General features: G+C 46.1%; 1 protein-coding gene and 2 pseudogenes across 1 annotated transcript; 1 reads left to right on the top strand and 2 right to left on the bottom strand.

Annotated features, from left to right (window-relative positions):
* Positions 1–60,836: 60,836 nt before the first annotated feature.
* On the bottom strand, positions 60,837–61,442 carry LOC8035090 (annotated as a pseudogene).
* On the bottom strand, positions 60,837–119,820 carry LOC8040305 (ATP-dependent RNA helicase me31b). The gene is made up of 12 exons (XM_029974019.4): positions 119,680–119,820; positions 117,558–117,683; positions 112,409–112,481; positions 110,405–110,639; positions 107,348–107,491; positions 104,487–104,581; positions 103,707–103,829; positions 103,149–103,277; positions 102,540–102,720; positions 97,412–97,623; positions 93,616–93,716; positions 60,837–62,845 (listed from the first exon to the last, which is right to left on the bottom strand). Exons 2-11 carry the CDS (start codon positions 117,626–117,628, stop codon positions 93,648–93,650), a joined length of 1,332 nt encoding a protein of 443 aa, XP_029829879.1. The 5' UTR covers positions 117,629–117,683; positions 119,680–119,820; the 3' UTR covers positions 60,837–62,845; positions 93,616–93,647.
* LOC120849580 lies at positions 76,738–77,489 on the top strand (annotated as a pseudogene).
* Positions 119,821–130,763: the final 10,943 nt, after the last annotated feature.

Genomic DNA, 130,763 nt, shown 5'->3' with positions numbered 1-130,763 from the left:
TACGAGAACAGTTCCTTTTGATTGTATGGGGGAACTTGTACAAAGGCTTAACAAACCTTTAACTTGCACTTTATCTCATCATAGGAATAATGGTAACGTCAACATCAGGCAATTGATTTGTTTATGATCTTACTCCAAAATATGTTCATTAGATGGATCTGCTTATTTGTGAGTTTAAAGAAACTGTTCACCATGCTCCGATCCATGTCTGCAATCATCCAAGTGCTTTAGCGAATTTCTCGAGACATACAATTCAATGAATGTGTTTCAATTATTTAAACACAAAAGTGGGAAGTGCCCCAATAAAATAAGTCGCAGCCAGCGTGAGATTGCAACATGTGATGCTTAAAAAAGCCACAGAAATCCCCCGTGCGTCAGGATATCTGATGCTTAAGTGATGCGGAGGTTAGGGTCACGTCAGACAGGTGATCCCTACCTCTGCACATTCCAGAAGTCTCTTTTCCTCTGCAACGCTGTAATCCGTGGCCAAAGCGTTGGCAGTGGAAACATCGCTGTGGGTTGGGGACGTAGGGACGAATGTTGTAGCGCAGGTAGCCTGCTTTTACAGCTGCGGGGAGGGCATGTTTCTCGAACGTCAGGATGACGTGCTTCGATGGAATTTCTCGGTCGTCCTTTCAGAACATAATACGTTTCGCTGCAACAGTGCCGGCACCTTTAAGTCATTTAAGAAGCTCTTCACTTGTTTCCAGAAGGTCGTCCTCGGAAAGGACTCCATGGATAGCCTTGAGTCTCGACTCAACGATACCTTCACATTAACGATGGTTGTGAGCTTGAGTGATACTTCGGAGTTCTGTGTCCACATCAACGAGAAGGTCTACCAAGTGCAGTGATGTGCTAGATCAGTGGTTCTCAAATGGCGGTCCGCGAAGGCATTCCAATGGTCTACGAAGCCATGCCTCATCAGTCATCCCCGGCAATGAAAGTTGTCTTTTTCCAAGTTTTGGGTGAGTTATCTCGTGTGTATGTCAATCAGAGAAGTCTACTTCACACTAGCCCTTCGTTATATCCGTGTATTAAATCATTATCATAATTAACTTATACATTTTCTATCCCCTCATCCCCGAACGGAGTCCTCTATCATCTCCGCCGATTCGCAAAAGGTCCGCGAAACATCAATGGGTGAGAACCACAGTGTTATATGGTATTCATGCTTCTAAAAGATGCCAGCTGAACTTAGGAAGAAACACGGAGAGAAAAAAAGGAGGACAAACACACTTCTGGACTAGCAACCATTTAGTGAAGATCTCCACACCCATTAGTTTCATATCTCTGAACTAAAAGGTGTAGAGAAAGGAGATGTTTATCTTCAATAAATGGCTGCTAAGGCAGCAGTTATGATATGGTGGCTAGAAGGGGAGGTGACAGAATCGGCGAGCGAGAGCAGGAGCAGCCAGTCGCGATGCAGCAGTGGTGCTGGTGTCAACACCAAGAGGCGTCGTCCGCTGCAATTTGGGTGCTGTCTTGCTCTGCGAGTAAGTGTCGTGTGCAATATACACTCCTTAAAGGGATACTTCAACGAAATTTTAAATATTCCCGTCCTGTTCAAAAATAGGTTGAATATGATCCACAATATCCGTAAAAGACAATCGCACGTTTGTACTTTGAGCCTGGTGGCTGTATTTTTCGTTATAAACGGCCCACTCTGGCAAGCGCTCGGAGAAGGCCCAGCGGAAACCACGTGACATCCAACGCAATCGTGACATAGGTCATCTCGGGACGAGCAAAGCTATGGCGAGGCTGACGTCGAGAGGATGGCCTAGTCGTTTCAGCCACCGAAGCGGCTGCTTTTGTACGAATTTTGAGTGACGGGTTAATCTTCTATAATCCTGTAGGGGGACAATAGCGACTTCTGCGACACACAAAAGGCATTCTCGGGAAGAGGAGAGTTCCTCCTGCCCCTCTTCTCTCGTCGTGGCCGGAGGCGAGACAACCTCCGTCACTAGCTGTCAAGGTTCCTAGACGAGCATTACAAACAAGGCGTTAGCGACATCCATCAGGATCTCTTTGCTAATCGTTTAATTCGCTTTAAAATTTCTTTTCTAGACTTTTTTAACAAGATATTGGTATGTTCGATGTGATACTGCTCCTTTGAACACATATAGACCAAAAAATGAGCGCCGAAATTTCGTTGTAGTATCCCTTAAAGGGACCCTGCACTTTTTGACTACTTCCAAATTCGCACTGAACGTGCACTCTAAGAAAAAAGGTAGTCGTATCTGACTACCTTTGAGGTGGTAAAAAGTTGTCCCAAAATATAACGACCCCTAGAGTAAAAATGACGACCCTACAAGTAGTCAAAAAGCAGGTAGTCAAATTCGACTACCCCTAAAGCAACATGGCGGCCGGTTAGTGAGGCTCGAATTCCCCGGTAAAGCCTAGCAAGAGCACGGCTTTTCAGCCGAGTGAGGGAATAGAGCGCATGCGCCTATTCGATGTCTTCCAAGCGCCATCAGACACTCTAAACATCCGTCCCCAGACACTGGTACGGTACCTATACCCTGTAAAGCGCGATCCAAACCAACGCTTCTTTTTGCGCCTGTAGGTCGTGCGGCTGCGGATGTGACGCATTTCCTGGCGTTTTTGCTGTTTCCGGGCGCGCTTTCTGAGTCAGAACCGTGCGCTTTGGTTTGGACGGGCAAAACTTCGGGCGAGCGCGCACGCGCGCACGCAGGCACGAGCGCACAAGCAAAGTGCAACTGCGACAGACTGGCCGGCCAGACGGCGAGAGAAAGAGAGAGAGAGAGATCGCGTTGTCATATACATAGGTTGCACTGACGTCACGTCGCATATTTTTGGCCTCCATGTAAGAGGAGGAGAGGGAAGCTGCTTTTGTAAGAATTTTGAGTGACGGGCTAATCTTTTCTAATCTTCTGGGGGGAGAATAGCAACGACTGGGCAAATCCGGGCGGCACAAAAGGGGGCCCTGATAAGAGCGGAGCTTCTTCTCGCCCTCCTCTCTGGTGGTCATCGTAGCGCCTGTTGAATGACGTCACGTGCAAGCCATGTATTGGAAGAGAATAAAAGAGGGGGGGGGGGGAGGAGAGGGCAGCCAGACGGCGAGAAACGCGGAGCCGGAACTACTTGCCCTTCACCGATTGGCCGGGACACAGGAGCGCCCTACTACGTCACCGCGCGTTTTTGTGCGCGTTGAGAAAGAAGTTGAAATCGACCAACTTTTTTTATGCGCGCCCGGAAGGAGCGAAGAAGCGGCGCGACGTCACGAAAATACGTCACATCCGCAGCCGCACGACCTACAGGCGCAAAAAGAAGCGTTGGTTTGGATCGCGCTTAAGGCTGCGGTACCACGGCGGCCATCTTGAACAAAACATTAGTTGAACCACCAGGGCGGCGTTGGCTGTCCGTGTGAGCAAATGCTGCAAGACCTGGGCGCCAATTTCGAAACCCTTTTTCCCGTCGCTTGCGACCTTGAGTTTCCTTCTCCACTCTTACGCCCCTCCTCTCACGTGTTCACCCTCTGGCGCGTCGCGCCCACGTTCATTGTTGGGAGGACAATGTACCGGATAATCCCCAACTTGAGGCCCCCTGCCAAAATTGTCCGGCTGCCAAGTGATTTGAGCGAGATGGGGTTTTGAAGCGGTATGGAAAAGTGGGACCGTCAATTTTGAACTATGCTTTTTCGATACTGCATAAGTTTTGTACGGGGCTGGCCAAGGCAGGGGCGCGAGGACGTAACTGTATACAATGCTTGGGTTGCAGGAGCACTCGCGCGTAGAAATGGTAGGACGCGCTTTCTGAAATCACTCGCCTACATTCCGCAGCGTTGCAATCCTACGAGTAAAAAAGAGTACATCTTCGGACAGTGCGTGAGTTCATGAGCGTAACAGTATAGTACATCTGAGCGGGCCCTGGATGCCGGCCGTACGAAAGACACACCTCGCGCTTCCTGTCACCACTGCCTATGCTTGCACGCGCTGCCGATTGGCGGTCCTTTCTTTATTTTGTTTCGTCGCTCTTTTGAAAATACTGAAACTAATATTTTCTCAGACCCTGCTCATCGTACCTCTGCACTACAGTTGTGTAAACACATTGCGATGTAATTTGAGATATGGGACGGAGTGTCTACATTCTTATTTCGTGTGTAATGCCGGCATAATATTCCTTTGCTGCGAGAGGGTAAAAATAATGGTAGGGTCGGCAGCAAAAACTATTTCAATGACCGAATTAAGATCAAGCACCGGTAAGAACATAAAAAAGAAATCACATGGGGACGATAAAAAGATTGCTACAAGAGGATGGTGCGCGGGGCACAAACAATATTCGGAGTTGGGACCGGACATTTCATCGAACGCCGTTTCGTCGAACGCCGTTTCATCGAATGCCGTTTCATCGATCGCCGTTTCATCGAACACCGTCTCATCGAAGCCGTTTCATCGCACGCCGTTTTATCGAACGCCAGGGTGGCATTCCCGCTTCCAGAAGCTAGTCGGAGGTGCCCATCCCGGGTTCTGGAAGTTTTTGACTTCCGTCGCCGCAGAACATCATCTGACGGAAGACAAGCTGGAGGCGATGCTGAGTTCCCAAGAGCCTCCTCGCCAGGAGAAGGATCAAGAAATGAGAAGGTCCGCCTTTTTTATGAGAACCGACCGAGCATGGCTGAGGGGGACTTTTTGGGAGCAATTGCTCATCATTTAAAACGGTGAATGGCTGTCGCACGAACACATGAACCCCCGAAAGTTTTCAAATAAAATTTGAAGTGACGTACTTACTTTTTACTTCATTAAGTCTTAGAGTTAAAAAAAAAACAATGTTTCGTTGTAGTTTCATAAATAGCACCTCAGCTTTATCTACTGCAAGCTTCGGGCAGTAAACAAGTATCAATAGAAAGGCATGAGAGGCTAGGAGGCTCATATGGCTAAGGTTGTTGCGCCTGCGCAAAACCTAAGTCGCCTTCTGGCCTCCATGAGTTGGAGTGCGCTCTTACCGGGAGTGTGACTTTTTATTTATTTGTTACAATATACCCTCAAGGCCCATCGGGTAATACAGAGGGGGGAACAGAAAAGCACAATATGCAACACAAACATAAAAAAAATCGGTACAAACATCCTCATGGGTTTCTTGCATCAACATAAATTGTAACGGCTACAAGTTTGGACATTAAAAAACCTGACGGTGAAATGGGTGAATGACACGAAAATGCACTCGATCCGTGCGTAAAAGAGCGCCTTTCACACTTTTTGTATAAAATACATTCGATGAAACGGCCGTCAGCGATTCGATGGAACGGCGTTCGATGAAACGGTGTTCGACGAAACGGCGTTCGATGAAATGTCCGGGAACCATTCGGAGTGACGTTGAGGGAACGCGACAAGCCAGATCTTTCCTGATGGCAGCCGTAAAAGGAAGCGAGGTAAACGTTGATCTTGTGCCTCGTTTGATCGGCTTTGCACGGAAACTCGTCGACTACCGACTATCTTGTCAGTGGTGAACATAGTGAACATGAACTGGATGATTTTTTTTTGTTGTTTTTGTTTCTGTAGCTAAATGAGAGTATGGAAATATGAGACGTCCGCTGACGCTTGCGTCGGCTAAAGGAACCTCAACCGCCGATCGCGGCCGATGTCATGGGCGTATACAAATACATCAAGTCGTCTGGGCGGGAGCAGTTGAAGCGCCGCACTTTTTTGGCCGGTCAGTAGAGACTCTGACTCGAGGCTACTCTGTGCGGAGGGAGCCGCTACTGAGCGCGACCAATCGGAAACCAAGGATGGCTGAAATTTCCTAATTGCCATGAGATTTGCAAATTCGTTCTTCCCGTCGTAGTAAATTCGTCCGAATCGCTATTCGATTTACTAATCGATTATTTGGATGAAAAGATATATTTCAAGATTCGTACGTGCCCCACCAAATGGCAATAAAATTGGTATAGGATTTCAAACCTATATAGTGTCACCCTAATTTACAAACTTGTTTCACTTGAAATTTGAGTTCACGCGCAAGCGAGCTGGTAGAAGCCTATACTAAAAAGGCCAGAAACGGGAGAAAAAAAAAATAAATAAGAGCGGGATAAGCGCAACACAGTCTCAAATCACAGCTGGAAATGGTTACTTGGTAAGTGTAAATGTCCAGACATTGTATTAGTAAAATGTATATATATATATATATATATATAAAGTCAAAAATGCGTACTGTCGGAGTTACTAATTCGAAGTTTATTCCGACGTTTCGAGCGGGGACCGTTCTTCATTAGGTGATGAAGAGTGGTCCCCGCTCGAAACGTCGTAGTAAACTTCGAATTAGTAACTCCGACAGTACGCATTTTTGCCTTTGTATATATATATATATATATATAGAGAGAGAGAGAGAGAGAGATAGGTAGATAGATATTTTTCACTATTTGCTGACGGCCGAAACTAACTATGCAACACAATTTTCGCCAAAGGCTACCGTTATTTACAAAATATGACGAGCGTAGTTATTATATCTGCAATAATTTGATAGCAGAAACGTAATTCGATCAAGCTACTTGATGAGTTGGCGTTCAATGAAGCGGTGTTCAATGAAATGTCCACTATTCGATGAAACGCCCATCAATAAAACAGAGCTTCATCGGACGAAGATGCCTAGCTGTTGTGATCCGCAATATTTCGCGCAAAAAAGAAAGACAAAAGAATAAACAACAAGTAAAACCACAGAGCTGCCCCACCTCATATCACCCTGCAGTTGGAGCTCGACCGACACATTGCGCCGATCAAGCATCACCAACAGCTCAACACCTAAACGCCACGGCGTTCACTATTTTTGTTTGGGTGATTCCACCCACTAATATAACAACTCACACAATGCGCCGTGATAAAGTGCTTTTTGTCTTTGTGTATGTGTTTTCGTGACATCTAACCTCTGTTTGCGCTCTGACTAAGAATGAAACCATGTATACTAAAACATCGATACTGGTCTCTATTTTTAGCAACGCTCGCACACGTCTTGTCTTTGACGCAGTGGCATTCTCATCTCCCATACACGGACAAATGGACAAAATAGGTTGGTCGGCCTTCACTCATTAGCTGCGGAACGTTTTGACCGTGACGTATGTATCATTCAAAGAAGCACCGACAGGCGGGTGCCCCTTTGAAAACAAATCATGCTCGCGTAGAGATATTTAGCGGCTATAGAATAGTCCGTGGGTATTTATTTCTAGGCCAACTCGTCGGCGTCAGTCGGTACAGGCGCTGGAGGCGTGATGAAAATACTGGCAGATGACGGCTTGACGAGCCCCACACTCTCCCCTTATGGCAGATGGCAAATAAACCAACAACAATATTTGTTGACGGGCAATTGATTGAAGAGGCCAATTGGTAGTAGGATGACTGGACAAAGGGTAATTCATCAAAAATTCCAACTCGTTGACAAATGTCTGTGAGGCCATTCAGTTTCCATATTGCACTCATCTTCTGTGTTAGAACACATACACATGTTAGACATTTTAATATAAGCAAGTTTCGGGCACCGGATATTTTTGTGAAAAGCTGTTTCACCGAATTTCGCATCTCCCGGTTCGTCGAATTTTGATATGAAATCATAATATAATTATTATACTTGTCACTTCTTCAATTAGAAATGGTTAGAGATAATTGTAAAATAAAAGTAGGCTTTCGCAAAAATTATGTCGATTATAGGCTATGCCAACGTAGCCGAACAGTAAAAAAAAATGTTATGAGGGTGTTTTTGTTAGGGTTCAGGAAAGACAAAGGCGATTCTTCAAATGAGCACTGGTCAGACAGGCCGACTGGTAACATAATTAAAATAAAAGCACCGACTTCACAGAACAGGAAAAAACAATTTCATTAGACGTTTCGCCTCCCTTGCGGGAGGCATCTTCAGTAGTTACACATCAATGCCTGTGTAAGCTTCGTGGAGAGGGCCGCGTTTTTTGTTACACACGGATGTGTGTGTCCCTGCTAACAAACAACGATTCCAGGAGTTTTCGGGACCCCCATCTGTCCTCCCTCGCCAAGGTCGTCGCGGCCGGGAAGTCCAAATAATGCCCCATTGTCCACACATAGTGCGCCAGTTCAGACTTCAGTCGGGTCGCGTGGGATGCGCACGTGACGTCACGCTTGTGTTTACAAAGCAAATGCAAAGTTCAACCTCAAGTCAACGCTATTTATCAAGAATGTCCGTATAAGCTTCGTGGAGAGGGCCGCGGTTTTTCTTACACACGGATGTGTCTCTGAGAACAAACACGATTTTAGGAGATTTTCGGGACCCCCATCTTTGTCATAGGGTGACTCGTTTATCGGACTGTTCGTCGCAGCGAGAGTACAGAGAAGGATAATAATTCATACCCTATATCGTGCAGAAGAGAAGAATATAAAAAAAAAAAGGAAAACGAAGCGAAAATTTCGATTTCCCTTCTTGTGGACAGGGCATTGTAGGTGAACGTGGCTTCCTTGTTTGATTCGCCAAAGTAGGAACAAAGCGGCATTTTACGATCGAGCGAGCACCGTCGGAAACACCGCCCAAAATAATTTTATAGGGAGTTTCACGGCTTTCCACGGCGACATAAGCACGTGGATAGAAAAACAAATATTGACAACAATAAATGTCGAATATTTTTGGCACGCTCGCACCTGCTTTTTCTTCATAATTTGATGACTCATATGCTGATTTTGGTTGCGGAACCGTACTTCTGACCGGCAATTTTATTGCGTACGCGAAGCTTTTGCGTGCGATCCACTAAAGTTAATTATTTTGGGGTGTCCAAGTTGAAGCGGTGCGTGTTATTTTTCGATCTCTGTCCGAATGATACGAAGTTTCACGTTTTCACCCTGTGAGTGAAGTGAGTTGGTCAGTGCTAGCATCGAAGGCTAACTTCGAACTCTAATTTGGAAATAATGTCTCTGTTGCTGCATCGCGGACAAAGATATATATGCTCTTATCACTGTAGCAAAATAATGTGGCAAAATTTGTGCTCTTGTTATGATCGTGTACCATTGTAGTCGACGTCATCCCAACACGGCGTATCGTTTTTGTATTCTGTTCAGCCCTGCAAACCAGACTTAGGAAAAAAATGAAAGTTTGCACCTTGTTTGTTCAATTTTTTGTTATACTGCAGAAACACATTGCGCCCCGTGTTTTTGAAAGCACGGTAGACGGTGGTGACGGTGAGGTGACCGACCCCCATGTCCGCCGGCGTCTCGCTCGACCTCCTCGGAGGACAGGTCGTTTTTACTGGTGACTGGTGCATACGTGGAGCAACTCCGCGCGCATTGCGTTCTTCATCTCAGAGAACGCAATACATGACTCAGCTCTATCTCGTCGTCGCTCCAAAACTACAAGTGGAAATCGCAACTGTAGCCGGTGACAGGTCAAGAACGAAGTGGGAGCTCCTCCCACCCTGTTCCACTTCAGCGGAGCGAACGGGGGAGAGGAGGTCGCCCCCTCTCCGGCGTTCGCAAATGGCAAATTTTAGTTTATTAGGCCACTAACTGTCAATTTACGCTCGTTCTTTTACGTCCGCCGCAGCCGATAATGTTATCCCCGGGAATACCAATAGTATAATTTCTTTCAGCAAAAAAACAAAACAAAAACAACAACAAAAAAAAAACATAATACTAAAACGCCCGGTATATCACAGCTTTGACAACGCTTCACGTGTGTGAGGTTCAATGACCGACAGAGAACCACCGCTGGCCGTGCTCCCGAAGCGGGGAAGTGCAATTTACGGAGACCGATCATATTATCAGAAAGGTGCAGACTAGGGAGCCTTCATGTGCGCGAAGCGCACATGGAGGCACTCTAATGCAGACAATCCAGGAAAAATATTCTTGCAACTATGAAGTTCCAGTTGTACTTACACATGCATTATCGTCAAATTTGACGGAGTTCCTTCGAACACTAAAGAGTTGTCAAGAGTGAAGATTATAAAGGAGAATATCAGCAGGAATGTATTGTCTGTTTACTGAAAACAAAACCATCATCAGAAAAACGCATTTGGGCGGCCGGGGCGGCCAGAAGCACGGACTGCGCGCACCCAGCGTGGTAACCAGCGAATGAGAGGGCACTCCTAGCAATCTGTTTTCAGAGCCACAATATGCCGGCTGCCGGCCAAATGTCCACTTTAATTCTATTATGGCTTTCGAAACGTAAATACACGCTCGAGAATTTTCAACAATATCACGCGAGCGCCGACCGGCCTGTAGATCAGCGCATCGTCACGGCGCGAAGTAGCGATATCAATGACAGTACGCGCGTGCGCAGAAGAAACGCGCCGAAGTCGGCGTCGGCTGCTAAGCTGTTTCCCCAATCACGACCCACCCCTGGCGCGACGCCCACCGCTTGCTCCGCCCCATAAGCAGGGGACCTAGTAATCAAAGTGACACACACGGTACGCAAACACGAACAGCAGCCAGTAGGAAGGACACCGACACGAGCTTAGTCAGCGAACGAAAAGACAGACACAAACTTCACGCTAGGCAAACATAGCAGGGGTAGTTACAAGGATGAGAGGCGTGCGCAGACGGAGGTAAGCAGTGCACAATAAATACGCGAAAACTCGCAGCAACCGAAAAACCACGCAGCAAACACGTACGTGCACATGCACCAGAAGCACGTGCGTCACGCTGCATATCTACGCGGAACTGGCGATTCTGGCATTTCGGTAATTTGAAACTTCGATATCGATTGCGTGAACGATTTATTCAGCAAACTGAACCGGTGGAGCCTCGCATAAAAAAAAAATCGTTTAACAATATGAAAACGACTGAAATTCTTCCTAAAAGCTATATTAGCAGAAAGTACCGTGTTGTAAAGGACCTCACGAGTTTCGACCAAGTTTTCCAGCACGTTATTTTGCAAGAAACGGAAGAAGCCAAGTGTACAACCAGTTTCCGAAGCTGGCAACCACAGCTGGAATCAACGCCATCCTCGGCAGTTTCCTGAACCTCGCGTAGTCACATTTCAGCCACCGCCACACAGAGGGCGCAACCAGACATCCAATTTGTATTTTCTGTATGTTTTATGATTTTTTTAATAAATAGGCTCGATTAGTGACAATGTGGGCTAATAGTGAGGACCTAGGACAGTAAACTCTATTTTGTACTAAAAATATCTGCCTAAATGTCTGCCAAAAGGGGTCAAAATACTCGTTTTTTACTATCAACAAATACGTGATTTCACCTATATTCAAACTTTTTTTATGGAAAATTATAAGTGAAATTTAGAAAAAGGGCCTCGCTTTGCAAAGCAGAATATGTTTTTCTTTGCGGGCCTACAATTTTATTCATGTGTGCCAATCCCTAAGCGCTGTACCACTGTACTACCAAATGAAGTTTGCCAAAATTAACTGTTTTTGTCACTTTTCACGTGAGCATTCCGAAAAACGTTTAAGCCATTATACAATGAAATTTAGCGTAACTCTTTCGACCATAATTACAAACTGATGTAAAAAGTTTCAAATAAAATGACCAAGTAGGCGCCCAAAACTTCGCGACTGAAGTGCTTCCGCGAAGTCAATTTTTCTAAAGTAAATATCTGTCAAAATAAAATAAAAAAACGAAAAAAGGGCCTCCGTTGACAATGAACGCACTCTTCTTCTATAACATTCGAAAATTTGAAAGAAATTGCTCCAATAGTGCACCCTGTACCACTGTACTACGAAACCATGTTTTGCCGAAAAGGTCAATGTTCGCGGGTGCCCTCTGAATTAGCTTTTTGCACTAGGAAAACAAATCCTACATCAGATAAAAGATAATGTTGTACACTACAAGAAGATATAAAACACATAATGTTAGCAAGCTTGAACACGCCACGATCGCATTTCGAAAACGTGCGGAAAGCGTCATATGTCATGGCCGCCGTGGGACCGCAGCCGGAATCGCCGCGACTGCCTCCGACGGCATCTCGCCAGATTGGCGGTATTTTTACGCGAGGAATGGGCATGCTGACTTTATTGAACACAACGCATGCTTGTCGTATGCGGCTATGAATCGCTGAGCACCTTCGTCAACATTGACGAGGCGTTCAACTCGCACGAACCCTACCGCTATTTTTTTTTCCTCTATTCTTGTTTGGGCCTACCTCTACCGACGTGGTTATCCATTCGTGGGCACGTGTGCCTGCACTCCGCAGCTCTTCAAAGCAGAAGGAGCGTGTAGGTGGCTGGGTGGCACAATTGTTATGATTGTTATCGAACTGAGATGGAAGGCCAATGCACCGCAGGCCAGCCAGGCTAGCTGTTTTGGAAATCAATAGCTACAGGACTGCTCAACACTTGGCTTATTAAATTAAGCAGCAGTTGCGTCACCGAGGAAGTGCACTAATAATCGCTAGATGGCGCTAAAGAGAAAGAGTATTTAAATTATTTTTAATTAACGGGACAACTCACTGAAACTACTACTCATACACCAACATACACGCTACACAAGCACCAATCTTGCAAGGCACGAAACACTGTTACAGCCACATACATATCAACAGTACAACAAGGCACAAACAACTCTAACAGAACACCTCCGCGACTCTCTACTCTAACCACCCTACCGACCCGATTCGTATATATGCCCTACCATATTCTGACAAGGAGCAGGCAATTGAGTGCCCCTGTTTACTAGATGAATACAAAGAGTCTTTGCAAGTATTATTGGTATACAAGTGTTTTGCATATTTAAATTGGCCGGTGTCTAGTCTTCCAATTTCTAGCACCTTGAAGGGAAACATGATATGAAAGTAATCGGCTAAAGTAACACTACACCGCATGCTCCCGATCAGTTTCGGTTTCAGATTCACGCAGTTATAAGCTTACTCAAGCCATGTTGCCCGGTGCTCGTTCCGCGGGTGTAATAGCAGCAAAAGTTACAACAATATCTGCATTCCTAGTAAGTAATCGGCTAAAGTCAACATAATTCTTAGTCTTGTGTTGTTCACTTCGTTATTTTTTCCTTAAATTCAGTGCTTGACAATAGGTGGCTTAATTGTAGTGGGCATACGCCGGCCCCATGCTTTCCCGTGTTGGTCGAGTGACCGACGAGTCGATCTACTCTAAAAAAAACCTAAATTAAAAAAAGGTACTGCGGTACAATTATATATACACAGGCTGTCACAAAAAAAAAGTTTCCAGGTTGGTTTGTTTGTTTTTTACCGGAAAAATAAACTAGGTATCGCTGAACGTCCATTTCTTCCCAAAGATAGCGCTCAAGGTCACAACGAGATGCCAAAGTTTCAGCCCGATCCAATAGGTTATGAGTAATTTTCTGAAAATTTCAATGGGAAAATGGAGCCAATTTTTGCCAGTTTTCGGTTTCCGGCCCCCCCCCCCCCCCCCCCCCCCACTCCCCCCCATAGAGCCCCATGTATTCAAAAACTCCGTCGGACACCATTTTTCCATTGAACTTTGCTGAAAATCACCTATAACTTTTGAATAAGGTATCGGATCGGGCTGAAACTTTAACATCTGGTTGCGACCCCTAGCGCTACCTTTGGGCGGAGAAAGAGCGTTCGGCGACGCCTAGTTTATTTTGCGGTTAAAGAAACACAAACTTTTTTTTAGTGTGACACATTGTACATGTATGTATGTATATATATATATATATATATATATATATATATATATATATATATATATATATATATATCGGGTGTTCTTGCGAAGACTTTTAGAAATCCTAAAGATTAGGCCGTTTGAAAAAAAGAAAAGAAACTGTTTTCGGAAACAAACTACCAGCCACGGCGGACGTCAGGAATTGCCAAAAGCATACTCATTACCCAGCTAATTAATTAAAATTTGTTAATTAACTTTTTAATTAGTGAAAATAGACATGTGGTTCCAATTAGGAAGTTGCTGAGCGTTATCGAAAATCACTAAATCATTCATTTTCAGAAAGACTTTGAGCGCGTGAGGAGAGTAGTAGCGCACTAAAGTTACCACTCGTGGAGTGGTACAAGGCTTGGGCTAAATAAGAGGCGGGAAAATCGCGCGGGCACCTTACCGCAACCAGTAGCCTCGTACCTGCTCCACGAGTAATAAATTCAGTGCGCTACTACTCTTCTCACGCGCTCAAAGTCTTTCTGAAAATGACTGATTTAGTGGTTTTCGATAACGCGCAGCAACTTTCTAATTTGAACCATATGTCTATTTCCACCAATTAAAAAATAATTAACAAATCTTAATTAATTAGCTGGTTAATTAGTATGTTTTCGGCAATTCCTGACGTCCGCCATGGCTGGTAGTTTGCTCACCGAAGACGGTTTCTTTTTCTTTTTTTTAAACGCCCTAATTTTTAGGATTTTTGATCATCTTCGCAAAACCACCCGGTTTGTGTCGTTTTGGTCCTGGGCCAGGGACTTATTTAGGAAAGTTATTAAAGTCCAGGATAATTAGATTGTTAATTATTTTTGCGTAATCAACTTTTTTAATATTAGGGCATGGTTTCAATTAGAAAATTGCTCAACATCATCAAAAAATACTATATCAACAAATTGCATGACGGTAGAGGGCACGCGGAGCATTTTACGCCTTTCTAAAAGACCGCGAAAATTCGACGGGCTTTTAAGTTTCGGTTTGCTATTGGAGCGCATCTCGGCCCCGGCGGCACCGCGCCCCGTGGAGAGATAGCGACCCCAACCTCTGCTGCGTCGCGCGATGACAACGCAGCAGAGGTTGGTTGCACTATCTCTCCACAAAGCGTGGTGCCACCGGGGACGAGATGCGCTCTGATAGCAAACCGAAAACTTACAAACTCGTCGAATTTGTGCGTTTTTTTTTAGAAAGCCGTAAAATGCTTCGCGTGCCCTCTACCGTCATGCAATTTGTTGATTTATTGTTTTTGATGATGCTGAGCAATTTTCTATGCTCTATTTCACCTTGTGATGTACCGCAGGAAAAGCTACCAGCGCGAGGTCCTTGCTCTGGGGCACATCTCGGCGGCACAAGCTCTCGTGCATTAAGGGCAGCTGCCAATGCTATGAGCTCGCGCTTCTAGCCTTCGCTGCGGTACAACATAAGATGAAACGGAGTATAATTGAAACCATGCTGTTGAGGAAGACGAAGAGAAGAATGAAGAAGGCACGAGGGATTGAAGACTGATCGAGACTTTAGATAGAGGAAGATGAGGGTGTTGTTCTTTTTACTATTAAACCCAACGGTCGCATAGACCCTTTGCTCCTAAAGTACACCGTCCCACTGATAGGTCGTTAAGAATTCCACATGGTGCCGAAACCCGGCAGAGAACTTCAAGTCACCGTTTCGTGCTCAACAAGACGCTGCAAAGGCAAGTGAAACGAAAATCTTATTGCCAGCGGAGCCTTGATCACAAAGAGCCAAACGACGGAAGCATTACGACCGGGAGAAGTAACGCGAAGATAAACTCTTCGGCTCAGAGATCTACAAGGATGGAAACGGCATCAGCTGACCACTGACTTCACATATAGCCATGGATCGATTGAAAGCCAAGCGTTAAGCCCAACGACCCCAGAACACGCGGCTGATTAACGACGCCGACACGATCTTGAACGATCCACAGACAGACTTAGGCAGGCTCCACGCGGTCAAGGATCGGCTGACTGCCAGTAACATCAAGCTAGACTGCATCAACGAGGAGCTGGAGCCACCATTGCCAACGACGGATCTGGAAAATGAGTACGCTTCGGTAGCCGAATACCAAGACCACGCCATCAGGGTTCTCGTAGAGCTGCGACACAAGATCAAACACCTGGAGATCGCAAACGTAACCTTGTTCCTCCTACAACGGCCCCACTACAAGGCGCTTATGAAAGTATCGCCCCTGTGAGTGGTCCAAGATTTCCGAAAATGGACACAACCATTTTTAAAGCCGACATCAGCCCCTCGCACACTTTCTGGGAGCAATTTGATGGAACAATCAGCTCAAGTCGGGCATTGTCTACAACTGACAAGTTCCATTAGTTACAACGCTACTTCTCAGGCGATGCAGCATCGTCAGTCGCCGGGTTACCGACATCCGAGCGGTGCTACGCAGATGCTATTAAACTCCTGAAACAGCGCTTCGGAGATACAAAAAGAATAGAGCAGGAGCACCTATCAGCACTTCAAAACCTCCCTCAAATTCGATCTTTGGCTGACTCCCGAGGTTTTCGGAAGCTTTATGATTCAACGCAGCTGAACATACGTTGCCTCAACGAAATAAAACAGCGCAAACAAACACAAGGACAAGTAGAAGGAGGGACACAGACACAGCGCTGTGTCTGTGTCCCTCCTTCTACTTGTCCTTGTGTTTGTTTGCGCTGTTTTATTTCTATGTTTACAATGCATCACCGACTAGCCCACCTCCAAACATTACTGCAGTTGCCTCAACGCCCTAAATATACCAACTGCAAGTTTTGCGGCAATAGTCAGCGACATTCTGATAAAGGCAATGCCATATGACATCGTCGTGCAATATCATCGGCAAGTCAACTACAAGCTCTCAAACAACGCAGAATTCAAGCAGGGCGACGGTTCCGCATCAGAGAGATCTACTGCCGCTTCGACTCTGAATGAGATTCTCAGTTTTCTCCGCATTGGAGCAAAAAGCAGAGAGCGAAGCGGCCACCCCGCAGCTCAAGGCAAGGAGCAAACAGACGAAACAAAGGAGCAGTCCCAGCCGGCGGCATCAGCGCTCCATAGTTGGTCACCTTCAGCGCCAGGGGAATGCCTTCTTTGTCACTCGAAGAAGCACGAGACACAATTTTGCGATGCTCAGGAGACGCTATACAATAAAAAGGAGATGTTAGGAAGTGATGGAAGGTGCTTCCGGTGTACTACAAAAGGGCATCATGCTAGGGATTGCCGAAAAAGATTGATCTGCTCATCATGCGGTGGTCGACATGCCGTCACTATGTGTAACCCATCATACACACAAACGAAAGTAGGAGCAGTCGCTTGTCTGTCTTCGTCTAAGCCGTATGAAAAGAGAGATGACTCGTGCCAACGGACAATCTGAGATCGAGTCCACCTACAGACATTCAGAGCATGGGTCATCAACAAGGACACCAGCCGATATATAAGGGGAATTCTGTACGGAGGCAGTCAGCGATCATTTATTCAAGAACACTTTGCGCAGGGATTGAATGTCAAGATTCTGCGGAAGACGAAGCTTAAACTGAACACGTTTGGCGGCACTACCAGCAAGGAACTTAAACATAGCAATGTAGTGGAGGTCCGCGTCAAGAGTCAATTTGGCGATAGCGAGTGCTTAATCGAAGCGGTAACTATTCCGTTTATTTGCCAGAACATTGCAGCGCAAATTTCTAAGGACAGTTTTGTAGAGTTCTCACGCCTGCAAAATAAAAATCTAGCAGATGACACAGTGGTTCCACAAGTGCAAGTTACGCCTGGAATTAGCTTACTTATTGCATCCGACCAAGTTTGGGAAATCCTCACAGGAGAGGTCGAGAGATGTAAGGAAAGCGAGGGGCTGGTGGCAGTCAACACGAAAATAGGTTGGACGTTGCAGGGACCGTCTATACCGAAAGGAATCTTGACGTCTGCATCGACCTTGATGGTGTGTGTACTGAACACCCAAACTTTGACAGAGGATGAAATGACATCCCAATTACTAAAAGTCTCCTGGAAGCTGAATGTCATGGGAATTTCGGCTAAGGATGCTACGGACGACAATCTAAACCTCTGCGCATATTTCAAAGGAAACATAGTCAAAGATGGCCAACGGTACGAAGTAGCGTTGCCTCGGAAAGAGGATTGCACAGAGCCTTTGGAGAACCATGCAGACATAGCAGTCTCACGATGGCGTTCGCTTCTCAGACGACTTTCATCCAAAGAAGGTTTACTTCTTCTGTACGACACCACCATCCGTCAGTATATAAAGTTAGGTCATGCGGAAGTGGTGCCATCCGACTTAGAACGTGATAACAAGAAACGCATCTATTACATGCCATCTATCCATCTATTACATAGACACCGAGAAGTTGTCCCTGGGGAGTCTGCAACCACAAAGCTACGGGTAGTCTTCGACGCTTCATCACATGCAAAAGGATGCAAGTCTCTCAATGACTGCCTGGAAAAGGAACCGAACCTGAATCCACACATCCTCCAGATCCTTCTTCGGTTCAGATGGTATGCGATCGCCTTAACAGCTGATATTGAAAAGGTTTTCCTTCAGATAAAAATCAGTCAAAAAGTCCGTGATGCGGTCAGATTCCTGTGATTTGCAAATGAGCCTACCCGGTCATTGGATTTAGAAAGCTTACAGGAATGGCGAATGACCAGAGTCTCTTTCGGAGTATCCTCCAGCCCTTTTTTACTGTCTGGGACAATTCAACATCACCTAAAAAATGTGGCTACTGCAAAGAACATTGCTGAAAAGATGAGGAGCTCTTTTTATGTCGATGACATTTTGATGGGTGCCGACACGGTCGAAGAAGCGATTACGCTATACAAGACGTCTAACTCCATCGTGAATGATGCAAGCACGAACTTAAGAAAATGGGCCTCAAACGACAAGCACGTGCAGCGCATAATGAACGAAACGGAAGTAGATGCGGTACCGGCAAACAGGGACCTTAAGCTGTTCAGAGTCTCCAAGGTGCTGGGAATGTTTTGGGACAAGGACAGCGACAGTTTCAAGTTTTCAGTGGACCCTCTTACATCGTTCCTTCAGACAAAAGTGGACACCAAGCGTTCCATTCTGCAAGCTGCGTCAAGAATATTTGATCCCATGGGATTCATTGCCCCTTCCGCTATACGAGCTGAGCTCCTCTTCCAGAAACTATGGAAACTGGGAGTGAACTGGCATAAAAAACTACCTGAGGAACTATATGTCGAATGGTCCAACCTGGTGCAGACACATTCCTACAATCTACGCAGTACATATGCCAAGGCACGTTAAGGATCGACTAATGAAACCGTTTAAAGAAGTCCAGTTGCACATATTCGTGGACGCCAGCACGCAGGCATATGGAGCATGGGCCTATGTCAGAATCGAAGATAACAGCGGGCACGTTGGGACTACCTTAGTAACCGCAAAGTCAAAAGTGGCGCCTCTTAAGGTATTGTTTTTCCACGATTCGAGCTCATGGGAGCCGCAATTGGAACGAGGCTGCTGGAATACCTTGGTTGTACTACACAGAGGTTAAAGAAACATACACCACGTGGACTGACTCCACAGTTGTGCTAAGTTGAATAAGAGGTCCGGCGACCAGGTGGAAGCCATTTGTCAAACACCGCGTTCTAGAAATTCAAACTAAGAGCGTGCCAGAGAAATGGACACATTGCCTGGGAGAGACTAACCCAGCGGACCTACTGACAAGAGAAGAATCTCTATCGATTCTTCGCGATAGCTGTCTGTGGTGGGAAGTGCCAAAATGGCTCATTTCTGGAGCAGATGACTGGCCGGAAACCCCACATCAATTAGGAGAACTCAATGAGCTCTAAAGAAATGAGTTGAAACCGACCCAAGTGTACCTGCAAACAGAAGGTAAAGAAACGGCCGAACTTTTTGCTTTAAAGTACATCGGGTATCAGAAGGTACTTAGAATAACAGCCTGGGTGGTGAGGTTAGAGCGAAACAGCAGTTATAAATAAAATAGACAAGTCGGCCAATTGGAAGCCGTAGAATATGCTGCAGCAGAATGATACTGGATAAAGCAAGGGACAAGCCTCTTCAAGGGAGATTCAGTTGCTTTCTAGCAATCAGGACATTGAGCCGGCCTCTCCTCTTCCAGACCTGCACCCATTCCTGAACCACGATAATACACTGAAGGTAACAGGACGGCTGCAACAATTCCACGCCCCTTGCTCCGTGACACAGCCGATCATATTACCGAACAATCATCGTCTGACTGAGCTGATTATTACGAATGCTCATTATCAAGTCGGTTATGAAGGAGTATCTATCACCATGGCCACCCTCCGACAGCGATTTTGGATACCTCGAGCACGACTGGTAATTAAGAAGACTATCCAAAACTGTCTTCTATGTTCCAGGTTTCGCACGAAGCCTACACTTGTGCCGTTTGCTCCCCTTCCAGCGGAACGAGTGAATGTTACCAAGCCGTTTGAGAATTCAGGCATTGACTTCGCAGGACCTTTATATGTGAAGGAAGCGAGAGCAGGCACTAACAGCTCTAAGGCGTATATTGTCCTGTTAACGTGCGCGACAACAAGAGCTGTCCACCTGGAGCTCTCGAGTGACCTCTCCACGGAAGCGTTTCTTCTCGCATTTCGAAGGTTCACTTCCCGAAGAGGAATACCAAGTAAAATTTATTCTGACAATGCTACTTCCTTCAAGAGGGCGTCGGCTGACCTAAGGGTAATTTGGAATTCTCGCAGTTGTCCAAACTTATCGTCATACCTTTGTCTCCCGTGCGAAACGGCGCCGTATTGTTTGAAGACCTTTGGCTTCGCCGCATTTCCGTAGGAGCTAAGTCTTTTTCTTTCTTTACTTTTTCCTAAGGTAAGTTCGCTCTTTGCAAATTTTACCATAAAAAAATGAACCATCTGTGAGCAACGCTGCACAAAGTCGTAGCGCGATGGGTTAAGAAACCGAATTTTCCGGTTGATTGAAAGAGCCTGGCCACTCCTTGATACACCCAGTGTATATATATATTGTCAGGTTTCAACGTCTCTTAAACACTTGATCTAAGACACCCGTAAATCATGGCCGCTTAGTCCAACCGCCAGAACCAACAACTCCTCAAGCTACTACTTCTTTCTCCTCAGCTCGGCGAAAGTCGTTGAGTGTCGTCGGCCAAACCCATACCTTACAAAATGTATATATATAAACGTAGCGAAGGATGACTAAAAGTATATACGGAAGAAAACGCACTTGAGACGGTTGTTGGAGTTTTTAAAACATATTATTAGTAAAGTTGGTCGACGTTTCGGCCTGGCACAGAAGGTTGTATCAGGCCGAAACGTCGACCAACTTTACGAATATGTTTTAAAACTCCAACAACCGTCTCAAGTGCGTTTGCTTCCGTATATATATATATATATTTATATATATGGAAAGGAAAAAAACTTCGGCTACGCTAGTTAATACATATATGTATATAAACCAGCATGGCCGAAGTTCTTTTTTCTGTGTTGCATTTTGAGAAAATCCCTTATCTAAATAGTTTAACTCTTACAGCTTTCTGTTGACAACAAAAGGTTGGCACGTTCAAAGCATGGGGACACTTCATATAAACGGAGTATTAAGCTCAAAACAATAGGGCATTAAAACCAACACTATACTTTATATATATATATATATATATATATTCTTAAGAAGAGGAAGGAAACGAAGACGGGCAATCAGGCAGGAAAAAAGGAAGTGCCCAATCGCCGGATCCCTCAAGTTCGAAGCATCCACCTCATCCTTCTCCTACAACCCTCCTTAATCGTCTGTAAATAAAGCATCTTTCACCGTAACATTCTTTGGTGGAGGTGCGGATCGGCCCCGACCTGGACACACGAAGCAGACGTAACCAACCTCCCACCGACATGACTTCCAGTTCCGAAACACCACCCGAAGGCGCTCAAGCTCCGCCGCAGCCTTCACTGGTTATCGCCAAACCGCGAGATTCTGGCCTTTTCACCGGCACAGGAGACCAGGAGGTTGAAGACTGGATAGACCTCTATGAAAGAGTAAGTATCCAGAACCGCTGGGATGGCACTATCATGCTGGCGAATGTCATATTCTACTTGCGTGATACCGCCCGAACATGGTTTGAAACACATGAAGAGGAACTAACGTCGTGGGACCTCTGCAAAGCCAAGCTTCAGGACCTCTTCGGACGTCCAACCGGTCGCAAGCTCTCGGCCAAGCGAAAGCTGGCATCCAGAGTCCAAACATTGACCGAGTCATATGTGACCTACATCCAAGACTGTGCAGGAAAGCTAACCCCGAAATGCCAGAAATCGAACGGATGGAACACATCCTCAAAGGCATCGCAGATGATGCCTTCCAGCTACATGTCATTAAGGATTGCTCGACTGTCGACGACGTCCTGAAAGAGTGCCGCAGGTTCGAAGCTGCAAAGACTCGCAGGATAGCGCACAAATTCAACCGTTTGCCAAACACCCCGGCAACATCATCTTGTGAAGACTCTGATACTAACACAGAGCGCATCACGAAAATCGTCCGCCGAGAACTGGAGGCGATGATGCCCGCTGACGGTGTTTCCCCGTCTCCCCGCTCATCGACTAGCGAGTTATCCATTGCCGCCGTTAAAACTGTCGTTACGCAAGAAATGGAGAAGTTCGGCGGCTCGCCGCGTCCAAGTCTTCGACCATCATTTGGTCAACAGGCACAGACACCCCAATGCTGCGCCTGTGAATCTTCAACTGCGACGCCATCCTTCAGACCGTACCACCGACGTGATCCCGCCACGTGGAGGACCCCCGACAACCGACCCATTTGTTTTGCTTGCGGCATGGCTGGTCACGTCGCCCGCTACTGTCGAAATCGCTGGAACAACCGACAACCAAACAACCGGACGTTTCTACCCACCAATGACGGTCGTTATTACAATAGAAACTTCGCTTCACCCTCTGATGACTACCCAAGCGAAGATGCAACATTCTATCGCTCATCGCGGAACCCTCGCCCTCAGTCCCCGCGTCGCCGCCAATCATTGTCCCCACTCGTTCGCCGCCCCGTTTCGCCGTCCCATGATCTTCGACCCTCGGAAAACTGAACCATGCAGCTTCAGGAGGTGAGGCTGCATCACAGTTTATAGCCGCAAATCCTCTACAGAATATCGTCGCTACATCTCATAATCGACTCATGGTTCATATTGACGGTATTAGCGCATTAGCCATTGTCGACAGTGGAGCCGCGGTGTCCATAATGCGCGAAGACCTCCGACGACGCTTACGAAAAGTACTGACGCCACCTGACACGAAAACGCTCCGCGGTGCAGATGGCGGCATTATTTCACCTCATGGCATGTGCGGCGCTCGCATAATTGTTAACCACAAGACTACCTTCATCCTTTTTACAGTCCTTATAACCTGTCCCCTCGAGATCATCCTCGGCTGGGACTTTCTCTCCTCACATTCGGCCCTCATCGACTGTGCCAAAGGCGAGATTGAGCTCGATACCAGTGAGTCCTGCGACGTTTCTGACTCGGTTGTGTCCAGATTATGTTGTTTTGAGACATCACGCATTCCTCCCTTGTCTGCTGCCGCCATAAATGTCACAACGACCCACTCGATTCAAGACGGTGACTACATTATCACACCGAATATGAGCATCTTGCTTGAGAGGCAACTTGCATTACGACACTGCGTCGCAACTATCCAAAGTGTTGCCACAGATTTATGGGTAGTCAATATTGGTCAGAGTCATCAAATATTACCGAAAGGTATGACTATTGCGCGAAGTTTCCCTACAATCAATTGTGTCGTCGCAGCCATTTCCGAGGAACAATCAGAAAGCACCGTCGCAACGCAACTATCGAGCCCTGCCTTGGCCAGCATTAGAACCATGATTGATCCGACTTTGGACGAGGATAAGATCCATCAACTTCACGACCTACTTTCCAAGTACCACACCATCTTTGACTTTCCAAGTCGTCCTCTTGGCCAGACAAATGCAGTTACTCACCGAATCGACACCGGTACTGAACCTCCAATCCACCACCGTCCTTATTGAGTATCACCGAGCGAACGCCGCGCTATCCAACATGAAGTTAATAAGATGCTGTCACAAAACGTTGTCCAGTCCTCGTCAAGTCCTTGGTCCTCTCCTGTCGTCTTAGTAAAAAAGAAGGACGGATCATGGCGCTTCTGCGTCGATTACCGCAAATTAAACAAGATAACAAAAAAAGATGTGTACCCTCTGCCCCGTATCGACGATACTCTCGATTGCTTATATGGCGCTGAATATTTTTCCTGTATTGACCTACGCTCGGGGTATTTGCAGATTAGCGTCGACGAATCGGACCGCGAGAAAACTGCGTTCATCACACCTGATGGACTCTTCGAATTTAAGGTGATGCCCTTTGGCCTTTGCAATGCGCCAGCCACGTTCGAAAGAATGATGGATCGCCTCCTCAAAGGCCTAAAATGGGTAACCTGCTTATGCTACCTCGATGATGTAATCATTTTCTCTGACTCATTCTCCAAGCACCTCGAACGTGTGCAGCAAGTTCTTGAAGTTTTTCAACAATCTGGACTACAACTCAACTCATCAAAATGTCGGTTCGGAAGTCAGCAAATTAAAGTCCTGGGACATCTCGTCGACAAAAATGGTATCCTCCCAGACCCAGAAAAAATTCAGGCAGTCAAAGATTTTCCCAAACCTCAATCAACGAAAGACGTTAGGAGTTTTTTGGGGCTTTGCTCCTACTTTCGCCGCTTCATTCGAGACTTTGCACACATCGCGCTACCACTGTCCTCTCTCCTCAAGAAGAATCAACCTTTCGAAAGGCACCATCAACACCACTCGTCGTTCGGATATCTCAAGGCTGCTTTGACATCAACCCCCATTCTTGGACATTTCGACGACACGGCACCCACCGAAATTCGAGCCGATGCCAGTGGTCACGGCATCGGAGCTGTTCTTGCGCAACATCAACTTGGTACAGAACGAGTAATTGCCTACGCCAGCCGCCTCCTTTCGCCAGCTGAACGTAATTACACCATCTCTGAGAGGCAATGCTTGGCTGTGGTATGGTCAATTTGTAAATTTCGGCCATACCTCTTTGGGCGTCCCTTTCGTGTCATAACTGATCACCACGCGCTCTGCTGGCTGTCGTCCTTGAAAGATCCCATTGGCCGCCTCGGCCGCTGGTCGCTTCGACTTCAAGAATACGACTTTACCATCGTATACAAATCTGGAAAAATGCACCAAGATGCTGACTGTTTGTCCCGCTACCCAGTGAGTCCAGTCGATTCCTCAGATGACACTGAACTGCCTGTCCTTCCAATCTCAGACCTCCTCAACCTTGCCCAGGAACAACGCCGTGACCCAGCTCTTCGAGCTCACATTGAACATCTAACGTCAAACCTAAACCAGCCACCCTCAGGACTCTTTCGCATTCGAAACGACATCCTATACCGGCAAAATTTCAGACCAGATGGATTACCGTGGCTTGTAGTTGTTCCTATACACCTAAGGACAACTATTCTCAACGAACTACACGACGTCCCTTCATCAGGTCATCTTGGTCTGCTTCGCACCTACACAAAGGTTAAGGAACGTTTTTATTGGCCTGGCATGTATCAAACTGTTAAGAAATATGTCTCCTCATGCGACCCTTGTCAACGTCGAAAGAAACCGCATACTCGACCATCGGGACTCCTTCAACCACTGCACCCTCCGCTCAGCCCATTCCAGCGACTCGGAGTTGATTTCCTAGGACCATTTCCTTTGTCACGCACTGACAACCGCTGGATCGCAGTTGCAATAGACCACACCACTCGTTATGCGATCACCCGCGCCCTTCCAACCAGTACTGCTGTTGAACTAGCCAATTTCATCTTGGAGGACGTCATATTGAAGTACGGAGCTCCCCGAGAACTTCTCAGCGATCGTGGACGTTCTTTCCTCTCGCGCGTGGTCTCAGAAATCTTGCAATCCTGCTCCACGTACGCCACCAAGTCACCACCGTTTATCATCCACAAACAAATGGATTGACCGAGCGATTGAACAGGACATTATCCGACATGCTGTCTATGTACGTCTCGTCCGATCACAGCAATTGGGACGCCGCCTTACCCTATATCACTTTTGCATATAATTCTTCACGCCACGACACAACGGGTTTTACCCCATTTTATCTACTCTTTGGCCGTGAACCCCCCTTAATGATTGATTCTCTCCTTCCACTTCAACCAGACGCTTCGCTAACAGCATTCGCATCCGATACAGTAAGTCGAGTCGAAGACGCCCGCCCATTAGCTCGTCTACGCACACTCGATTCCCAAGAGCGCCAGTGCACTCGGTATGACAGTTCCCACCAGCATGTTAGTTTTTCTCCCGGAGATCTTGTCCTTCTTTGGACACCGCAGCGCCATGTCGGATTGGCCGACAAGCTACAACATCGTTACATTGGACCCTACCGGATCTGCCACAAATCTAGTGACGTCACCTATGTAATAGAACCCCTCCATCAACAAAACGACGGACGTTGCAAACAACGAGACACAGTGCACGTGCTCCGTCTAAAGCCATACATCGCACCGTCGGGCCAGTAGCTCAACGACGAGACGTCGTTTTCTTACCGAGGGGGGTAATCTTACGAAGTGGAAGGAAACGAAGACGGGCAATCAGGCAGGAAAAAAGGAAGAAGAGCCCGATCGCCGGATCCCTCAAGTTCGAAGCACCCACCTCATCCTTCTCCTACAACCCTCCTTAATCTTCTGTAAATAAAGCATCTTTCACCGTAACAATATATATATATATATATCAAGTGGCTATAATGGAGACAAAGTGTTCAGGTTGCAGTTGTTTGTGTTCTTTTATTTTCCAAACCTGATATGCTAGTTTATATTGAAAAACAATTTCCTTTCAAAATAATTAAAACTTTTAAAACAACCTTGCAGGTACTTTTGAAACATTGTGGAAATGGAAATCTGAAAAGGGAGTCCTTTTCCAGCACTGGACTATCAAGCATTAATCTTTATAGTAATGATACCTTCTGAAGCCAGAAACAACCTTGCAGCCTTCTTATGGGTACCTTTGAGTATGAAACAAACCAATAAATTTACATGAAAACATGGTAACATTTACCCAAAAAACAATCGTATGTATGTACTACAAACTTATACAAAAAACATGCAACACTGCAGTCATTTCACCCTTCTAAAAAAAATACCTGAAAATATGTATAACACAAGAATGGATATGATTCACACCAAGCAGGGGGCCACAATACCAAAGTTTCGACAATAAAAAAAAAAGTATGAGGAGGTACCCAAAAGTAACTGGAATTAATTTCGGGAGGTCGGGGCATTTGTAGTACCAGCATTCGCCTCTAGCAGCGCTAAGCAGCACCCCTTCCGAGTCAGTTTCCGACCGGCGTCATCTGCTAAGGATCTAGAGCACGTTAAGAATTTTTTCCCCGAGCACATCAAAATCATTCTTCGTTTTTTGCAATGTCTGACTTGAAGGACCTTCCACATTCACAAAACTATTTCCTTTCAAGACTTTTGATACGGGCGAAAAGAAAAAAAGTCACATGGGACGGGGTCCTGAAAATACTGGAGGTGGAAAAGCGTTGTCATGGCCATTTTTGGTCAAAAATTGTTGCATTGACAGGGCAGTGTGTGCTGGGGCATTATTGTGATGTAACTATAATTCCCCCCTTCCCTCACGTCGGGGCGTTTTTGTCTTACTGAGTATCGCAGGTGTCGCAAACTTCCCATGTAAAACACCTGATTAACAGTTCCACCAAGAGGAACAAACTCGGAGTGAACAATGCCCAAATTTCTCTGTTTTCATCATTTCAGGAGGTTGAGTGTCGCCGTGAACGAGATTGGTCATCGATCAATATTTCACCAGCCTTAAAGCGAGAAAGCCTTTCATACACTTCCGATTTCTTATTAACATCTTCTTTTCAAGCTCTCTGATGCATTACAGGAGTTTCCGGCGCAATCCTTTTAAAAAAAATAAAAATTCACTGCTTTATGCTGTTCCTTTATATCAGACATTGCAAAGAAAACAAAAAATAATTTTGAAGCGCTTGGAAAAAAAAATTATCGCAGACAACGCAAATCGGCAAACACTCGGAAGGGGTGCTGCTAAGCGCAGCTAGCTCCGGAAGCTGGTATTCCTACAAACAGCGCCCCCCCTTTTCGGAAATTCATTCCGGTTAGTTTTGCATCCACCCTCGTATGATTCGCTGCGTCAAAAGCTTTCGATATCTGCCTTGTTTAAAAAAGAAGGCTACCAGTCAATTAGACTTAATAGGCCTTATGTAAAATTCCTTCGTGATCTGACAGCACTGAGAGCGTCGCCATTTTAAGCGTGTTTCCTGCATTCCGACCACGGAACGTGTCTAGTTGTATTTTCAATGCCTTGTTTTGATAGGCAAAATGAGCACTTCTACTCATATCATTGGTGCTATGCGACTTCAATTACATTCAACTCCGCGTGTCTTTTAATTACGGCCCACATTAGAAGCGGAGCTCGCTGCCTTTTGAGGTGCATTGGGTACGTGTGCACGACTGGCGCTCCTTGTTGTCTCTCCAAACAAATCAGTAACTACACCACCTAGGTTGAAATATATTTCACGGGAAGTTCAGAGCTCAAACATTTTATTGATGCCACATAGATAAACATACAAAAAATCTTACGTATGAAGAGGTCACAACCGAATGGTTCGGCTCACACCTCGAAGGAAGTCGTCCATGGTTTTCGCACCCTGGCTGTACTGGCGTAGATTCTGCAGCTAAAAGTATGAAACTAATAATTATGTACGATATCTTTCAAGTGGGACGCTTATTAACATTTTTATATATGAGGACCCGGTCTGAAAAAGCACAGTAAACTACTTACCGTTCGAAATGGGCGACTGGAAGAAAGTGCGGCACTTTCACACGTCATTCGTTAACTGAAGCTGCATCATGCGGTCAATCGTGAATGCCTGTGTTGTCGCTTATCTCACCAACAAAATGAGAAAGCGCCTCGCCCCTCTCCCCTTTACCCCCTTTTTCTGTTATTGGACTTCAGAAGGTCCTAGTGCAACATTGGGCACGAGCTCCGTTCAGAGGCTTTTACAGGGGCGATATTTTTGTGAGACCATTTCTCCTATCTTGAAGTTTTGACCATTAGTTCCGGGATCATTTGTTCCAGGACCATTTGTTCCGTTTCCCGGGCAAAGTCGAACGGGGATGGCCGGACCCGGACGAGACTTTCCTCCTTTCGCCATGTTGATCGCGCTGCGCAAGCACGTGGTCACGCGGTCGCGAGTGGGTGAGCTCTTGCTGCTCACTGAGGGCTCTAGAGAGAGAACTTCAGAAAGTTCGAGCCACCAACTCCCAAATTATTTAAGCAAAACATTGAAATTGTTGCACAGCTCCTTTAATAGCCGAATTGGGCTACTTTGTCATGCATTTGGCCTCGAAATTTGGCGGTTGGCTATGTGGCCTATTTTAGGGCTACCGTATTTTCCGGGCTAAAAGTTGAAATTTCTGACTGTGCGGACTATCTACGCGCGCGGACTATGCAAGAATTATGTTTTTCAAGATCGTTTATTAAGACGAGGCCTGACGAATTTTGTGCACGAAAGTGTATGTTAATGATGATTTATGCACATTATAGGCTTTATTGTGATCTAAAAAGCCGACATTTGTAAAGGTGTGCCGTCTATGAGAAGATTTTCGTGTCGACTAAGCACCAGGTGCGGACTATGCACCGGGTGCGGACTATGCACCGGGTGCGGGCTATGCACCGGGTGCGGGCTATCTAAGCAAAATCTTTTATTTTTGACCCCAAATTTCCCCCTGCGGACTATACACCGGGTCCGGACTATTGTCCGGAAAATACGGTATTTCAAATCCTAACGCGATACTTTTTTTCTTGGTTTATAGTAGATGCACAAAAGACACTTAAACATGGACACAAAGCGACAGTCCAACCTTCCTGGATTCCCGCTTTCAGGGATCTGCTGCGTGAAGGTTCGTGGACGTATGCCAAAACCTATTAGCACAAGTGGGCTGCCTTGACCTAGATTCAGCTCCGAAAACATCGCTTGTTTTTTAATTGTGGCTTATTTTATGCTCCTAAGTTATTTCTGCTTCCTACTTTAATCTCTTATTTCCTCGAGTTTCCCACCATCCCCCTACAGGAAGCACCCCATCCGAGGAAAAATTATACTAAAGGCAAGACATCCTGTAGAATTTGATGTCGAGCGATAACGCGTGCTGTACCGGATACAACAAAAGAGGCTCTTCCGCGAAAGATGGAAGTTTCTGAAAGACAATGGGCCATAATAAAAGACAACAGATATAGGACAATGAATATTCCGAACAAGGCCAAGATCAATGCGCAGGAGCAGGCGTTTCTGTTGCTATTCGAGCTTGCCATCACGCTCCCGACACTGCGCATGTCCAATGCCGCCGTGGAGAAAGGATTCAGTCACATGTCCCTCACAGAGTGGCCTAAGAACATGTCACTTCCAACTCTTCAAAACGTCCTCTATGTAAAGTTTGCTTTTCTTGGGAAGAATGAGTGCTGTAAGGGGATCAATCCTACTGAAGAATTTTTTGTCCGCTTTAACACGGAAATCATGTATGAGGCGAGTAAGCCGGGCACGAGCGAGTGCTTCATAACTATGTGACTGTAAAAACGCGTGTGGAAAATTTTTGTATTTTTGTCTTTGAAATCAAACATTCAATATATTTCAAGATGTCGTAGACCTTGCAAGCTGTTCCTAAACTCTAGATATGCAGACGCAGCGCCTTCGAATTAAGCTCGCACATTCGAGCGCACAATTTTTGGGGGCTCTGCAGTATATGGCTACTTTTGGAGTACATAAATCTCTTGTATTTGGCTACTTTTTGGGCTACACCGTCTGGAATTTGGCGGTTTGAGCAAGAAACTACCAGCTGGCAACCCTGCTTGCCAGCCTATTACGCTTGATCGACGTCTGCAGTGAGACCAAGTGCCACGAAGCGCTTTGTGCGACCACCCTTCGGCCTAGTAAAATGAATACCTTGAGAAAGCTTTTGCACACTTTTGGAGTCTTGCGTTTAATGACTTCAGCCTTTTTTTTTTAGTAACACAGGGCAGTTGTTATTTTTTCACGTTTAGGAATGAAAGGAATGAAATGGTCAGCCATTCCAGGAGTGAGAAAGGGCCCACTGTTTTCATTCCGATGAGTTCAAAGGAATGAAATTGTTGGAAGCTCTAAATCCCCGGAATGGAATTATAATGAGGCTACCCATTCCGCAACACTGGAACAGAGCAATGCTTCCTCGACATGCGTTGTTCACCAAGAGTGTATTCTACTCGGAAGTCAGGGATCGTTCGGAGCCTGTGCTGTGAACACCTCTCAATTATGGAACTCTGGATACCACCTAGAGATTATGGCTAACCATAATCAATTTCACCTGTATCAGCTTCCTTTGAAGAGACCGCACGATTCAATATTTCAGAATATTTAAGGTGGTGACTATTTTGACGTCCACTGTCAGAATATTTCACAAATTATTTCGACGCCTGTGGCGCCACTTCGTTAAAACGTCAAAATAGTGACTTTATTATTTTGACGTCCGCCTTCAATGCAGCCGTCGCAGTGGTAGGGTGGAAGCCGTTTCGCAGTTTCGTTCCGTTTAGTTTCCGATTATGTTGTCGATATGTGTTGACGTTTTGACGAATTCATGCGTTGCGTGCCCAGCCTTGGGTAGTAACGCGTTACTCTAATTCTGTTACTTTTTGGTAACTTGTAACTGTAACGAGTTACTTTTTTAAAAACCTGTAACTGTAACGAGTTCCTTTTTTAAAAACTTGTAACTGTAGTTCTATTACTTTTTTTCTCGGGTAACAATAAAAGTAACGGCGTTACATTTTCCGTTACTTTCCAGTTTTTTATGAATAATATATCATTGAACGAGTACAATCTATCGCTATTCCTGGCACTTTCCAAATTGTCTGTTCTGACATTTCGAGTGTCAAGTCGGGCTTGCACAAACTTGTGAATACGTTCTTTCTCACGAGTCACGACCCGAATGTAGCCACATGTAGATATGATGAAAAAAAAATCTAGTTATCTAATCTTTACGCACGCGTTTGCACTTTGTGACTGAACACTTAAATCTTAGTATCTTGAAGCACTATCTATGTTGCGGTTCTTATTTTTCTTGCGCAAACGCTTTTATTCCGGTGAATCAAACGTGAAACAACAATACACACGGAGGGCACTGCGCATGTTTCGTATTTTGATTTGCGCCACTACTCCGGCGGGGTGTCAACAGTAGGCAAAATTTACTGCTGTTTGCGCGGGGTTTCCTCGTTGCTCTGGCTGCTCGGGGTCTGTTCAGCAAGGGCAGGGACCTGTTCGCTCTCAAACAAGGGGAAACTTTCAGATGTTAATGTTGAGAAGCAACGTCTGCTAAGTTACAGTATAAAGTAAAGAGCGTACTTTTTAATTTTATGCAATAAAACTTCGTGAAGGGCGTTTTCTAGTTTGTTTGTTTTTTCTAAATTTATCGTGTTATAGAAAAGTAACTTACTTTTTAAAAGTAACTAACTGTAACGAGTTACTCTTTTGTTGTGGTAACTGTAACGGTAACTTTGCTACTTTTTTTCTGAAAGTAACTGTAACTGTAACCAACTACTTCTGAAAAGTAACCTACCCAAGAATGTGCGTGCCAAAGAAGTTGCGGTCATAGTTGGCAGTGGAAATGCCCTGTTCATCGCGTGTGGCACTGGCTCGACAGTTGATCCCTTCGGGCTTGACATGCCCGGCAGCGAATTTCTGACCTCGCATGTTTTTTTGGCACGCGTCACCTAAAAAGGTTCTACAACAATGGCGAGCTGGATATCCGTCTTGCCTACACATAACAAACGTAGGTGTGTACACTACGTAACAACGAAAAATACGGCACGCTTTTTGTGCCTCTATTTTGTGCGAGCTCGCCTTCGTATGGTAGCAGTCTCGCTAGCTTTGCATCTGGCTCCCCATCTGTTTTTAAACAGGGTTTCGCGAGTTCGTTGTTTAGTTTAGATTTTCTGTTTTGTTCATATAGAATGAGCCGGCAAATTGGATTGACTACTAAGCAATAAGGATGTCAAATAAAAGGATGTGAGTTCCGCACACATTGCTTCCTTGCTGTTTCTTGACCGGTGAAAACAAACAAAGGTCCTGGCTCGGTTGTACGAGATACACACATTTTCCCATCACCTGCAAATTTTATGACACGGCATTCAGCTCCTTTGTGCATATAAAACACGAGATATGAATCATGAGAAGCAGCGATGCCGTATTTTTTTTTAATGTTAAGAACCGAGCAAACGTTACGTGCGGCCTGATAGATTATGTACTTTGAGAAGTTTTTTTGGCAATCCACATCACATAAAAGTTCATTAAAAAAAAAGCTGGGGCTTCAATATACGCTATGAAGGTGGTTGGTCAGCGAAACTGTGGTATCACCTGCAACGATTCCCTACTGCGCTATACGAAATGCCGCCGCCGGTCGCAGCACGCCGCCGCTGGTCGTATCGCCGTTTCTTTTCCCTTTGACGCTCCCAGTAGTCACGCTGCTCCTCGGGAGTCCTAACTTTGCGCGGCCTATTCATTCAATTTTGATTCATCGCGGTGCTGCAGCAACAATGGGGAATTGTAGTATGCCGTTTCCGCAGCCCGCAAAGCACCCGGATAGCGCTCCGTAATCCGCCACGAGACCTTGAAATATGCAGAGAAGGCTGGCGCGCGCATGCGCAGCTCCGGCGTTTTCTTCAGGGATACCATAGCGGAGTAGAAAAATGGTCTACTACAATACCCTAATGAAATCAGTTGCTATACTCCATTCAAGCTTACGTTTAAGCGTACCGGATGTTACGAGCCATCGAAGCCAATCGGAGGTCATATGAGTGTCACGTTACCTCAGAGAGGGGGCACAGCGACGTGCGGAAAGCGTATCACGGGCCACGTCCACAGAGCGGGATTGGCTAAGATTGCTCGTAGCATCCGCTGCATCCGGACGTAAGGCGGGTTCTTCTTTTATATATGAAAGGCTATTGACGCCCCTCCCCACGTCGCAAGGTGCCGTCGCCGCGGCAGCTTGGGCAACACTAACCTTCACCGGGAACATATGCGGTAATGGCTACGTGCTTCGCATTGTTTTCAGGAGCACCTTATCATTAATTTTATGGTTAGGAGGCTTGTTTTGTGCTTATTCTTTATTAAAAGGAATGTTGCGCTATATGTTGTATACATGGTGTTTGTACTTTTCGCTTCAATATTCTGAAGTCTTTTTTTTTTTTTTTTCGTGAGAACGCCGACACGAAAACACACGCGGGGAGAAGGAACGTGCTCCGCATTGCTCGCAGGCACCTTTATCATCCATTATGCGGTTGGCACTTCACACGAGGACTTTGAATGACGTCAACCCCTTTCGAAGCAGCTGCAAACCTAACTTTTACCGGAACACGTGGGAAGGTGTTCCTATTGTTCACACGCGCCTTATCCACCATCATGTGGTTTTGATGCTTGCTTTGTCGATGCTTGTTTCGTGGTTTTCTTTATTGAAACGGACACTGAGCTGTATGCTGTATGCCTGATTTCAAAGGAGATATGCTGTTTTGCCTTCAATTGTTCGCCGGGAGTTTTTTGCTTACAACGCCGACACGGTATACATCTTCGCTGTAAAAAAAGCAGCCGACTGCATGACATTTGTCTTCAGAAAATATGTGTCGAACCGCGACGCTGCCCGCACGTATTATGACTAGGGATGTCGCGAACCACCCAAGCTTCGATTTCGAATGGTTTTGATATTTTCGAAACGAACTGAGGTTCGATTTCGAGAGAATATCATATTTTCGACTGTACTCAAGTTCGAATTTGACAAGTTCGCAACTTTCGAGCACCGTAGAGTTTCGAAATAGAAAAGTTCGAAGCTTTCACGGTTTGGAAAAGTTCGGGTTCGAATAATTCGAATATTTTTTTTACCTGAGGTTCAAGAAGAACGAATATTTCGAACTTTCCTTACTTGAAATTTGAGATTCTAAAATTTTCCGAACATTCCGAACTTTAAATTTAAGGTTCTAAAAATTTTAATTTCCTGGGATCGGAAGTTCGATACACTCGAAGATTTTGAATTTCTTCGAGTTTGAAGTTTGAATAATCAAAGATTTCGAATTTCTTTGGATCTTATATTCGAACGTTTAGATTTTTTATAAACAAAAAGGTCGAAAAATTTGAAGATTTCGAATTTATATCTGGGTGATTTCAGATAAGATCGAACAAAAGGTGGCTGGTCGGCATTTTTAAATCAACTGACATTTTTATGTCATTGTCTAGTGTCTGGTATAAACGTATACAGACTTAGTTTTAACCAGAAAAAAAAGAATATTTGGGGGCAGGAAAAATTGTAAGGCATGAGAAGAGGTAGACAGTTGCGTTCACGCGCACTGATGGAGGAGGCACGTTTGAAAGTTAATACCTAAACCGATAAAATGAGGAGAATTCCAATTCTTTTTAGAAACAAACTATAGGTACAGCTTGCTTGTAATATATAGTAGTAATATTTATTTAAATTATATTTATTTTTCTAAAAATTGCCAGACACGCCTGCTCGAACGACAAATGGCAAAATTCGGAGGCCTGTATCTCATGAAATAATTTAATCACCATCATATACTTTCGAGATAATATTGTACTCATATATGGATATTATTTCAAAAATATATAACGTATGTGAGTGATATGGTAGTTGGGATATATTTATGCAAACATAGGGAAAGTCAATCAACAAAAAATTACGATGCGACTATAAAACACCCTCTTCGATTTTTTTTTTTTTTTAATTTGGGTACCCTGTCATACTTTATTTCGGCATTCATTTCTAATAAAAACATGTTGCATTATTTGATTGAGAAAGAAGATATAACTCCTTAAAGTATGGTCTTCAAAGCCTATACTTAGCTGTGCCCTATACCAGAAATGACTCTGACAGTGTGAGTTCCGGTTTCATGAAACGAACACACATCTTTTATATATTCCTAGTCAGATTAAGCCATTGATAATTATAACAATCGTCCACGCAGTAAAAATGGAGAGAAAGTACTCTGTACAAAGAGCTATCATATTACGAACTAGTAATCCAAGAAAAGATCCTGCAGCCATCGGCCTCTGGGAACTTTGTTTATTTTCCTACGACACTATATGCTCCTCTCTCTTCCCCTCTACCTCACCCTTCCTCTCTTATATATATCCCTGACTTATATCTAAAATGAAAGCATATTGAAGCATTCACTTTCCGCGTGATAGTGTTCTGTGGCTATCAACAATCATATCCTCGCGAAGATCACGATTATGGCGCGATAGTTGACGGAAGTAGCAGGCGGCACTCGTAGCTAGTTCTGGCAAAACGGCCGATGCAATCTTTTTCGCATTTCCCCCGCTCGCTGTTGAGGATGAGGGGGTTGGCTTCAACCAGCAAAATATGGCTGCCGATGCCTGTTCACTGAGCAGTCGTGCCTGTCGCCATCTTACTCGCTGGCTTCACGGGCGATATCAGGCACAAAGAGGTACACCGACAGACAGCCAAATATTGGAACCCCCAAATACTGGAACTCCGCCTAAATACAAAAGAGCGTAAACATTGTCGCCATGTCAACCCAGAAAAGGTTAACACGGCGACAGTGTTTACGTTCTAGGTAAGGAAAAACATGGCGTGTGGTATGAGTTGTATCCCTACACGAGGTGCAAGGTGAGCCTCGAGGACGTGTCTGCTGCCCTAGAGTAGTTCACAAAAGACAAGCTACAATGTTCGCGCCAAGGTCCCAACCAGAAGTACGTGATCTTTGTCATGCCTGACGGGGAGAAAACGCTCGTGCCAAAGCGCTTCCTGACACGCTCAATCCGAGAGGCCTTTTATGTATACAAAAACAAGCATCCTGATTCGGGCGTTTGGGCTAACCAAATTTTATTCCTTGCGCCCTAGATGGGTCAAATGTATTCCTCACCAGGAAGTAGGCGTTTGTGCGCGCTGCGCCAATTACATTTGTATTGCCGCTGTAGAGAACGTTACAGGCTCAACAGTCAACACTGGTGAAATGAGCTCAGCATCTCTGTGCGACCCACTAACAAGTTTGTGTCTTTAAGGAGACTGTGATCGCTGTCCCTAAAGGACTGTCTCTTACACTGGGGACTTCATGTCCCAGAGGATGAAGAGATTCTGCTTACAACATGAAAGTCGGGCGACCTTGTGAAAAAAAAAAAAAAAACATTGGATCCTGAGACTTTCCTAAAAGTCCTTCAAGTAATGGTTGAAAGTTGGGTATTTCACAACCGTATCCAACAAACGCAAGATAAAGCGATCTACGAAGAAAAACAGTATATGCAACGCGGGAGCATTGTCTTTCATTTTGACTTTGCTCAAAACTGGACCATCGAGCTTCCGACAAAGTTCAAGCATACCAATGGGGAAAAAAAAGTTACGATATTTACATGTGCAGTGACGACAGGAAAATTTACAAACAGCTTTGCTATCATCAGTGAGGACCTGTGTGATGACGCCCCTGAGACGTGTTTGGGTCTAGAAAAAGTTAGAGCGGGTTGAAGACAACGTTGCGGGATACTCGCATGTGTCGCACGTAAGTGACGGGGCCACCAGTTATTTTAAGAATAGCTACCAGCTTCACCAGTTTGCACAAAATCATTGCTCACAAACCCAGTGATTATTTTCTGCATCTGAACATGGGAAAATGCATGCGACGGAGTTAGCGTACTCGTGAAACACTATAGGCCACACTGAACAACCTGAGAGAACGTTCAATAAACGGAATTCAGAGGGTCAGGACAATGGTGAGCGTTATATCCAAGAAACTAGGTGCACCTTGGGTATCTCGATGAAAATGAAACTGCTGTTCGGTATCATCAAAAAAAAGAAGTGTGGCTGACGGTGCGCGTTTTTCCTGGCATTCGGTCTTGGCACGCTCGGCTGTGCAAGTAATCAACAGAAGGAACCTGTGACATAGGTGTAGCACGGACAGTGGGATCTGTTTAGAAGAAACTTAATTAAATAGGTATATCGAAGAAAGCCTTAGCGTGAAGTGCCGAATTCGATTCCCCAAAGACTCATGATTTTTTACCATATGAAAATCACGAAACGTTATCCTCACGCAGGATAAAATATCTCGGCTTGCCACGATACATTCGTACACCGAGAGTATCGAGGCTCACAGTCTGGCGTGGTGGCACCCCTCACGTGAAATGGTTGGACCCCGGAAATACATAGCTAACCTGAACAATTTTAGTATTCTATCTTTATTTTTGTTGTAGAAGTAAAGCTATTTCTTTTATTCTAATTGTAAAACTTACCGGAAAATAAAACTTCACACTGCATCATCGTTTCTCGAATCACTAGTCTCTAATATGATACCTCTTTGTACGCTGTATGTAAAATGTTGTATATAGTTTCTCCTCGCTTTTATTGTGTGACCGATTGCTCTTGCTGTCAGTGACCTCATCTGAATAAAAATATATTAAATGTGTTAAAATGTTTTTTTTTCTTATTCACAACGGAATTTATCGTTTCGTCCCCATGTTTGCCTAAATATATCCCAACTACCGTATCACTCAGATACCTCATATATAAAGGCAAACCCTTCACGCCAACTGGATGGTCATTTGAGGTTCCTGTAACCGCCCCCCTTCCCCCCCCCCCCCCTCCACCCAAGAAACCCCCGACGGTCGCTTCTTCACCCCTATCGAGCGGTAGCGCCCACAAGGACGCCCTTCCAAAAAGAAGACTTCCCCCCCCAGAAGTTCCTGCGATACGGTTCAGAGCCACGGAGCACCACACTCCCCAACCGATGGCACAGTCTTCGACCTCGACTGCAATGACTTCCCGGCGCTCGCTGACAGTACGACGCCAAGAGCCGTGGTCCCGACTCCTCAGGGCTCAAGACCCCCCACAACACAACGCTACAACCTTCGGAGAACCGTCCCGCAAACTCCTCACCCAAAAGAAGACTGACTTGTTCCCTGTGAGTCCAATTCCTTTCCAACAAACTATAGTACCACCCTCCTTAAAGTACGAAAATTAACTGACAAGCGAATTAGACATGAACTCCACAAATCAACTCTGCAAGTGTACCTGAACGCGGGGGTCCCCCCAAAGGGCATGTCGCTGTCTCTCCCTCCGGCTATCACAAACTTCGATCGATGCAACCGATCGGAATGGGATTCCGTCCTTTTAGAGGCGTCACTTAAACTGGTAAAAATCGCAATCAGTCATAGTGAAAAACAAGTAAAAAAATGTAACACCTCAATAACCACTATTATCCGATCGAACAACCAGCTTTCGATGCATGAAACAACCTCCTTCCACGAATTCGAAAGAAAGAAACGCCGCGAGCTTGAAACAATCAAGTCACGCAAACTCGATCGAGACTAAGTACCACACCCTATACAACCTACATCCGTACCAGGGATGGGCAAAATACATGCCAATATGTATCGAGATACAAATACAAAAAATACTTCATCCAAAGTGTATTTAATTAACAATCTAATTACATTTCCAAAAAAGCATTTAGGTACAAGATACAAATACAACCAAATATATCTGGTCTCCTCCAAATACTTTTCCAAATACCACCCTCAAAATTTGCGTCAGCGACTTCAAGGCACCTGCAACGGGTTTCTGGGTATCTCAATTTAATTTTGCATCGCACACTCGGGAGTTAGTGTGCGATGTTCTAGTAACGTAATAGAAATATAATCACAAAAAAAATGTAATCAGCTTGGACGTAATAGGTGAAAAAAGTGCAGAGCTTCAAGCAGCTTTTTTTGTCGATTACATTTCGGTATAGACCAACAAAGAACCGAGACGACCAAGACGCGCAGCACTAGCTTGAGAATTTTTTATTGTTGCAACTCACACCAGTTACGAAAATCTGGACGACCCGCGCATTTACAATGTTCCAGGCAAAAATATGGATGGAAATCGGGCTGGAAAGCATCACAAGTTGTCAGAGGCACTTATTTAGCCAGTCTGCCTGTGAACGTCGATTTCGTCACTATTCTTGCCTTGGACAAGCTAGCACAGTAATCACAAAGTCACTAAACGCTGGTGTTTGATTGAGAGACGCTGCATTCGGTGCACAACGTAGTTTCCTTCCTGCTCTTGACAGTGACAATACATTTGAGGGATTATTTTCGCCCACAAAATTGTATTTAATTATAATTGTTTTTAAAATAACTAAGTTTTAGTATTTAAATACACACGTCAAATACATTGCCCAATTTGTATTTAAATAGAAATGCAAAATACACAAAGTGTTTGAAATACTGCCCATCCCTGATCCGTACTAACCCAAAACGATGCAGGTATTCAGCCAAACACTAGAATTACAGACAGCATGCGCCGAGACGAAGATAACTCTTCAAATATTAACGAGGCGAGTGGTACATGCACTATCGTTAGTTTGTCTGGAATTACTCTATCAGCCGGTGAAAAAATAGTTATTTCTAAAGGACTAAACTTTTGCCCTGCCACATGTTACATTGATGAGTTCCAAGTTCTCCGAGACCTAGATAACTTTGCCAGAAATTTAAGGTTGCGGGAATACTTTGTAGATAAACCGTCCAACTTCAAAAACACACAGTCCCGTCCAACTAGCGATTGGACTCCAAAGACCCGTCACAACAACAGCCTCGACTTGTACACATCGGCTGTACAAAAGGATATCATGCGAGAATACCACAGGTACAAAGAGAGACGGGACAACCTAACTAAATCTGAGAGAACCTCTTTGAAATCACTAAGCACTAGAAAAGACATCACAATAAAGCCTGCAGACAAGGGAGGGGCGATTGTGATTCTCAGTACTGACGATTATGTTCTGGAAGGGTACCGCCAACTAAACGATCCAAAATTTTATGATCGTCTTCCAGGCGACCCCACAAAACGCCACACTCAGATCGTAACGTCAGAGCTCAAACAACTCGTACACAAAAGCAAGATAACCATTCATCAATATAGTATAATGAAGCCAAACCAACCATCCCCGGTCGCTTTTACATGCTTCCGAAAATTCACAAAAGTGGTAATCCAGGACGTCCAATGATATCCGGGATAGGAATATCCGGGGTCCGGAATATCCGGGATAGCTCAGATCACAGGCATTATAGGTCGTATTAAATAATACCTTCTTTCCACAAAAATTAAGTTACTCCTTTATAATTCGATCTTTTACTCTCATCTAAACTATCGTCAATTGGTATGGGGAACAACAACATTTTCAAACCTTCAACTTGTTCATATATTACACAAAAAAATGTCTTCGGCATATTTACAGTGAGCCTTATGGAGCGCCAAGTACTAACTTGTTATACCGCTCCCATGTGATTAGTGCATTCAACTTGTATAGCTATCGATTAAGTTTGAGGTATAAATTAGAAACACGAAACAATATTACTAACTTACGTGATCTGGCTCATCTTCAAATAAAGAATATAACTAGTTCCTCAACAAGACATGGAGAAAATTGGGTAGTGCATACACCTCGTTCGAACTATGGAAAAGATTGCCTAAGTTTCATACTGCCGTCTTTATTAAACAGATATCATCTTGTGCATTTTGATTTATTTACCTGTAAATACATTGAACTCCGTAGAATGCATAAAACCGAGAGAGTATGATATTGACAATTTTTTTTTATTTAAATGTGTGCACCCTAAACATTTATGGTCACAATGATTTTTTTTTTGTGAGTGTGTTGTTGCAATGTATTGTTAAAATTACTTTTCTTCCCGCCTTTTTTTTCTCTTCTGTGAATACTTCAGCACGATGCTGCTTAGCTGCCAATATTAAGGGTCTGTGGACTCGTCAAGCTGCAATGCTGTAGCTTTTTTCCACAGCTCCTTCATCTTGTTTGTACAAGGTGAAAAATAAACTGATTTGATTTGATTTGAACAATAACGGAACCTCTATCGGGCTATGGAACCTAACGGAACTTCTATCGGGCTAATTCGGCAGATACCTACAACTCTCGATTCGCATGTCAAGGACACGACCCATTTCTTCAGCGATATATTAAATTTACATATACCGAAAGAATGATATCTTGTAACCTTGGACGTGTGTTCATTGTACACGAACATTCCACACGACGACGGAATAGCTTCGTTAATAGATATGCACGAGTCCCAAAGAAAAGCAGAGAGCCCAGATGGTCACGTCATTGCGACCCTAACAAGGCTTGTTTCAGAACTAAATGTATCTGAATTTAATAATGAATATTTTAGACAGAATAGCGGTACCGCAATGGGCACCACGATGGCACCCAGTTATGCAAACATCTTTATGGGGAAGTTAGAGTCAAAAATTTTATGCGATTACCCATTAAAATTACTACCATACTAAAGATTCATAGATGTTATATTTTTATCTGTACACACAGCGAGGCGGACCTGCAAGACTGCATAGTTAATTACAACGCTGTCCACCCACACATCTGTTTCACTCATACTTACTCCCAAACCGACATTAACTTCTTAGACGTGACCCTTACAATAGAGGATGGGAAATTAACAAGAAAGCTTTATCGCAAGCCAACAGATCGGCAACATTACCTTCATTACAAGAGCGACCACCCACGTCACTGCAAGAACAACATACCCTATAGCCAGGCCCACCGTTTCAAACGCATCTGTTCAAACAAAAATGATTTTGACGCGAGCGCTCAAAATCTCAAGAATGTGTTGACACATCAAAAATATCCACCACGTGTAATTGATAATGCGATCCATAAAGCCAGAATGTTGAACCGCAGCGATCTCCTGGAGGACCGTCCCCGACAGAGCAACACACAACGCACAAATATGTGTCTCACCTATACACCAACTCATGTTTACAAACAAACCGGAGCGCCCCTAGCGGACGCCACCGGCGCCGCACATGCGCGATGGGGGTGTGGGCAAGAGGCTCGCCGTCGCCCAAACTTCTAATGAAATTGTTGTTTTTTTTCTGTTGTGTCAAGTCGGTGCTCTTATTTTAATCATAAACAAACCATTGAAATGCGATGTTGTCGGCGTCGGTGTGAGTCCCCCTGCCCTCTTTCACGTTCGAATGGTTGTTTCTACGTCTTCCTGGCGATGTCTGACTACTTGAGCGGCGTCAGCGAAATTACTTAGACTCATTACACCGCAAAACTTCGCGTGCATAATGTGACATGTGGCAATTCATTCCGCGTGGACGCCGCATTACGTACGCTAAAGCCTGATTCGCATGATGCGATTTCGCTCGCAATTTTCAGTCGCGACGCCGCTCGGGCTGCAAAAGCGTGAACCGTAGCTGAGATAGTCGACGTCGATACTAAAAATCGCAAGCAGAATCGGATCAACTGGATTAGGCATGACAAGTCGATGATGGTCACTGGTAACAATCATCAACGTCTCCTTGTATCTACTGTTTACATCAAGCCTGCTTACCAACCTTCAAACTTTAGTCTTTTGAGGTCTGCACTTCTTATCGCAAGTACCGGGCCAACATTTGGTCTACGGGCCGGCGTCGTAGAGAGCAGACGACAAGTAGAAACGTTTGAAAGAGCAGACGACAGTTCGAACGATCAGGCGGCCGTTTGAACGCAGACGCACAACCTGACGGTTTTCTGGCGTTCATGTTGGAACAAAACAAATAAATCTGATGACCCCAAGTATCCGTGAATTCAACCCAAAGTGCTTCCCGCCCAAGCAATCGTTGTCCGACGGCGTCTGCTTTTCCCTTTTCACGGCACATATCCACGTTCTCGGACGAACCGAGTACGTGAAAACTGACCTTCATACCTTTCTCGACTCTTTTGGAACGGCCCCAGTCGCGGCGTTTTGACGAGAAGGCAGGTTTTTGTCTGGTTCCTTTCAAAACAACGCAGGAATACACGTTTGGCACGGGGACTTCTGCCCAAAGCCCCAGACCGGAAGTGCGCCCGACGCGCCACCACCACGCCGTGACGTCACAGAGTTGAGTTCGTGTATAGCACTAACTAACCTAACGTAAATAGTATTTTAAGACGACACTGCAACATGCTGAAGCAAAGTGACCGCCTAAAACGCGCTTTTCCCTCCCCACCGGGGGTCATCTATACACCAACTCATGTTTGGATTAATGGATGGATGAACACGGCTGAGCCCTTCGGATCCGGCGGTAGCTTACGCCACCTAGCCATTTTGTTTTACATTTAAGCTTAGAATATTTAAATGTGAAATGTATATTCACTCCGCAGTGCGAAGAAAATGAGGCTATGAAACCCCCTTGCCATCAGTAAATAAGAAAATACCTAGTTTTCTCTCGATTTCTGCCACCATTCACTTAATCTTTGCTTGGTAATCTCTACAGTCTTGAAATCCACTCTCCCTTCGCTGTCTCTAAAACCCAATGACTTTATTAAATCTATGTTGTCTTCGGTAGGCATAGGGTGAAGCCCTTTACAGTAGAGTATCAAGTGCTCAGCGGTCTCGTCCTCCTCTCCACAAGCAGTGCACACTGTATACATTTCTTGGTACTTCACTCTGTATGTTCTAGTTCGCAGAACACCCGTCCTCGCCTCAAACAGCAATGAGCTCCCCCTAGAATTGTCATAACTGCTTTCTTTGGCAATAACTGTTTTGTTTAATCTACAGCTTTCCAGAGCCGCCTTTGTCTGCATTCACTCTAGTCACCGATCTCTTTCTGTGGCCTTAACTTTCTTCTTAACTGAGACTTGCTCTTCCGTATCTTCGCTATAGCCCAAAAACTTTCCTCTTAATTTCCTAGTGCGCTGTCTCCACTTTGTGTCTACACTCCTCATGTATAAATAGCTGAAAACCTTTCGTGCCCATTGCTCCCCATCCATTTGCCTCAACCTATCCTCAAATTATATCTTGCTCACCGCTTCCCTGCTCTCGAATGTCGCCCATCCCATTTCTCCTTGTACTCCCTGGTTTGGCGTTTTGCAATGTGCCCCCAAAGCCAGTCTACCTACTCCGCGCTGTTTTATTTCTAGTCTCGCATGCACTTCGGATTTCATGCATAGCAGTGCGTTTCCAAAAGTCAAGCCAGGCACCATGACCCCTTTCTAAATCTCACTCACCACCTCATACCTGTTGTAATTCCAAAGTGCTCTATTTTTCATTACAGCTGCATTTCTGGTGCTCTTACCTATTATATACTTTTCATGCTCTCCGAGATATTCTGCACCATCACATATCCATACTCCTAGATACTTGTATTTACTAGCTCTCTCAACTGTAATATTCTGTACCTTCAGCTTCTCAACTTCATCCTCGTTAAAAATCATGACTGCTGATTTTTCGCTACTGAATTCTAAACCTAATTCCTCTCCTTCCCTATCACAGATGCTCATTAATTCCTGCAACTCTGTCCTGTTGTTAGCCATTAGTACGATATCATCCGCATACATCAATCCCGGTAAGGATTGCTGAATTTTTTGGCCTAGCTTACTGTAAGAAAGGTTGAATCCAAGCCCACTCTTCTCTAGTCTATCCTCCAACCCTCTCAGATACAACATAAACAGCAAAGGCGATAACGGGCACCCCTGCCTCTTCTTATCTCTATTTTCCCTTTCGCCTTTCCTTCCCATGTTATAATCACCTTGTTATATTTGTAAATGTTCCTTAATAGTGCTGTTAGTCCTTCATCTAGGTTTAAGCTCCCCATTAGGTCCCACAGGTTCCTTTGGTTCACATTGTCATAGGCACCCTTGATATCCAGAAATGCCAGCCAGAGCTGTCTGTTTTCTTTTTGCGCTATTTTATACACTGTGTTAGAGAAAATAAATTGTCCTCCAACCTTCTTTGTTTCCGAAACCCGTTCTGTAACTCGCCCAGTATGCCCTCGCAATCTACCCATTCCTCCAGTCTGTTCTTTATAATCTGCATTACCAACCTGTAAATAACCGGGGTCACGGTTATGGGACGATAGTTCCTAATATCAGACTTATCTCTCTTTCCCTTATATATCATACTCATTCTACTAAGCCTCCATTCATCTGGAATATTTCCTTTTGTTATCATGGTACTCACTACCTCCCTTAGTTTTGCTTTAGATTTAGGAACCAAATTCTTCACCAGCTTGATAGGGATACCATCTGTGCCTGTCGACGTGCCACTAGGGACTCTTCGTTCCGCCTTTTCCCATTCTCTTTGTCCGAAATTCGCGATGTCACAAACTGGACTGCTACTTCCTTCGGTTCTCCTATCTTCCACATGTACCCGTTCCCGAAATTTCTCCTCCATCACTGCTCCTATATATTGTATCGCATCATCTCCCTCTAATTGATCTCCCTGATGCGAGAGTATGAACCTCTGTCTAGCTTGTGTCGTTTCACCGAGTGAGTTCAAGTGCTCCCAAAACTTCTTGGCAGCGTTTCTATCTTTCTTACTTACATTACTCATCCATTCCTCGCCCTTTCTCTGAATTTTCGCATTGATCCAACTGGATGCCTCTCGGCGACATGTTATAAAATTGTCCCATTTTCTTTTTACTTCCGTTTCGGACTCCCCACTACGCTTGGAATACCTGTGTTCTCTAGAGGCTTCCTGACGTTTTTGTATCGCTTGCTTCACTTCTTTGTCCCACCAGCTTTTTGGTCTATGTCCTTGCTTCCCCTTTCGTTTACTCTTAACTTTGTCTAGTTCTAGAGCAAAAAGCCTATTTAGGCTCTCATATGTCCAATCTGTATACCGTCGCCCTGAAACTGCTGCCTCTATTCTTTCAACAACTATTTACAACTCTTTGTCGCTGTAGAAAGTTTGCTTTGAATTATGTTGTCTAGTTTTGTTTACAAACAAACCGAAGCGCCCCTAGCAAACGCCACCGGCGCCGCGCATGCGCGGTGGACGGTGGGCAAGAAGCCCGCCGTCGCCCATATAAGCAAACCATTGCATTGCGTTGTTTTCGGCATCGTTGGGAGTCCCCGTGCTTTTTTTCGCGTTGGAATTGTTGATTTTACGTCCTCCTAACAATGTCCGACTACTTGAGCGGCTTCAGAAAAATTAACGAGGCAAACTTTGCGTGAATAATGTGACTTGCGGCGATTCATTTCCCCTGGACGCCGCAGAATGTGCGCTTTAGCCTGACTCCCACGATGAGATTCTGCTCGCAATTTTCAGTCGCGACGTCACTCGGGCTTCCAAAGCGTGGACCCTAGCTGAGATGGTGGACGTCGATACTGAAAATCGCAAGTAGAATCGGACATTACAAATCGGTGACGGCCACTGGTGATCAACATCTTGTATCTACTGTTTATACTTAGCCTATACTTACCCCAACCAACCTTCAAAAGTGTTTTGAGGCCTGCACTTAGTTCTTATCGCAATTACCGGGTCAACGTTTGGTTTACGGGCCGCTGTCGTTTGAACGCGCTGACGACAAAAAGCAGACAAGTTTGAAAAAGCAGACGACAGTTCGAACGCATGCGAAATGGAGTGCGGGCAAGAAGCACCGCGTCCCGCGTCCACAAACCATTGAAATGTCACGTTGTCGGCGTCCGTGTGAGTCTGCATACACTTTTTCGCGTTGGAATTGTCGATTCTACATCCTCATAGTAATGTCTTACCACTTAAATCGCCTGAGCGAAACTATCAAGGCTCGTTACACCGCTAAACTTTGCGTAAATAATTTGACGTGCGGCGATTCAGTCGCGTGAACGCCGCAGAATGGACGCCAAAACCACGATGAGAATCTTCTAGATATTTTCGGTCGCGACGTCGCTCGTAGTGCAAAAGTCTAGAAGGTAGCGGCGATGATCGACGTCGATACTGAAATTCGGAAGCGAAAACAGACCAAGCGTAACAAGTCGGTGATAGCCACTGGTACCAATGATCAACATCTTGTATGTACTGTTTACACCGAGCCTACTTAAGTCGTTTGAGGCCTGCAATTACTTCTTATTGCAAACGCCGGGTCAAAGTTTGGTCTACGGGCCGCTTTTGTTTGAGCGAGCAGACGACAAAAAGCAGACTAGTTCGAAAGAGCAGACGAAAGTTCGAACGATCAGGCGGCCATGTGAATTTGAAGACACACTGAACCCGCGGGTAATCTGGAAAACTTGGCGGTTTTCTCTCGTTCATGTTGGAAAAAAACAAATACATCTGGCGACCACAAAGTGTTGCCCACACAAGCAATCGTAGTTCGACAGCGTCTGGTTTACCCTTTTCACGGCGACTATCCACGCACTCGGACGAGCGGAGCCGGCAGAAACATATGAAAACTGATCTTCAAACCTTTCCAGACTCTCTTGGTACAGCCCCCGTCGCAGCATTTTGACGAGAACGCAGGTTTTTTGTCTGGTTTCTTCGAAAAGAACACAAGAATGCATGTCTCGAACGGCGACTTCTGCCCACCACCCCAGACCGGAAGTGCGTCCGACGCGCCACCGCCGCGGCGTGACGTACGAGAGTTGAGTTCGTGTATAGATGATAAGGCAACATTAGAGACACGCTAGTTAATTCTCGGTTAAACTCTACACCGCGACACAAAGAATGCAGGCCCTGTAATACACCGCAGTGTTTAATCTGCCTACAAATTCAACAAACAGACACTGCCAAAAGTACGCATTCGCAGTACTTCATGAAAATTAAAGGGGAACTGACATGCAACTCTTCAAACGTGGTGTACTTGCTAGAGTGTAGAGTATGCAAAATGCAGTACGTAGGACAGACCGAGACAGCGTTTAGACTACGCTTTAACAACCACAGATCTCACTCTGAAACTAATCCAGGCCTACGTCTTTCAAAACACCTCCGTCTCCCAGAGCATTCTTTCGATAAATCATCTGTGACATTACTGCAATCTGGATTTAGATCAAACCGGGAGCGCGAACAGCGAGAGTCAAATCTCACATACAAATTCAACACTATAGAAAAAGGAATAAATGAGAGTCCAGGAACACTTGCATCAATAAGCGCAATAACCTAGACTACCCTTTCATAGTGGTACTGTATTTTCGACTGGAATTGGACCACCGTGATTATTCTATTACGACTCCTATATTGTGGATGTTATATTCTATGGAACCGTGCTGTTCCCGTGCCTTTGTTTTACACGCGTGTTTCATGTCTCATTAACCACATCTCACAAACGTACCCTCTTCCCCCCTCCCCAACCACGTATCCTCTCCCTCCGTTATATATATATATATATATATATATATATATCAGGGTGTCGAACCGGAACCGAACCGAACCAAAAACCGGAACCGAACCGGTATTTTTCCGGAACTGAACCCGAACCCGAACCGTTATATTGTTATCGCGATGAACCCGAACCGGAACTGAACCGGAAAAAAATAACGGTTACCGGCTCATGTCAAAACGGTTCGGCCACGCGCTATTGGCAATGAATGTGCTATCAATGCCATTTGTTTTTTAAGTGCCGTCAACTGACACACACCTCGCTGACATATTTTTCTTCTCCACTCAGTCTTAGGATTATAAACGCTGCATCCATGAATCTTGACAAACGCTGCATCCATGAATCTTGACATAGGAACCAGTATTGCGCTGGTCGCGGCTTGCACGGAAAAAAGAGAATTAGAAGGCTGTGCAAAAAAAAAAAATCGCGTCACGGGATTTCATTTTTCTACAATCTCGTAAATCCTAAATGCTGCTGTGTGCTCATTTCATAACACGTTTCTAGAACGCGCGAGTTTTTGAAGCTTGCTTCCATGGGAATGAGAAAAGAAAATGCTGTGGAGTTTGATAATAATGCATCCGGTTTCGTATAGGCACTTAGAAGCTAACATATTTTTGAGACAGCGAACTCTTCTATTTTAATATTTATCCTATTACGGCCTTCTGACGTTGCGTTTGGTGAAGTGTTTTTCATATTCCGTATCTTGTTTAATGAAAATTTCTTTAAGGGTCTAATTTGAGTAACCGAAGGCTAGTTCAAATAGAGAAAGCTGTATTTTCTCCCCACTCTTCCTTCAATTGCTTACACGCCGAGGTGGCGGGATAGTTAGCGAGTTCTACTTGTAAGTGGGTTTGTAAGGAGGTCGCGGATTTTACAGCTACTGCGTCGGACCCAATTAGATGAAGTCCGAATGCGTAAACGTCGGTGAGGTAACCTTTGAGTGCACATAAAGAAACCATTCCTGGTAGAAATCCCTGAGCCTTACACTACTATGTATCCCGTTTCGTATGTGCTGATTTCAGATGTCTTATTTGTAATTTATTTTGATGTTGCAATTCGTCATTTATAATTTCCGAACCGGTTCGCGGATCGAATTAATCGAACCGGAAGTGAACCGGAACAAAATAAATTTACCCGAACCTGAACCGTAACCGAACCCGTATTTTTTTCGGTTCGACACACTGATATATATATATATATATATATATATATATATATATATATATATATATATATTTAGTTGGAAGACGGGGCAAACATGCTTTTGGTTTCCTTGACACGTGCGGCGCCCCAGGGGTGACCGTCGCGGGGATGCATTGGCTCGTTAGGGGCCATCAGCCAAGAAGACGTCGCCCGTTCACGGCCTATCGTAGCCACTGTTGTGAGCGCTCAAGCGCACTTAGTATTTCGCCGTCCCGCAGGAGGAGCGGGCTCAGGTCAAGTTGTTTGCCATGTGGAAACGCGAACACCCCCACCCCTTTCTCTTTCTCTTCTTTTTTTTTTTTTTCCTAGTTTTGAACTTTTTTGCCGCAGCAATATGCCCTCACTTGTATGTCATCTCCTGACGAAGCCGAGTCTCTCGGCGAAACTGGCGATTAAACTTCCGCTGTTTGTTGTTTTTCACCGCGAGTTTTTCATATATGTATATATATATATATATATTAATAATAGCCACATATAAGTGCAATACTATCTGAAAAGTATATGATTGAATTATTTCAGGAGATACAGGTTTCAAACTTTTGCCATTTGCCATTCAAGCAGGCATGCTTGGCAATTGTTAGAAAACGAAATGTAATAGAAATAAATATAATTATTATATACTACAAGCAAGCTCTACCCATAGTTTGTTTCTAAAAAGTATTAGAATTCTTCTAGTTTTGTAGTTCTAGTTATTCACTTTCAAATGTGCCCCCTCCATCAACACCCGTCAATGCAACTGTCCACCTCTTCGTGCCTTACGATTTCTCCTATCCCCAAAATTTTTTTCTGGTCAAAACTAAGTTTGGATTCGTCTATACCCGACACTAGACAATATCATATAAAAACAACAGTCGATTTAAAAATGTAGACCAGCCACCCTTTATCTCACTCTTATCTGAAATCACACTTTTACATAAAGTTCGAAGATTTCGATTCTCTATTAAAGTTAAATTCGAAAAAAAAGTCGAAGATTTAGAATTTACTTCAAGTTAAAGTTTGCTAAGTTCGAAGTCCGATTCTCATGTTCCTCCACAGTTTGTTTCAAATAACGTTTTCATACCTCACTGGTTTTCACGAAAGGAGGTTTAGAAAACTTCGGGTGCGATATTTAGACGGCGCGAAGTTGGTCAGGCAATTAAATGGGACGACGAGTGTGCCGGACGTGCTGGTATATTTGTCAGTGCAGAGTGGCGTGTGACCATAGATCAGCAATTGTGACCGCCAGCCCGGGGTGGGTGGGGGGAGGGGGGGGGGGGAAGGGTCTTTAACGCGCATCACGCAGTAGCGATGACACGAACGCACTGTTTTACTATACTAAGCCAGTTCGATACGGCAGGGGCGGGCAGTAGCGATGACACGAACGTTGGCTGTGGCTCATAAAAACCTTCAAGCGATCTGGCAAACTACCTCCCCACCCGTTCGACGAACCTTCGAACTTTTAGCCAGTTTTGAACGGTTCGACTATGTGGACAGTGTGGACAAACCTTGATACATGAATGTCTAGGTTTGGATAGTTTTTTTTATGCTAAGTTATTTTAATTTTATGAAGTTGCAATTCTAATCACTGAAGTAGTTAACTTATTTTTTTGTTGTACTGCATGAACTAAAATAACCAATCAGTGCTGCCCTTAATTCACCCCTTAGTCATCACCGTTCAATCCGAAGCCAACTGCCCAGACTGTCGCGCAAGCGCGAAGCAGTCGAAGACGAGTCAAACCTTTCACAAGGGCTGTGTTCCAAATCATAGAGTTATTATAATGCACGCTAGAGGTTCAACTGGCGCTAGTGTCTGTGCGACTTCCGGGAGGCAAATTGAAGCAGACAGCAACCAGTCTACTTTTGCGGTGCTCCTGTGCATTCCTATGGGAAAACGCGCGTGAATTTTGTCTCTTCGCCGGAAAATAACATGAATAACTTTTATTACTTCGGTTGTACCGGATAGTATGTACCTTTATTAATATTGTAAAAGTGTAATTGCTTTAATTACAGCATTTTTCTTTACTATTCAACGATGTTACGCTTCGCTATATTTCAAGCCCAAACCTCTGTTCTATGGCAGGTATGTAATAACGAGCGACGCTTCTGAGCTAAATATCGATCGAAAGAAATGTACAGTGTGTTCAAAGTTCGCTAGCATTTCGGTGGCGCTTATATATTGCTAATATGCCCGTCCTGTCACTCTATGAATATGACTCCGTCGTGCATCTTTACGATCGGTTACCATTCGAATGTAAAAAAATAAAGTACGTGGGCTACAAAAGGTGTGTCTTTTTATTATTTCCTATGGCAGGCAGTTTTTATCGGACACCTGTTCTCTCACTTCTCCCTACTTGTAAAGATTTGAAGCGAGCGGTTGGTGATTTGAACCCAGAACGATGCATCTTCGCACATTATCACGAGCAGAAAGAATAAAGCAGTACTTATTTATTGCAAATCGGACTATATTACGTGGCTTTCAATATATTTTTATCGCTTGTATGCACGAGGAGTTACTTATCCAGTGTTACTGCGTAGTTTTTGCCGTCTCTGTTGGTTTTTACATGTCCTTCGTTCGTTTGACACGTATATCCCCCATGGCGGAAAGCGCCGACGCCTGCCGACGCCGTGTTCGCGCTAACAGTGTCCGACAGTGCACACAAATACATGTACGAAACGGTTTTAGCACCGTTTTTCATGCCACGAATTTTAAATAAAAACGCCGTAACTGACCAATTATTTCGTCTGCGTGACCGAAAAATGTTTCAATGTGCCTAGTACGTACGAAATATTCATGATATTTGCTCTTGTAATCGAGCGCAGCGAGAAAATGTACCCGCGTTTTCCCATAGAAAAGCAATACCGGAAGTCAATTTCAGACTGGTTGCTGTCTGCTTCAATTTGCAGCAGCACACTAGCGCCAGTTAAACCTCTAGCGTACATTATAATAACTCTATGTTCCAAATCTTACCCAAATGGATCCGAATTACTCCGGCGGATCGTATCACGTGACAGCACAGATTGAAAAACGCTGGACGCAGGTAGGCTTTAGAACGCCAAGGGTACAACACCCTTACCCTGGAGTAAAATCGAGTAAATTTTGGAACACAGCTAAGGTCTAACCCACTGATCGGCTGGATCGCGGATGGGGAGCCCGTCGGTGACGCCTCCGGCGGCCATTGCTTGACACCAGGCAATACACGCAAGTCTATGAGAGAAACGCACAAACGTAAGCATATTGAAGCATGTACGCTGTGCTCGGAGGCGAGTATCTTATGCTGCGCTGCGATCCTTATGTCGGGTGTTTGGAGATCGAATCGGTATTTGTCAAACGTCCGGTTGCCGAATAAAAAAATCAAACGTACCGGAGCACCTACGGCTGAGCTGGCAAGCTTGATCTTGTAGTGGAGTAAACAAATTAACTTACCGTCAAAAACCGTCCTTAGGGAAGCCCAGAAGTTGATGAATGACAAAGAAGTTCCATCTCGACAGCGGCTTTCCGGGAGTAGCAAACCCTTCGAACTTGTCGTCTGCTGAACCCAACTCAACGAAATCGCCACCGACTCCGCGGTAACTCTAGGTAACTCTCGCCTCATTGAGCTGCACTACAGCGGAGTCACTCTCGACCACAAAATATTTATTTATAAGAACTGCGATGACTGTCAGTTTTAATATTTGTGCGCAAGCTATTTGACGGGCTTATCGAAAAGCACCCAAAAGTTTCAGTGCCGACAACAGCTTAGAAACGGGGGAAAACGTCACGTTTTATCGTTCATCCCATAGAGTCCCATGCATTGGCTGGCGTCAATCAATGGCCGCCGGTGGCGACCCTCGGCCCCAGCTGCCGAGGCCGCGGTCCGCGATCCAGCCTACTACAATAGAAATCAGTGGTCTAACCTAATCGTCCTCGAACCTCGACCGCTTCGCGACATCCCTAATTATGACGGAGGGCGTAAATATGTTTTTAAAAATATCTGCACGTCGTCAGGAACTGGCGTCACAGACGTCAAAATATTATTCAAAATTATTTTTAAAGTAGATGTCGAAATAGTCACTGCCAATATGGTAAAGTACCCCTGCAAAAACATTTTTGCTTTTTTTTTTTGTTTTTTTTTGCATTAAACCTGAGTGGCGCACTCAGGTTCGGTGGTAACTTAGTAACTTAATGAAACTTTTCTCGAATTTCACTTTATTCTAAAAGTTCTAGACAAATTAAAGTTAAAGAAACAAGCAAAAAAAAACCTCCTTGATGGCGTCCTCGGTCGCTTGAGTTGTCACATACCAGAGGGGTAGTGAGCTCAGCGAGCGCTCACGGCTGCCGCACTCAGTATAGACGGCTCGAGAGGGCGACACTAAAGCATGTTTTGGATAGGCTGTATGAAGTGGGCAGCCAGGGCGGCTCGCACTGCATTTGCTGCGCCATTAAACGCTAAATCGTCATGACACTTCATTGGCCGCAAACGATAGCAAACAAGGGGTAAAGATCAGTTCAGAATTGGAGCCACTTCGCGCTGCCATACCGCCAAACAGCCAAATCGCAAGTCAAACATTCTCACCGAAGGCCTTCGGAACCGGTCGGATCCTCGAGCCCGTAAACAACCATAGCGTTCGTCCGGGACCTTTCCACACTCGTCGCTCGTTGGTGCCCGATCCCACTGCTCTTTTCTAGTATGGGTAGCCTTTTCCATCGCTTGGTAGGTATGTCAACGGGTCATTTCTTGTTTCTGTACTTTATAACTGCATTTGTTTCTTTTTTGATCTTAAATACTGAACAAAAACTACTTTCATAAACAACTGAAACGGTTCATGCCACTAATGTTTTGTATTTCGACTAAAAAGAAGCTGTGAGCGGCTCTCACCAGGACCTCCTCTTGGGAATGGACTACAGGCGTCGCAAGGAGTTCCAGCATTGGGACAACATCAAGAAGGCACAGTTCCACGGGATACGTATGTGAAAAGAACGCAGGTCTTGAACTCTGTTGAGATAATGAAGAGGAGGGAGAATTGTTTGCCATTCGTATGGCGTGGTGCTCACTGTGTGTCGGGATCCCGTTTGAATGTAGTCAACCCATGTAACATTTCGATTTCAGAAAGAACGGAAAGTTGTTGTCCAAGGGACCTAAATTTTGTCGCTATGTGAGGCCTCCCAGACTCTAAGTGTTTTCCGTGCTCAAAACGTTGCACCCTTAGTAGGTCATGATGAAAAGACGGCTTTTGTTGATCAGACGGTGGGGAGATTAGATAAAATCATGGGAGACATGTACCCGAAAGAAAAAAGGAATTTTAAGGATGTAAACATGGTCAAGAATGAGATAGATTCACGGTCGTTAAAATTACTCCAAACATAAATCGGGGAGGTTTGGCATCCTCCCGATGAAAGCATTTCAAAACGAAGCTGAAAATGCCATGACTGTATTGTTCAAGAACTGGAACGGGAAGTTGGCAAAGATGAGAAGGGACATATGCACAGTGTTAAAGGAAGAAGATAAAGAGCAAGTTGCCAAAAGCATAATGAGTCAATCCAAAATATACCTATGTTTGAAATTTTTCCTAAAGGACCATAAAGTGGAGATGCCTCTTAGAGTGGTTGTAAACGAAAACGGAACGTGGCAAAAAGTTGTGTCTAAGTTTCTGCAGCATGGGTTAGGTCAGGTCAGTTTGGACAAATCCTTATCGCGGAGAAACACAGAACTTAGTCAGATCTTGGAACACAACCATGGGAGGAACAGTTCGGTGTTCTCCGTGGATATAAAAGATTCGTATTATTCTCTGGAAAAGAAGAGGTTGATGAACGCCGTGAAGGAGGTGCTAGAGTTGAATCTGGTAACGTTTCAATCAGAATCGGGCGTAACAGTGGAAAGCTTCCTTACCGTGTTGGATCTCTATTTGAAATAAACAGTCCTCGAATACAATAATCTAAATTACATCCAGAGAGAAGGTGTATGCATAAGCTCATCGGTCGCTCCGTTGTTAGCTGAGATATACCTCAACAGTTTATTGGATAGAGTGTTGTTTAACAGCTAGGATGATTGAGTTGTCACCCAACGTGGGCTTCATCAGAAGATATGTAGATATTTTTCTCTGCACGTTTGAAGAAGGGAAATTGGAGTATCTTGAAAAGCTTATTAAGTCAACGGCCCCGGAGTTGCATTTCACAGTAGAAAAACCAGAGAACATGTTGCAGTTTTTGGACTTGCACATTGTGGGTCGCTACCTGATCGACGCCCGATCGGGACGTGCCTCGCTCGCTCCCCAAGAAGTCACCGACACAGTGCGTGTTCAAAAGAGTTTACTCAAACTCACGTCGTCTGCGAGCCGCTCGTCGCTGTCGTCCCAATGACCTCCCTGACCGGTCCCTTTCGAAGTCGGCAGCCCAAGACCCCTTCCTTTGTCTTCGTTCCCCTTTTTAGACCTTCCCAAGTCCTTGCCCCGCCGACCGTCCAATCGGGAACCTTGCTGCGACCGACCCTCCGACGTCAGCGCTGGGTGAGGGGGCGCTTGCCCCATCCCTCCCGGAGAGCTCGGACTTTCCGCGACTGGACGGCGACGTGAAACGGGAAGGTCACGGGGAACGAAGGAGCGCCCGGCAGCACGGCGACAGGGACCGGCGAGGTCACGGAGCGCGGAGGAGCCAGGGAGAGGGTCCCCACAACATTCAGGTGAGAAATTGCTTATGTTGGGAATACGGTAAGATGGCTAAACCGGTGCTTCCCAAACAAAGTTGTCACTCTAAAATTATTAAGGCGGGAGTTGCAAAATCATTAATTGGTAATGGGCTAAAAAGGTCATGTACCCATTTCATGAGTCAAGCTTTAAAAAGACAATGGGGAAGACTGGAGGACGCGGGGTATGAAGAAACTTTTCTAAAACGACAACATTCTATTCAAATCAGAGACAAGCGGGGTGAACCAAGTGTGAGGAACCGACGAGTTGCTATACCGTATTTTCACGATATTTCCCATAACATAAAAGCGTCGGCGAAAAAATTTGGCGTAGAAACAGTGTTCACATCCGATTTTAAGTTATGCAAACTTACACCTTTTGAAGCGAAACGGGAAGTTTGCCAGAAGGCACATCGCAAAAAGTAGGTACCGTGTGAGAATTCTGTGGTTTATGAAATTTTTTTGGAGTGTGGCTTTAAATACGTAGGTCAGACGTCCAGATGTCTAAATGATAGACTGACGGAACACAAACGGTATGTGAAAAACAACGCGTCCAATTCCGAGTTAGCCAGGCACCTGCTAGAGTAATAATTGTAAAGCCAACTGGTCTGAAACGGAAGTAATTCCCAAAGAACGTAATGATATGAAACGTGTAGGTCAGGAAACGATTCGTATAAAAACGTCTGGCAACTGTATAAGTCGGGCGTCCTTGTAGTTTGGGAATGCGTAAACGAGCGCTTGCAAGCGTAAACGATTTCTACGCTTGTAATCTTTTTTTTTTTTTCTTTTTTTGTAGTATTAACGGTGTTTATATGTGTATCCTTGGACTTGTTCGAGAAAGTCGCAGTGTTTAGCCAATTGTGGTTCGTTGTAGGAGGGCAATGTCATTCTCAGTTTTGGAGATGGCCCCAGTTCCGGCTGCTAGCAGTCTCTAGTATTGTTTCTTTGGACTAAGTGAGTTGTTAGAGGAAACGCAACTTTGAAGGTCAAACCCTTTCTTAGTGTTCAGTAGTGATTCACCTACGTTCGCCGGGTGGCGGTGGTTATGCTAGAATGTGACCCTTTCTGTGAGTGTTTCACAGCCGAGGTCAAGGGAGATAAGAGAAGGTTTACCCAAATTTCATTGTCCTCCTATCATTCTTTTTTTTTTTTTTTTTTTTTTTTGTAGAGACAGCGTTGGAGTTGTGGTATATAGAGCGTGCACGAAATAAACTTTGCAGCCGAGTTCGAGACGTTGCCTCCTCTTTTTCTACCTTCTGTTGTGTTCTCTTTTCTGCCCCAGTCTCAGGTTTACAATCATGTTCAACTTACACCAGCTCGCCTGCACTCTATTTTTTCTGACCAGTAGTAAGCCCAGGATCAAAGACTTCGCATATTGCGCGCTTTCGGCACCGCGAGTCGCCCCCATAGGTGGAGGTGGTTTTCGCGTCGTCCACTCAAAATATGACGCACTGATATTTGGTTACTCTCTGCTTGCCCGCTGGCTTGCCAGAACCCGAAGAGACATGGAAACGGCAAAAAAAGGTGGACTCTTAACTACGATTGCAGGACACTCCGGCGGTTTTTTCATGGTCGCCGATTTGCCTCAAAATAAGCTCAACACATCGATAGACATGGCTCTACGAGTTCCCCAAGTATTGAGTGAAAATAAAAAGAATTCGCGAAGTTATTGAATTTTCGAATTTCGTTTTCACCGTGTTTCTCAAACCGGGAGCCCCTACTGGCAACATTGAAGAGTGACGACAGAAATGGTACGAAGTGGGCAGTAAGCCATGTTTCCAACTGATTACAAGACGTTTGATGGTGAGAAAAGAGTGTTTGGTAATTGATTCACTGAGAAGCACGCAAAAGACACTCGACATACTCTGTTTAAGACTACATGCACGACCTGAAAGTCTGTACCATGTGTGACGACACACCACTGAAGAGCGCGCGAAATTTCGAATGCTGGTTTCGGCATAATCTTCATTTACGGTTTTCGCAATTGCTATTTTGAATTTCGAGAAAATGAATAGCATACCATGACGACTGAAGTCCGGGTAGTCAAAACATGCAATTTGTTTAGGTAGTTCAAAAAACGGCCGGAGTACCCCTTTAAGTATCTATTCCACGATTACAAGAACTTCTATATTAACCTGTATTCAACATTCTCACAAGGTGGAGAACACTGAAGCACACTGGCAACAGCGTTAACAGATTGCATTTTTAACTTTCATGCGGTCAGGGTAGAAAACCGCCAATGCTATCAATTAGGTGTGATCCTTTGAAGGGACACAACGGAATTTGAAATATTCCAGTCGTGTCCGAAAATAGGTTGAATATGATCCACAATATCCGTAAATGACAATCGCACGTTTGCATTTTGAGTCTGGGTAGCTGTATTTTTCGTTATAAACGGCCCACTCTGGCAAGCGCTCGAAGGCGGCCCAGCGGAGACCACGTGACATCCAACGCAATCGTGACGTAGGTCGGCTCGGGACGAGCAAAGCTACGGCGAGGCTGACGTCGAGAGGATGGCCTAGTCGTTCCAGCCACCGAAGCGGCTGCTTTTGTACGAATTTTGAGTGACGGGTTAATCGTCTATACACCAACTCATGTTTACAAATTTATTGGTCTTGGCAACCCAAGACCAATACCAACTAGCCCAACACACAGCTTTGATAAGCTTTACAAACAAACCGGAGCGCCCAGAGCGCCCCTAGCGGACGCCATCGGCGCCGCGCATGCGTGAGGGGGTGTGGGCAAAAAGCTCGCCGTCGCCCATAAACAAACCATTGAAATGCGATGTTGTCGGCGCCGGTGTGAGTCCCCGCGCTCTTTTTCGCGTGGGAACTGTTGATTCTACGTCCTCCTAACGATGTCTGACTACTTGAGCAGCGTCAGCGAAATTAACGAGGCTCGTTACACCGCAAAACTTCGCGTGAATAATCTGACATGCGGCGATTCATTCCGCGTGGACGCCGCAGAACGTACGCTAAAGCCTGATTCACGTGATAAGATTTCGCTTGCAATTTTCAGTAGCGACGTCGCTCGGACTGCAAAAGCGTGAACCGTAGCTGAGATGGTCGACGGCGATACTGAAAAAATTGAAAGCAGAATCTAACCAAGTGAATCAGGCATAACAAGTCGGTGATGGCCACTGGTAACAATGATCAATATCTCCTTGTATCTACTGTTTACGTCGAGCCTGCTTACCAACCTTCAAACTTAAGTCTCTTAAGGCCTGCACTTTATTCGTATCGAAAGTACCGGGCCCACGTTTGGTCTACGGGCCGGTGTCCTCTAAAAGAGCAGACGACAAGCAGAAACGTTAGAAAGAGCAGACGACAGTTCGAACGATCAGGCGACCGTTTGAACTTGAAGACGCACTAAACGTAGTCCGCAGGTGGTCCGTACAACTTGACGGTTTTGCGGCGTTCATTTTGGAATCAAACAAATAAATTTGATGGCCAGTGGTATCCGTGAATTTAACTCAAAATGCTTCCCGCCCAAGCAATCGTGGTCCGACGGCGTCTGGTTTTCCCTTTTCACGGCACATATCCGCGTTCTCGGACGAACCGAGCGCATGAAAACTGACCTTCAAACCTTTCTCGACTCTCTTGGTACAGCCCCAGTCGCAGCAATTTTGACAAGGCAAGTTTTTGTCTGGTTGGTGGTTCCTTTCAAAACAACGCAGGAATACACGTCTCAAATGGGCACTTCCGCCCACAGCCCCAGACCGGAAGTGCGTCCGACGCGCCACCACCGCGCCGTGACGTAACAGATGAGTTCGTGTATAATCTTGTAGGACAATAGACTTCTGCGACACACAAGACATTCTCGGGAAGAGGGGAGTTCCTCTTTCCCCTCTTCTCGTCGTGGCCGGAGGCGAGACACTCACCGTCAGTAGCTGTCAAGGTTCCTAGACGGGCATTATAAGCGACGCGTTAGCGACATCCACCAGGTGCTCTTTGCTAATTGTTTAATTAGTTTTAAAATTCCTGTTCGACTTTTTTTAACAAGATATTGGTATGTTCGATGTGATACTGCTCCTTTGAACACAGACCAAAAAATGAGCGCCGAAATTTCGTTGCAGTACCCCTTTAACAATATGCCAATATTGTGCCCCCCCCCCCCCCCCATATCAAACATGAAAAACAAAAATCCGAGATCACTTGTGCCAATTAGCATTCAGTGCGAAGAATACAAAGGCATCGCTACCGAACACCAAACTTACCCACTCCAATCAAAAACAAAAACCTCAAGAGTATAAAAGATATAAATCCTTTATTTTGGCAGGTCACGTGTTATTTCGTTCCGATCACAAAACGCCGTAATCCGATATGGTCTTCACTTGGGCCAATGAACCAATATTTCTAATTTTTGCCAATCGTCACTTTCTTAACTTTGTTGCATACAAAACTGGTGGGGAATCACCAAATACATCTTGCCATTTCAAATCTGAAATTAAACGCACCAGGAGAATTCGTGTATGCCCTGGGAAACCTAGTCGTACGCACAATTCTATTCGGATTTCCCCCACCCAAAAAAAAAACTTTGCAAAAATTTGGCTTGGCCTAAATGGTCGAATGCATTTCTCGTGTGCACCCGTGGGGAGAGCAGCCGAGACGATGGGCAACCCCGGGAGGCCAAATAACCCGAGGTTTCGAAACTTCCGAAACCCAAACCGCGTCCGAGCGAACCGGGAAGTGACTGCAGCCCTGCGGAGGCGGCCCCCACCGGCGCCCTCGGACGAGGTGCCTTGGCCGTCTTTCCCCACGGGCCGTGGCACTTTGCAAGTCTACACAAGGCAGACTTCTGAAGGTGGTGTGAATAAGAGGACTGGAGAGGAAAAACAAAATGGCTCCCACGTGAAAAAGAAAAGAAAATAGAACAGGGAAGAACAAGAACTAGAAAACAGTCAAAAAGGGAGGCATGAGTTAGGGGCACCACTGAAGTAGTTTTAACGCACACACGCTCCATACCGCACAGTAAACAGTCTCAAATGTACACACTTGCTCTCTTGCAATGACTCATTCACGTGGACAACACGCTGTCCCACATTCCTGTCTAGCAGTCCAGAAGATTCACTAGTCTCTTCAATTCAAAAAGTTATTTGTTTCGCATTCACCACACAGGCACTCAAAAAAAAAAAAAAAAAACCCTAGACTTGCTTTTGGCAAACTCCAACAGTGGTGCATATTTACATTGAAACGTTTGGGAGAAGAAACAAAATTAAAACAAGATTCCGAGCCTCTCCATCCACCATCGAAAATAAAAAGAGCCCGTTTTCTCACTTGCCACGCAACTGCATGGGCAAAAGAAAAAAAAAGTCTGTTACACTCTTACCTAAAGCAAAATTTTTAGGGAAATAAAAAAAAAAATAGATGAACACAAGATTAATCTATTTCTTAATGTGCTCCAACCCAATCACTGTAAAGAAATTCAGCAAATTTATAGTAGTGAACATATTTGGGAGCAAGTAGAATTTCCACATTTCATGCAGCAGATTTCGAGAAAAAAATAGGCCAAAAATATTGTGACGATGAATGAACAGTGGATAAAGGTCGCCCCCTCCCTCACCCTCCCCAACACACTTCCCTTCTTGGCCAAATGCTACCGTCAGTTGTTCACAAAACCAGACTGCCGGCGCCACTGCAATAGCGATCTCTTACTTTTTCTGACGTGTTGGCACCACCCCACCGCTGAGAAAAACATAGGTGAAAAGTGCAGCAGTCCCTGTTGCTTCTGACTGTGGTCTCCTTTGGGGGTAGAGGGAGAGAGAGCCCTCCCCTCGTCCCCCTGTCCCTTGTAATAGAGTCCCACGCAACAAACAAAGAAAATTCCCCACACAGGACTTGCGGCGGCCTTGGCGGAGGGGTGGTCGGGCCTCTTCGAAACGCCAGTCGCCTCAACGATCGCCTCTTTTCATTTGTTTGGTCCTGTACACGAGAGGCACGGCAGGCGGGCAAACAATTTGGGGCACGACGGAGGAAGCCAGTCCTGGTGAGCATCCGCAGAGCGACGACAACGAAACGGAGAACGAAAATGTTTCTCCTCGGCCAAGGCCACGTCCAGCTCGGGGAGGGAGGGGCTCCTTTGACTTGCGAATAAATTATGAGGGATGAGCACTTCAATAAATACTTGTTCACTCAGGCACGCTCAGTTCTCTTCCTCTCGTTTCTTGTCGACTTGAGCACAGGCACGCACACACATCCACACTCGCTCTTCTGTACAATATGGAAACAGACTTCTGGGAAGTGGTGTACAAAAAGTTCTGCAAATGAAAAGAAAAAAGGAGGCAGCGGTTACTGGTGGTGCTCCAAGCACAGCACGAAGTACCTTGCAATGATACACCAGAGAATAAAAAAAAAGTCTCTAGATGGACTGGCTAAAGTCGTATGCCTCTAGGTTTCACATTTTTCCCAATTCTAGTATAAAGCTTGCGGGTTACTTTTGTTAAAAGCCGGAAATTAATCTGGCTTCGTCGACTCAATGGGCTTTTAAGTCCAATAGACTCAAAATATTGAACACTTTATTCTAAACCTAGGTTAACGAAAACTGTGGAGCAGTCGTGACAAACGCACAAGCAACTTTATGGCAAGCACTACGCATTAATTAGAAAGCTACACCTCTAAACCTAACAAACATTTTTTTGCCGAGTGTATAAACTCCGCGACTGAAGTTACTTTCCCTGCGGCTCAGGGTCGTAGTTATACCGACCCTAGCGCGATGCAACCAACATTTTAATCATTGCTGTAGCAGCCACTGCTGCTACTTGTCCTCTCTCTTTAAAAGGGTCCAGGATGTGTAGAAGGTCACCCATCTCCCTTGAGGGAAGAGTGGACTAGAAATCAGTGAGTAGCGAGATTTAATCTACAACGAAATTGGCATCAGGTAGTGCCATATGAGCCAAGCCTTCACAGATTCGAATACCAATGCTTATTACAATGCAGGGCACTAAAAAAACCCACTTGTACTAAGAAAGTAACACCTGCATCTAGTCTCCCAAAAGACACTCAGAAATAAAGAGCATCTAGCAAATGCCACCAGCACTAATGACCACATGGCCATGATAAACATACTATGTAGGAGTTGAAGAATGTATCGGCCTACTTGCAGCATGCTAGCTGGCTGAACTGACAAGACAACCATTTGAATCTGGCAATGTCTTGCATCACGTAACCAAAACACTTTGCTCAATGCCATGGGACGCAAGTCGTCAGTCGACAAGGAGGATTACATTATGAGATGGTAATTATGTTACAGACGCATCAGCAGGAAGAGGTTTGTAGTGGACAAAGCCGGCAGTACATGATGCAAGATACTGGAAGTTGAAATGACAACCTGCGCGGTTTGTGGGCTGTCATCGACGTCATCAAACAAGCTTAGAGGGGCACTCGAGTGGATTCCGAGATTGTGTATTTAAGGTGACAACACAATCTAAGGGGGGGAGGGGAGGAAGTGGCCAAGTGGGCTCACGCGTCTCAGCTCGGAGCGTGGAGCAAAAGCTTGCGCTGGGAACCTCCTGGGTTCGATCCCCGCCGCCCCCGCCCGTTTCGATCTGGATGAGTTTCGTACCGGCAAGCGTTTGTGTGATCACTACTGCGTGATGCACGTTAAAAATCCCATGTTAACAGTTGTACTGCACTGGCTAAATTTCTCATCTACAGCTAAGAGATTGATTACCCATTGAGGCGCATCTCCATCAAGGCTGTATAAACATAAAGAGCAAACCAACTTAAGGGGGGGGGTGCACAATTCAAAAACGACGCAGGCCAAAAAATTGTTTCTTGGGATTTGGGATTTGCGCAGGTTTTTAACATCTGGCAGACAGGTTTTCAATATCTGGCATCATCGCATGGGTTGCTGTTTTAAGCACATCTCGCAGTGTCATGTCCGTGGGCCGCATTTTGTCCACGCTTGATCTACAGGCTCTAAGCATCCTAAAATCCTTCAATTCCACTTCTGGGTGGAAAATTTCCCAATTAAAAAATCCAATAAAAAAACGTGATACGCCCCTTCTGTACCTTGAAGCAGACACCGGGGGGTGCCGTCAGACAGTTTTTTTATTAACTGCTGTATTAAAGGGGGGGGTGCAACTATTTCCGGACTTCGGTCAAAGATTTCTGGAAGTTGCCCTCCGACACTTCTGAAGTAAAGAACAGAAAATTGATTTCACCTGCGTGTCCTAGTTGTTGCATAAAAAAAAGATAAAGATTGGCATTTCGGGCACTCCTCAACTCACTCCCAGCCTTCAGGGTGACACCTGGTCCCCCTCCTAGTGAGGTCATTCGGAGTGCCGTGTAGCTTCCCGTGTGCTCCCTCGGAGAGCCCTTCCTCTCCCTCTCTCTGCTGACATTAGCGGGCGTTATGCTGCAGCTTAGAGCCGAGCGAGGTCACGTGATCGTTTCGCCGTAGCTGCCACTTGGGGCTGCAGGTGGGGGAAAAAGCTTGACTTTTGCTTTGCAATTATGCAGCAGAATCGCGACATTTTTGATGAAGGAGGTGTTTTCATTATGCTCCGGGACACAATAAACAATGACGATATGCAAATTCTTTTAATCATAAAATTGTTGCACCGTTTGCACAGTTTGCGAAAAATGTCAAAAAAGTCCGTTTTTAGAAAGTTCAATATTTCACTTCCACGGGCATTTCTCCTTGCAATCACGAAGTTTTTCCGCTGAAAACTATATCTAAGTGGCCTAATTAATTACTTACAGCAGCTCAGGTACCACAATATCTACTAAAAACATGGAAAAACAAGTTTTTTTGCACTCCCATAATCCGCGACGACACAACCGAGCGCAGCCATCTTGGTATCAAATGAAAGAGCATTTCGTCATCCACCCGTTTCCCGCGTCTGCTCTCGTCTCCCACGTAAAGCAGACAAAAAAAAAAAACTTCAACCGCCCATAAACAGGAAGAGCGGCGTCCGATTGGACCCCATCGCCACGTCACCCACGGCGCGTTTCGTAATTGGCCGGCTCCATGGTTGCCCCTCGCAACCGCCGCCGGGAGAGCGGCGAGTCGTCTGCTACCTGCGTGCGCGAAGCCACTCTTCCATTGCTCTTTGTTCCAGCAAGAAGTGTGCATCTTATATTCGTTTTGCCTCGCGAATATCGGCTTGAAAGTAACAGTTTTCAGCTAGTTTTCCTTTGGATATTTCATCGCAATGGGACACTCGTTCCCACAGAAGCAGAAAACGAAACAATGTTTCAGCGAACACAAACGCAAGGCCTGGAATTGCGGCAGAAAGAAACCGAACGCTCCGGACGATGTCCCTTCGAACGAATCAAAGGTGATTTTCAAGTCGTCTCGTGCAGCATCACCGGTGACCCAGGATGCCACTGAACTCCCTTCTACCTCAAGTGCTGGATGTTCTACGGAGTGGTCACATTGTACCTCGCTACGTGACTACCAAGGAGGCGCAGGCATTGTCAAAAACTATTGCGGAGCGTCATCAAGCCCACTCCTGAACACCCACCGAACAAAGGTATAGCCAGACGGAGAAGGAGGCTTTGGCAATCACCTGGGCCATTCAGCGATTTGATGAATACATCCGAGGTCTACAGTTAGCGGTGGAGACCGACCACCTGCCTTTGACATCTTTATTCGGTAGCATGGATGTAGATATGCTGCACCAAGGGTTCAACGCCTCCACCTTAAATTGATGATGGCGACGGACGACACTTTGTTCAGGGCGCCGTTGGAACAGGCATCAGCGGTCAGTGCCGTGGAGCTCTTCGTCAAGAGCGTGGTCCAGGGCATCCAGGACAAGTCACCAGTGAGACTTCACAGGTTGCATCAAGAGCAAGCTTCAGACGGCAAGTGAGTCATTCTCTTGAAGTACTGTGAACAAGGCTGGCCTGTGAAACCTAAGGTGGCGGTGAATCTCCTCAAGTACTGAAAACATAGGGGCGAGTTCACGGCGTGCGACGGGTTGCTCCTCAAGGGGAGTTGCCTAGTCGTCCCAGCATCACTTAGGGTGAGATTCTTGGGTTCATCCACGAGGGTAACCAATGCATGAATCGTTGCCGCGCTTGAGCACGTGACTTGGTGTGGTGGCCTGGTCTGAGTAAACAGATCAAGTCCATGGTGGAGGACTGAACGGTGCGCTACTACAAGGATTCAGCGTGCTGAACCTCTCATCTCATCACCTTCCCCCGAAGTCCCCTGGCAGCAGCTGGGAATAGATTTGCTTCATTTCAACGGTCGAGACCTCTTGTTGATTGTTGACTACTTTTCGCGGTACCCAGAAGTTATCACACCCAAGAGCACTACATGTTACTTAGTACTTGGTGATCACTGCTGTGAAGGGCGTGCTTGCGCGTTTTGGCAATTCACAGGTCGTTTGCAGCAACAACGACTCGCAGTTTGCAGCTGCTGAGTTTGCCAACTTCGCGCGGACTACGGTTTCATGTACACAAAAAGCAGCCTGCACTACCCGCAGTCCAATGTGCGATCCAGACCGTCAAGGACCTACTGCAAAAGGGCGACGATCCGTTCCTGGCACTCGCAGTCTCCAGGGATACACCGAGGAGATTCGGATTCAGCCCGGCGCAACTTCTGATGGGACGGCAACTGCGGACCAGGATGCTCAAACCACCAGAGAAGTTGAAACCCGAGTGGTCGTCGACGGAGGTGTTCCTCGAGAGGGACAGGCAGGACAAGCGTCGACAGATGGCTGATAACAATCAGTGGCATGTGGCGAAGGAACTGCGTGGGCTTGCTGGGGGCGACAAGGTGTGGGTAAAAGACTCCCTGTGCAGTGCGACGGTGCCGAGTCGAGCACAGTGCCCATGGTCATACATAGTGGAGATGCCACAAGGGGTTCTGCAGCGGAACCGGAAGCACCTGGTTCCGTACCGTCCAGGAGCCAGCCCAGTCACCTGGCCCGGAACCTCCCAAACATGAGCAGCATGGCCCCATCAGTCTGGCAGCCCCTGAGGTGGTGAGCCCAAGACCCCCGGTATCCCAACAGCCCGAAACAGTCCAGTGTGACCGGGCAGTTATCCCTCCTCGACGTTTGAATTTGTAAATAGGATTTTTATTAGAAGGAGAGATGTGGTGTGGCGCTAGTAACCTGTACTAATATACTCACCTAGATGGTGCCACGTGTTGTTAAGTTTGATGTGTAAATAAAGAAGTAAAGCAAGTCGCTTCAGTTTGCTACCAGCTCACAGCCTTGGAGTATGTTTCCTCTACAGTGGCCATTACCAACTTGCTTGTTCACACATTGTGTCAACAGTGTGGCAAACCTGGACCGACTCTGCAACAGTCAATGAAGCTTGGTCTAGCTGTGAAATTGGTGCCAAGTTGCCCAGTTTGCGGAGATATTGCAAGCGCGTGGTCATCTCCATGTAATGAAGGGTCTCGAGCATTTGAGGTGAATCTCCGTTCGATGCTGGCCACAAAGGCAGTTGGCAAAGGCCCTACCGGAATGAACGACTTTTGGGCAGCAATGAGCGTTTCACATTGTGGCTTACACCAGAAGACGTATCAAGAACGCGAAAAGAAGAATTTCCCTAGGGCATCAAAAGATGCTGTCACTGCAGCTTTCTCCAGGGCTGCCACCATTGTGAAAGAGCTGTACAAATGTATTGATCCTGAATTCACCAAAGATATCAGTCTTATACGGTGGCACGTGGAAAGCCCGAGGGCGCTCCTCCAACATTGCCGTGGGATGTGTCAGAGTTCTACATGGTCTGGTGCTTGACTCTATGGTTCTGTCAAACTTTTGCCTCAGATGTCAAGTGGCTGCTCCAGATTCAGAGGATGAGCACTATGCCAGATGGAAGGAGGATCACAAGTGCCAGAAACACACGAAGATAAAATCTGGAAGGATGGAGGTGGAAGCAGCGTTTATCTTGTTCGGTAGTTCTCTTGAAAAGCACGACCTGAGATATACAACCATGGTGTCCGATGGGGACAGCAGGACTTTTCTTGCACTCAGTGAGAACAGGGCTTACAATTTTGTACCTATCAAAAAAGAAGAATGTCTGAACCATGTGTCGAAAGGTATGGGCTCTGCACTGCGAGCGATTGCAGAAAAAAACGAAGGAGAGCTGCCATTGGGAGGAAAGGGCCGACTGACCCAAGACCTCATCAAAAAAATAATTAACTATTCGTTTGCAATGAAGAATTCCTCCAGCCTTGAAGAGATGAAGAGAAGAGAGTTATGGCGACATTCTATCACGTCAGTTCCACTGACAACCCACACCGTGACCTGTGCCCCCAAGGACCAGACTCATGGTGCTAACAGCAGCGTACTAAGGCACGAGAAGAGGAGCCACCTCCACACAGGTACAAGCTTCCTCAACATATGTGTGCTGCAATGCTTCCTATATACAAGAGGCTCTCTGACCCAGCCCTCCTACAATGATGCCTTGGAGCTAAGACTCACAGTGTAAGTCTCTTCACAGTGTAATTTGGTCTTTGCTGCCAAAAGAGCATCACGCCTCCCTTTTTGCAGTACAGGATGGCATAAGCGCAGCCATCGTGAGGTTCAATGAAGGGAATGAAAGTGCAATTAGAGCTTTCCCAAGGGCCAAGTCTGAGACTTGGAACACAGATGCTGCAACGTGCAAAAGAGAAAGATGCCGCAGGCTTCGGAAGGCAAAATATCTGTCAGAAAATACCAAGAAGAGGGAACAGAAGGAGAAGGAGCAGTACTGTGCCGGCGCCTTCTAAAATACCGATTTCATTTACATTTTTGCTATTCCCAGTTTCACCTGCATTTTACCAATAAACATTTGTCTTACATCTGCTGCTCGTGCTTTGGATATCTTGAGAACCAATCATCAGATTTTATTTCTGTCTGCATCAAAATGATCCAAAATGTTATATACAGGGGGAGAAGCTATTTTTGTTTCCAGACTATACTCTTGGGATTAATGATGCTAGGATTAGCTGTTACATGTTGCCAATACATGTGACCCCAAAAAGTTGTTATCAACAAAACGGCTATTTATTTAACTGTAAAATTATTTCAATAGCTTCTCCCCCTTGGGGCATGTCTTCGGCACATGTAGGCAAGGTTTCAAGGTTCTGGTACAGTTTGTTAAGTGAGGCTCTGCTGCACAAGCGAGAGATATGCATACCTTCATAACTTGGGAACATTTGGATGTAGAGACTTAGAATTTCACAGTTACTTGTACTGGTGTAAGTAGCATATGCTCCAAATTTCATTCAGTTGTCTAAAAAAATTAATAAAGTTATTGTCGATCCCGATGTCCCTCCTTAAGTCTGCTACACCCAAAGATCTGAGGCCAGATTCACGAAACGATCTTACACCAAACATGTGCATATGCAGTGATGTGATAGGCCTAAGCCGTTTTGGAGCACCTTTCGGAGCAGCCAAAACAGTGTTTCGAAGCAGCAAAAGTGGTTTGGAGCAGCCAAAGCAGTGTTTTGGAGCAGCAAAAGTGGCTTTTAAAGCAGATTCTAATAAAAATAAAAATATTTGTTTTAAATGCTGGACACACAAAGGCAATCTTGCTCGCCGAAAAAAAAAAACAATTATGGTCAAGTTCGGCCACCTGGGAGTCTTTCATGGTGTAACTGAAATGCCAATGACATGACACATTTCTTTTTGCTTTTCGAAACCTTCTGCAAGGCTGGAGCAAGCTTTGCTTTAGCTTAGGGTGGTAATGAATGTCCACTTTCAATGTCTCCAAAGAGACATTGCGACATCCCAGAAGTATACAGTGCTGTAGGCGTCGCCAAGCGATTCCGAAAAACCACTTGCCACCGTTTCACTGATTGCCGACGTGCCAGATTTTCGTCAAAAGTAATTAAATGTAAAACAATAAATTGCAAGCGTCCCGGCTGGTGCCTATGTCGTGCAATTATGTTCGCATCGCATGTTTGCAAGCACGTGAGGGCAACTCCAGCAGGCTTGAAGGTGCACGTGCTTCGTCTCGCGAGCGAAACGGCTGTTCGATCGAAACCGAAACCATGCCTCTCTGTTCCGTCGCCAACTGGTAGCCAAAAGTCTATGCAAAATGTAACTGCCCAGCATGCGACAAAAAGAGAGTCCAGCGCCGCGTGCTTGCCAGGCCGGCAGGCGAGGTACAAGCTAAACACAGAAAAAAAGAACCTGAGCGCATTGATGCCAGACGTCGCGAGCCAGGGTCGCTTTGTGCAACGACTGAACTCGAGACGAACAAGCGCGCTGTGCGAGTTCAGCGTGCAGACATTCCCTGCTTTGTTTTAGCTTACTTCAACATTTCTTCACGACACATTTTTCACGTACCGGGGTCCCTCTCGAAAGAAAGCCCACCAAGAGAAACCTAGGTAACCAATACTTAGACACAGCAGTCTTTGAGTTAGAGAGGGATTTTTGTAGCAGCGTATGTTTTAAACAAGAACATGAATGTCGATGAACATGCGGCGGTCCTTCTGTTTCAGTTTAGGAAGCTCGATATCTGCAACGTCGTGTGGCCGCTGATTTCAGGAGCGAGAGCTTCAGCTCAAAAAGTAACTCCCGCCGCGCCGAAACGTAGTTTCGTTTCACAGCATCACGTCATGGCTGGTACCCAGCACGTAGCGTCGCAGTGCACACACACAACGGCATCTATCGTTAAAAAAAAGAAACGCGAGACGAAACTTACGCTTACGAGACGACGAGAGCGTGACAGAAGAGACGGCATGGTGGAAGAAACCATGGAAAAAACCGTGGACGATTGATGTAGGGTATTTTGTGTCAAGCAGAGCCGTTTATTGAGAGAGTTTGGCCATACATTGGTTTGAATAGGCGAGCATCTCGGGCCAACCACAGGCCGCGAAACAGCCCCTAGCGGAGGTCATGTGCTCTAAATATGTGACGCGACTAATTTGAGCTGTTTTAGCTAGAGTGAAAAGGTTTAGCTCTCGGTTACTGAAAACTTTGTGCATGTGAGGTTTTAGTCACGCCAATATTCAAGTGTAGAATAAACGAACGTGCGCTCCAAACCAGGACCGACTTGCTAGAAACAGCGTCTCAGCTGAGACGGGGAAAGAAAGCACTGCCAAAGCCAGCGCACAAGCAGAGCGGGACTCCGCGTCTCAAGACGCTCGCGCGCCCCACCCTTTGAACTGTTTTCTTTCAGCCAGTCTCAGGACGCTGTTCTAGCAAGCCGGCCCAGAGCGAACAAACATCAGCAGTGCAGACAAAGGCATGGGCACGAGCACGTGGTTATGGAAAGCGCCTCCTATGCACGAGTTCTCGTACAAACAAAAGCGTTTTGCTGAGCCATGCTTACGCGCCTGTGCCTTTGTTTTCACTGCCGACATTTGTGAGATGGAGTAGAGAGGTCGAGATTGAACGCTTCTATTTCACGCTTTAAACGTCATTTGCAATATTGTGACGTCGCGGTCTCCTGATTGCTCGACGCTGTGTCACAAATTTAGCTTACGCTCTAAGCGTGGGGGAATATTCGGCGCTGGCAGCGGCCTTTGCTCCGCCTATTGGCCAAACTCTCCGAATACACGGCTCTGGTGTCGGGCAGCCGTTTGTGCCACCTAGCTCATGCATGCTCAGTTACGGTACTTAGCTTAGTTTCGGTTTTGAAAGGCGAGCAAAATTGGCCCCTTGGCGCAGGCTTGGCGCAGATCACCCATATTTTGGCAAATGTAGCAGGTTGTAGGAGGGTTAGCCCCTTGGCACAGTTTGGCGCAATTGGCGGAGCAATCACATCACTGGCGTATGACAAAACACTAACAAATTGGTATTCACGAAACAAAATTATCGCAACTTTTGCGCAGGTTACGATGAAACCCTTTGACAGCTCCGGAGCTGTATTATGCACTTTTTACGATCAAATGAACTTCATTGCTCAGTTACTTGGTCGGACGATCAACGGACATTCATTTTTCTATGCGATCTTCTCGCGCGCCCCGATTCCAAGCAAGAAAAAAGAAAGAAGCACTTGAAACCAACCCCAACAACGTGAACGCTGTATCCCTAAAAACCCGGGAAAAGCAACAACGGCAACAATCCCGATGACCAAGAAAGCTTGGCAGAATTTAGGCCTAGAAGGCACTCGGACCTGCACCAAAGCACGCGTTGCTCCGACTGTCCTTGGCGAAGACTGTCTGCCCACGACCTGCTGAATGGAATATGCACGCGCAACCCTTGTGGACCCTTCCTGTACTAGTAGTTTAATCCCCAAACTCAATTTCAGATTAAGAGGTCAACCTCTTCCCCTCTTTTTTCGACAACAGCGGTGACAAACACTGTCGTCAAGAAGGGACTCTCACATATTCTATCTCCTTGTTTTGTGCGATATGGAGCTCAAATAAACGCAGTATACATTACCTTTGCAACATGTATGCCATTTTTATTCTGACACAGCAATATGTCACTGTCGAGCTATGACAATACGTGGGAGCTATGCGATGGCGGTCCAACCTTTTTTTGCCGAGACTCGCGTCAGTATTGAGTTGCAATCGTAAAAGATTGATCCCGAACTGCTTACCAAGACGCAGTCCAACACTGCGAATCCAGCACTTCGATCTACCGCGCGTGTCTGCTCAGAATGTGAACAGGTATTTACGTGGCTCTTGCAGACATTCTCATAGTTTGTATCTTCTTCAACGTTGGCTCGCTCCTGCATCTCCGCAAAAAATGCAGCGACGATTTGTTTCTATCTACACCGCTTTTCAAACAACTCACGGGCTGTCTTCTTTTAGCAATTGAGTTGACTGGTACGAGTTCGTACCAATCAACGAAGTTTGTTATCTTGGCTTTATCATTCGGGTGCCTTCAAATCGTGTTGGCGTTAACAAATCACTGCACGGACACGAACCCCAGACAAATGGTGGCATAAAGACCACCTGTGTTTGTTATTAAAAATCTGTGTGTGTGTGCGTAGGCGTTGTACAAGGAAACTAGGGGGGGGGGGGGGGAATTGGGAGCCAATTGTGCACACACACAGGACACATTTGTTACTACAGTCAAAACCCGATTTAACGAAGCCCGATTTAACAAAGTTCCCGATTTACCGAAGATATCTCGATTCCCCAACAGACGCCCATAGGGTTCAATGCTTTTACTAACTCGAAATAACGAAGTCAATTTCGTGATCTGTCCCGATTTAAGGGGAGACGCGGGTCTTAAGATAATCAAAAAACGCGAAATTTCACGTTTTTCAAAATTCACATATTTGGATTAATTGTAGTCTAAGGTACCTGCCTGCAAAGTTTCAATGTCGAATTCAATGTCTAAGCATGAAAAAAATAATATTTACGATGTCCCCGCAGAGCCCTAACACAGCAAGTTCAATGAAAACAAGTGGAACTTCGCGCCCCGCGCGTTTCGCGATCGCTCGTCGGATTGCGGCCATCTTGGTCTTGTTGGAAAGCCGCTTATTTTCCCCACGTCCCCATGCCATTCGTTATCGCGACAACATTGGGAAACGTCCGCATTCCGCGGGTTTCGAAGGCCCCAATTGCGATCGCTCATTGGCCGGCTATTGGCCTATGCCCCTGCTATTGGCCTAAACGCGCCCCTCCGCTCTTTTTCTCCTTTACTTCTTTCCGTTCCCGCGCTGGCGAGAGGTGCGTCGTCTGCTCCTGGGCCCGTCTCCGCCTGTCTCCTTAGGCCTGTCTGCTTTGTTTCCTCCGTGGTCGAGCGCACGTTTTAGTTCCCGTTTGCGCGCTTGCGTTGAATATTGTTGGTTCGTTTTCCTACAAAGTCGCGCGTGTTTTGTTTTGTTTCGCTTCGAGTTCTCGAGATGCCGGACGACGCTCGGTGGAAATCGAGCACGCGGCAAGCGTTCGGAAGGAAAAGGAAGCGACCGTGGAACAAGAAGCCAAAGCTGTCTGCTACAAGTGCGCCACCGCGATCGGCACCGCCGGACGCCTTGGATCTTCAGGAAACATCAGCCGGAGACATCGCGACTCCATGCAGCAGCGGCAGTTTGTCGAGCTTTGCGAGCGCGGTTCGTGTCGACACCGCATACTACTCCACGGCCGAGCAGGCGCAACGAGTCGCACGATCGGACGAATGCAAGCGTGCGCTATCGGAAAAGTCGGCGACCCAGCGCAAATTCGACCTTCTCGGCGTCACCACAGGAGGCCAGACGCGCGACGCTGGGACACAGTTCATTGTAGTGGACATGAAAGCTCTCAAAGCATGGAGAAGGACAATCTGCGTAAGGCCAACGCTGCCCACCAGAGCAGCAGCAATGCAAAGCAGAGGTTCTCCAGGCAACACCAGTGCAAACTGGAACAGCGGGGGACTACAGTACTGGACAGCTGTGAGGGGGCTCCCCTTTCAAGTGCTACACGAACAAAGGCCCTTTTCAGGGCCAAACAAAATCTGCTTTCGGAACGTGCAACCCTTGGTGCCTCTTCCCGTTGTCCCTTATAGAGTCTACTCATTCTTGTATTATTTTACATTGCAGACATTTCTCAGTTTTATATTATTTGTAAAGGTTCTTGTGAACGGATTGCAGAATTTTTCATCTCAATTTGTTCAGATAGAACTATGCTTCATATTGCTGAACATTATTGCATGGGATCCCTTACTCAATTTTATGCAATGAGTGTCAAAACTTGAACTGCAATTTTCTCAGCTTCGCATTTTTCGTCTACATGCCTAGCCTTACGGTTGTTTTCATGAGATTATTCTTCGAGGATTTCTATAAACTTTATACCGCTGAATTCAGAAAAAAGTGAACTGCAGGGTGATGCTATTTTTGTATGACAGTATGGGCCCGAAATTTTATTATTAGTGATAATGTGACCTCGTTAGGCTTTGTAAATAGTGTACTTGACCTAATTAGACTAGTTTTATACAATGATCTATCTTTGCAAAAATATAAATAGCATCATCTTGCATGACAGGTCTTTAGCTACAAATCCATATCACTTATGCAAAAAAATTTGTATTAGAAAGTTCCTTAATGAGTCGTAAGAAAGGACCTAATTAGGCTTCATTATTTTCTTCGTAACCCAAAAAGTAGTTGAGATATTGCAGAACTAATTGTATATTTGAAAAGAGGAAGCCAAAACACATATACACACTAATTTTCATTATAATCCATTAATAAACAAAAAAGTCGATTTTAGAACCAGTGTCTTGCCTTAACGAACTTTTTTTCGGGAAATGAGGGTAAAAAGGTCTTATTTCAAATCCGTGTTCTAGAGAACTCCCAAAACTTTATCGATTACGAGCCAACGGCAACGTCGCGGAGCGAGTCCCGCTCTTTCCAAACTGCGCGCGCAATACGAAAGTTAAAAGTCCGAGTTGAATTCGCCAGATGGCACCAGCAGTAAAGAAGAAAAGCATCGTGTCGCATGCCATAGATGGCGCTGTTGCAATTCGGTTATCTCGTATGCTTCAACTTGTTTTGTGCAATCAGGTATCAGGTCGCTATCGTTCTTCTGCGGATATTTCCCGTGCTTTCGTCCCTCTTTTACGTCAGTTCCTCATTGAGCGCAAGTTACTTTTGCAGGCTCAAGTTGTTAGGCCTGTAGTCAGCCTAGCCTTGCCGTCTTGTGGTTGCGGACGTGGTGGGTGCGAGCAAGCGCGCCGCTAGGCCTAGTGACTGGCGTGTTCGACAGGTTGGACATGGAGCCCCAGAAGAAAAGAAAAAGGCTTACTCTGGACGAGAAAGCGGCCATAATTCGTGCTGTAACAAGTGGACAGAAGAAATGTGACGTGGCTGCAGCACATGGCATTCCAGCCAGTACCCTTTCTACAATATTGAAGGGGAAAGACAACATCCTCCGCACCACTTCATCTGGGAACCTCGCGCACAAAAAAGCACTGAAGACAACCCCCCATGGCAAGGTGGAAGAGGCCCTTTTCGCATGGTTTACGGATGTGCGGGCAAAGAACATTCCCGTCAGTGGTGACCTGCTGCAACAAAAAGCTCGCTCTTTCGCATGCCTGCTGGGTGATGACGAGTTTAAAGCAAGTCCTGGCTGGCTGTCGCGCTTCAAAGACCGGTACAGCATCGTCGGGAAGGTGCTCAGCGGTGAAGCGAGCTGTGTGAACATGGCTGTAGTCGGCGACTGGCTGTCAGAAAATGTGCTCGACATTCTTGGAAAATGCACTCCCAGCGACGTCTACAATCCAACGAGAGCGGCCTCTTTTACCAGATGCTACCTAAAAAAACTCTCGCGTTGAAGGGCCAGACGTGCCATGGCGGTAAGCACAGCAAACAGAGGCTCACTCTCTTGCTGTGCGTGAACATGGACGGCAGCAACAAACGAGACCCCCTTGTTATCGGCAAGAGCGCAAGGCCACGATGCTTTAAGGGCACGAAAAGGCTTCCTGTGAAGTACGTTGCAAACTCAAAAGCTTGGATGTCGCGTGCCATTTTCACCACATGGCTCGAAGAATTTGACAGCGACATGCGCCGCCAGAAAAGGAACGTCTGCCTGTTGCTGGATAACTGCACCGCCCACTACGTGCCAGCGGTTGAGCTCACCAACGTGGAGCTCCGGTACTTCCCTTCAAATGCTACGTCCGTGGTCCAGCCTCTAGACCGAGGGATTATTAATAGCGTAGCGTTAAGTGCGCATACAAGCGTCAAGTCGTTGAAAGGGTTCTTCTGAACCTGGATCTGAAGCGCGATAGGAAGATAGACGTCTTCATGGCGGTTGAGATGGTGGCGGCGGCTTGGAGGGCAACGAGGCAGTCGGTAATTGTCAACTGCTTCAGGAATTCTGGCTGCGGTACGCCAGGCCGCGAAACTGCCGAAGCTGCACCGGACTGCGCGGGCGCCGTGCACCAGCACGAAGATGCCTGGGAGCGCCTTCGCTTAGCGGATGAAGTGCCGACAGGGATGAGTTTCTCCGACTACGTAAACGCCGACGCAAACGCCGTCACGACTGAAGTTCTGGATGACGGGGACATCTTGAGGCTTGTTGGAAGCGTGGAGGGAGTGGCGGCGCATTTACGCTGCGCAAATATGATGCCACCGTAGTTTTCTGGATGCCGCTACGCTACATAATCGATTGTGCCGAAATAAATGTTTGAAAAATGCCTCACCCGATTTAGCGAAGTTTCCGATTTAACGAAATAATTTGCGGCTCCCCTCGACTTCGTTAAATCGAACTGTAGCTCTAAAAATCCACTTGCTCCTAACTGCGCCGTGTTCTGCGATTGGTTGCTCGTGTTGATGGAGACGCTGTCGCTATAGCAACAGCCCACCCTCGCGGGGATAGGGAGTTTGCGTTACACCCGAAGTTCTAGTTTTTCCGTACGAGAACGTCTCTTTCCCTTTTTCCCTTAAGAATGCGTTCGTGAATACCAATTTCTCCTCTTCTTACGATGTTCTTAAGGGGGGACACGGCCCCGAATTAGATTTTTCGTGAAAAGACTCATTTTCAGAATTACACAATTTTGGCATCTATGCTTAATAATGAACACCCTAAAAAAGTTTTATCAGCGTGTGTTGACAAACAACGGCAAAAATTCATTGACTCGCCGGTAACGCACGCGACGAGTGCCGCGTTTGGCTGAACACGGAGAGAACCAGGATAAGCGTCAGTTTCGAAACACGATTGCTCCGCGGCTGCTAGGCCTAGCGTGAATCTGGTGGTCTCATTCGAAGCGTTGTTTCGCGGGCTTTCGAATTCTTCATTTATTTCTTTACCCCTCCCTGCACGGGAAAGCACCTCGTAGAAAACGCTCGTTTTCTATGGGGCGCTTTCGCCCCGTAGAAAAGCGATTAGCAAGAGCAAGGTTAAAGGGGCAGTGCAACAATTTGCGGACTTTGGCTAATTAATTGCTGGAATTAATCCCGGCCACATATAAAACGAAGGACCGAAAACTATTCTTTCCTGCTTGCCCTAGTTTTCATTAAAAAAAAATAAAATAAATTGGTATCCCTGGCACCCCTCAACTCAACATTGAAGTGGCACCAGCTTCGCCTGTGACGTCATTCGGAGTGGCGTTAGTTTCCGGTTGGGTTCTTCTGGCTTCCGTTTCCCCAGCGCTCGCCGGCTCGCCAGGCTTGCCGCTCTCCCGCCGATTCCCGACCAACATGGCGGCATGGGCGGACGGCCTGAGCGACGTCGAGCGCAAGATGCTCGCGACACGGCGGGCAGTCGAAGTCGAGGTCGAGACACCAGGAAATATAACGATACCACGATACTACGGACCACGACCAACGCACTCCGTCAAGCGAGGGAAAGACAAACCGTCCGGGTTGCTCGTGTAGCCGCCGTAGGCGCCTCGGGCGTCGACGGATGACGGCGACGGCAGGTTTGGTTGACTTGCGGTAGATGGCGCCACAAATAATTCATACCATTTTAGCGGCAATATTAGGCTTTTGAAGCGTTTCTGCATGCCTAAACAACACAATTTTTTAAACTTAACCTTAAATCAAGCTTACAATTGCCTAACACTATCACTTACAAAAACCACTCCGAATGACGTCACACCACAGGTTCCATTTGCGGCCACCATGTGGCCGCAGGTTGTGAAAAAAAGTGTTTTTTATTTTGCGATTACGCAGCAAAATAGAGGTATTTTGGGGTAAGATGGGCACTTTTTCTCTTACTTATGCCGAAGTAAACAATATAAAAAATACAAGCTGCACATTCGCTCAGTGTTAAAATCATTGCACCGCCCCTTTAAAGTACGCCGAGCAGATCTACCGCTCGCGTGAGAGCTGCTGGCCGGCAAGGCTTCGGATCAGACCGCGTTTCAATTCTATTAAATCACAATTTATCTTGCGGGAATGCGGTTCCAACTTCTAACGATGAAGTATATACTAAAAGGAATCTTTGGCCCATTTGTTTTCAACTGGCCGAGTTCCGGATCCCGGGCCGCAGAGCCTCAGGCAATCCGACGCTTAACAACTCGACCTCACCTCGGCCGACTTGCATAACTGCTGATGGTTGAAGAATAACAATCCAGTCGCAGGTGATGCAGCGCTTGGAATCCCATCCCCCAAGTTTTTGCGCGCGCTTCCGACTCGGGATACACGGGGAGAATAAACAGAACAAAGGATTGCAAGGTCGACCAAGCTGAACACTCATTGTTGCCAATCGAGTCTATAAAAACCGAAACCAAGACAAAATATAATTTTGTTTGGCGCACATTGTGAGATTTGGTGCATAATGGCGCAAGGTACTGGCTGTGGCGCAGTTTCCACAAAATGGCGCAGACAAATGCGCCTGGCACAAAATGGCACAAATGGCGCAGCCGTTCCACTCCTGCGTGTCCCACTTGTTTGGACACGCGGATTGGAGTTGACAGAAGATGGAACTGGAGCAAATTTACAGTTTGTGATCGTCTGCAGTTCTAGTGGGGAGATCGCGAGGGCACTGCACTTTGCGCCCGTGGGAATGACTCGGCAACACAAACTCTCTGCGCGCCTCTGTTGTCAGTCGGGACTGTGGAATGAGCTTCACGAAGCTAAAAAATCTTTTTTGGAGACATAAGCGCACCACCGTTGATGCATCTGAAGACCTACCAGAACATAGCAGCCAAGACGCATGACACGTCAATGGAAGCGGCAAGCAACGCGATGAAGGGGGTCGCGAAGGCTGTGAGAAAGATGCAGGCAGAGGAGTCTCAAGGTCGAGTACAGGACGACTGAGACAATCTTGACGTCTGCGTCAGTTACGACGGCACATGACAAAAGCGCGGCCACACGTTGCACTTTGGGGTCGGTGCAGTCATCGAACTCGAAACTGGCTTGGTCCTTGATTTCTTCGTGCAGAGCAACTATTGCCATGGCTGCAACCTCGGTCCCAAGAAAGATTCAAATGAATATCAAGCTTGGGCAAAGTCCCATGAAGAAGTCAGCCAGAAGAACTTTGAGGACTCCTTTAACGCGATGGAAGTGCAAGCAGCTGGTGCCATGTTGCAAGCTTAGGCCTCTACGACAAGGATACACAGAAAGAAGACTGCGTCAACCATGTGGCAAAGCGTATATATGCTGGAATGGACAAGGTGAAAAAAACCAAGAAGGGGCTTGGAGGATAAGGCAAGCTCACCAATGTCGTGATGAGAGTTACAAGCTTCTATAAAACCACATTGAAGGACAATGCTCCAGATGATGTAAAGATGCAGAAGGGGGTCTTTGCAAGCTTATTACACAGCTACTCAACTGACGCCGAGCCCCGGCACCAGGGGTGAAGACTCCTGGTGTCACTTCAGTCGCCACAAAGCCCTGGTAGCAGCTGGCAAGCCAAGTGCTCCACGCCCCCATCGGCCAGCCTTCTCAAGGGACATAGCGAAAGAGCTCGTGCCGCTGTACAACCGACTGTCAGACAAGACCCTGCTGGCAAGATGCTGCAGGATGAGAGAACTCAAAATGCCAATGAATCCTACAATGCGCTCGTCTGAAAGAGGTGCCCAAAGACAGAGTTTGCCCAGCCTCCAACACTATCGATGCCTTCTAGTGGGCTTCTGCTGTGCAAGCATGTGCGAGGTGCATGATATATGCCCAGCCGTTGTCGAAACTAGGAATTTCATGCTGGAGGCGGGATAACTGAAGCTGCTTCCTGTCGTACTCACTCCGTCCGCGACTAGACTACGACTTGTTCGCACTGGTGATGTCAGTCCTGTCATCATCACCACTACATTCATGAAGCACGTCGTCAGCGTTGTTTAACAAAATCTCTTACTTCGCAAATGACAACATCAACCGCATCTTTTGCGCTTGCAAAGGCGATCGCGTTGCTAGTCACGGGTAGGGACAGATTGCGCACGTTTGCAGCGTACGTTGCAGGCCCCACTTCCAACTCCCAGAAGGCATCCCCACCTATCCAAACTTTGGCCTGAGGAAACCTCTTAGTTTGCCGTCACAGTTTAAGATCCCGCACCATGGAGACTCCACTGGAGCATCTACCGCTCCGACGGGTCGAACTGGCATCCAACAGAACAGCGTAGTTGTTGGTCGCTTCTGGGTGAAGGATGGCTATAAACGAGCACTGAAAACCTAAACTTTACGGATCACGCGTGCCAATACAAAAGAAACAGTTAGCGCTCCAGCATGATCGACACTCAAACGACGTGCGACTGTGAATCGTGCGAATAACTGCTAAAAGAAGCCGCGACTGGCCGCAGGGAGTGATCTGCGAGGCTCTTTCAGTGGCCTCCAGAGTGCCTCTTACAAGAAGAGCCGCCACCCCCAGGAGTCGAGCGCACTGCGCGCTGTTCACCGCCGTTTATTTGGGTAAAATTTGAGAATTGCCATTAATAGTACTCGTTCATGCAAGTAAAAAAAGCGAATTTGTAAAATGAGTGCACAGAATAGCACAATGGTACAGGTACAGCTGATGAACTAGTAACAAGCAAAGGCTTTATTGATATTGCGACTGTTTCGTTTTTGTCGGGGTTCGATTATAAGTCTACCACCCCCCCTTCAGATTTTAAAAAAATTGAAAAACGAGTCAATTTACATTTGTGTAAACATGGTACATGCAAGATCCCGCTTCGAACTCTGGGGTCACGGGAACCGACATTGCATGCGCAAATCGCAGACAAAAGCAAGGGGAATTGCTGCGAACTGTCATGTCACGGGAACAGATACCAAACATTGCGCATGCTGCAGATCTGAATGTCACGGTACACAGAGACATAGCCAGGAGGAGAGCTTGTGTGCCTCCACACCTGTCCTTTCGAGAGGCACAAGAAGCAAGCAGGGAGAGCGGCGCAAAAGGAAGAGGACGGCCGCGGCCCAACGCATCGCGTCGAGTATGTCGGGAGGCATTTCTTAAACCTAATACTCGGGGAAAGCAAGAGCAATAATAAACAGATTACGAGATTGGCATCCACTAAAAAACAACTCCGCATTATTAAAAAAAAAAAAAAAAAATTCTGTCCTTTTTGGCTTTATCTAGGAAAATTACACGTCAAATATTACGACCTAGTTCTGTCAACAATGGTCCAACAAACTTAGTAACGCACCAAGTTGCTGAAATCTGATGACTCTGACACACCTATTGAGCCGCAACCAACGCTACGTCAAGGCTACGGCATTAGCGTAGCCAACATTGAGCTAAACGTCATCATGAGTGCCCCTTTTCTTGTTTTTATTTTTCCGGGCAAGCGTAACAGGCGACGTCCCCAATGTTACCTCTCTGTGCTCTGCACTTACACAGCACGCTTCTTGGGAGCCGTCTCGTACTGCCCTCTCCCGCATCATTACTGCCGTTCTCGTCTCGCCGTTGGCGATTATTGTTCCTCGGAGTTTTGTTCACACTACGTGCACAGAGCGATGCTGCGGTTGTGCCAACATCAAATGCTGTAGAAACCAAAATGTGGACAAGAGAGTTGTGCAGACGACACTTGCACCTGGCACACGCCCGGCCCCATCCTGCCCGCTTTTTGACATATCATACCACGTGATAGCCATGGTTTTGGCAGCCAAAGGCCAATGTTGCCAGACAAAGCTGAAAGTTTGGTGTCGACTTCTGCTCACGTTTAAAGCAAGATTGAACAATATACAGTATTATTTCATTAACTCAAACACGCTTAATTAAAACTTCCTTTTTATTCCAACTGACACTGTGGTCCGGTCTACACTATTTGTATTTCAATGTACAAAACCTCCCGGTAATTCAAACGCTTGAACGTCTGCGCCGGTTAATTCGAACATCCCGCGCCGCCGACCGTGCCCTCCAGGAGCGGGCTAACTCGCGCGGCGGCGCATCCGACCCGGCTGTGTGGCCGCGCTCTTTTGTGCACTTTGCTACTCTCCGCGACGAGCGGTCCTGTTATTCTCTTTCTCGCACGGTGACTGTTTCACGCCGCTGCTCTTCGGTGTTGGCTTGCACTCCCGCGTTGCTGAGGAACAGTGCGCTATCGGAGGCCGAGCGACTGACGTTATCTAGATTCCAAGAGTCATGGTGAGCCGGGGCACGTATCGCTCACCAAAGGACCTCAAGACGAAGGTAAAGACACTGCAAGAAGTTGACCAAGGCGCCCTTTCCAAGACTGAAATAGCGAAGAAACACAATATCACGGAGAGCACTCTATCAACATACATAAAGAACAGGGAGGCCACCTTCGCTGGATATGAAAAGGAGCATAAACCTTCCAGGAAGAGCCTGCGGTTGTCAGCGCATCCCCAGCTTGAAGACGCTCTCATGTGGATGGATATAAAGAGTTTAGAGCAGAAACCTTCCACTGAGTGGGCCAATAATTGCAGCCAAGGCAATGCGAGTTGGGAAGCGAGATTGCTATTGAAGAATTTTCGGCATTACACGGGTGGCTGTCACGGTTTAAGGAACGTCACGGCCTTACTTTCAAGACTGTTTGTGGCGAGAAGGCGGACGTGGTCAGAGCCAGATGCAAAGAGTGGCTATCCGGGGAGCTGAAGGAGTGCTTAAGCAACCGGAAAGAATAAACACAAATTCGGGACGCAAACAGACGATACAACTCTTTCCGGTTGCTTAAGTATTTACCAACACGCTCGTTTTTGAATGTTAATGAAAGAGTGCCTTGCGTCCTTCTCGCTCGATGTTTAATGCAGACGAGACGGCGGTATATTACAAACTGCCCTTGAACAAAACAATCACTTTTAACAAAACAATCACTTTTCAATGCGACGAATGTGCTGTTAGAAAAAGGAGCAAAGAAAGGCTTACGGTAACTGTGTGTGCAAACGTGACAGGCACAGAGCAATGTTGATTGCTCGTGATCAGAAAAGCTAAGCCTCGCTGCTTCAAAGGTGTGAGGACCCCTCCCATCTATCACTTTGCAAACAGAAAGGCATGGATGACCATGAATTCCTTTTCAGACTGGCTCCATGCATGTGATAGAAAATTTGCTTCAAAAGGCCGGAATATTCTGCTTTTTGTAGACAACTGAAAATTTGCTTCCAAGGGCCTACATGCGATTCGCTTGGTGTTCCTGCCAAAGAACACAACATCAGTGCTGCAGCTAATGGATATGGGTGTCATTCAGAACTTAAAAACCTTGTAGCGAAGGCACATCGTGGAGAGGATGCTTTGTGTCTATACAGCGAGAGAAGACGCACGCCATCAATCTTCGACGCACTTCACATTCTCTTCACCACGTGGAACTCCATCAAGCCGGAGGCCATTGCCAATTGTTTTCGGAAATGCGGCTTCGGCAAACCTGTAGCTGGAGGAGACGTGGAAGAGGAAGCGCAGATTTCGTCTGCCGACGACTGCTTTCCTGACAGCATCAGTGGTGTACATTTGAACCTCTTTATAATGAACACTGATATAGCGAATTATCGGATAGAGCAAACTAACCACGAAATTTGGTTGGTCATGCTTTATTTGGATGGGCTTCTTAGTTATATAATGGAACCAAAACTGTGAAATCTGACTGACGCACTATCAGTTATAGAGAAGCAATTCCTGGTTTTCTTGTGTCACAAAATACCACGAAGGTTATTAAAAGTAGAAAAAATACAAAAAGTAAATTCTAAACGAAAAATTCCGAAAGTTTGGACTGCCCGATGTGCAAATAAGCGCGTTTCGGGAGGTAGCGTCACCTATGAACAGAGTGAACAACGGCGGTTGCACCGCGTCTGGCCTCTATGCGAGGCATCAAGAACCAATGCAGACTAAAGCCAACCGCCAACCACGCCACTCGTAGCGGAGCTGCAAATGGCAACGAAGCTAAAAGCTGTCTCGCTGGAGACAAAAGTGAAGGTTTTGAGGGCGGTGGACAGCGGTCTGAAGAAAAAACGTCCCTGCGGACTTTGAGCTTGCAGCAAGCACTATATCTACCATCCTGATTGAAGACAATCAAAGTGTTATACAAACACCGTCAAGACTGACTGAAAGAGTCTTAGGCCTTGCCTCGACCCGGATGTGGAAGAGGCCCTGTTGTCATGGTTTAAGGACATAAGGGCGCGAAATCTGCCAGCGTCTGGTCAGCTTCTTGAAACGAAAGCCATCAGTCTGGCGTGTCTTAGGCCATGACGATTTCAGCGCAGTGGTTCCAGGTAAGAGGCTCCAGCCCAAAATCACGTCTTCAAATAAATGGAGTAATAGATCCAGCTAACGTTCCTCGTGTCGCAAATTAATATCCTTGTGTTCAGATCTATTTTTTTAAGGGAGGATACGGCCCCGAAATTCCATTTTTTTCCGAAAATATGCATTTTCAAAAAATATTATATTTGGGTTCACTATGTTCTGAAGCATAGTTTCAGAAAGTTTTATTTATAAATGCGCAGCATTTATTTCGCAAAAAATTATTTTCGGCAAGGTCGAGGCCGCGCGCGGCGACCCGCCGAGCGAGCAGACGGCGAAGTTCGGCATTTTCAAATTAGGCCTACTTCGCGCTCGTTCGACGCAGCCGAGATATCTCACCCTCGTTGGAAGTGCCGTTTCTTCTAGTTTCTGCCCATAGAAGCTTGCTACATTTGAGGCTATCTGTGTCCCGGGAGAACCCCAAACATACAAGCAGAAAAAACGTGGGAACTATGATATCAGCAATCCCATTGGTTGTGACCCGAAACAGGGCTCACGATTGGCCGCCTGCGCGCGCTATCGGCAGCTTCTTTCGCTTCTGATCGTATCACTAGTTTGCCGCTGTTTAGATTTGTTTTCCCTCTTTGTTCCCGGTAGTTTTTCTGCCGAGAAATGCCTGCTTCCAAAGTTAGCACTCACAGTAGCTTTGGCCGGCGTTTTCAACGGCGGAAACAAAGGGCCGGCGGAGACGGGGACCCGTCTCCGCCGGCACCATCGTCGCCGTCTTTGCCGCCGTCGTCACGATCTCCAAGCTCAACTGGTGCTTGGCGGACATCGGAGCCTACAGCTTCATCTCCGAATCGGATGTGCTGACCACGTTCGAGAAAAAGCTCAGCCTGCTCGATTTCGACGCGGGGATAACGGACGACCCGGAGCTGACAGACGCTCCCGTTGAAAAGCCCCTGAACGGCTCCTCAATGTGTCCGCCATGCAGACTCTTGTTGCGATTTTACTCTGCCTCAAGTGCCACGGAAAACTACTGAGCTTGCATGAAGAAATAGGCATCAACCTTCAGTTTGTTAGCTGCTCGACTTGCGGAGACATCGTCGCGACACTGCACTCACCAACAATCGGCAAGTTTCGAGAGAACGAACTCGCGGTACGTCTAGGCGTCGTTGGAAAAGACTGTGGCATCGGTTTTACAAAGCTCACGAATCTCTTCGGGGGCCTCAACACACTGCTCTCCTCATGCTCATGTAGTTGAAGGTGCCACCAATGACTCGGGTAAATTTCGAGTGTCTGGCATCGTCCGAAAATAAAAAAAAAACAAATTGAAACTTCAAACTCAATTTTCTCAGTTTCACTTTTTGGCAGGAATTCTTGTTTTAGGAAAGCTATCGTTTGACATTCTGAATGCAGAGGGACATCATTCAAGGTTCTCTGGGACTGAAATTTTCTGGGGAACAAGATAGACTACTTCACAGTTCAAGAAATCTATTCCTTCATAAAAAAAAAAAAAAAATTTTTTTCTGAAACAAACATTTTACATTTTCTTTTTAAATTTCGAGATGTTCTTATTTTTGTTATAATTGAATATTTTGCAATTTATTTTTTATCTAGGTTGCACTGTGGGTATTGTTCTTCACATTAAAGCAAAAAGTTTGCCACCAGCTAATTTTATTTTTCTACGATAGACTTCCTAATGAAGTGTCTTTTTTCTGAAGTGCGAGAACCGTAGCATACTGTAAAGTTGACCAATAATGCTAAAACTTTGCAGATTATCCTTCCTCATAGTGCCGAAATAACCCTCAGAATTTGAACCAAATTGGGCGAAGGGTTCAAAAGTTGACCCTCCCAGGCCATATCCCCCCTTAATGCTGTTTAGTGACAGGTCGCATGGTCCACGATAGCGCGTTTTTATACCCTGTGCAAATTCTTGCACAGGCTCGATGGCGCAAACGTTCGAGTCAATTTGTGTGTACTTTTATAACGAACATTGCATTTAGCGAACAAATTTCCGCTCCCGATGCTAGTTTGTTATAACGAGGTTAGACTGCATTCCTGGACGGCACAACTTTCGATAGCTATGCAGAGGCGGACACCGGTGGCATAATAACCGACGCCGAGATCATTCAGGCTACATGCCCTCAACAGGCCCCATCTGAGGACCCTTCAGCCCTCAGTGGCAAAGATTCTGACGCCAGCAAAGAAATGGCCCCCCCCCCCCAGTGCAAAAGACAGAGCGTCGGCACTGGACACAACCGCGCGCTACTTCTCTTGCCAGGAGAATGCGGATGCCACGTTAGAGCTAGTCTCTAAGTTCCAAGCAATGTTTGTTGATTCACGACGGAGGAACTGCGCACAGGCCGCATCAGATTACTTCCCCTTGTGATCGGTAAAAATTAATGTCCCTGAACTCGTCACTCGTGTGTTAGCTCAGTGCACATGTGCCGTCCAATGCAGCACTGCACGTTAAGTACTCCATTTAGTCAGCTTTCGCTAATTCAAACTTTGTTTAATTCAAACAAATTTTCGGTCAGCCTGGAGTTTGAATTAACGAGATTCAACTTTATATTCGCGACTCCAGCGACCTATAGGGGGCGCCACCACCAAACAAACATGGCGGCTGAGTCCAGGTCGCGGCGGCTCGGCCGGGCCGCCTGAACAGGTGGCGCGTTCAATTTAACAGATTTTCTTTCGTTTAATACCCAATTTTATAGGCATTTGAACTGAGACGGTTAAGTGTAGCCGGTGCAGATAAACTTGCAAAGCATAGTTTTGTTTTGCCGGTGTTTTTTTGTTATTTTCGTGTCAAAATTTCGTTTCGGAGATTTCGTTCAAAACCGAAACTGTGGGCTCCGGAGAGACGGTAATATACTAATCAGTTTTGATCATCTAAGGAAAGCGGCGATGACTACAGAATTGTTCCACAGAGAGTAACTTTTCAGCTAACTCGCATGCCTCGACCATGCGACTTATCTGTCCGCGAAATCGAGCTTTTGTGCGTATCCGCGTTTACGAACAGCTCCAGTCGTCTGCTCGGCCAATAACACAGGCTGCAGGAACATTACGAAAATTAAGCAACCGCTTCTTGAGCCAAGGACCATATTAACCCGCCGGCGCCCCACTATGCAGCTGATACTCGTATTTCAATTCAGGTTTTAGTAGCAATCGAGAATTCATTTTGACGAGCTGGTTATGTATTATATTACGTACTATGTCCCACTAAAGCGATATTTGCATATTCTTCGGGTTGAAATATGAGCTTAGTTGACTAGCTATTAGGTGAGCTGCTGAATAAAAGTGTATTTGACAGACGGAGACATACTATTTAAACTTAGCCAAATGGTTCTATAGCCGGCAGCACGGAGACAAACTGAAGAGAGTCTTCATTGAAGATCCACGCAGAACCTCTCTGCATTTAACTTTGCTTCGAATCCTGAACGGAGAAAATTAGTATTTTTTTGTGGCCGGTCAACCTGACCAATGTAGACGTATATTGCTGCTGGCTTCGACGTCCTCGTAATATAAATATTGGAGGCGCGGTAGGTCAAAATGCCGTGACAGCATCTAACGTTGCGAGACTTGTCTCCCACCTTTTGAAAACAGATAATTTCCCTCATTCATCATGGGCAGCGAGCAAGTTTTCCTGAATCAAGTAATTGCGAAATCAGCCCAACTCCTTCACTGTGGTCCAGAGGCTTTTTGGGCGAAAAGCAGCCAAAATGAATAGCCAACGCACCGACCGGCGTGGGTGGCTCAAACTTGAAGCTAACCGAACACAACCGAACTCAAGAAAAGCAGCTATCAAACCTTCCCATTCACTTGACTGCAACGTTGATGTTCCCTCCAGTATCAGTTACCAAGCAGTCGTCACTTTGAATGTGATTCGAGACAGACAAGAAATCAGAAAGTTTTTCCGTGATTCCTCCCCATCCAAGAAATCGAAAGCACGCGACCGTGTGCTGTGGAGTAAACGGGCTTTCAAACACGTAATAGAAGAAAACAATCTACTGAGGCTTCACCACACTAATGATCACTCAGGCAAACTTAAGAAATATTCGGACCTTCGTCAAATTACATTGTTCGTTATCGCGCCGACAACACGTCTCCGCGAAAGCCACCAGAGACGCGGAGGGGCGCGGATCGACCTGGACCGGCTGGTTCCCGGTTTTCCCGCTTGGCGGCGTCCGTTTTGCTGGAGTCGCGAATTCCATTTCTCGCGAAACAAATGACGTATTGTCTTTGATTAGTGCTTTTTATGTGAAATCACTTATTATCTCAAATTTACGTAATTAAGGGGGCACGCGGGTTTGGGGGACCAAAAAATCGGCTAATTGTCGATTTTGTAAAAGTATTTTTTTCATATCATTTTCGGTGTTATGAAACCAGTACAAAAGTTTCATGGCTTCACAAAGTCGCTAAGTAATGTAAAATTAACAATAAACTTACTGGGTGAGCATGAAAATCACGGAAAAATGCGCAAATTTAAAAAAACGCCCGAGCGCGAACGGCGCGACTGATCGCCTCCATCTTGGGCGCGTTCGAAAGAGCGCATTCTTCGCTTTCCGGCGGAGTCACTCCGGTGATCCTGGGTTGTCTGGGAAGAGTACAAAGTGTCGAAATGCGCGACGCCTTGCACCCGCGCTTATTGGCTCGTTCGAGCACGTGACAATAGAACGCGCCTCCGTTGGCCGTTGCCACGGCAACCGGCTCCCTCTCGCCTGCCGCTTCGGCGCGCGCGCCGCGTGCGCTCTTCCGCCGCTCGCCGCTCCTGTTGTCGTCTGCCGTCGCGCGCGCTTGTTCCACACTTTCGTTTGCGTTACCGCGGCTGTGAAAGGTTTGTGCGATCTCATTCGTGGGCTCGCAGGTGATTTCTCGCCATGCCGAACCGACCTTTCAAGAAGAAACGCAAAACGCGTGAACAATTCGGCTCGAAAAAACGGAAATGGTGGAACGCCGATCTTCAAAAACGAAACTCTTTGTGCAACAGCGGCCAATCTGAAACCACCGAAAGTGCGCCGAGTTCCGCGATTCTGCCTTCGCAAGACGTGATTTCGACTCAAGAGAGTGGATGTAGCACCTCTTGCGACAGAGTGGGAGGTGGAACAGTGATTGCCCATTTGCAAACGAGCTACATGGAGCCAGATGAGGCGCGGGCAATTGCTGACCGAGTCGAGAAAGGCCGCGAAAAGCTGACGACAACGGCGGCCACCGAGCGCAAGTTTTCACTGACTTCCAAACACGACGAGGTGTCCGTCACTAATGAGACTGCATCTCGGTATGTAGTCACAGATATGGACACAATTAGCAGCATGCTTGCGACTGCGTCTGTCTGTAGCCAATGCAAGGAAGCCGGCCTAACTATAAAAACGTCAACAGAGCACGGCCTGGCTGTGAAGTTTATTGTTAGCTGCTCTGCATGTGGAGAAAGCAATGCTTTCTGGTCCTCACCCCGGCTGGAAAGTTCAAAAGCGTTTGATGTCAACATTAGAGCCATGCAAGCGATCAAGGGAATTGGCAAAGGCCAAACTGCTCTAAATGATTTCTTTGCCACACTGAACGTTTCACACAGGGGGCTGCATCAAAAAACCTATCAAGAGCACCTCAAGAAGTATTTTCTGCAGGCAGCAAAGGCCATGTCGGCAACCATCTGTGCAGAAGCTGCTGCCATTGTGAAGGACGTGTACAAGGAGCTTGATCCTACCTTCACTGGGAACATTACTGTTGTTTATGATGGGTCGTGGAAGAAGCGAGGGCACTCTTCTCGTATTGGTGTGGGAACTGTTATAGAGTATTACACAGGTCTCGTACTTGACTCTGCCGTTCTTTCAAACTTCTGTCTTGGGTGCGAGACTAGCCCCAAGCCTGGTGACGCTACATACCAAGATTGGAAGGAGGAACATGAGTGTCAACAGAACACCACCGTGAAGTCCGGAAGAATGGAGGTAGAAGCCGCAATGCTTCTCTTCCGGAGGTCTCTCAGTCTCCACGAGCTGAGATACACGACGATCGTCTCGGATGGGGATTGCAGAACGCACCAGGCTCTCTGCCAGGACAACGTGTATGGGTTGTTCCCAATCACCAAAGAGGAATGTGTGAACCATGTTGCTAAGCGCATGGGTTCAGCACTCCGGGGGCTTGTGGAAAAGAACAAAACTCAAAAACCAATGGGTGGAAAAGGGCGTCTCACACAAGACCTGATCAAGCGCCTGACTAACTATTATTCTTGGGCCTTGAAAAGCAATGCAAGCAAAGTGGAAGACATGCAGCAAGCAATTATGGCTACCTTCCACCACGTCACATCAACCGACGAGAACCCTCAGCATGACCTTTGCCCTTCTGGCAAGGACTCTTGGTGTGCACACCGCAGGGCTGAAGCTGAAGGAAAAGCACCTCCACCGCACAAGTACAAGCTCCCTCCACATGTGACCACGGCTATGTTCCCTGTTTACAGGAGACTGTCCGATCCTGAACTGCTGCAAAGATGCACAGGAGCCAAGACCCAAAACTCGGCAGAATCTCTTCATTCAGTAATCTGGTCGCTCCTCGAAAAAGAAGAACATGCATCGCTGTTCACAGTGGAAACCGGAGTCGCAGACGCTGTTTGCCGCTTCAACACTGGTTGTGCGAGAAGTGCACAGGAACTGTCTGAGGAGCTGGATCTCAAGCGAGGTAAACTTACTATGCAAAGGGCCCAAGAGAAAGACAGACTAAGGCTGAAGAACGCACAAAAAAGAAAGAGATCGCTGCAAACAGGTACCAGGAAGAATGCAGCCAGAGCAGACAGTCGAGACTATTGCCCAGGGGGCTTCTGAGGTGGAAGTGAGAAATGTGGGGCTTGGATCTTCAAATTTTGTTTTCTCGAGACACACTTTTTCACAATTTGGTGTTTGTCAACTTGAACACTGCTCGTCCAATTTTATTGTTTTCTGCGGAGAATTTCTAGGACCTTTCTCCTAATACGAAGCTAGCCTGAATTTGTGGTCAATTGTCTTTTTTTTTTTTTTTTCGAAAGAAAATTATATATTTTTTACTTTCAATGGCAAAACTTGCACAGAAACAAACTTTTTAAAATATTTTTTAATGTGCCTAAATAACTTCTACTATTCTCTCCTTCTGTAAATATGACTGTTAAACAACCAGAATAAATTTTAAGGCAATATTACACGATTTGACTCTAAACTGTAGACTTTCGTCTTCTTTGTCGTTTTTCTCGACACGCGTTTTTCCGCCACCTGGTTCGCTTGTGCATGGGATATCTCGAAAACTATTGATTCGAATTTAGTTCTGTTTACTGTGATTTGTTCCTAAATAAAATGTGCAGGGGGTGAAACTATTAGATAATTAGTTTATGACCTCTAGCTTTTACCATAGTTGTACAAACTTTTGGTGAAATTCGAGAGTACAGTGCTAATATTTCTTTCATGACAAAAATTTTTTTCTATGCACCTGAAAAATATGCCAATAGTTTCACCCCCTGGAGTCATGTCTTGGGGTGGTAGACACCAACATTCATCATGATGCAGAATGTTATTAGATTTGTGGAGCCTGCACAAACCATCAATATGCATATTAACATATTTGACAAACTAATGATCAGAAAGGCTCCAAAATTTCTAGTTTACCTTCTTAACAAAGCAAGAAAGTGCTGTAAATTTCATTAGCCTAGCTTTAGAACTTTTGAAGTTAGCCTACAAACCCAAGTGCCCCCTTAAGCAAAGTTGCCCTTAAGCACAACAGCTGGTAAAACATACAGGGATTGTGTGGATGTGGTTTTACCATATAAAACACTTTGAATATTTTGAAAACTCCAGTAGCGGGCATCCTAAAGTCAAGATTCAATATTTAGTAAATCACAATTCGATTAGGGTCAGAAACACGCAAAAATTGGCAAACCGGCACCTTGCTCACAGCAGTCCCATTTAGTAGCTTCATAAAACTCTTGGTCAAACTGACCCCTAAACCAGCATTTCCGAGTGTCACGCGAACCCTAAACAAGCGTTTACCCGCATCCTCAGAAGTGGTCTCTCAATTTCTGCCTTACAACGTTGCCTGCAACAATCGTGGTGGTGGCACCGCAGCGACGCTTTCGGTCGAAGACTAAGCGCCCTACCTACAAGCTAAGAGTTCCAACAATCCCTTCCTCAAACGGGATGGCCAATCGGACCAGACCGAAACGGGCTTCGGCACACTTACCACAGTTTTGCACTACTGAAGAGACGACTTGTCTATTTGTTGGCGTTTGCTTCTGGATCCTCCATCTGCAGGTCTGCCACATAAAGGTTCTTGTCAATGACCTGGGAAAGAAGAAAACATGATGCTGAGAATCATCCCCCTCGTGTCTGCCATCGTCACCCGGAAGCCCAAGGTCGTCAGCTGCATTGTTGTCCGCACTGCTCCATAGGTAGCAGAACTGACTGTATGCTCATCATGACAAAGAAAAAGGCAGTTTTTTTCAGCCTAACACTGAAAATGCAACAGCCTGGCCCACAACTAGGGAACTTGGAAAGGGTGCCTCGCTCGTCATATCGAGGCAGATCTCCAAAACAAAAGGATTTGTGCGTGGTTTGTACAGCATGAAATAGTGCTCAAAATATTTGTTAGCCAGCAAGGAAGGCTAATATTATGATAAAATAACAACAACCAAATCTTAAATGCCTACTAAAACTATCGAAATTCACAAGGAAACAAGTGACACTCCATGCAGAGCCCGACTTTTCCTACCATGGTTCACGAGGCGAGGATAAGAAGTACGACCATAAAGTCTCGTACGAACGCAACCCCCCTCCCTGAGAGGTCGCCCATTCCGTTCTCTTGGCAGAATATAAATAGGTTAAAAATTCTGAAACGGTCCACCCCCACCATTCCTCACACACATCATGACACATGTTACTGGTACCTGCAACAAGGCAATCTGTTGCGGTTTCCCGCGTGTCACGGAGCTACGGATTGCAAACCTGCTGCGCGGTATCAATCCCGGTGACACGAGAGTCATGGCAAGTTCTTGCATGTTGAACTAGCCGTGGAAAGCGAACTTACCAGGTCCGGGACCTGGCTGGGGGAGTACATGCTTGTAGCAGAACACACACTCCAGACACAAGAAACTAAGAGCTACCCCTCAGCTCAGCCCACTGGTCGGGCTCGGGCCAAGTAGCATGTTTCGAGTTCATTAAACAGTATAGACCACTTACAACGTAACCGCTTATAGTGCAGGACCGGGTATAACGCGGTTTTTTTAAACCACCGGTTTGCCTCCCATAGAACTCCATGTAATTACATACCGCTTAAAATGCAGGCGCGCGAAGGGAAATACCGGTTATAGCGCGGTTTTTGGCACAGCCCGCCGATCGCGCCGACGACCGGAGCAGCGGGCACGCTTCCCTGTACTACACTAGACAACGGCGCTGACGGCGCGAGCCGCAAACGGCACTCGCGAGGCAAAGAGGTTGCTCGAAGGAGTGGGGATAAGCGAAGAGAGAGGCTTCAGTCGCCATAGCGACAGAGGGACGCACGCACGTGTCGTTCACGTGCGTGCGTCCCTCCGCTGCGTTGGAAAACAACCACAACGACAGACCAATCGCAGGTCGAGGAGAAGTGTTCGCGCGCTTTCCCCCCCCAACCTCTAAGAGCCAGTGACCAAGCGCCCAGTGCGTGCACAGTATTGGCTCTCTCCTTTCCCCCCCAACCTCTATTACAACGCTTCTCTCCTCCAACCTCTAATACAACGCTTCTCCTCCGGTCGCAGGCCGGCTGCTTCTATCCGCAAACATGGTGTCGGTTGTGATCGTCGTCTAGACGGCGTTCATCTCATCGTTCCGCGTAAAAGTGCTATCCTTGACAGTGAATTTTCGTTGTGTGTCGCTATGATAACCCAGCACATACTAGAAGGGAAGATCCACCTACTCGTGCGGCGATGTCGTGGCGGCGCTCTCAAGACGGCAGAAACGCCCGTGTCGTCGTGTTTGTTTACTTCGACTACAGTGGTGCTTTCTAAGCATTTGTGTCCTCGAGCATCTCCCGGATTTCTTATTTGGCGCATTTCATGCGTGTGCTCAAGTTCAAGGTATTACTGGCGCGTACCGTATGAAGGATGCGAATTTTCACGCGTTTTCATCTCCGGAGAAAAGTGATTAGGGTTAGCAATCCTGAACGCTCGCAACGTCCGTCCGCAACCCGCGACGCCGTTAAAAGGGTCATTTCTTTCAAAATGTGTGAAACACTTGAGACAGAACTGTACTAGTCTGGTCAAATAAAGACTTTCCTCAAACTAAGCTTTATTTTGCATCTAACATAAAATAAATTCTTTTACAAAGGTAAGTTGTCTCATGGCATGTATTTTGGCCTGAAAAATTGATGTTTTGGTTATAGCGCGGTATCGCTTATAGTGCGGGTTTTCGCGACTCCCGCGACATACGTTATATGCGGTCTACACTGTATATAGTCTTATGGTGCGGGGCCTGGCCGACAGAGGGAGTCCATTTGGACGTCGCAGGATGTGAGAGGTTTTTGAATTCTTCACCCCCTGGATGTTTCGCTCGAAAAACAGGATGAGCAACCTAGGAGGTTGCTCGACACGCATTTTACGGTGTACAGAACGTTTTGCTATGAAATGCCTCGGTTGGACACCCGTGCCACATTCCTGTCATTCCTTGTCGTAGAGCGAGTCGTCGCCACAAAACAAGAAGCTTAGCTTCCAACCCCACTCGTGCCTCCTTCAGTCACCTGCGCACAATCTAAAACGGTGTTAAAGTCTACTCTCGGTAATTCAGTCGCTTTGTTAGAATTACCGGTCAGTTCGAAGAAGGGGTGCAGTCCCGGCAAACACGCATACGAGTCTATGGGAAAAAATGTGCGGCAATTCGAAGTTTAACCTGTGTGACAGGTTAATTCCGAGGATTTCTTTTTTTTATGTGCTCGAGAAGACCGACACCTCTGGAACAAGTTTGAAGGTGAGCAGTCTGTGCATTTTGCTAACAGGAGCAAAAAGTGTGAGGAAGGCACAAGGAACGGAAGACACAAACACAGTGCCGGCTTACGACCGTTTTCTTTCTCATTTTCAATACATACACAAAGAAAACGAAGTCAGCGCTGTGTTTGAGTCTTGTCCATTTGACCACGAGTCTTCTTTGCGGTTTTCTCTGGCTACTATTTCTGGGAGCATGAAAAAGCCTCAGAATTGCACTGACCAGCTTAAATCTCATCGCACCTACACACACTATCGCCTACTGTGTATATGGTTCGGAAAAGGGAACAAATAAGGTGCACTACAAGATGTGAGGTGGTTAAGCCAATTAAGCGGTCAATCCACGCCAAGCCAGCATGGCTGCAGGAACACCCATCGTGGCGTCGTTTCCACGTTAACTACAGAAGCGAGAGCAGCATGTACAGCCAACAAAGCTCGGATCGAGGTATTGGTCAGCCCTACAAGATACTTTGCTCATACTGATGTCAACAAAAATGCGGTGGTTAGTAGTTCGCTTTCGGCCACTGACATCGTGCAAGTGGTTAGGCCTAGGAATGATTGCACCACTTTTCGAGAGAGTTCCCGAATGCTGCTGATGCGGACTTTGCTCGTGGCACCACAGTAGAATTTTGAGTTTTCTTTAGCAAAGGAGCTGGCGAAGGCATCCCAAAAAAGCTTCACAATTTTCAAGGCATAGCCCATACTGCGCCTCTTCATTAGCGGGATGCTGCGTCTCTGTTAGCGGAGGCAAGAGAAAATCCACTTCCCCGGTGACAAGTCCATAGAAAAATTTTTTTTCTTTTTTAATATTCGAAGTGTTTTGCTGGCGTCAAATTATTGAATTACCGACTTTGATTTAAGAAACCCTTCGAAAGGTATGTAGCACCGCTACAGACAGCCAGGCTGAACGATTGCCCCTCCCAATGCCATTCGCTTCTGCCAGAACGGCAGAAGCAAATAGAACCCCCCACCCCCACCGGCGAGCGCCGAAACAATAAATCCCGTTCCTGCCCGTCTCAGAGTCCTCACCTTGGGGATGGGCTTGATCTCTGTGCCCAGCTCCTGCTCAATGCGGTGCAGGGAGAAGCGGTCGTCGTAGGTGATCAGGTTGATGGCGATGCCCAGGTGGCCAAAGCGCCCGGACCGGCCGATCCTGTGCAGGTACGTCTCCGCCATCTTGGGGAAGTCGAAGTTGATCACCACATTCACCGCCTGGATGTCTATGCCCCTTGTGAACAGGTCTGAAACGCATGGAAGGGAGAACGGGCTCGACATGTCCTGCAGAGGGCCCAAAACTAAGGATAACCGAGCCAACTTTCAACAGCATTTCTTAAGCCAGTGTCCCACTAGAGCAAGAGTCCCACTAGAGCGCCAAACCCAAACAACTGACGGCAACGAGCCTCGGACCGGATTCTTTCACGATTTCTGTAGAATAAAGGAGACAATGCTCAAACACTAGCATCACGCACGCAAAGGTACCTATGGCAGGCTCGCAATCATTCGTGCTTACTCCACAAGCATCAAACGTCCAAAAGTCTGCTAAAGGTACCGTCGCGAGCGCGCTGCACGGGTTGGAGGTTCGTCTGCGACGGTCATTTTTGTTCAACGCTCTAGTGCGACTCTGGCATCGTGGAGCCACAAGAAGTCTCTCGACACGACACAGGTCCCCTGTGGCTACCGACGAGGCGAGGATGGCAGGGAAGAACTTCATGTATCCTGGCGCAAGCTTCCACTCTCCAACAAAGCTTCGGCATGTCTTCGAAGCATCACGTGCAGCCAAAGAACGACTGAAAGCATGAAGCGCTTGCTTGAGATTGGCCATCCCAGAGACGCGCTTTCCTCATTGCGTCGGCGATCACGCTTCACTCACCCACACGTCGACAGGGCGATAGAAGCATCGGGTTTGTTGAACCTATCGACTGCCTCCCTCTCCTCACCAGGCCGCTCCCTCTTCAGTTTACTTCACCACATTACCATAGCAAGCCAGATTATTGCCATTTTAGATTCGCTCGCCATGACCACTTCGGTGCTCTGTGTCTCAGTAAAACAAGATGTCAGGAATGGCAGCTGTAATCTGGCGCGTGTGTAAAGTCTTTAAAAGAAACCTTAATTCAAGCCCCAGACAAATATTTTCCAAGTTCTTTGTATGACTGAGAGGCAGGCAGAATCATCTTTTATAAGGTGGCTACTTCCTGCCTCATCCATTAGGCCACCCGGAGCATTAATGATCACCTCAACACAGATCACGCGTTTTTTGCTGCAGTCTGCTAAAAAAATTTTACATTTCATTTCGACAGTATGTTGTTGTGTCGTCATGCAAACCGTAAGATAAAACACTGCACCACTTCCGTCTTAATTGCATGGTTGGGAGTACATATAAAACATCCAAAATAAAAACTAGGGGTGTGCGAATACTCGAATTCATATTTAATAGAAAGTTCCCAAGTAAGAATCCCCGTTTTTTCTCCCGATGTTAGCGCGTGATATTCGACAGACCATGCAAGAAACACCTCTTGGTCCTAAAATTCCACAAAAATCTAACACGCAGGTTAGAAGAAAGAAAAGTAACGAACGCCAGACTTTACAGCACGCAGATTTACTCGTGACCGTGACGCAATCTAACCTTGAATCAATCGAAACATCCCGTTTGCGCCGCTTCCAGAGAGGAATTGTTGGGAGGCCGGAATTCCGTGCCATGCCTAATTCTTTTCACGGGTAAAGGGCCTTGTTTCCAATTAAAGCACCGCTGCAGAACACACTTGCCGCACTCACAGAAATCGGCGACTGCAAGATAACAAAAAGAAAACCACGACCACCCGACCACGCCAATGACACCAGCTGAGTTGTCGTTTCTTTGGAAATGCAAGCCGCAAATTCAGATTCAGAACGAAACGGAACAATAGTGTGCCTAGATTTGCAAGTGTTTCCAACCATTCGATAGCCGCGCTCGAATTACAAACAGCGAGAAGGTGACAAAAAGATAAAAAATCTGGCAGGAGTCACTTCTTTCCACGCAACTACACAACACATGCACACTTACGACCAATCCGTGGTTTCAGTTTCACTTACACCCTCTTTTAGAAGGGCACTGACACCCCAAAGGTCGTATTTTTTTTTTTTTAGTTTATAACGAAAAAAAAATTTACTTGCGCGCGCGCCTTTTTATTTTTGCTGTTTGATTCTCCCCCCCCCCTAGCCTCCTCACTTCTTTTGATTCGTGACGTCCAGAATCATGAAATTTGGAAGCTTTGTAGGCGACATCTCTATAACATTTAATAACGGCAATCCTAAAACATGTCTTTTAACGCAACTGCGAACGCACTACGGCCCTTCTTTTTGAAATACCAAAAATCGGGAGTTTGTTGTGGTGCCGTCTCCAGGATTGGCATCCTCCCACGGAAAACGGGCGACACCGCTCAAAACCGGTCTGCCGGCGCTCGCTCCTTTCCTCCTCGCTTTGGGTCGCCCTGGCAACAGCAGGGAGTCGTGAAAGAAACTGAGGCCAGATTCATAAAAAACCTCTTACCTACGACAACTTAGCTACGAAGTTCGTAAAGTTACGATCATCGTAAGATGAGGCGAGAACGGTATTCATAAACGCGTTCTTAAGTGAGAGGAGGAAAGTTACGACCTCTTACGGAGAAACGATGACTTCCGGTGCTGTTGCTATGGCAACGGCGTCTTCGGCAAAACGGACAACCAATTAGAGAGCTAGGCATAGTTCGGAGCACGTGGATTTTTAATAACAAACACAGGCTAACCACTCGTTGATAGACAGCTCTGTGTATGTCCTGTCCTGTCTGTGTGTAAATGTGTAGTGCTCAAGCTGATTCTCATAAACACGGGCGACCTTTCCACCACCGCTTGTCTGGGGTTCGTGTCCGTGCAGTGGTATATCGACGCTAATACGATTTAAACGCTTCGTCGACTGCTACAAACTCGATCGCTACGAAGTCAACACAACTGTCATCGTTGGTAAAAGCTCCGTGCCAGTCGTTTGCAAAGCGACGTAGAAGAAAACAAACCGCCGCGGTGTTTCTCGCGGCCTCGGAAATGCAGGAGTGAGCCGACGTTAAAAAAGATACGTTTGAACTACGAGAGTGTCAGCAAGAGTCACGCAAATACCTGTTCACACTCGGAGCGGACGCATGCGTTTGATCGAAGTGCTGGATTCAGACTGCGTTTCGGTAAGCGCTTCGGGACCTATCTTCTACGATTGCAACTCGATACTGACGTGACACTCGGCAAAGAAAGGTTGGACCGGCATCACGTAGCTCCCACAAACTGATACAGCTCGACAGTTAAAAATGGCATACTAATAACAAAGTGTACATACCGTGTTGCGAAGGTAATCCATACGGCGTTTATTTGGGCTCTATATCACACAAAACAAGGAGATAGAATCGAGGAGTCCCTTTTCGACCACAGCGTTCGTCACCGCTGCCTCGGAAAACAAGGTGATCGAGATGATAAGGGGAATCGGTTGATCTCTGAAATTTAGTTCAGCTATCAAACTATTCACACGGGGAGGGTCCACAAGGGTCGCGCGGGCATATTCCATTCAGCAAGCCAGCCGGTCGTGGGCAGACGGTCTTGGCCAAGGACCGTCTGAGCAATGCTGCGCCGGAACGGGTCGGAGTGCCTGCTAGGCCTATATATTCTGGCGAGCTCGCTTGGTCGGTGGGATCGTCGCCTTTGTTGCCTTTTCCGGGTGTCTGGATCCAGCGTTCATGTTCGTCGTGGTCGGTTTCAAGTACTTCTTCATTTCTTTCTTGCTGCTTGAAGTCGGGACGCGCAAGAAGAGCAGGTAGAAAAATAAATGTCCGTTGGGTCGTCGCGACCAAGCAACTGAGCGACGTTGTCGGCCATGTTAATTTGATCGTAGAAAGTGCGTAAGACAGCTTCGGAGCTGTCGTAGGATTTTGTCGTAACCTGCGCAAAAGTTACGACAATTTCGTTTCGAGAATACGGATTTTCTCTCAAATTTGTCGTACGCATTTTTTTCGTCGTAAGTTCGCTTTGAGAATCTGGCCTCTGGACTCTCAGGACTCCACCATATATGACGTCAAGGCACCGGCGCGGATCGCGCGGGAACTTCGAATTCGGCATCTGGAAATTATTTTTTTACTTTCCAAATACTGAATTCCCAAATTTCAAATTTTGAGGGTAATGTCCCGGCATCGTTTTTATTCGTTTTGGATAATAAAAAAAAATATGATTTTTATGTGTCAGTGCCCCTTTAAATCTAGGCTCTCTAAAACAAGCTAGATGGACGGAGGAATGAATGTATAGCGGCAGTTGGACTGACTTGCACCACCTAACCACGTTTGTTTTCTTACTTGAGATTATATTGTTTAAGCCTCTTTACTGAGATTTAACAGCTATTTATTTATATTAAAAAAAATAACGGGTGCCCTTTCTCCCATAAAGTCGAGACCAAATATCGCAAAACACCCCTTTTCTCAAATATATAAATAAAAAAAAGGACACGCCGCAATGTTATGTCGCGCTTTTAACGTTAAAAAAAAGCACGCGTGGCTGTAATTTTGGGTTTTTTGCGACGCTTAGGGTAGATAGATTATGTTTGAGCCATAAAATTGGATCTTTAGTGCCCAATGTCCATCAACAAGTGCTTTTTTTTTTTAACAGAATCTTCATACATTTGAGCTTTTGTTTCGTACGAGATACATATTCTGCACCAGGCGCCTACTCTGCACATATAATTTCATTCACAGCACACTTTGAAAAATTCCTACAAATAAAAGCACTATTCAATATTCTGCTTTTTTTTCTTTATTCGATATTCGATTCGATAACTACTACTCAGTATTTGCACATCCCTAATAAAACTAGGCACTTATTGGCTTCATAAAAATGTAGAGAGGTGAAACTCTGGGGCACAGATTCATGTAAGCTTATTACAGTCATTCCTCACCCGCACGATTTAAGCGAGCAAAGGTCGACCGAGAAGCAGCCCACAACCGAGGTACCCTTGACGTCCCCAACGTAACCAGAAGGCAACAATCAGTCACGCACTCGGGTCGGAGATCTGCGTCGTGTTTGTACAAACACTATGCCGCCCTCCAAGAGACCAAATGAACCAAGGAAATTCTTCCCACAACCTCGGCAACCGGCGAGAAGGTTGAGGCATCCTCACCGGAGCACACTAGGTTCCTGCAGAGGCCGGCGCGGAAGTCGTGGAACACGCGGTTGCGGTGCTGTTGCGACATCTTGGCGTGGATGTAGTAGCACGAGTAGCCCAACTCCGTTATCTTCTTGGCCAGGAGCTCCACTCGCTGAGTCGAGTTGCAGAAGATGATGGACTGGTTGATCTGCAGCTGAAAGACCACCAGAGCAACAACAGGTGTACAGCATCCAACACCAAACGGTACAATTCGAGACACCAAACAAGATTTGTGGACAACTCGCTACACACAAAAACTTTTCGGGGGCAAGCCGAGATTCCTTTTTTTTTTTTGTCAGCAGGGAAGACCCTCCTAACAACCATGAACGTTCGAGGGACCAGAGGTGCCCATATTAAATGGATGCCCATAGACTGACGCAAGAAGATATGAACGAAGTATGAGGCCTTCTCGATTGAATTCTCAGATATACGTTTCTGGGTTTGCCACTCAGGAAGTGGAGAAGTTTTGTCAGCATTACGATGCCTCAGTAGCAGAACTGACAATGAATTCTCATCACGGAAGCAAACCCAGCGAAAAGAACGACGGGAAGGAAGCCAGCAGGCGGGCCGGGTGGGGCTTACCTTGGAGAAGAGCGTGTTGAGACAGTGCACCTTCTGCCTCTCTTGAACGAAGGCATAGTACTGCGTAACTCCCTTCAGGGTTAGCTCGTCCATCAGGTTTATCTCGTACGGGCTGTGGAGGTGCTTCTTCTGCGGAGCGGCAAAGGGAGGGACTACACTCATCCGGAGCTCTCAGCTTGAAGCCCCCTTACGCGGCAGTCTAGAACGTTTCTGTTCTCAGTGAATTGTATGTGTCCGTCAAGAGGCCATTCAGTAGCAGAACTGACATGAAAATTCATCAGCGAAAACAATAGGAGGCAAAATCTTTTAGCCGTTCCACCCTGGTGAAGAAAAGCAGCGGAGCTGTACTATGTGCCACCATCTATGAGCGACGGCAACAACCGGACAACTGGCAGGCCGGTTTTCTGGTTACTGCCGTCGCTCATAGATGGTGGTAGCTGTCCGGAGTGTTGTCAATGCTTGTTTGCTGGCGGACACAATCCTGGGAAAACTAGCCCTTAACAGCTCCGCTGTAACAATGTTTGAAGACCCCTGGTCCAGGAGATGGGGCAGGCTCACCATGAACTGTTCCACAGTCAGGGGGAATGTGGCAGAGTAGAGGAGGATTTGTCTGTCCTGAGGAAGGAAGCTGATCACTTTGTCCAGGAGGCCCTTGAAATCCTGGGACAGCAACTTGTCCGCCTGAAAAGGAAAAGCCCTCCCTGTTCAGGCACTACCGCACCGGCCACCCACATACCCACACCCAAAGGGCAACGGGTGAGAGAAAAAACAGATTCCAAATAAGTCGGATAAGAAACATTGATGCAACGTTTGAAGCCAGATAAATGCAAGTCTCAAGAAGATGTGGAGGACAACTTCACATTAAAATGTTGCTCTCACAAACTATAAACCTTCCCGTTGCTTACCACCCGGGCGAAAAATGCAGAGAGCTAGGGGCGCACGCGCAGCGTCCGAATATATCGCGCAGAAGAGCAACAGCGGATGCTTAGAAGGCAATGGACAGCCCAGCAGCCAAAGATGGCAGCGTGCAAAAGGCGATTTTTTAGAAGTTCTACAGAGCTCACAAATACTAGACAAATGCCCCCACCCCACAAAAAAAAGTGAAAAGGAAAGTAAACATATTTTACTTATTACGGGTAGGTAATGCGAGTATTTATAAGCCTCTCGCCACCTCGGATGTCCCTCTTGGGTTGCTTCTCAGGAAGTGGAGAAGTTGTGTCAGCAGTGTCATGCCTCAGTAGCAGAACTGACAATTAGTTCTCATCATGAAAGCAACCAGACCGGAAAACACTGTCCCCCTAAAAAGCGGGCTCCACAAGCTTCCCCCCCAGAACGTACCTCATCCAGGATGAGCATGCTGCACTTGTCCATTTGGGCAACGCGCTTTTCCATGAGATCCAGGATGCGACCAGGGGTGGCAATTATTACGTGCACTGCGTACACAGAACAGGGAGCATGTCATCGAAACCGATGCCACAAGGAAATGCATTTTAGCGCAGGCCCCACGAGCCAAATCAATCAGCACCTTCATATACTGCGCTGCAATATATAAAAAAATGAGTATATGGGAGTGAAAATACCGAAAGACAAACTTGCCAAAATCAGAAAATGGACCCTTAGAGAAAGGCAAGGTATTTCCCCGATGCTAGTGTGCAAAGTATTAGCCCCGAGAGCGAACACAAGCGTCGCTGCGGTCGCCGCGCCCTGATTCGGTGAGGTGTATCGTGACGTCAGGGGGAGGACTCCGCTCCGCGATCTCACATCGGCTTGCTTCCCAGCGGCGGTTTCCTGGTTTGGCGTTGTGTGCCGCAAGCTCTTCGAGGAGCTGGACTTCGTTTACCCGGTGTACAAGACGTTGAGTTAGGCCGATATTGACCTCCTTCCGTACATTTTATCAGTTTGCTCGTCCCTTTTACTTTTAAAGTTGGGTTACAAATCCCGAACGCAATCGGCGGAGGCAATTCAGTTGATGAACCTCCCCGTCCGTCCACACGACACAAGGCAATCTGCGAAGGGTCGGTGAAGCGGTGGCGCAAGTGTTTCAGACGCTGGAATTCTGTTCCTTGCATGTTCATGATTTAGGACGATATTACATCCCGCTTTCAAGGCGTTTGAAGTGGCATTTATATCATGGGCCTTTGGGTGGTCGGCAAATTAGCTCGCGACTCCGACTCTGTGCTGCCACTCTGCATGCGCTGGTTCGCAGATTTTTTAAATTTAAAGGCCCTGTGTCTGATTATCTTTCAAGTGCTCGTCGAACAGGGTTGTTCTACATAAATGTAGTTTCTTCGTGAATTAATTATATAGTTTATACACGTGTGCAGGCATATTTCTTAGAAGATGCACAATTACTGGAAATTAGTTTGTATGGTAGCAGCAAAAACGGCCGAATTGCCCCCAGTTGCCTGTATATGCACTAAACTGCCCAAAATATGCACAGCAATAGTGCCGTAATTTGGAATCTTTATACTTTTTTTCCTGACATTCTTTATTCTAGACTTGGATATTCGGAAAATACACCGTTTAGTCTGAATTGTCATTTCCAAATAAAAAAGGCACTGCTGCAGGTCCCCAAAAGCTTCCCGAGCCTCCAAATTCCCTACAGCTTGACTCTCTGACAAGGAAAACAGGAGTAAAAGCAAGCATTCGAACGTTTGTCCAGTGGTAGATGCAGCACTAGTAGCAGAAAATGTTGAACTTGTGAAGGGCGACAGTCTGCGTGAGAAAAGCTTCTGGTATTTTAGTTTCAGGACCATTTGATTTAAGTAAAATATCAATTTTAGGGCATAAGGGACTAATAACTAGCTATACACCTTCGCTTACGTTTGTTATACATTAGTTGAGGGCTGATATCAAGTCCACACATACCACCCGTGTAGTCCATTGAAATACAATCCGAATCCAGCAAAGGTCAAATGCGAGCAATGTATATAATAAATGTTCCTTGTATTCTTACTTTGCCCCTGCACTTGAACTGTCTTACTTGTGATTCTCTCCCCATGGCCCAGACTGTATTTAGCATGTTGCTCGAGCAGCATGCAGCTCTTCGGCGATCTTGTTTAAAAACAGAGATACAAAACAAAAATGGTATAGATAACCTGCCAATTCATTCAGACCATCAGCAGCATTTATTGTGGCCTTACTTTATTTTCATATACCAGCTGTGATTCATGCGTTGCCTGCCGTGTCAACCATGCTTAAAATGCTGGTTGAAGTTTCGCCTGTAGCTATAGGCCATACCTCAATAAAGGCACATATAAAAATTTACACTTCCTACAAAAAACACGCAAAAAAAAATTAAATAGAAACGAGCGCACCGACAGCTAGTGTCGTCACACCCTCCACAGGGCGAGCGGGGGGAGCCAGGGAAAAATACTCTCTTCGCCGTGACGTCACCCCGGTTCGCCGTAAGGGGGCGCCACGCGAAGTTCTCGGGGCTAATATTGGTTATCAGCTAATACCTGTGTTTTACACTGCATTACACAAGTGTCCGGGGTATTCATCTGCCCAAAACCCCTCGTCACACAACTCCGCAGAAGTCACGTCACACGAGTTGTTTAGCTGATTCCATAGCAAGAGTTGGTGCAAGGCAAACATCTTTTAGATTTATGAAAACAAAGTTCCTACAGATACGATAGATACCCTTAAAAAAGCTTATTTTAGAGCATTTGGCAAGTTTGGCAGTCTAGCATTTCATAAAAAGCTGCAGTACTTGGCTGCTGCTGTGGAGACTTAAAATGCAGCATATTAGGGAACTGATTGATGAGGAATATTAAAATGAAGACTGCACAATCAGAGGGTTGGTACAAGTGTCGTCAGTAGAGCTTCTGTAGCAGAACTGGATAAACTCATCACATGTGCAGCTTCAGTTCCACAAGAAAGGAAGAAAGGGGAAACTGGACGAAGTTTCATAAAGCATCATTGATTTATTTTTCAGGACACCCCACTGCTAGGTGAGAAGTGACACAAAAACATTTTACAGCTCTTGTACCCATTGTTAACTACCAATAGGGTGCCTTGATGGAACCACCACCACAGACAGTAGAATGCAAGTAAAAATCTCGCAAGCGTGCGAAAGATGCTGTCGGTTTTCGCATAGGCATTTCCCACAAGTTTCAGCGACCACATCCAAGGCAGCAACCAGAAAACGCCACCTCAGATCTGCCTACACTGGCGCAAAAATGAAGCTGGCGACCTACCGTTTTCGTAGATACGCATAATGTCATCCTTGAGGTTGGTGCCGCCAGTAGTGACCATCACTCGAGCCTTGAGGTGCTTGGACAGCTCAATGCAAATCTGGCTGGTCTGCAGGGCAAGTTCGCGCGTCGGCACTATCGCCATGGCTGAAACACAAGGGTGACGGGGGGACCACTCAGCAACGCTGCAGCAGGGACAACACAACATGGGGGGCACAAAGAGGGAAGGAAATCCGCTGCACAGTCAGAGGTTTGGTATTTGTGTCGTCAGTAGAGGTTCTGTAGCAGAACTGGATGAACTCATCACATGTGCAGCTTTGGATCCACAAATGAGCTCTGACAACTTTTGGTATTGAAGATTTTTAAGGTAAATATGGCACGTCCCAAATGCACCAGTAGCGTAAGGAACTCCTTAAAAATCTCGTTTTTCGGAAGGTAATAAGAATAACTTTTTTCAATAAAATTAAAAATTCAGCACCAAAGTATCCGGAAAACGTGACCAGCCTCTTTCCTCTAACTTTGTATATTTTTCTGCAGGACTTGAATATGGTAGTGAGAATACCTTTCTTAATGTGACAACTCTTGCCATTCAAGAACAATTCTATTCCAACAATCTACCATTTCCCAAATACTTTGCTCCTATATTTTGCAGGAACATGCAGGCTACCAGACCTCGGGCAATGAAGCTATATTAAGCTTGCTCCATTGAGCTCCGGTGACACAACTTTATCTCCTAAAACATCTTGTGCCCATTGTAGATAATCACTTTTAGCCTTATTCATACTGAGCCATCTTTACTCCCTCCTCAACCAGCAAAGAAAGAAAAAGATATCTGGGTGCTCTCTTAACTAGGTAGACAGTTGCCGGGCAGCCCTTTATTCGAAAATTGCAGATTATACTCAAGAGAAGTGAAAGTCAAGCACTTACCGTCAAATACCGGGCAACCGCCCACTCAAACTTTGGAGATGATCGCACAATAAAATGGGGGATGGGCCCTTCTTTGGTGATCAATTTTACATATAAATGTATTGTGTGGATTTTCTCAGATCCTGGGAATGGGCCCTTAGTGTTGTGGCGTGGGCAGATGCACGGTACTCTACGGTCAGCAGACTGAACTGACCAAGTATAACAAGAACATCCCTGGTGCCCTTCGCAACCTGATCGCAATGGGGCCACTTGGTACGCAGCTATGTCTACAAAGACAAGCGAGGCTGGTTTAGCAATGCAGCTCTAACAGCAAAGTTTAAGGGGGAACACTGGTCTTGGAGCTTTTTTCTTATTCTGTGACCAAACCCAGTGAAACCGCATAAGCTTGTTCAGCTTTTTGTGCTGATTTCATATATCTGGTCATTTTCTCAGTCAGGAGAATTGTCCTCAAGGTAATTAAAACTTGAATGCCTTTGCTTGGAGGAACGATAGGAAAAAACTGCTCAACAAAATATCCTTTTTGACACATCGCTAGATACTAGGAAGTGTAGAGCATACAATGTTGGAAGTACTTTTAAGATAAACCCACTATTAGTGATTTTACCACACATTGAAGTTCAGTGCTCAATGCATGGCTAACAAGTAATAAAACAAAAGATCAAATAGAAAATTTTCTAGACTTTTATTAGAGAATCTGTTCTCAACATTGTATGCTTCACACATTTAGCTACACATTTCAGGAAAGGTTATATTTCTATCTGCTCTGGATGCTGAGATATCCCTCCTGCAAATTTTTCACGAGTCCAAAAATTGTGTCTTGTGAAAGCAATGTTTTAGTCTCAACTTCAACTCCCATTCAGCCCGCATAGATTATTAGTCGATTTATAGCCCAAATATTCACCCACAAAATTAGAAGCCTGGTAAATTCAGAACAACAACAGCCATCGCCATTTTCAAAAAAATACAGTTTTAGGACGTTTTTGGCTCCAAGGACCCATGTCCCCCCTTAAGCAAAGCAAAATTAAAGGAAGATCTATTGGTGGATCCTTAGGGAATGCAGTAGCATGACCCTTGGTAAACACCAAACACATTCCCCACTGGGAAACGCTAACGCTGACCCCTTCAATTTTTTGTTTTAGCTTTCTCTTTTGCTTCTTCCATTTTTTTGCTGCCTCTTTCTTGGCTTCGTTACGGGGTCAGTGTCAGTGTTTCCCAAAGGGGGACGCGTGTGGCATATCCCAAAGGTCATGCTGATGCATTCCCCAAGGATCCACCAATGCATCTTCCCTTCATTTTAACGGCAAAGCAGGCTCGTGCTTCCACCAGCCTTTGTTGCACGCAGCCCCACGTCGGCTCGGTTGGCCGAGCTAGGTGCTGCTTCCACTCCTGTCTCGTTCGCCCGCCTGGGCAAACGAGACAGGAACAGCGGCATCCACTTGACACTGCTTTCACTGTTCACCAGTTTCCCGCAGATGCATTGGCTTCTGCCCCATGACGTCTCCTCTCCGCCTTTGTCCTTCACTACTCTCCTTTCTACGCGGTGTGCTTCTCTTTCCACAGTTTAGTCTGCAGATGGAGGGCCTCAGCTTTTTCCTGTCATGCAAGTACTAATGCCAACACATTACTAACCAATAAATGCTACACACTTCAGCTACCTGGAAGCCATGGTGCCCGAGGAGCCTCAAGCACACACTGACGAAAAGGATGGCACTACAACACGATACTTCTATAAAAGAAGGCCATAGTACGGGATTTTGCATGTGACCTACCGTAAAATAACGGCGAAGCACCCACCCCACTTTCGCTGAAGGCTGGATTAATCTAGACATGGGCGCTTGTCCGGTCAAATCGGGCACTCAATGTATAATCTGCAGAATTTCAAAGTTTGGAACACGTTTATAGTGGGCACTTGAACAATGTGGGTACTTCCTCAACATTTTACGGTATGGATGTGCAGTAACAACTTTTGAATGCCCAATGTTCAGACTCTGAATTGTGTCCTCACCACCTGAGCATGAGCTTAGCTGAACGCCAATGTAGTACTCTTGTCAGAAATCTGTGTCTTGGAGAATGGGCTAGCCACGAGTGATCTTCCAAAGCGGCCGCAGGGCGGGGCAAGAGAGACGGACCCACCTTGGATGTGGTCCTTGGTGACGTCGATCCTTTGTAGCATGGGGATGATGTAGGCGCCCGTCTTGCCCGTGCCGTTCTTGGCCCTGGCCAGGATGTCCCTGCCCAGCAGGGCGATGGGGATGCTTGCCTCCTGGATGGGAGAGGGCTTCTCCCAGCCTTTCTCGAAGATGCCCATCAGCAGCTCCCGCTTCAGGCAGAAGTCCTCAAACTCGTTGCCCTTCGTGTCTGTCACATCCTGCAAGACACACCCCACCCTGATTGAAAGTCCGTCTGAGGTGCAAATTACGGTGAGTTCCTTGCATGAAACAGGCAGGGGTGAGACAGGTGAAACAGGTTTTGAAGCAATTTTTGGAGCAGAAAAATCTGGATTTTGGAGCAGCTTAGGAGCACAAATTTCTTGTTTTGGAGCAGATTAGGAGCAGGAAATGTTAGAGCAGCCTTATCCAGCAACTGAAATAATAAAAAAATTAATTTAAATCCCATAAATGATAAATCTTTATTTCTTAATCGTTCTTTTTCTCCACTCTGGTTTCCAATAAATCAGCAGCGCTGATACGCACCGAGGTAAAATATTTAAAAAAAAGGCAAACGAGAGTTTGTGTACATAGACTAGGACAGGAAACACAGGCTTGCTGCAAAGTTAGGTGGGCACTAGGTACCTCACGCTTATATGAACTGGTGCCAAAGCGGTGATTCGAGAGCATGAACAGGGAAGCACGGTTTACTACAACCAGATATTGATCAGACGCCCGTAGAAGGCACGTGCAGATAGGAGAATTCTCTGCACCAGTAAGTCACAAGGTAAATAGCGAATTGGTAGAAAAACTATCAGCACGTGCACATGCACGCTAAATACGGGTGTGTGACAGATTCACTAGATTGCTCATGCGCTGGAAGCAAGTGTGTGATGACCGAAAGATATCTTACGGCGACAGCGACGTCCGTTTTGACAAGATTACGGACACAAATGAACAATTACACAATGAAAGTGCTCAATAGCACTTTTAAGAAAAGGTTTACTCTCAAAACGAAAGAAATACTTAGGTTTCCTTATCTTGATAGCCTGTGCGTCATACCTCTCGCAGCCCAACAGCGAGACGGCGTGACAGCGCGCCATTTGTATGCAGTCATAATTGACAGCAAAAAGTAGTATGAAAATCATGAAGAGACCACGTATCATGGGTATAGAATGGTACTACAGCTTAAATCTTTGAATCCGGCGGTTGCTTGCGCCACCGTGTACCCGTGCCGTGTACTTTACTACGAAAAGATTGAACGTTGCCAACCAAGCTCTCGTTTCCTGCTAAATCCAGCGTCGTCACAAACTTTTTTTGTTGTTTTTGTTACTTTGGCGCAGTGCGCCACAATTTCGACCGATTTCGTGTTTTTGGCGCAACAGGCGCAGAAAATTGGATTTGTATCAAAATGGCGCAATTGGCGCAGATGTCACACCCCTAATGAAAACAACAGGCACGAGTCTGGAGGCTCGGGTCTGCTCAAGGCGTTTTTATGCGGACAAATCCAATGAAGCCAACGTACAAATAAATTTCTTACAAATGCGAACGAAACACTTTTTTACAAAAACTAAAGCACCAAAATGTGCCAGTTTCAACAGCATAGTTCCAGGGGGAGACTAAGCAAAGAGAGACACCCATATACGTGCCACACACCGGTCCCCTGGCTTCAGTACGACTTTTGTCGTTCTCAGCAAATACAAGACTGCAGCAAAGGTTGTAGGTGTGTAGTGTCTCGACACCATACAGCATTCTGCCTAGATAAAAATATTCCATCGAGCTTTCAAAGTCCTCACAACTGAAGTAGCCTTACTGCGTTGGCCCGAACACCCCGCTTCCCGAAGAAACTTCCGTTAATTGCTTCCTGCGCTTTCTTTTACCAACGTTGTCCCCACTTGACCCTGGAATACCGGCTTTACACCCATTCGTGGACACTGGCCGAGGGGATAAGTTTTCCACGAGAAACCACGAAGAGGGACCCGTCACTTACCGAAGTTTTCTTTCTCATGTCACGGGGGGGAATAACAAGCTTCGCTTTCCAGCCGCCTTCGTCCACAACATCCCTGCAAAAAAGCGCACCAAACCCATGAGCATATAAACTGCCGGGCAAACCCCCCCATCTCCTAGAAAATTTCTGGCAGGACAAGAATGGCCAGCAATTTCTTTCGGAAGTCGGGCCTCCAGCCCACACTGGCTGCTTTCGACGCACTTCTCCGATTTCCCGCACAAGTCTCGCCGATATCAGCGAGGCATTATCGAAGGCAAGAAGCTCACACTAGAGGCGGGAAGGCCTTCCTGTCGTTCCTGTCTTGTCAGCAACTATGGTTCATGAAGTGTATAACTGGTTACACACAAGTGCTTGAAAGAAAATTTAAGACCAAAATGAAAAATTAGAGAAAAAAAACTGTATGGCTTTTGTTGCTCCTCCATACCTGCTCAGAATGAGCTTAATTTGTAGAATAGAGTAGAAACCCTTTACAGTAAACTTGTCGGGACCGGGATGTAATTTTACTGCATCGAGAGCACCTTAAAAAATCTGTTAATGAAGCTCTAAAAAGGGAGTGGAAATTAATAAAACATTTATTAATCCAAAAACAAACACCACAACTATAAAAATACCACTTAGGTTGCACTGAACTCAAAACTTGTTTTGTAGACGTTTAATACTTCACAAGGAAGCTCTTCAGGCTTGTGATGTGGGCATAGTGTTGCCCGTTAGCATCTGCTGCATTTAGAGTCATCCCAACTGCCCAAACCCAACAAGAGTTCACTTCTTGTTGGAGTGGGTTCAGGTTCCTCTGGGTAGCACTTGCTCAGTTCATTATTCAACAGGTGCGTCGAAAACGGTGCCTTAGTCACCCGACGTCGGATGACAACGGGGACAGTTCCCCGCCTTGAAACTTTCCGACCATCCGTCTGATGCCTCGAAGTCTTTCTCGTAACAGGCCCATTTGCAGCGCACGTGTCAAAACCATTCAAGTAGCACTGCATCAACGTTTCCCTTTTTGAAGCTTCGGAGCTTTTTGCAGCTTTCAGTTTCAATCGGCAATTACGTCCTCAATACGCTTTGTTTTCCCCCAAGGCCAACATTGTTGCAACAAAAACGCCAAATTCATCCACAATTTGCTTCTGCGTTCCGTAGTTACCCGTTTTTTAAACGAGCGTAAAGCATGCGGATCAGTCGTGACGCACAGTTCAGTCCCAAACACCCCCTCTCCCTCCCTCCCTCCCTCCCTCCCTCCCTCCCTCCCTCCCTCCCTCCCTCCCTCCCTCCCTCCCTCCTCCTCCTCCTCCTCCTCCTCCTCCTCCTCCTCCTCCCCCAAAAAAAGCATCACTTTGTCATTCTTTTAGGACTATTGTTCCGATTGGACAGATGATTGCGTGCCCCCGAGAACGGAAACAGTCACAAGCAACAGCAGCACCACTCGGAAAGCAGTCTTACGACGTAGCACTGTAGCCTGTAGCGCCTTGGTAGTTAGTGCACACTTCCAGAGTTTCTAGAAGCCGATCAACACCAATCTCATTGAGAAATTATGCTGTTGTGGGGAAATAACATTTTATCGGCACTGCTGCATTTTACTATAACCAATATTCAGAGTGTTGACGGTTTACTATATCAGAATTTTGAGCCATGGAGGAAATGGGAATTCAATTGTGCCCGACGATTCCTTTTACTATAACTAAAGTTTTAATATATGCGGCGTTATTATAATGGGATTCTACTGAAGTTAGCAGCATAGGGTAAATAAGAAAAGAAAGGTCACCAGAAGGGGCAGGGGGGGACCATTCTACTGGCTCATTTACAGCTGCAAAAAATGTGGTATCCCAACTGAATTGATGAGGTGACCAGGAAACTTCGTTGATTCTAAAAAGGGCCTCTGGCTTCTTTCAATCTCAACCCTCATTCTCATCACGTGAACATCTGAGTAGGTCGTTGGGCGTACTGCTGCACGCCTGGCCACGTTGGCAGCGCAGGCGGCTTCCACACGAAGCCCCGAGGTTGACTTGCCGTGTGCACGAAACATTCCAAGGTCTACCTGAAACGTTCGGGAAGACCTACAAGTTACAAAATAGGGAACCGGGCTGGCAGAGTTCGCACCTCTTGCCTCCCTCCTCATAAGAACCACCTCTACTGCCAACACCACCGTGCACGCGGTAAGGTACCTGTGGAGTTGCCCCACGTGAAGTGCCGTCGACAGTTTGCTGCAATGTAGAGCACTTCTGCGCTAGCATGGACTCAGTGCCTTCCGTCATGCTTAAACTGTGTGTACTCGAGAGGAGCAGAAGTGTTATCGAAAGCAGTAAGCTCGCGCTGGAGGTGACTTACTACAGATCTCGAGTGGCAAGTTATTAGGCATGCTTCAACCTCGCAGATGCTAAAGATGCGTCCAATATGTGCCGTTGCCACTCTGAAAGGAGGCATGTTTTCTCCAGCCCTATTAATTCAGATTCTAGTGCAAAACTGGCAGACATCCCAAAACCTCAGCATTGATCAACATTTTTTGCCTCTGACACACCATTCTAGAAATATGTGCATACCCGTATCAGCTTTTCAACGCATCACTGCGATGCATGGCATATGAACCTACGAATAGAAGTTTATGTTGGTTTAGCATTTTCCGGTCTTGGAGCACCAAGAGAGCAAACGGATAACAACAAAACAGAGCATGGATCAGCTTTCGGTTTTCTTTTGTCTTTTGAACTTACACTGGCAGGAAAGAAGGGATCATGCCTCACCAGGATGTACGAAAAGCCTGCCCGAATGTACATCAGAATAGCCCCAAAGTTTTACATACTACGCGGTGCAATGTGGGGTTGCAGGGAAGCCTTGCATTGACTCAAATCTACCGAAGAGCACAGAGCATGCAAACCACCTCTTGGACTTCCTTTCTCGAGCGAAAAGGCCTCCCACAATCGTGAATCTTTAATGCTGGGTACCGATTTCTTTCCACAAACCTGCAGTCTCACTACCTGTCACAATTTATATAAAAGAAATTAGTACTCAGTCTAACACCTTCTCTCCTCCACCTCCGCCTGATTGGATTGGGTCTTGACTGGTGTGCTTAGCGTCCTACGCTGCCCTTGCATCAAAAGTGGCCCCGAAGTGACAACTGATGTCCAAAGTACTGGCATCTTGTGAATTCCGTCAGTTAATTGCAAAAGTTCCGACAAAAATAAAACAAAAAAAGACTGGTGAATACAAGTGTACCGTTTTTGAAGCGTCCCAACTCCCGTTTTTCAAAGTTTCCGCAAACTGTCTGCCTACAACAGCACCAGAGTCTGCTGTACCCAGCTCTGCTGCCGTGCCCCAGCCAGCACCACAGCAAATGAAAGCACGACACGAATGCGACGTTTCAAGGCGGATATCGAGGAACCGCTAAAGAGGATGCAGTAAACTCACCACAATCACGTCTAACGGCCAATTCGTCTGGGCCCGCACCGCACCCGTCCAGTGCAGTAAACTCTTTCCACTTTAGTACACGAAAGACTGGCAGGGAGAGAAGGAAAGTCCCCTCTCCCCTTCCATGTGCCACGAACCGCACTGCACCGGTGCAATGCGGGCCCAGACGAATTGGCTATTAACCCCTTGCCTACTAATAACGAGTGTCACTCGTGCCGCCATTTACGGACCATAAAACCCGACCACGAGTGTGACTCGCGTTTCGGTTTCAGAGCTTGTTTTGTGAGCTCTGCGGCAGATGGCAGCACTACCCCTGTTGCTTCTGTTTACCTTGGGTTCTTTTCTTGTTTGCTTTGCCTTTTGACAGAGAGAGGGCGCTCCACTGACAAAAAATAAGCGCGCTATTGTAAGCAAGCGCGCCAAAAACATGTCTTCAGCGCGGAGGTCTGCTTTGACGGACGAAGATATACAAAGACTTCTTTTTGAAAGTGATGAATGCGCCTGTATTTCTGACGACAAATCCTGCTGCCTTTCCGATTACTCGGAATCCGATGAGAGTTCAACGGACAGTGAAAAAAGTGTTGAAAACGATGCGAATCCTGGAAGCGTTTCATCGACTTCGGCGTCTGCACGTCAGTGGAACTGGGAGAAGAGGGACAACCAGCCTGCTCAGTTCACCTTTGTAGAAGCCCCAGGTGTGTCAGCAAGGGTTCAGCGCAGTCTTAGTGAGAAGACAAGCGCCTTGTCGACCTTTTCCGTGTTTGCAAGTCATGATATTGGGCGTCTGTCTCTGCTGAGACAAATCGCTACGCCGAACAAGAGATGGGCGACGAGGATCGTCCCAAGAAATGCTATGAGGAGCAATGGTTTGACACCACTCCGGATGAGATAAAGGCATACTTTGCCTTGTGCATCATTATGACGCAAGTGAAAAAACACAGTCAAAATGAACTGGTCCAAGAGGTCCATAGTGGAGACCCCAATTTTCGGCAAAACGATGTCCTATGTGAGGTTTCTGCTAATCTCTCGATTTCTATCATACTGCGAAGAACTACTGAAGAAGAGGAGATGACCAGAAGTCCTAGTATAGAGCACGAGACTACGCCTGAAAGCCAAGGAAACGTTTTTCTTTATTTTGATGCAAATAGCTTGATTTAAATAAAGCTTTCTGTACGATCTTTAAAGAAAAAAAATGAGTAGGCAAGGGGTTAAGGGTGAAATTCTCTTTGCACAATGGAGGAGGCTGGTTTGTCACATCTGGTATGCGACAAACCAGCCACCCGCTCGTGGCACCCGTCTTGAGCATTCTCACAATGGTTGGCGGTACTTGTAAAAAAAATCCTTTATCAAGGGGCTTTAGTTCAACCCGTTAGCCCCACAAAAAAGCTTGCAGTATGCAAATGGTTTATGGCACACAACACTTACAAAGGGAAATGCAATTTTGCACAACTCCATTTTAAGAAGACATGCCTATGCGTCCTATAATCCTGGAGTAACGTGACAGAAATCTGACAAATGTTCCACAAATGGAGAGTGCAATACTTCTCTCTCCTTCCTTCCTTCCCCCCCTTCATATGGAGACTGAACACTATCAAGCTGCACGACTCTATACAATAAATGCTAACCAAAAGAAAACTGTTGGTGCTTCCTTTAGAACTTGGAAAAAAAAAAAAAAAAGACTTGTACAGCCCAAAACAGTCCCTGAAGAAAGTCCCCTCAAATCAGGGGCTACACAAACCTGATGTTGTTGGTGTGGTTCATTGACTTGTCGGGAGTGTGGTTGTCAGAGTTCTCTGCAACACTCGACATCTTGGATGGCTCCGACAACCTCGTTCTATCTGGCAGTGTCCTTGGGATTTTTGCCCTGCAAAATAAAACCAAGTTCAGGCCCACCAATGCCTTGAAGAGAGAATGGAAAACACAAAGCCCTCCCTAAAGGATCGACACAAGCTCCTCCCTCAGACAAGATTTTTCCCGCAGCAACGAATCCACACCAGTGCTCGGTACTAGGGTGCCTTAACACTCACGGGTTGCTGACAGTCTTGCAACACCCAACACTGGAATGGTGACTATGCATTGGACATAGCCGGAGGATCGAGCTGGGACACACCCATTAAACTAATGCCGAAGCAAGAAAAAAGCATGCAAATTAAACGACCTGAAGTCGCCAGTTCAAGAGAAAACTCTTAGCATGCCGGGATTGCACCAAACAATAACCAGCAATAAAACTGCCACAACCTGGTATACTTAAAACCACCAAAACCTGCACCAGAGCAAAGGCTATGTATTAAGTATAAATTGCAAGAAAGCTATTTAGCAAGCGACTAAACAACCGACGGCAACCCACTTCGCCATCGCTCAATCGACGAGGCAAACTGCATGAAAGCGACAGAAGCAAGCGACCAAGGCAATGAGCAACGTTTTCTAGAAATCCAAAAACAGAGCGACGCGACGAGCAACAGTGAGCTTTCATTGCTCGATAAATTGCTTACATGCGGTTCAGCCTTAGATGTGCGAGCTTCTTTTAGCACTCAGTTGTGCACACCAATGCTTTGGGTCCATCTAACAGAGCTACCTGTCTATGCTTTTTAATATTTCCCATAATCCACCGGAAGGCAAGGTAAGCGTAACTGTAAAGGCGCGTTCACACTCTTGCAACCGAGTACGACCGAGAAAGACTTCTTGAGACCGGATACGCTGAGCGGAGCTGGTCCTAAGAGATCGCAAGAGGCTTAAAAACCGGTTTGGTCTCTCTCGGTCGTACTCGGTTGCAAGAGTGTGAACGGGCCTTAACAAATTACCAGTTTGAAGCCCGGAGTAGATCAACTTCTTTGCTCCAAGTACCACTACCCACGAAAAAAGTGACCCGGTCTTTTTAGTGTACTAGCAGTATTCAACTAGTGAAACCACACAAACTTCGAGAAAAGGCATGTCCGCAGTCTCCCTACGGAGGCCAAACTTCGGCACATAGCAACAACGCTGATACGAGCAAGTCCGTGAGGCACTGATAAACGAACGAGCCAGAACAAACTTCAAAACCTCCATACAGAATAAAAAAAAAAGGGGGGGGGGGGGGGGGGGGGGGAGGCATATGAAATCTTCTCTGCATTAAACGCAGTAGAAATCACTACAACGGCTGCGAAGCGCCGTTCGCAGGAGGTTGAACCTCGCAACTCGCTTGCCTTAACGAGCTAAAATTTCGCCAATATCCGTTGCGTGCATCCGCAAGGGCAAAACCGCCAGAAGGGTTGTACAACGTTCAAAGTTGGCCGCACTACGGGCGCCAAAATTTCTTACACGATTGTTAGTTTACATCTTAAAACAAAACTTGAACTATGTTATGGAATATGAGAAGTAACGGCCTTTATTTGCCCCGACTGGCGAGGCATGACACACAAAGCGTAAGCACGCACCTTTGTGCATCGGCTAAGGTATCCGGAAAAACTACCAACGACACGAGACAATGCAGGCCAGCTGGACTTAGGCGAGGCGGATTCTATTATAACAAAGGGAAGACACCGAACGAAGGCTTTTGAACCTGTGAGCTGGCGTAAACGAGGAGCAGCGACCAGGAAAAGTGCCAAAAACCAAGAGACAAACAAGCCAAGCAGCGAAACTTAGGCCTACGGCGGAATTTTTGTCGGCGATGGCTGAACTGCACAGATACACCAGAATGTGCTTGAAACCGTTCAAATTTCTTTCTACGGGTTGGTAACGCTCATGTGACTTGGGAACGCAAGCAATATCGGATATGTACGGGAAAATGCAGAGGCGTAGACACTGGACGTTAGGAAGAGACGTCGAAGGCAGCAACTTTTAAAACCTAGCAAGAAAGGGCAGCATATATGAAATGCACTTACGGAGATAGAGAACAGATATTGTAGACTCAAACGCACACCATGTAGTTCGTTTTCGACGAGCGCCTTTTCCGATGCACGGAGATTTATTAACGGCATACAGACCAACTGACGTCTCCCAAGATGGCTGACCATTTATTAAACAAAAAATGTTATGCCACTTGGAATCATGGGAAGAGATGAAACAAGAAATAAAAGTAGAGCCCCTTTTTACTAGTTCGTTTTAGGAAAATAGTAATTTGCAAAATAAGAGGCGTCCTTTAATTTCTGTATTATTTATAGAAGTTGCGATGAAAACTTATCGTAAATAGCCGTTTTCCTGGACAGAGACAGTTGCTCGCGCCATCTGGAAGGTAGCGAGTAAAGCAACTAAAGTGTGGCACAGGAGCAAAACCCGGGAATCCCAACTCATCAACTTGGTTGCGCGATCGGCACGATTATCTGTTCGTAGCTTTATAGCGGGTTCGTTTCACGGCATACGTGCGCACGCCTGTCCACTCGCAGTGCGGTGCGGGTTTGTTTCGGCCGACACTCCACGAGTTGTTGCACCCGCCGAATTCGTTTCAGCGCCGACACCCCACCCGTGCATGCACTTTCTGCACCGAGAAAATCGATCGTGCGCCCAAATGCAATATAGGCCCGTAGCTGCCGTAGCTCTCAAGTTTTGAGCAGCGCTCCAGGCGAGCAAAATAGAATATTTGGCTTGGGTTTCGAACATGCGTCAATAAGCTTCCCCCACTATAGTTTTTTTCTACTCAGTTTCATTCTAAGTGCCAGCGTAGCAGAGGTTACAAGAGCGAGCTGCGAGCTTTCAGCGTCCCTGTCAAGCACGCTCGCTCGTGCAGTGCGAGCATCTTTCAGGAGGACGTGCTTTTGCGAGTAGCTTCGGCTTCGCTATCACGTAGAGTGAAACATCCGTGCTGGCGGAAGCTATGGAAAAAGGCAAAGATTAAAGGAATGTTTCGGCCGCGAGCTGCATAATTCTTTTTTTTTTTTTAGAGGTTTTGTTATTGCGCATCTTCAGATGCTTGCATTCGAATGTGGCACGTGCAAAATCGAACGTTACAGAACCACCTGGATGGTTCAGCCATCATAACATGGTCGCGTCTTGCGGATGCGCTCGCGCCCCCTGCTCCAGAGCAACGGGTCTATCCCGCCATGCCCCTCCAGCTCCGCTCCGGAGAGGAGTGGAAGCAGACGACAAGAGGTCGTCTGCTACGATGTGGCATTCGTACAGTAAAACCGAAAGGAAAAAAAAAAAAGTGGATTTTCTACTAGAAGTCGTGTCCCGCGGGCAACGCATTCAAACGCGAGCTTGAATTGTGAGCGACTGCTGTTTCATGAAGGAAGCAATTAACAACCCGTGCTTTATTTGGAAGTTTTTAGTCTCTCTGTTGCCATACAGACGCTGAAATATACCAGTGTGTAAAGAAATGCTCAGAACAAACACAACAGCGGCCCCCGAGATGTCTATCACCACCCGTGTGCGGGTGAAAAATTGAACATTTGTCGACAAAACTCCGCCAGCAGAAACCTCTGACTGCCCAATAAGCATCAGAGAAAGCTAATGATGAAGACTTTACCCGAGGATTGGGCAACATCATCATGTTTAACATTTACCTACGTCAGCTAACTTGCCCCGTCGTATTTTGCTCGAGAAAACTCTCGTCCTCGACGCCCTCACCAAGGCTAATATCTAATCCACCTATAATGACGATCCAAATCGAAAGTCCCAGTTTTGCTGGATATTCCAACAGGCTAGTTTTAAGCCGTACCCTTACAGTGGTTCACGCATAAATACCATGCTCAAACGGATCAAGCTTCTGCTCGGACAGCATCATCAGTTTTCTTCAGTATATAAACGGCTATAAGAATTGAAAGATCGCAACCAGCTGCTTTGTAGACAGCTGGTTGCGGAAATTTACGCCGTTTGTAATTATCTCTACGGCAGCCTAGCTGCTTGAAGTCATCGCAACTATAAGCTACAAGTTGCAGCGACCAACGTTTGTAGATAAACGTTGGTAGCGACTGCATTCTCGCATTCCCACGCATCACTCCAGACAGAAAGGCGCTAGTTTCGGTTTGAAGTCGGTACCTTTTCTACAACATAGATGGCGGCAGCCATCAGTCTGATGGCGGCAGCCATCAGACAGCGAAGGGAAAGTGGATTTCAAGACTGTAGAGATTACCAAGCAAAGATTAAGTGAATGGTGGCAGAAATCGAGAGAAAACTAGGTATTTTCTTAATCACTGATGGCAAGGGGGTTTCATAGCCTCACTTTCTTTGCACTGCGGAGTGAATATAGATTTCACATTTAAATATTCTAAGCTTAAATGGTAAAACAAAATGGCTAGGTGGCGTAAGCTACCGCCCGATCCAAAGGGCTCAGCCGTATTCATCCATCCATCCATGCACTCGCTGCATTTGGCGAGTTCGTTTGAGTCCAGTTTTCCGTGCAACACTCTTGAGTGCGATGCATTCTGGTGTCACATTTAATTGGGGCGCACCCCACCGCACCGCACTGCACCGACGGACGCGTCGCATTCACATGGTCGTGTCGGTGCGGCTGCACTACGTTCATTTGGGACTTGGTGCGACGCACGACACCGGCGCGTTGCTGCACCAGCTGCACCGTCGAAAGGAGACCGTGCAGCTTCGCGCACTGCGGGCCGGCGCGGCCTTGAGCTAGCGCCCTCTGCCTCCTTCGGCCCCTTCTTTCCCTCGCTTCGTCTTCCACGTCTCGGTAAACATGGCGGCTCGGGAGACTCTCGCTAGATGGCGCGCGCCGCCGCCCCACTCGCGGCGGGTTTTGTTCAGTGGTCCAGCCGTTTATGTTTTGCCCTTGAAGTGACCGCGCTATGGCGCTATGGTGTCCATAACCGCGCCAAGCGCGTTGCACGGCGGAATGCTTCGTGTTCACTTGGAAGTGCATCATACGCTGCACCCGCGCGGTGGGGCGTTCTTGGGGGCAGCACTTTCTCGGTGCTGCGTGCGCCCCAATTGAATGTGACGTGGGAGAGAACTCGAACGGTGCCAGGGCGTGTGAAACGAACCCGCTATCAAGTTCACGGTGTGCGTTTTGTTGTGTCGTTCACCACACTGCGTTCACGCCGCCGGTATGCGTTTTGTTGTGTCGTTCGTGGTTCCCCACTGCGTTTAACTTACACCATATTTTGACGCGGCGTTCTAAATAGTTTCGTTACTCGCATTTTTTTTTTTTAAGTTATAATTTGATATTTTTTTGGTAATAAAAATTTTTGAGGCGTTCTTTTATCTTATTTTTTTTTTTATAAATAAATCGGCGCTTGCACGTAGCACTATGGTGCCTGGGGCGTGTCTCCGACTGGTGTGTTTCGCGTTTTATTTCGCCCATATATCAAAAGTGGTCCCCAAGTGCAACAAATGACGTCATAGAAGCCGGAGTGTCATGTTGTTGCCTGTCGCGATCTTTGCGGTTGGCTGTAGAAATGCTGGCGAAAAGCTCGAGCGAACGCGAGTGTCGCTGTCGTCACGGCGTTCTAGGCGTCCCAACTTCCGGCTGCTGCAGTTTCCGTGGACTGTCACAGTAGAGAGCGACCTGCAGCAGAACAGGCGTCTGCCATATATACCACAACTGTTGGGACGCCGCCAGGAACGCGACCGGCGACAGCATGACATTTTTATGACATTATCAGGCGGAAATCGAGGGACCACTTTTTTGGGCGCGGTAAACACACCAGTCGGAGACGCGTTCCAGGCACCATAGTAGCACTCTAAACTTTCGTCACAAACGTATTTCACAGGTCTGTTTTACCTTGTACAATTACTAAGCGTATCTCGCTCTTGTGAAAAATAGGGCCAAATATCTTGCCAGGGCCAACGGCGGACTGCGACTGCGAGGTAAAAAGTAACACAATCCTTTGATCTTCGTGTTTCGCCGACAACATGACCGACAGAGCAGCTCGGCGCGAGTCACGTGCTTTTCAGGGTTCCATGTGTTCTCCCTTATGGGAAAGCACGTGGAGATTGACGCAACACGGCTGATTAAAACATAAACGCCGAGTTCAATTTTTTTTTTTCGAAACTTGTCTGTTGAGAAGTTGGTAAAGCACTAAACACTTTATAAAAGTTTGCATAATATCGGATGTGTGTGAAAATTTGCAGACGAAAATTTCCAAGGCAATGGCGTTTGAAGCAGACGATTTTTGTACGCAGCAAAGATGGACTTTTGGGGTTGACCGGAGCGGGTCACGTGAACGGTGTGACGTCGCCGCGTCGTCTGCTGCATGATGTCGCTCAGGCAATTAAAGAAAACAAATTACGTCTTTGCGTGGCACAGAACTTAGCGCAAATTATTCTAAAATGTTCCTTTATTATGTCAAAAACTATTGTCGTTCCGTACATCCCCGCAATATTAAAGAAACAACGATTTTCTCACGCTGCCCAGGCATTTCTGACCGGAGTTGGAACCTCCGGGCGTTCGTTTGGCGCACGTGTTGATAGACGCCGCTACCCCCTTACTTTCATTACCTTTAATCTTAACATTAATCGGCAATGCCTGAGACGACCGTGGTCTGTTTCAGCGGTCTATTAAAATGAGCATAATATTTGTGTTTTGTACCTTTGGTTAAAAATAAACGCGGTTGCATAACACTCTACGTAACGACGGCGCTACGGACGTTCGTGTTGCCGGCCAAGGAGGTTAAAAGACATGGAGAGGGCATGACTTCATTCGTCTGAAGCCAAAGTCATAAAAAAGAAGTCAGAAAAAAAAAAAAAACGTGGACAAGGAGAATGTAAACATTAAGGTGCAACCCCACCGTGCATGACGTTTTCATGCTTTTCTGACGGCTTATGACTTTCTTTTAATGTATCTTACATTTATAAAGTTAATGTCAAATTAAAAAGCTGTTTTTCAACGATACTTTAATGTCTCGATATTACGATTATTTTTAGAGGTTAGTTAATTATTTAGCTTTTAATAGACCAAAGTCTCTAATATTGAAAATTTTATTTCTGGAGTTATAACGTCCCATTGTCCACGATATTTTACGTGAGCGTTCGGTTGGATGTAATAAAGTAAAAAAGTAAGCAACGAACTGTACGGATAAAGTATATTTTAAAATAAAAAATAAAGTTAAAAATTGTACTTTTTTTATGGGGCTGTAAAAACGAAATCACGTCAACTAATCGAAATAACGAGACATTAAATTATGAAGCATCCTTCAATATTACAATTTCCAGAACTTTCATATTGATATATTACAGGTTAATAATGTTACAAGACCTGAAACGTTTCCCATTCAGTTATGGCAAATTGTAGTTTCTTATTATAAAACACAGATGGCGACACGTGTTCAAGAAGAGCTTGATGTGCATTTTCCGTCGTGTGCCGCTTGGAACGCCACGAGAAAGACAGAAAAAGCACCAGATTTCAGGGTGTCAGATGCCTGGATGCTCGCAGTGAGCGAGCCAGAGATGTCAGAACAACAAGCACGAGACTGCGGGTGCACCACAGCTCCTTTTCGCGCGTTCTACTGTGCGTCGGTTCACATGCCGGTCGCGATCCAAATGAAATGGGCGCCATAAAATGCATTCTGCCATTTCAGATTCCGCCACGTATGCGAAAACATTTTAATGTTTTTATCACTTGCAAAAATCATTTTCGCAATCAAACTATGCTTGTCGGAATGCTTCGACTATATTTTGTTTCAAAAACCACCTCGGTGGCTCTTAAGTAGCAATGATATTAAAACAAAACACTAAGCATTAAATCGTCTCGGTGTCTCTGAGCTAACGCGCTGGCCCATGAATCGATATTTGTAGGATTTAAATATCGGCCGAGGTGCCCACAAAACGACGGAGGCCAATCTGAGATTTCGGTTGCACGTCAAAAGATCCCCAGTTAGTCAAAATAAACCCGCATTTTTTTTCTTTATTAGGGTGTGTTAAGTAATTTTTGTTGGTTTGGCTTGTGAGATACTTAGTTCAGAGCGCAGCGAACGCTATGGGCTGATGAAGCCACTGAAGCATCGCTAAGAGCGCGAAGTTAAGCTGTTCGTTCTCTTTCTGTGCCTATACGGTCGGGCTAAACTATAGCGTAGCTTATTTAGTGGCTCTATAGAGCCACTAAATAAGCTACGCTTCATACACATCTTGGTGCTTAAAATGATGGTTGTCAGTTTTCTGAAACTTTATCTGAAATCACAGGAAACGCTTTTCCGTCCTCCACAAATGTTTAAACAGTTCGAGAAAAAGCAAAGCAATATTACGTGAGCTACCTGACACCGAATGCCGAGGAAGTCGCACTTTTGAATCATGACGATCAGCCGTTGCGTTTGATTTGTTACTAACCAACAAGATGGCGGCGCCCACAACAATATGGGGACGACAAGTGCCGATACTCTAAGCGTAGCTCATTTGGTTTACCTCACAGGCTAAACCAGCTAAACCAAGTGCGGTGGGGGATCGTTGACCGAGTGTGTTGTGGCACCGCAGACCAGAGCACATGGAGAAATGCTCGAGCGCGAGCTCCTTTCAGGGCACGAAGCTCAGGCTGCAAAGCCTGTAGGGACTAAATCACCTCGATGCCGTTTACGCAGGTTTTTCATGTAACCTCAAACGTGCCAGTGCAAGAGTCCGTCTCTCGAGCGGCCCTTGGAGGCAAATGGCGTAGCCATTTGCCTCCAGCCATTTTAGTGCTGCGACGCAGCACTAAAATGACTGGTCCTTGAAAGAGAATGGCGGTGGAGCACCCACTCGTGGCACGTGTCTTGCGCGTTTCCACAACAATGGTTGGCCGTACTTGTAAAAGCGCTTTTACCAAGTGCTTTAGCCGGGACCCGGGGTTCAGTCGCCCATCTGCATCCTACCGCCGTGCGATCATGTACAGTGCTAATCACACTTGTCTATAACGCGCGAGCGTGCGACTTTCTCCGGGGAGCGCTAGACTGGTGGCATTCGCGAAAACTAAGCTAGTCACGTGGTGCAACATGGAACGGCCCGCTCGGGGGGTGTCGTCCTGCCCACTCTATCAGCTGGCGGCGAACGCGGAAGGCTGCTCGCACGCTTTTTAGAAACATCATTCATTGCGCGAACAATAAACACACTAAAACATGAAGGCGTATCAACGATTTCGTCATCAAAAAACAAAAAACAAAAATATATCATAAAGCACTTTACTTTTATCGCTTATCAAGCTGATAGCGTGGGCAGGACACCCCTCGAGCGGGCCGTTCCATGTTGCGCCACGTGACTAGCTTAGTTTTCGCGAATGCCACCAGTCTAGCGCTCCCCGGAGAAAGCCGCTCGCTCGCGCGTTATAGACAAGTGTGATTAGCACTGTACCACATATACTGCGTAATGCGCGTTAAAGACACCGAGCTAGCAGTTGTACAGCACTTTTTATAATCTTCAACGGGTAACAGCTGTCGCCCTACGAATCTCCTGCTCTCTAAAAAACTAACGACTAATTCTGAATGCCCCGTTACATTGCACTTTAATGTGTGTTCGCGTGTTTGCGTTCTTTTCTTTTTTTTCTACATCTTTGATTATGCGGTTCTTACTCAGACTATAATTGTCGGACTACTGGAAAATATTATTAACTAAGAAAATAACACGTAAACGCAAGAGACAAAAAAAAAAAAAAAAATAACAACGACAACAACAACAAAAACATACACATAGGCGCACTTAATAAAAATAATTTAAATAATATAATTGATTATAATTGTGTTTTCAAAAGTTTCAGCGCACCAAAAAGGCTATAAAAGCAAGCTCGATGCATTGGATGGTGCGCTTGTTCGCTGGAAGTGTAGTTCAGGGCAGTATGCTCGCACTTTTATGTTCCGCTTCGCTCACACAATAAAATCAAATACTCTACCGGTAATGTATTTAGTGAAACAAAGCTACCTTCTGCATATGTGCAAGGCACTCAGTTTCCGCGTGATTACACGTACGCTTGTTTATCATTATTGTTTTTGTTTCCCACTGCGATTCATTTCGTGTTTTTTGTGTGATACATGCATTAGATACCAAGGTAACCCAGGAGCATTCTATTTCGCGGATTGTAAAAACAACAAAAAAACAAAACAAAAAAAAAACTTGACACGGGTGTTACAATCAATACAAAATATTTTATAAGCTTCACATGCGACCACTGGCCTGAGTAAACGTTGTTTGTCAAAAACAATTGTAATTGTGTAAAATCACGTGGGAAAGACTCGTTCTAAGCACACGACCGTTAGCATACAGTGAATACTCATAATCGGCGCCGAGATGATTGGTAGCTGTCAGCGGGTGGAGTTTTTCTATCAACACAGAGTTAGAATGTTTCCTTCTTTCTGTTGTAAGCAGACAGGAGACAACTTACACCGAATCTTAGGGTAATAAAGTACTATGAAGATTCAAACATTACTGCCTGAGCAGTATATGCGTGCAAACTTTGGCTTTTGATAACGCTTAACTTTTGATAGGCTCAACGCTAGCGTAAAATGTAGCGCTGTTTCAGTCTTAATCAGCGTACCATGTGCGTGCTTACACTGCATTTTATGTAACGGCATACTCTACCCGTTTGCATCTTTTTTATTTATGCACACCACTACTTGCGCGCATACTGGTACAAAATGGCACAAAAAAAAAATAAAGCTTTTTTTTTTTTTTTTTTTACAGCAAAAGTAAACTACGCATCGCCTAACGCTCATTCTCCGCCCAAGTGTAGCGCCAGGTCACAAACAGATTCAAAAGTTTCATCCCGAACGAGCACCTTATTCAAAAGTTAAAAGTGATTTTCTGAAAATTTCAATGGGAAAATGGAGCCCGTGTTTGCCCGTTTTCGGTTTCTGGTGCCCATAGAGCCCCATGTATTCGAAAACTACGTCGGCCGTTACTTTCCCATTGAACTTTTCAGAAAATTATAACTTTTGAATAAGGTATCGGATCGGGCTAAAACTTTGATATCTGGTTGTGACCTCTAGCGCTACCTTTGGGCGGAGAATGAGCGCTTGGCGATGCCTTGTTTAATCTTGCGGTAAAAAAAAAAAATCCTGTAATTTTTTTTTTGTGACAGACTGTACATTGCTTAAACTATTTGCAAAAGCTATGAACAGACCCAGAATCTTTGCCTGGTCAGTCATGCATTTATCACTGGATTCGTATTAAAATTAATTATTATAATTTATTGCTGTGAGTGAAATATTAACCTCGGCATATTTTTATTATGACTCCCGCACCAGTCCTGCTTTGAGTCTACCAAACTCAACATTTAAACCTGAGTGACATTTTTTGTGTTTTCCAGCCTCGTGGTTTTGGTCAAACTAAACACCCAGCTACCTAAATGAGACATCTGACCGCCCAAAAAATAGTTAATTTGTTTTAATATTTTAGGTAGTTAGTTTCTCAAGCTAGAATTTTGGAAACCCATGTCTATCACGTCATAACGTTTTCCTGGAATTCCACGAAGAGCCAAATACATGCACGACAAAAGGGCCGGGCCGTCTCGTTGCCGCCCGCAGAGCCGAGAAAGCAACGCTCGGCCACGGACTTCTAGAAGACTCGCGTTCATTCTTGCACCAAACTTAACTTTCGCCCTGATTTCTTGTTCTCGAAAGTGCCAGTTCATCCTCGCCCCGAGCACGTGACGCTCGAACTTTCTTTGCCGAACTTTCGAGATAGTGACGCACTGTAGATAAGCAGCTGCCCGCGACATTGTCGAGCCAGTCTCGCTCTCGCTCTCTGTTACGCTGCCGAATCGCCGCCATGTTTCTGCTGCCGGCCTCGACGCTCTTTCTTTACTTTTTTTGTTTGGCACAAGTTCGCCGATAAAACCTTTATTTTTCAGTTCACTGTTCGTCGTCTTGTCACCTTCATTCGTGACAATATAAATCTGATCACATTTAAATATGTGTAATTGGCCTCTGCCAATTACAAATTTTTCATTCTGAACCAATAGCGGCGCACGGGCAATTTTATATTTTTCAACGCGTCGGTGGTTTTGTTATGCATGTGTCTCGCCATTTGGCTCAGGACGATTTTCGCGTTTTGTTCTGCCCACATTTTCTGGAGACGTGAGCTCGGAGCGTAGGTAATTGGCCCCCTTGCACGAGAACTGGCGCAGCCGTGCGCGTTCCAAAGAAAGCTCGTGCAGAGAAGAACAAGCCAGGGACAAGGGATGTCAAATTCAGGACATAGAAATACCCCCCCCCCCCCCCCCCCCCCCCGTATCGAAGCGCCACCACGCACGATTTCTCGCATTGATGTACAGGCCTGGAAGGCGATCCCACCGCCATCTACTGGTTCAGAATCACACTAACCAAGGGCACCGAAAGGCCTAACGCAAATCACGTAACATTTTTTTTTTTTTTTTGCGGGGCGGTTGGGCCGTTGTGTTGCTCTAAAACAGGGGTCTCCAAACCCCGGCCCGCGTGCCAAGTCCGGCCCGCGGAGGTCTTCCGACCGGCCCGTGACTGACCGTGGTCCTTCGAATGAAGTCCGTCCCGTCGCCCGCTTCCAGCAAGTCCGCTGTTACCGGCGCCGACAGTAAAGAAACGGCAGCGCGCACCAACCGCGCAAACTAAGACACCACGAAGAACGAGAAGAGACTGCCTGTTGTAACGCAGGTCCTCTCGCCATATTTTTCATTGGACATCGAAATCACCAGCAACACTATTCTTAGTTCCCTGATTCATACCTGCGTAACTAATTGTATGCTGCAATTCCTTTCTGTTGCGGCATATATTTTATGGCAGCATAATATATGACTATTGCATATTTTCAGCATCAGTTTTACCATTCTGATTAATGTTGGGTCGATTGTGAACATGCCAAAGTTCGTAGGCGCTTCGATTGATGAGTTTTATTTGTCCCAATAACTGTGTAATGCTATTCTTAGCTAAATTACATTTTAATATAAAGTATACGTATTCATGATTATCTTAGATTTTTTTTCATGGCTACTCTAATAAATTTTGTATTTAAATAATTATATATGATATTTATTTGCCGCTCCCTCATCTGTATTTACTTATTTATTTCCCGGCCCTCGAGACCGCGACAGATCCTAGATCCGGCCCCTTAGCCAAAAGGTTTGGAGACCCCTGCTCTAAAGTCA

This window comes from Ixodes scapularis, unplaced genomic scaffold (assembly GCF_016920785.2).
Source record: "Ixodes scapularis isolate PalLabHiFi unplaced genomic scaffold, ASM1692078v2 PGA_scaffold0__279_contigs__length_252992795, whole genome shotgun sequence".
Lineage (NCBI taxonomy): Eukaryota > Metazoa > Arthropoda > Arachnida > Ixodida > Ixodidae > Ixodes > Ixodes scapularis.
Note: the sequence above shows the minus strand (reverse complement) of the source record. Positions and strands in the feature narration are given on the sequence as shown.

Bases quoted from the DNA above. Each gene is read 5' to 3' on its own strand.
- LOC8040305 (XM_029974019.4), bottom strand. From the start codon at position 117,628: ATGTCGAGTGTTGCAGAGAACTCTGACAACCACACTCCCGACAAGTCA. The intron at 112,482-117,557 runs GTTTGTGTAGCC...GCTTTTTTGCAG, and splicing joins AACCACACCAACAACATCAG to GGATGTTGTGGACGAAGGCG. The intron at 110,640-112,408 runs GTAAGTGACGGG...TGTGTCTTGCAG, and splicing joins ACATGAGAAAGAAAACTTCG to GATGTGACAGACACGAAGGG.